Below are 144,179 nucleotides of genomic sequence, written 5' to 3' on the forward strand. Positions count from 1 at the left end.
ACATCCACCTTTTCCCGTATTTCGTAGCAATACTGGCTTCGAGGACATATTGTACCGATGTTGGAAATACCTAAACGTTGAATTTCGTAAAAATCGTAGAATCTAAGCGGGAGAATTCCTTTCTACAGCCACTATCTGTTACAAAATGGAATTCGATAATATAAATTGATTAAAAAAGGCTGTTTCAACGCAGCGTTGATTCTTAATGGGTTAAATGGACATTTTATCAAAAGTGATTAAAGGGCCGGATGCTTCTGAATGATAGTGCGAGTACAGAGGATCAGACAACGGTGTGATTCCTTTCACGAGGGGCAACAAACAACGTTGTTCGACGCGGATGTTGAGGCGAGGAAACAGCAGGGATCGCAACGCGGCCCCGAAATTCGTCATCGTATACAGTGAACGTGCGCGTCTTCTATCACATTTCACGTGTCTGGGGAGAACACACCGTTTGACCATGTCAATTATGTCCCTGGTCAATCCCCTGGCCGTCAGCCCGTGCATCTGCCGAGTTTCACGAGCCACTATCCCCCCTGTATATGCCAGGCAAACGCGAACGTTGCCTCCTGGCTTGGCATCGCTGCCGATGTACAATCAGTTCACTGTTCATAGGTCTGCAGCCACGATCTCCGACAATTATCGCGAGAGAAACAGGGGACGGAGGGGTTGCGTCTGTCGTGTTTCAGCGAAAAGCACCCAACTAAGCGCTAAATTAAATTCCTCTTCCGAGAAACTTTTAACGAACAACCGACCTTTCTCGTCTCTTTCCCACCAACTTGTTTTTAATAGCTGCCCCATTGAAACGAACAGGAATTAGACAACAAATGATACAGACGAATTAAACGATACATCAAGATATTAAAGTTACGCTTTAATTTCATAATGCACTTCATGACGAAATTAAAGGATCGTTTTCTTTTGTTTTTTTTTTTCTTTAGCTGGGAAACTGTCTGTATGTACCGGGAATATGTCTGTGTAGTACACATACTTAGACACCAGAATCACGTACTAAACGCATGCAATACTATTACGATGCCGCTTATAGGGAATCTTAGGTTATTATAACGCTAGTGGCATGCTTTTTATTCAGAGTGCGATAAAACGGCGAAACAAAATTCGTACGTCAACTTTTAGTGAGTCGTTGTAAAGGAGAGATTCCCGTCTTAAAATTCGCTGTAAAAAGAATCACAAACAAAATTTATTACACTTGGCAGAGTCGATTGAATTTATAAAATTTTTGGGCAGAGAATACGATTTTTACGTTCTCCCCCGCTTCGGGATATAAAAATAGCTTCCAGGAAATTCAATTTGCGGATGAGAAAGTGGAGGCTCTGCTCTTTCAAGTGAACCCACATGGATGGTTGTACAATTTTTTTCCAGGAAGTTGCAGCGATTCAAAGATCGACAATCTTATCTCCGAAAACTACCGATCCTGTAATTTCGTTGCAAAATGGATTGTATAATTCTTGTAATATTTCGTAATTACGTAAAATTATATTGTAATTATAAAAAGAAATACGTTGTGATCTATGTCGTGCAATTCTTGTAATATGTTAACAGTGAATATTTTATAGAATATAGAGCAGAATGAATAGACAACCCAGGATCGTGTCCTTCCATACTCAATGGAAGAGATATGGCGAAGTCGTAAATCGAATGAGGCGTTGAAGGGTTACTCGTACACAGCTGGACAAATCAAAAGCCGGAAGAACGGGCCCACAAACAAGCTTGTCTTTATATCATCCGACATCGGCTGCTCGTCATTCTCGACGTATTCTTCGCAGATAAATTGACGCCAGGGATCTATGACACCGTGCACGGTGATCTATCACCGTTCCAAATTTATTGTTCTGTTCAAAGAAACCTTTAAATCTGTCAGATCTTACGAAATCCTAAACTCTAGCTGTCAAATTCATTAGAACAAATTATTAATTAAATAGCAAAATCATTTCGCTCATCTTAAATCTGCCGCGACTCTCGAATTTCCATATTTTAATCTTGCTCTCACTTTAACAAACAAAATCATGCGTCACAATAAGATTCGGATTTTGTTCAAACTGACAATACTTTTTAACGTTAGAAAAAATGTACGTAATTAGATGAAAAAACGACTGGAAGAACGTAACAGAGTTAAAAGAGCACATAAAATATTAGTGATCGATGTTATAGCATTAACATCTTTCGACCAGGAAACTGGAAACGATCCAAGAACGTTCGTATTGCTCTAAATCACGGAAGAGGATAATTACGAACATCGGCAGGAACTAACAGGATTATAAATCCCAGGATGATGCGTAACAGTAGTTTCGACGGTCCAGATCGGCGAGGTTCTTCGAGTTTACGATACCGCGATATTAGCTCTCTGGATAATTCGCTGTAAGATTGTCCGTGGTCTAACCACGCCTCTGCAATCACTTTCGCCCATCCATGGGATCTCTTGCTAAGTAATCGTTACGGTTTCGAGGCTGATTACGAGCAACGGGAAGCGTAGAAGCGCGCTAAACCAGGCGACGAAGCTTCTGGGACAAGCTATAAAAAAATATTGCCTCTTCCCTCGAAACTGCTTATACGGTGTCTCGTTAAACGACGCGTCCCCGTGGGTGCCATAGACTACCGACACGTCGTACATTCCGTAGGCAAATTTAGGAGAGGCGTGAAATCGGGGAAAATTTCTTAGCATCTGCGTAACTTTGGATCGATCGAGCATACGACGCAGTATCATTTGAACATGTAGTTCCGGAGGAAACAGGACGTGGAAATTACAAGTTAGCAAACGGGTTACGAAACGAAACTTTTTCGCGGCGATTGTTTCGAAATTTCGAGTTTAAGTACAATTACGAAGTAAATTTTAATTGTACTCATAGCGCTCTGTTGGTGAATTTAACTGTTCGTTTGTTACGGCTAGTTGCATGAATATTTAAAATATAGTTCGTTAACGAGAGCATCTCTGATGTATGATTATGGCACGTGTGGTCTGTGCGTATGCGATAAATAATCGCACGCGTCTTGGATTGTCCATGAATGTTTTAGCGGGTTCAAATCGTCGTCATAGATTCTACGAATTATGCGATCCATCCTCCAACTTGATAATTCATGCCCTGTGCGTATTTTCAACTTTGGTACATTAAACTTTGCCGTTCTATATTTATTATTTACTCATTATACATAGCCCTGGCCTATCGGAATTTTAATGACTCGTAGTTAAAAGCTACTTATTAATACAAATTTATATTTTTATTTCCATCAATGAAACAGAAATTAATCACCTACAACTTAACTATTACAGCTACTAACTTTAGTTTTATACAATTTTCCTCTAAGTCTTCGAAATGGACACTTTAACTCCTGCTTCAACATGTTACGATAATTACCCAATATCCAAAAAGCGTGAAAAGAAGCAATCGTTAAAATATCTGGATCTACGTGCAGGCGGATGAGCGGGTTTTTCCGCGAACGCCGTTGCAAATCACAAACGCGTTGTTACTTTACAGGAATGCTGCTGGAGCGGTTCGCGTAACGGCATAATTTCCGCGGTGAGAGATTTGTAGATGGAAACGCGGACAACCCATGGGTGGGCCAGGTATTTTTCGATCGCAAAGTGAATCCACGAAACAAAATGGACGCTGATGTAGCGGACGTTAATGCTCGGCGGACCGGTATAATTCGGCCGCGAAATTCCAGACGCGAGCTAGCTCGCTCGCCTAGCTAGCGTTGCGGTGTAACGCGTTACCCGTACCGGACCAGATCTAAATTACGCGTACGTTACTGTATTAAATTCCGGGGCTGGGACATACGAGCAGACATTCGGATCGTTACGAACACGTGGCACATTAAATTCCCCCGGGGAACTTCTCCTGACGTGGCGGTATTCGATCGGCCGCCCGTTTGTCTCGATTCCCCCGCTCGAATGGCCAACCCCCGATTGTCACCTGTTTCTTCCTTCCTACTGGTTGATAATGAAATTTGGCTGACATAGGTACAGGTTGAACGGTCTGAGGGAAACTCGGGTTGTCGTTGATAAGAAAAGTGGCAAATCTTTTAGGGTGAGATTTCTCGGGGCTCCGAAGGGTGGTTTTATGGATGAAGTTTTGTAACTGGTGTTAACTCTGCAATGTACATACTTATACAGGATTCTGTTAAAGTTACAGGCAATTGTACTTATTCATTAGAAACTGTGTGTATCATATGAATAAGTGGAAATTAAATTTGGGTGATTGAATAAACCGTTAAGTGTATTAGTTAGAAAGCAGCGACAAGTTAGAAATATTATTTTCCTAAATTTATCAAATTCTATTATACGTAATTTATTAGAATCTACTATTATGTATGCCATCCTTTTGCCAATGAAACGAGTCATTTGTTTTTTAAGAATCGAAATCCAATCCTGTATCTACGTAATGAAATCGAAATATCGATGGAGTTAGTCAGTTTGATTTGCGAGAGACTCGACGTTACGTAATTTCGTAGTATGTCAATCGTTACAAATTATTATAATTTAGACTTGCTACGCCTAGTTACTGGCAGAGAGCTAAAGCCTGTTACAAAAGAGTAAAAGGAAAACGAATGGTCAGCGCGGTGTATTACTGCAACAGGGTTAAATATAAAAAGTGTGATTAGACAAATTGACGAATGTTCGCATTTTTGATATTTGCCATTGGCTTCGACGTGTATATTTTTTCCGCCATTCGTACTATATATGACGACAACAAAATAGTAGTGGGATTTTAAGAGCAAAAACAGAGGATAAGCGCTCGGTTAACGCAGACCCGCAAATCTAGCCCGTTACGGTAGAGAAAATTTATTTGCGGGGGCCAATCGTACGTAAACTGCGACACATGGCGATGTGTTGATTTACAATGGCAAATACAAAGTTACAAAAAATGGCTGTACATAATACATCGAGGATTTTCGCAGGATATACGCGCTGCGTATTCCATTCTACTCTCTGATCCACCGTGGAAAAATGAAAATAATCTAAATCTCGAACGGGTATTCATCCTCATATCAGCATCGATGTTAATAAACCTTTCGACGTACACTTTCGGTACCGTACGATACAACGTTCGGGTAAAACGTAACGCAACTCGCACGACGGTGCCGAGAAAATGAGTACAAACTAGGAAAGGGCTGACGTAGTCAGGAAATTCGTCGCTAGTCCACGGGGCGTTAATTCGTAACTCGCCTAACGACGCCCGTTTTCCGCCGAAGACTCCTCAGTCAGCGTTTTGGTGCGCAACAGAGGAAACACGAGGAATTCGTTGGTCGACGAGCTACGAGAAACTTTCCCGACGTACGTTCTGCGTTCTCAAGTTTTCCGCCGCTTCGGACGAAACTCCATGAAAGAAGAGGCGACGAAGGAGAAAAACCCGACCTCGATCCCTAATTTCTTCGTCATTTCGAACATTTCGGAACCACGTTGCTAGAATTTCGGATCTCATCCACAGAATTACCAGATATAGAATGGCGTAGCAAGAATAACTAGGAGAAGAGACAACTCCGTTCTCCGCGGAACAGCCACGTAATCCGTGAAATGAAATTCTCGAGATAAACTTGAACGCGGAAGATGGATCGCGCAACGTGCCTCCATTTTCCGCGCTCTCTGCCCCTTCGAGAGAGCGCACTGTGTTAGACGTCGCTATGTCGCGCACGATTCCCTTCCATTGCATAAGAATATTGTTCGGAGAGAGTGTGCCTGCAATCACGATCGCGAAAACCAGTTCAGACGGATCAACACGAGCGCACGAGAGGCTCGTCGGTGTAAGGGATCACGTCCACGACGGACCACGCCTAAACGTTGCGACATCTTCGCCTCTCTGGCCAACGATCGAGGGGTTTGACTTGATTGTGCAGGATAATCGTAGCGCAACAAGAAAGAGATTTTTTTCGAACGTAAAACAATCCGAAGACCGTGCATTCGATTACGTTGTCCAGCCACTTGCAATTGGTTAGTTGTCTTGAAACAATCTTTTTTTATTCATTATGATGCTTACTTGTGAGGAGAGAATCAAACTCGCGCAGACTCGGACGATCAGTGCCTCGCTTGGTTCTCTTGAGAGGAAATTCACGGAACGTTCTATTTTAGAAAAAAAATTGATCGATTTTAATGAATCTTGCAATCGTAATATTTTCTATATCGACTGTGAGATTCAAAGAACGATGGCTGTATTTTCGCTGTAGATTAAAGATATTATACGATAACGTAGATTAATCGATCGTTGGACAGGCGATAAAAAGTAATATGTCTCAATCGTAGTAAACAGGAGTTGAGCCTAAGTGTTAAAACGAAATATATACTTAGGGATTAATAGTACGATCGTTTCGAAAACGACGGGACAAAACGTAATAACGAAAATTGATTCGATAATTCTATTAATCCCGAAACAATCATACAGGAGACACGTCCTGGTGGCAAGAAATCCGCCGATTCGCGGGACCCGGAACGCAGCTCGTAACGAATTTCTAACGCGCGTTTAATTATTACCGATCATTATATCGAGATCAACGCCAGATTAGAGCGATATTAGAGAGAGAGAGGGAATCCGCTCGTTGTGGGCATCGGACTGACGGTCGGCTATCGGAAAACGATTACAACATAATTCACAGTATCGATAAAATTTAATTGCACTTTATATAATGTAACGTGCCACGGGAGCCTCGAAACACTCTCCCCGCTTCAATTTATACGGTGTCACTTCCGTGAGTCCAGCTTTCGAAATATTCCAGCGCAACAAGGCGATTTCCGAGGCGAGTAATATAATTCGTTATCGTTCTGCCACCCGTTTTATCATTACCGCGAATCAACCTACGTTTTCTATCTTGCCGACGCGCCACGAAGCCTGACGTTTTCCCGATAACCGCCGCATAAATCCGCCGACGATATCGCGGCACCAACCTACCCGGTGCTGCTGGACGCCGATCTTTGCCAGAGAAATTCACAAATACGATCTCCGTGCTGAACTTCCGATCGCAGCCGAAAACGCGGTAAATTTGAATGGTCGCTTTCTGTCGATCGATTGCTACGATGGCTCGTGGTAATTTTACTGGAAGAATTTGATTGCGTTCTCGCGAAAGAAATTGGAAATATGAACCACAATTACATGAAATGAAACGTTATACGAACTTCTCAATTTCATTGGTCATTGGTCATTGGTGCGTTGATGGATAGAAGACTAACGCAAGGAAAGCGGGTTCGATTAGTTATTTCGTATAGATTCAACACGATCATAAAGGCAGGTGCGTATTGGTCGAAAGTGTCACATATACAAACAAAATGATACAGCAACACGTGACGGTGAACGACACAGAGCAGTCCGTCCATTGTTCTTGTGTCATCCCACTGATCTTCTCTTCAACAACGCAATTAATATCGAATATCTCAAAGGCCGAAGGACTTTAACGAAATTATTTATTATAAAAGTAGTATAAATAGTAAGAAATTGTGGATTTTAAAAAGCAGCGTCTAAAATCATCAGTTTCCTCTACATTTTCATCTACAGAATTGATCAACACGATTTCTGAGTGTCTCATATACCATTAAGTGACAGAAACACGGAGAGGAATTTTTTAAAGTCAATGCAAAGATCCCGAAAGCCTGACTCGAGCCTTCGAAAAAATTGAGAAATTTGGAAATCTATTATTCACTGGGGGAACAAACACGTGTGTCTTAGACTTCGATATGTGGTTAATATTTTGACATTCGATGCAAGTTTTTGGCGTAAACTTTAATTAAGGGTAGACTCAAAATTACCAAGAAAGATGGCATTATTCAATTTATCGGCTACGCGTAGCCCGACACTCGTAAATCTGATGGGTTGCTCATTTTTTGTAGGGAAACGATCGATTCCGCCGCGAACAATGTTTCATCCAGCCACCATTATGACGCGGAGAGAGATAGAGAGAGAGAGGAGGGAGAGAGAGAGAGAGAAAGACCCAGTTTCGACCTGGTACTCCGCGTGAAACCCGCGGAACGGTTAACGAGGCCGTTTGCAACAAAGCACGGCGCCCGAGGCGAGAGCATAGGTCGCGTACGAATTAAATTTTATCGATTCGCGAAACGCCAGCGGGAAGACGGTAACGAGATACGGGGACAACGAGGACTACGACGACTGCAACGACCGGGACGCGAATCCACGAGAGTCAGGCGTTACTGATAGCGCTGAATTGCTGTAGAGCATCTTCAGTATCCCGCAGATGTAGCCGGGGAATGCGCGCATAACAATTCGAGTGGTTTATGCCGGCGGGAGAGGCTAACTGAATCCAGCGAAAAGATACCGATACGCGGAGAGACATAAGCTAGGTTTCCCGCTCGTATCAGATATTTCTCATCCCTAGCAGTCGCATTTTTCTTCAGCCAGCTCCAGGGAGGAACGTGGAAACGTTTTCTGAATGCCTTAGAGCTGGATGCTGCACCACTCGGCAACCACCTTGCTTCATGCAGTTGTTCTTTTCCGACGTTTGATAAACGATGCTGTTCCCCGGCCGAACGATAGATCTGGCTTAGGTGGCCCAGTTAGATTTTTCGAACGTGATATTCGTAGCTAGCTGGAATTAAGGTAAAATTGAGTTACGCTAGATCGTAGATGGATTAGGTGTGTGCTGGATAAACCTAGCATTACAATGGAAACCAAGTGTGTCAGCCGTAATGGACGTTCGCGCAACATTGGATTCTACCGAATCAAATACGATTTAGCTACGAGCTACCGACAGCATATTAAAATTATAGTATCAAATGATTTATTTCAATATTTTTCATTAAATTTGTTTCCATATTTCTCTTCTCAGAGCATTCGTATTTACGAACGTAAAGCTGCATTCAACTTTCACTGAATCTAAACCGTTACTTAATCGTACTATACTCTGTGCCCACATTTAAGGAACGTTTTAAGCTTAAGAGGATAAGCCGGATCCCTGAATCTGTATTTTCGTGGTGAAATCGGCGATTTTTGCATGTCGAGAAGGAGACAGGACTAAGTTTCTCTGGCGCGGCGTCTAGGCGACGTTCTCAACGTGAAACAGGAGTAAGCGTATTCCACCGAGGATTTTCTCGTACGTCCACGCAGATCTCGTCCCGGCGCACTGTATCCCATATCTACGAAAGTAACTTCGGCTTTCTACGGCGACGATATCGAATACACTGCTCGCGAGCGAAAATTTTTATTCCACGGCGGAACTGTCTGTCTTCGACTATCGGTTTCTACTTAAATTAAATCGAACGCACTGGAGAAGCTCCCACAGAGATATCTTCATAATTCCACGGGTTACGCTAACGATATTAAACCAATTAAAGTTAGCGGTCATTTGCACATTCAATATTCCACATACGATCAATTATCTTCTTTACGAGAGAGTACAGAAGTGAATAAACGATGAATATTTCTAGCCGAGGAATTTCAAATGAAATATTTCTCGACTAAAAATTTCAAATAAAATATTCAGATAAATGTGAGATTCTCCGTTAATAATTTATTCGACCGTATCATAAAAATAATTTATTCTGCCAGTAATACTATCTTTCGTATAGCACTATGACGAATTATTCTTTTTCTCAATTTATAGAACTTCTTTCTGTATCTTTGATTTCTGGAAGGTGTCTGTAATGCGATATACTAATGCGTTTTTCTTCTACGATGTAACAACAGAGCAAAAGTTTACATATCTTCTGCACGTTATTTCATCGCTTAATCCGTGATAGATTAACCAACCTCGAAGGAATAAAAATAACAGTGGAGGAATTTACGTCGAACCGTTTTAAGCAGACAATAAAGGACTAACAAAGCGAACGTATAGTCCACTTTAGGGTAATATAAGGCGACGCCGTCGAACTCTTTCACGACCGATAACGCGTGGAAGCATCCAAGAATCAGCGCGATAGCGTGGCGACGCGACGGCAAGGAAAACGCTCAAGATAACTGGAAATTGCCAGCCAGGGATCCCAAGTATTCCGGCAAGACATTCGGCGCATACTTCGCCGCAGCAGCCGCGTCTACGTAAAGCTTCCTCACGAAGGGAAGCTGCAGCGGTAGACATAATACCGTGAAAATGTAGAACGGCTTTAAGAGCACTTCTGGGGCCTGCGAGGCCGCCGCCACTTCCGTTCCCCGACAAATTGACAAACTTTCCGCGTTCCGCGGTCGCTTCCCTTAATATCGCGAGCATTTTTCGCCAACATTCACGGACTTTCGACTTTCTTAACGAATAGATTACCTCGCCGTGCATCTGCCTTTTCGCTTCCTCTTTTTCATTTCCCCCACCCCTTGTTTCTTCTAGTATTCCCTTCGTTTTCCCCTCCGTTTCTTCGTTTCGAAGAAAGAGTAGCACGGAGATTTCTCTCCCCCAGAGAGGAAAGTTTCTCCGTTTGCTTCCTTTTTTAATCAGCTTTGCGCTAGAGTTGCGCGACGAGAACGTTGCAGATAACGCGAAACTAGCTGGCGAGACCGCCGGAGAAGATGCGCGCCGCGCTGAAATTCGAGTGGCGCGCGCCGCGGCGTGAATAGGCGAATACGTTCGTAAGACTCTCGACGTGGCGTAGTTGACGAGAAATTTGAAAAAGATAGAGAGAGAGAAGAGAAGAGAAAACACACAGCTGTGCAAGGAAATTCCGCACGCTAGAGCCTCCTCTATCTCCATCTGATGCGGAAGACACGCTCGCGAGGAATGTTTATTTCGAGACACGTAGCTAGTTTTTACATGCTTCTCTCGCTTCCCTCGCTCTGATAACCGAGCTAGAGCTCTGAAAATCGTGCCACGGTGAGGAAATTCTCCGCCAGGAATGGAAAATCTGCTATTACATATATCATGTGGAGAATTCCCGATTGCTGTCGGTTACAGTTCGGATAGCTTCGTTATTAGTAAGTTCGTAATGGATCTCAATATTAATGAACCTCGATATTAACTGGAAATTCGCAGAGTATCGTTTCCTACCATTTACACGCGCACCTGATAGCGAAATGGAATTTCTACGTGGAATTTTTTCGCAAAGTTGTGCGTAGCATTAGGCAAACGAACCGAGGAACAAATTTGAAGAACGACGAGGGAAAATTTTCAAGGATTCAGCTTACATCGAGGTTGCGAAGGGAACATGACGGAAGCAACTCTAGGCTGATAGCAGGAATTTTTCTTCGCGGAACGAACTAACAAACTTTCGGAATTCCGGTCCTGGCTCGTAATACTCGGTGCACTCGGGAGCAAAACGCTGCTCCCTCACCCCGTTCGTCGCTTTTTCTTCGACGCGGAACGCCTTTATGGCGGCTACGGCAGCACGATGCCGAGTGTAACAAACTGGAAGAGCGAGGCCGTTCGGCTCAATTATTTTCGACATTTTTCAGCACGCCCCTCTGCACCATTCGCCTTACGTGTTGCTCGCGTGCACCTTTTTCTGCCAGCCACCTTTCCGCGAAATGATCGCGAGTCGCTCGAAAAACCGTTCCTCGACTCGGCCAACCGCGCGATCATCTCGATCATAATGGGCTACCGGATGATAACGAGTCGTTTGTGAGATGGATGCGCTGTTGATCGACTTGCTCGAGATCGAGGATGCTCGATTGTTTTCTAACGGGACTATTTTTCTCTTGTTGTTAATAAAATGTTGTATACCTAGCTGTATGAGAAATGGGCAAATTAGCTTTTAGGAATTCTCTTGGAAGATATTTTAGGATATTGATAAATCGTAGAAATATTGTAACCGCGATGAAAGATGCCACGAGTTCTACGAATTAAGGCTATCCTCGTGTCGTCGGTAATGGAATATTTTATATGTGTATGACGAAGTTCTGGTTTTGGGGATGTCAACTTTTCGCAACTTTGGCGAAAGAAATTTTAGAATATTTATAAATGCTAAAAATATTGGAATGTCGTAATAACGATAAGAATATCGCAATGAAAAATGAACGATTGTTTTGCAACGAGACTGTTTTTGAGTCATTCTGAATAGAATATTGTACACATGTATGAAGAACTTCCATACTCGTGGAAGTTAGTTCTTATTGTGGGAATTTTCTTGGATTAGCTTTCGTTATGTCGATAAATCGTAAAAATATTACAGTTGATATAATGTGGATGGAAATTTCTCATGGAAAATTTGGTTCCTATTTGCATTTCCGTCAAGATCGATAGATCGCATTGAAGATTCAATTAATCGGTATGCAAGAAATTGGAACTTTCTGAGACATTCTTTCCACCGGTGGACGGAAGTCGTCGACTAAATATTACCGCAAAATTTCAGCAGTCAATTTCCACCCCGGCTACGCGGAAAGAAATTGCTCAAGTTTGAGCGTTCGCGAGGCGACGACGTTCAAAGTTCGCCAATCTTTCTGCTCTTTTTTTCTTTCTTCGTAGGACTCGAGTGAAAGTTGCCGAGTGAAATTCCACCGTAACACTTAACCACGCTTCCATTTACAAATTCTGAACATTTCCTAGTCGGATGCAAACTTTCTTCTCTGCTACCAAAGTGACATACGAGCTAGTTGTCACCTTCATTAAAATCTCGCGACTGTTCCTAACGGAAGAGTAATGACTGCGTTTCGAATCAATTTTCAGTCTCTCGATTAAAATTTCCCTTCCCTACGAGTCATCGTCCGCTCCCACTCGTCTCTATCCCCGTTACCCGCTGAAATATCGCGGTAATATCGCTTGAAATTTCCTGATTCGCTCGTTACAGAATGAAAAAATCCGGACCAGATCGATAGAGTTGCGGCTGGAAATAGCCGCGATCTCCGATATAAAACCGACGCCGTTCGAACGCGAGCTCGACCAGACGCAATTACTTTAATTAATACAGAAAATAAGCCAGCTACTCACGCGGCAAATAAGGTCTCAAGCAGCAGCTTTTTCCGCGATACCGGCAGCCGCTTGTTTCCAGCGGCGACAGCCGCTCGAGTGTCACGCGAGGCCAGACAGGCTTGGTCGAGCGAAGAACCGAACCAAACGACGTAGGGCCCGAGGCTCAACGTCGAATATCGCACTCGTTAACTTGTCGTGCGACACACGCGCACGAATGTACACGCTTGATGAAAAACAACGCGTTTCGCCGCGTAACCCGTTTGATTTTCGGCCAACATTTTTGCGAAACGAACGCGACGGCACAGAAAACCAACGTATGTGGACTGACGGGACGAACGAAAATTTTGACCTCACGTTAAGAAGGATATTTGGGATTGTTTGGAACGGGCACGGGGTTCGAAAGTTTATATTCTTGGAGGAATATTTAATTTATGTAAAATATATGATTATCTCGTTGGTACGAATTATTCCTATTTTGCATCATGTTTTATTAATTCACTCAAGACTGATTAATGAAGTAACACGTAAAAGTGGAATAATCGTTGAAAAATATAAGTAAAACGTATTTTCTGTGAGAATAAAAAGACACGTTACAATAATAGAAACTTTACAGAAGCCTGTTATAAAAATCGTAAAAATATAAAAAAGATTCTTCTCGTTCGAAAAGCAAATATTACTTTAGTATAATATTATAATATCCTCCAAATTTCATAAAATCGCAGGATCTCGGTGGCAGAAATATATGATGTAACAGCAACGTTAGCAAATAAATCTTTCCTTTATGTACGAAATATATGTTTGGATAAAAAAGATTATATAACAGCCTGGTATCTCATACAACGTGAATCAAACAACAATGGAGAATATGGACCCTTAAATCTGTATTCGATCCCCTAACGAACAACCCTCGTCGAATCAACCCTTGCTATGGACCCACTACGTCATCGAAGATAGCAAGGTAGTACGTCATTAGCGACCAGTAGCAAGAGTATATCATTGGGTGTAGCAAGGCCGGACGAGCAAAATAAATCAAGATTCGTGGCCGCGTCTCGAAAATAAGAAAAAATGACTACCTTGTTATCCGTATCGAGCATGGAGATGGCTCGGGAGCGAATAGACTGGCCAGAACTTGACGATGAAGGGAAAGAGAACAAGCCAGAAAAGGGAGAGATACATAGAGCTTTCGCGCAGTCCATTCGCAACGACGCGTACACCTACGTATAGGACAAATAACCGTATAAATTTCGCCGTGCGACACGTCCTCTTATATTACATGGAAATGCGCCAGGGGGGTGAATGCTCGCGGAACGACCGACCGTGCTGATTCCTTGCTGCTCGCGTCGATCCTTTCATTGCCACGGGGTTTCCTATCGATTGAAGTGTTCCTTTCTTCGAGGAGCTATTCGTTATTCAGTTGGTTCTGAGATTTCTTCGGCTGCGAAAGCTAACAAGGGATGGGAAAGGGTGGATCTGCTTTGAAACGATTTTTACATTTCATTTTCATGGTATCGAATCTTGTCCGTAGCGTCAAGTAAATTCAAATTTCTGACCTGCGCATTCGAACTTAGTCGATTAGTATGTAGATAATAATTAATAGTGATAGATAGAATGGTTAATACTTTCTGTAGTTACCATAGCTATTCCCGATATGTTTCCAAAATTTGAACGCGCTAATGTCGATGTTGCCTCGACAAATAGGGAAGCTTAGTATTTGCGGACATCAAGTATGATCCTTAAGAAACGCTTCAATTATAGCAAACGCGATTGAATTGAGAAAGATGCAAAAGATTCTTTGGAAATGGTTGAAATGCGAGTTAATGGGACAGGTGGTAATCTTTCGAGGAAAGAGCAGATAGTTCTACGAGTGATAATAATTCTTTTAAATCATCCATCGAACGACAGAGGGAATCTCTTTATTCGTTATACGATCTTAATCAATATTATTCAATTTTCTGAAATCATAAAGATAATCGTGTATTCTATGAAATTGTTAACGATTCTATGGTATCGACGTTATCAAGATAAACCGTTCAATTATAATTAACGAAACGATATTCAGTTGGAAGTTTCGGCACTCTCAACACCCACTTTTGCGCGCGATTATTAAGCAATGAAAAGGATTAAACGTTGCTGGTTTCCAGATCGCAGATAGCTAGTCTTCAGGGGTGTAATGGCGCGTTCGTAGCGACTATGGCCCGCGTGTAACAACGCCGCGTTATTCGGATAATGAAGATATCGGCTTTGTACCGTTAATATGGATATACCCGAGATATTTGGATAATACAAGTGCCATTGTGATTCGGATACAGAGAGGTAGACCGATACCGAGGGGTGAGCAAATGTAAATTTATGGAGAGGTCGCGCGCGTTGCCTGCTGTTATTCCTACTCGAATATTTTCTTCGATATTAACATCGACGAGTGTGGAACAGACCGCGTAGAACGTGCGGTTTCAAGCAGTCGTGTAATGGAATGGAATAGGAAGTGGCCCGTTGCAGATTATCGTCCGATTCTCATGTTTCGCTGAGATCACTCTGGCCTCGCTATAACCACCCTCAGTCGGAAAGGTCGCTTTTATTGCTGAACGTTGTAGTGTCTGACTATATCTCGATCAACATTCGAAATCCAATTGGAAACACGGTTGAAGAATATGCAGGTTGTTTTCGTTAATCAATTTGTTAGAATATTCTACGGATGAAAAGAGAGCCTCTCGGATGAAAAATCCATCCACTTTTGTCAGTTGCTTAATTTCACTATGTAAGTACGCGGATGCTATTCAATTGTACAAAAATAAATTACCATTTTCCACGAATTACAACGGGCTCTATAGAAGTAAAAAATTGAAGGAAATCACGTTGCAAAACATTTCTTCATCGAGAATCTATCGAAGATTAATGAACCTCTATTGGTACCTACGATATTAATTAATTTTAGTTGGTACTTACGATAACTAATCGACAACGGAACTAAGATCCAATACGTATATAGATATAAATGGTAAGAAGAAGTAAGTAACACAGTAAAACCCCCTCGCCTGTAACGTAATGAATTAAAATTCTACAAGCTCTTGCAGAAGCAATTCCACTTGTCGATCAATAACTCATTTCGCAAGGTCCACGTGTCGGCTATCGTTAATTACCAAAAGACGCAGTAACGAGGGATAGTCCGACGTGCACATCAAAGCACCGGCCAAAAGGCAACGATCGTCGCTTTCGAAACGCTGACCGTAGGTACTCTCGAGGACCTTTGACTTTATTGAAGGAAATAAGAGCCCCCGGTCACGAGTGGTTGTGCAACTAGAGCGCGCGACAGAGAAAGATAGAGGAAAGGAGAAGGGCAGAGAAGAGGGAGAAGGGTCGAATTTGGCCTGCAATCGGATGCTCGCGGGGGGGGGGGCGATCCGCACTTGCAGCCTGAGGGGGATGTTGCCAGAGGGGTTGGCAAGGATTCATTCATATAGCGAGACCGTGTCTCATTGTCGGGCCGCCGCGGCGGACAAAGCGAGCGCCGGGGATGTGAAGTGCTGTCAGGAGCAGCGCACTCCATTGCGCGACACAAATGGCAACCAAAAGTGGAACTGACGGAAAACGAGAGCCGGCCAGAAAGGGAAGGAATTATTTCCCCGCGTTTCACGCGCGGGATTTTCGCATTTCCGTGGAAAACTTTCCAAAACGAGGAAAACCGACTTGCTCACTTTGAGCTGTGAATTTAGAACTGGTACCGTATTCTAATCGCGCAGTGGCGTGCGATTAATAGACGTGTAAAACCATCGTCGTATAATTAATTAATATTGATCTTATGGCGATTAAAGCGACGCACAAATAGCAAGGTATTTTTGTCTGAAAAGATCATGCTTTCTTTGCCATTGGTCTGTCTAACTGAATGGTGTTTGCGTTTTATCAACGAGGACGTTCATTTTCCTAAGAAACCGTACGGAATCGCTGGTGGATTTTATTGATGTTTAAACATTAGTAGTAAGCCACGAGTTAATATCTACTGTAGTAAGAGACGCCTGAACGACCGATGAAATTTCATCTGGTTCGTTTAACGTTGCAGTAGACTTAATCAAAATCAAATCTGTGTCTTTGGCCTCCGATTGAAATTTTTCGTTCGTCGTAAAACGCTTAGTCACAGCGGCGAACTATGAACTGGGTGGCTGAAATCCTTCGTCAAACGTATCTGGCCCGGAACAGATCAAACACGTCGTCGTCGGTGCAGTTATGAGCGTAACTCGATGGTCGGAAGGTTAGAAAGGTGAAGGGCCATCGTCGGTGACCGGAGCTCGTCGGGGGCGAAGAATTAAGCGTAACAAGGTTTCCCCGTTATTACGGGTCGGCGATGCACTCGTCGACTTCTGCTCGTTCTCTGGTTCGCGCGAGTCCACGAGAATAATTAGAAAAGTGGAAGGACTACGGTTCGCGGATGTGCGAGCAGCTTTCAGCGGAACCCGTGTAATTGCTGCTCTAAGAACTCGCCTTTATAACGCGTGGCAAGCACGAGAGATAGCTCGATTCAAGCTGACTCGCGAAGATCTATTAACCTATATCTCGCGCTGTTGCCTAGCCATTGTTTGCCTCTGGAACCGGAAGTCGCGACACGCACACCGTTTACCTATCATGATAAAGGGATTTTGCATATAATAAGGGGCGTGCTGGGAACGATTGAATTATATTTCGCTATAAGAAATTATTTATCTCATGAACGTTAACGACGGATAATTGGAATGGTGTATATTTTGAAGGTAGCAAATTCGAAGAATCTAGTTTGTAAGTAGCAAGAAAATATCTTTGCTTGAATTTAACGAAAGAGGGTAAAATAAATATTATTCAAGCTACAAGAAATACTAAGTGTAATTAGAATAGTGTCTGCTTTATAAATGGTAAATTCGAGAAATCCAACTTTTCTTCAAATAATTAACTTTAATTTGAGCAAAGCGAAGGAAATAAATACCATTTTATCTGCATGAAACATTGGAAATAATTAAAACGATCCTTATTTTACGGTGTCTATAGTGAATTCATGGAGCGTAATTTGTTTGTTGAGGGTTCCAAGAGTATTTATTACCGCGAGTCAAGTAAACAGGATAAGGTACATATTATCAGATACCGTCGAAGCACTGGCAACTCTCTAGCGACAACTTCATGGAATTTCCATAATAACCTAGGTCCCATTTATTCTCGAGTAATTACGGAAACAGTAATGTAAGAATAACAGCATCGAATGAGCTGGTTGAGCGAACAGTTTTTATTTTATCGCTTCGGAGGCATAGCGTTCCCCGTTTCCGATACGATGATTGTTTTTAAATCCTCGGGCGAGAGTATCGGAAAGTAATTATTTTTCCCCATGGAGAAATCACGTTAATGTCGAGCGGGAAGGGTTGAAAAATATCCATGAAACGGGACTGACGTACGCGTGACTCGAATTCCATTTGCCGATCGCTAATACGCACTTGTTGCCCGATATTTTTCAATCAAGTTAATGTAATGGACGCGGTGTCCACCAATTCGCCGCGGCCATCATGGGAATTAATAATGCGGTGGAAATTTGGAACAAACAAATCCATAGTTGGGACGTGGTCCTTCCGCTCGTCATTTTAGATTTCCACTAAGCGGAAATATTCTGGCAAACTTTGCGAAAATATTTCCACATAGCCGTAACCTCTGTCCCTTAAAAATTCCCCAAAATTTATATCCTCCGTAGTTTTTCAAAATATTCGTTTCAAAATTTTTACCGAAGAATGCTGGTAGAACAGAAATTTACCATAATCTCGATTTAATATGAAAATTCGAGAAATTTCAAAAGCTCGACGAAACTTTCGGGACGATAGTTTTTCAATGATCGCACGATTCATACCTCGAAGTATCTCTCGGTATCCATGGTTTTACGATATTGTATCGACGTCCATTGGTTCGAAATCATTTACGAAGCGGACATCTCTGATGGAAGGCAAGGAATAGGGTGGATGACGGGTGATTCGTTGCTGAAAACGAATTGTATCATCGAGAAAACCGTTCTGCTCGCTAATGATACTAAATGCTTTCGTTAACGGTCTCCTTTATGACCCTCCATAATACATACCGGTTGATAGAATTTTAGATCGCGACATCCTCCGTAGATCCGCATGACCGTGTGTGTGTGTGTGTTGCCGATGGTCGATCCGATTAACCGCTCGCTCCGAGAAGATCGATCCGCTCGGTGTACATCGCGGGTTGCTGCTGCTGACGGGTCGGAAGGAATTCGTTCTCCGTGTTGTGATTAAAATATATATAAATAACTTTATTGTTTATAATAAAATGCCCTATCTATTTTACAAATATACAAAACTCTCGCTATGTACATTAAATCTCTCCGTTCGACGAGAAACAAGAGAACGCTCATCGAGGACTGGAGGACACATCTCGTGTTTTACGCTTATATTTATATTTATATTCATATTTATATTTATATATTTATATTTATATATGTATAATCTCTCGCAATCCTTAATAATCGATCATTGGATTAAGTAAACTAGTCGAGTTCGAGTAGAAAGAGAAAAAACTTCGTTGCAATTACGAGTTAATAAAGGGTAGTATTCTCGGTGTATGTACGTGTTACTGTGTGTGTATGTGTGTATGTGTTTGTGTATTTTCATTACGCTTCTTCCTTGCTGTTCATCTTCCTCGCCGTCTTCGTTTTATTCATTTCTTTTCTCCTGGTATTTTACGTCTTCTTGCGTTTGATCTTGTTCGATCGTTTACTTTTGTTTCTATATTTCTGTTTTGTTTCTTGTATTTTCGCGATTTTTTTTGTTTTTTTTTTCGTTCGCCCTAATTTACATTTGCACACTACGAAGCTATCACGAGTCTCAAAAATACGAATAAACCGTTTACTTTAGGTGAAGACACCGTGTTACGGAGTACAATTGCGATAGTAAGAAATACTTCTTGATAATAAGTAGAGAGAAACGTCGCGGCAGTCGGGAAAACCTGCAACAGAAAAAAAGAAGACGAACGGCCGATTAGATGGCATCGCGCTCCTCTATGTTACTTGTTTTCCTTCGCCTCGCTCCCGTTAGCCAAGCTCGAGAAGAAACCGTGGCTTGAAAGATTGTTGAAGTAATTTGGAGTAACGGTGGCTTTCTCATTGCCTCCGCTCGTCTCCGTTACAATTGAACTTGTTTCGCGTCGCATCCATCAAATGCACCGCCTCGGAAAAGAATCTGGTTACAAATTGAGAAATCCAGCGAGAAAAGAGCACATGCTCGAATTCTATTTAAATTTGCGGGAGAACAAATTTCAAGAGAAATAGTTTCTTTATTTCGCTCTTTCGAATAATAATGAAATCAAATTATTAACCGAACGTTGTGTAATAAATTCATTGTATTACACTTTTTATTAGACTTTATTTTCAACAAGCGATTAATTCATTAGTTCTTATAACTTCGATACGTATTTTAAACGCATTTGGAATGTTAACGTATTATATTACATTGAATATGTTCAGCGAGTAAATAAGAAACACAGCAAATTTTTATTTAATTTAATTCGTCGCCAGTAGCTGCACGTACATATTTCTTTGCACTTTTCATCACAGCTCGATAATCGATAAATGAATAATGAAAAATTTTTCCCCTATGTATTTGTTCGCTTTCAATATCAATGAGAGAGAAGAAAAACTGATGAATATTTGGCGTACTCTCTTTTCACTCTGCCCTTTTCACTGTGTTCATCAATTAACAAACACGAATCACTGAGTGAATCAAATTTCTAAAAAGAGGCAACAACTTCGTTGCAATATGGGATCTTCTCAAACTGGACCACCGGGGAATTCGTTAAAAGAAATAAAATCTTTCGACGATCGATAATTAACGAGTTAAACTGGCGCGAAAGTGAAGACAAATCGAGAATTCCATCTACTCGCGTAGCGTAACGTATCGAAGGTAGAATAAAAGAGGGAAATAATTACTCACCTTGTCCACTGCGATTTCCAATTACTTCATACGTAATGCGAATCGATAATACTTCTGGCAACAGTTCACATCTGAAACAGAAAAAGAGAGAAGCGTTCTGTTACACTGCCTATAAATCACGTCAGCGTCGACGACGCTCTCGACGCCGAGACAAATTCCCCGGCGAACGTATTTTCAGGAAATAAAACGTGGAACGCCGGTGGTCAACTGAGAGACACGACGATTTGTACGTGTACCACGAGCTCCGTATGCACTCGATTGTTTCTTCTACCGTCGAGGATGTAACAGGCGTTCAAAAAGGAATCACGTTCCAGTGGAATTACATTTTTCACGATTTACCGAAGCCATTGTAGCTTCCAACAGCGCCATTAACTTTGACTTTTCTATTAAACTTATTGTAAAATATCGAGGAAAATTATCAACGTGTTTTTCTTTGCGAACGAACGTGCATTCATGCGTTCTGAATGGGAAACGGTACAATGGGCCATACGCGGCAACGAGAAAACGATTAATCTGCGTTTTTACAAAATCACCGATGATCTCGCTCACGAGCGCCAGTGTAATGAAAATTTTCAAATTAATTGCTTTGTAAGATCCGATAAAATCCAGCCCGTTGTTAGCGAGAAAAGTAAACAAACCGTTTTGCCAATCGTATACAATACTTTAAGCCTCGCAATTTCGATTTCAACGTCGGCTCGTTCGTTCAGAATTCTGAATGGCGGGATTAAGTGACCAGCCCGATCGTTTCAAGTTTCATTTCGCGCGACAGCTTTTCGAAGCCGTGATGTAAATAATGAAAATTGTAAACGGCGGCCGTGGCGCGCGTTTCAGCTGCGAAAATATCTCTGTAAACCCAGTCGTAACGTGTCTCGTATGTAATGTTTTCAGTACGTGTACCACTCTATATCATCGAGACGCAGTGGAAACAATTTTCGAAAATTCTAAGCCGGATTTCAACTCGAACAACATTGATTTATACAAGTGGGAAAACAGCTTAAAGACCTCTTATCTCTTCTCTGTTAAAGCATACAGTCATTATTACCAATAATTCCATCGAAAGCAGTGAATAAACTCTCAACGAAGCAACTATCGTACGAAGTATCGAGAGCAGATAAAAACGAGAACGAAGAGGTAGGAGCCAAAAAGGAACAGCTGAACGAGTCACGAAACGGTAAAGAAAGGAAAGTCAGCGAGACTTTGTCCTCTTCGTGGCTCGACAGAGACTGCGATTTAATTGAACCGGCTCGGAAAATTAATAATGGCCCGACCAAAGCTCGCATCCCTTTTGTTTCCCGTGTCCGCGTGGAAAAAGCCGCCGTTTGTAAAATTATTCCAATAAACGGGGATCAGCAGGATTTTCGCTACGGCACGAGGCGCGAGCGCAATTACATTCATACGAGGAAGTGACGCGAATGCGATCGAGAGGCGTCGAACAAAAAATTGAAGGATGGCCAGGAAAAAGTATCAAATTGTAATAAAGAAGTCTGATCGATGACAAGCGAGTTCTTTATGGAGCTCGTATCTATATACGACTAAAACGTCCAGAAAATGAGTCGTTCGTTATTATTTCGTCGTGGAACGGCGCATTGACCGCCGAGCATCTCGACGTTATTTAAATTATGATAAAGAAATGTAGACAATGGTAGACGCGTACTGTGTAAGCTAAACAACGAGAAAAATAGGTTGCTCGTAATTATATCAACGTAGAACCGAGCGACGACCGCCGAGCGTTTCAACAATGGTCGATATGCAATTTCAGTGACGACAACCCGTCGACTTGTTGGCATTATGAATGTTCACGGGACCAAGTGGCTGCGATTGCCTGCCTATTATATTAACAATTAGGCATAATCGCGGGCTACAATGATTAATTGTTGGCCGCGTGCACAGGCGAATAAGAGTGGATCGATGATGAGAATTTTCACGAAGGAAAATACGTCGAGTCTTGGAACATACGAGCAGAAACTTGGAGCAATGTATAAATATCAAGATACATACTATTATTCGACTGTTTCGTAGAATTATTATTCATCTAGAGCTTCCATTTGTCACCGAAACTCCGCAGATTCGCGATTTATCCACTGCTATTCAGTCGTTTCTAATAGATCATTTCGTTTCGTTTCAGTGATATACTATCGCTAAAATTGTTAGAATGATATATGATAGTGATTTTTATGGTGATACATTGTTTTTGATAGTGATTTTTACGGTGATATAATAAACTTCAAAATTGTAACACATTCGCCTCGTAATTCTGGCTTTTACATCGAAATTCATCGCTTTTCGAAATTCGTCTGTATTAATGAAATAATCAATAAATCGAGCGAGGATAGAGGTTTCGATCTGATTCGCTAATATCGCATCCGTGGCTGCATAGCTGACCGAAACGGCACGCGAAGTAATGCAATCGGTGGAAATTCGATTTGGTGTCGAAAACATCGGATTCACGGTGCGGTGAACGGGTAGATGCACGGCTCTCGGAACTTCCATCTGACCGGTGATTTCTCGTTTTCGCCATCCAACTTCCGCCGCGACTTCGCGTACTGGGTCACGTTCCCATATGCACGTCAATGACACGACGAAAAGTAGTTTAAAGGCGACCGAGGCAGGTAACGAGATGAAAATCTGCGTTCGACGAATGGAACATAATGTTCGACACGAGAAACGTAGCTCGGTTCTTCGAGAGTGATGATTTTTATTCTCGAAGCTTACGTTTCGCGAATTAAAAACGGCACGGATTCTCTTTGCGATACTGTGCTTAGATCTAATTCTAATTATTTTTACAATTTTAGAATTCGCCAGAGAATAAATATTCTGCTCTTAAGCAAATAAATTTGTTCTTCGAAAGAAGACAACGTACTTGGTCGTGAAAAATTTGTAATTTCTAGGTTGAATTTAAAGAGTTAGTAAAAGTAAAGTAAAATTACGTTGTCGATTATTCTTGCAATATATTCTTCGCGTTAAACCAAGAGATGCATTAAAAAACAATTATTAGAAAAGTAACTTATTATCCGGATATCATGCAGAAAACCTGTGTCTGCAGGATAAATTGCGTGGGTGTGACAATTTATCGCATCCGATCTATTGAAATTTTTAATCGTTTCCCCGTTCCAATTCCATTCAGGCTATACCAGATAAAGTCATCTTAACGTTCTAGTAATTGTATTTAAAGCCATATCGTCTTTTCGATCATGAAACGATCTCTATCTGGCGTTAAATGGGTGCTGACATCGGTACCTCGTAACCATACACCGCACCGGTGATCATTTTTCGAATCGGTAAAGGAATTCTCGCGTGTGCGTTCGCAGCTAACGAAGCGATATTAATAACGTGAAAGGCGGCATGAGCAACGAGACCGGACGCAAAGTAATTTACACGATCGAATTAATCTCCTCTGCATCGTCTCTCTGTGGTTCTTTCCTTTTTTTCGCTGCCCGCGACGCTGTCGCGCCGAGCCGCGCGCTGGTCTGGTTGAAAATTCAGGCCAAGAAAGCCAGCGGACTGGCAAGAAGGCCCGGTGTTTGTGCCGGAAAGAAAGTAATATCATTCAAAAGCACCGGAAGTTATTCCCCGATGCGAAAGTTTCCCCATTTTACATTACAGGGAATGGACCGCGGGAGACGTTAGTCGCGGGGAAAACTTCATCTCCGCGATAACTTTTCCAATTATTATCAGATGGCAAATGGACAGTCTTTGTGTTTCTCGCGGCCAGCCTCCTGGTCGCCGACCGCCGGAAGTTCAAGAAGTCTCGAGGAGGGGAACTCCGGTCGAGCTGCACAATACCGCCGGTGATAAACCTGCCGGTGGAAAATCTATTTTTGACCGAACGCTCCGTGTTTTCCAACCACTTGCGCGCGCTCTCGGCGGACAAGGATTTCCACCGAAGCGTCGAGTGGACGCAAGTGTCCAAGTACACGATGGACGCGTGCTCCGATTCTTTTCCGATCGAACAATCGCATTATTTTCTTGTCTCTATATAGACGAACCAAAATCTATCCTTCAGACAAGTCTTCGAAGAAGGAAGGTACATTTTGAATGATTAATCGCCAACGACGATCGAGGTTCACTATCGAACAAGTTGCTTAATAAATAAATATACGTATGGCGTGTACGACGGAGGAACAGGGTGTGGTACACCCGCGAAAAAAGAAGAACCATCAACGTATCGTCGATCTTCATATTTATCTTGCGTTAATAACGACGATCCGTTAACAGAGGCGAGGTAAAATGATCGAGATATACTGCTAGGTAGCTAAATAAATGGCACGAGAAACATTAATTTCATCGGCGAGGTGTTCGTAATCGGCCTGGTCTACTGAATTAAAAGTAGATTAAGATATCAAGTGGATCTAGAGTGAGTGGACTATACTGGCTGACGGCCGAGACGGACACACTCCATTGTCCTGCAGAGAGAAATAATGAAACGTGGCTGAAACGATCTTGGAACACCACCCTCTCTCCTCTATGGAAATAGAAGTCCTTCCGTGTTTACAAACAAGTGGAACTGGTTCTGAAGGGAGAGGCTGTACGAGTGGACACGCCCTGCCCTATGGCTCTCGAGCGTGTGAAAGAGCCTCCACCGACGAGATGAACAAAGAGCCACTGTCCTTTGTCTCAACCGTTCACGACACGGTGGATATAACGCGGGCGTGTTAATTAAAGCCGATAGCCAGCCAGGCCGCTACCAGTGTGTCGCTGTACTATGGATAATCGCGCGTTTAAAAAAAAAAAGAAAAAAAACAAAAGAAAGGAAAGAACCGCGTGGAAAAAGGAAGAAGCGTCGAAGAAGGAAATAAAGCGAGAAAGGAGGACGTACAGAGGGTAAAGAAAAGGAAAAAAAAATCGAGGAGACGAGAGGTGAAGCGGAGAGATAGAGAGGACGAGAAAGAGGGGGAAACTAGCCGGGATTTATTCGCGATTAAAAGGACGTAGAGAGGCCATGTCCGAGGCAATGTGCGCCTCTAATAATGCGCCGCTGCCCGTTAATTAATATCCCGTATAATAACGACATTCCGATTGCATTCCGGTTTGTATTACTTTTATTATCGCAATGACCGGCAATTAAGACATCGCGGGCCACAGGCCGCGCTTCGTCGGCCATTATTAACCGCCATTAGCCCGTGTCCCGATCGTCGTTAACGCGCTGTGAAATTGAAATCCTCCATTGTTCCCATGTTTATTAACATTCCAAGCGACCTAACGCAACGCTTGTCCCGCGTTGCACGTTACCATAAACGAAGAACGAGGTGGGGTGGGTGTTCGTTTTAAACGACAACGAGGGATGTTTGTCTGACTGTCTCTAATAAGAGCTTCTCGATAATTCTCATTATTCCTCCTTCTTTCGTGGACTTTCCTGTACGTACGTACACGTGCGCAAAATGTACACATCCAATGAAGCTTCGCGTCCAATATTCAGAGTGCGGCTGAAATTTCCTTCTAGACGGAATTCCAAGGAACGGGAGACACAGTATGGCAGAGACAGACAGGCAGAGAAAAGAGTAAAGGACGAGCATCGAGCGAAACTTTCCTCGACCGAACACACTCTACCCACTTTCTATCTGTACTTCATGCTCGGTTCATTAAAATTGAAGGTTCCTCGTCGGTGCCGTTGCCAAGTCGAAAGTCTGCAGAAACTTCCCCGATGTATCTCTCCGCCCCACCGTCCTTCCTTCCGCTTCCTTCCTCCTTCTCTCTATCTTCATCTCCTGCACGACGACCCATCTTGAGTTCTCATCCAGCCATCAGCGACGACAGTGACAAAACGTGACGCGGTCCCCGGTATTTCGTTACGTGCATTCGAGTGACGCGGTGTTGTCGCGGGTACCCGTGCAAATGCGAATTGCCCTCCCTCGTTGATCCCTTCCACCTCGCCACGCGGAAAACACAGGCTTCCGTGCGGCCTGAAGCGAGAGCCAACCTTTCAAAACTTTCCGCCGGAGGGGTTGTTCCAACTGCCCTCTCGATATTCGGCCAACATGTAAATTCACCGTGTTCCTTCCGTCCCATTCTCTCACCCGTACCCGTCTTCCTTTTCTTTTCTACCATTTTTTGGTACGCTCGAACGGTTTGCACGAGAGACTCGTACCAGCAACAACCGACATCGCGTCGAATAACGTCGCGAAACTTGGCAAACTTTTCGCTGGTAACAGGGATTCTCGTCGGCCGTTAAGAAAACGATCTCGGATACGCTGCGGACGCTACTGCAAACGATCGACCTGAAAGAACTCCAAGTGAAGGTGGGATTTTTTCCAAACCGCCACCGAAAAATGGTCCGATTGGACCTTTTGCATGTGCGAAGGTGGTCTCTGTAAGGTTCGGTAGTTTCAAATGATCGGCTCAGGGGAGGGAAGAACCTATCGTAGTTTAGATAGCTCGGAGTCGTTAAAACAGTCGAGATAAAGGTAAGACCATGGAATCTGGATCCGAGCTAGAAAGTAGGTAGATAGCCATTTGGCGTTATTAGACTCGGAAAGAGGAGAGTCTGGGAACGGGGACTGGTCGGAGTTCAATTAGTTAGAGCAATCGAGGCAAAGAGTAGATTCGAGCCTCGATCCGGTGACCACCGATCGAACGATTCTTCCTCCTGCCAGGGACCTCGTTCTTCACACTCCTTTCTCTGTGATTCTAAAAATTCGGACCAAGTATTTAACTTCGTCTCTCGGTAAACTACTGCGGAATTGCAAAAAGAAACGAACGGGATCCTACGTAACGACTTTTACAGAAGTCAACTAACTAACCGGTCGAGCCACGAAATTAGAGATCCAAATAAAAAAGATCGAGTATCTCTAATCGAGTTGTCCCGTGGAAAAAGTTCCATTTTCCCTGGACAAGACTGGTGGAAATTGGTAACGACCTGGTGGATGATCGATCGATCGTCGAGGAAACTCGGGGAAATCATCGGGGATAGGCAGTGAACGCGCGGTTTTTGGCCGTGCTAAAAGAATCAACGGCGAACAGTACGCGACACAGAGGCGGATAAAAATCTAGTTTCGCGTTGCGGACGATCGAAATCGAATGAGAGAACGAGGAAGGATGGGTGGAGTGGCGGAATGGGGTACGCGGAGGCGATCGGGAAAAGCGTCATTCAAATTTCGGCTCGTTGGACGCGCGGCGCGGCTTCTGAAGCGGAATGACACGGCGGAATGACGACGCCGCAATGGCTCGTTTTTTTTCCGCTTCCAGCTGGCTCTGAATGCGAATCGAATCTATCCGGTCGAAAGGCGACCGACCACGTTCGATAACGAGCTACGGCTTGAAAAATGCCCGACCAGAGCATGTGGCACAGTCCTCTTCTCGTCTACCACTTTGCACTCCAACACGCCGGCGCGCGTTAATTTTTCTTTCGTACCCGAATACGATTTGATTTCCTTTCGAATACGTCGCCACGGGGATGATAGGACGATTAAACGATATTTGGTTGTGATCCAGTTTTCCATTGGAAATTTAAGCATTTCACTTTCAGCGAACATGGATCGTGAATTGAGGAATGCGATGTATAGATGGACGTATGAGCTTGTACGTTTGTATTTGATATACGAGATTTTTGACAAAATAATAATACTCGTTAATGATGTACGTACTGTACGTTTCACAGAAAGATACTTTCAACGCTAAACTGAGTGTCACAGCGATCCTTAAAGACGAATTCGGAATTAACGATTTAGAAAAGAATTATCTCTTTGTCGTGAAAATTCTCTGCATTTTTGGTATCAAAGGGAAGATACACGAATTGTCGGCTCATTATAGGAAGCGAATACTTTGTTGATATTAATTGATATTTCCTTTAACACGAAAGTTAGGTGAATTAAAAACGACAAGAGGTAAGAAATGCACAGTTACACAATAATAAAATCGATATGCACTCGCATTAGCGTAAGAGCGACAGGTTAAGCGTTAAGTATGCTTTAGTTTACTGCAATTCCAGAGCAACGAAAGAGTATCATCGGCGTGCAAAATAAATCTCCAGCGAACAAAGCACCGAAATACGTGCGAACGTCGAAACGGAGGTACTCCCTTGACCGAAACGAAAGAATCGACCAGTTACACGGTTATTTTGGTGCTGTTCCACGAGAGAGCACGTTGCACTCGACACGACCCGTTAATTCCCCGTTTTGCAGCGACGACGGCTCGATTTCCTTTCGGCTAGACGAGCGAGACGAAAAAAAGAGAGCAACGAGTATCGTATATCCGCGAAATGTACGGGATCGCGATGTAACGAGCGGAGGGAAGATTTTTCTCTTCCCTCTGGTGCCCTTTGCCAGCAACGAACGAAACAAAATGGCAGGCAGAATTATTCGGAATCGATGGTCGTGGCACCGAATCGTCGACGTCCAGTTTAATACGTCCACGTGTCCCCGACTCCGACCTCACGGAATTTCTATTTGTAATTGCGCGAAAAGAGTGAAAATGCCAGGACCAGGGCAAAAAGTAGGAAGGACGGAAATAAAACAAGCAAATAGGGAGGGAAAATAGGGAGGAAAAAAGAAAATGGAAAGGTTGAACGCATACGTGGTCATGGAAATTTCGCTTGGAGCCAAGTGAAATGACGCATAGGAATGACGATTCGCAACCCTCGTTCCCTCCGTCCTTTCGATTCGACTATTTTCGACGATCCCATGCCGTGGACCGCGGTCTCTCTGTTCGACCGAACACAGTGTAAGAGCACTTTTCATGCTAACGAATGCACCGTTTTCGATTTGTCGTCCGGTTATACGTACGCCCTCTCGTGGTCTGCTTCGATTTTCGTTTTTCTTCGGGACGTCTGCAACCGGCTATTTTCTTTTGTCTTCTTTTTTTCTGTTTCGACTATAATCTGCCTACGCAGAGAAACGCGGTTCGTTTATACTGGGAATCGAAACAACGAACCAAATCCGAGGGCACTCTTGTTATTTGCATTCCGCGTGCAGTCGGCCTTCTTTTTTTCTTTTTTTCAATTTCAATTTCACGATTTTTTTCAAATCGTGCATCGATGTTCTATCGGAATTTTCGGTTACATTTCGAATGCGAGTTCAAATGTAGATTACGCGCGCGTAATTAGCACGCAAAACGTACGTGCAATCTGTTTCGACGTCGATTGGGGACGGATATTGAAACTGGAACAGCCATGATTCGAGTTTCTTCTAATGTTGCTATTGCCGGTAATTGCGGTGGTAGTCCCGTCGTAAGTTCCCATTCCCTTTGGTAATGGTAATAAGTTCCTGCGTGTTATCTGCTAATGCGAATTCCGAATCAGAGTGCGCGGTGTTTTAGTAATGTTGCGATCAGGATCCCGTCGTGTAATTAACGTAAACGTGTCAAATTCGAAGAACGCTTATATCACTCCGCTCGATCATTTAATATAATATATTCCGTAGATAATACGAAGATCGCAGGAGGAAAACGTGGTAAGTACATTTCTGTTGGTCTTCGAATTTTAATGTTGATTGAGGATTAAACAGAAAAATTCTAATACGACATAATTGAAAATGAAAACCTTCCAGCTCGAAGATGTATAAGTCTTGAAAATGATAGATTTTCATGCTGATAGATCGATAGAGTTTTACTGAAGCTAAAGATATAAATGTCAAAACACGTAACATTTTAATATAATTTCAATGTGTTGATATGACGGACGAACGATATGTTGAAAATGTTGATGAGACAGAAAAGACGCGTGTTTACCTCCAAAGCTAAATATACGAACAATACTAGTAATTTGGGATTGATCGACAAAACATAGTCGTAAAAAAGTAGGAAACGTGACTTATCGTGTTGTTCCCTATAGTCTGCGTATCTTTTCAATATCAGATACACAATAGAAAAAGGAAATAAGATAAAAGTTACACGTAAAAGCGTGTAAGAAAAAATACGAAATACCAAAATGTTTTTATCTGAGCTGTTGAAATATTGAAGCGGTCCTTCCGCTTTTGAAAAAGGGGAAAAAATAGAGGGAAAGATGGGAACACGATTTTTCCCATTGGGCACGGAACAGTAGCACCGATAACCATCGACCAATATCGGTAAATTCGTGCAAAATTTTTCTTATCGTGGCCGGCCATCTGTGCGGACCTTTGCGCGCCAATTTCGACGACGACCAGAAGGGTGAAAAAAACGAGCCCTATCTCGGTCGTTCCTGTACGAAACGTTTGTATCGCCGAGAACCGGGCGTTCGCCACCCACGATCCTCGTATTCTTTCTGAAAACTGGAACGAGTATGAATTTCGCATACTGTGCCGCGCACGAAGCTGACGTTTTCGCGTGCGCTGACATAAAAGTGGCGATATAAAGTCGGCTGCTTTCCTCGAACCTGTACTTCACTGTTTCTAACGTGAAATGGTCGACTGCGGAAGACTCCGAACGGTTCGTTGAACAACAGGGATCTGCGTGCAATTGCCTTTCGTGTCACTACGTAGCCTAGAAACTCCGTCCGACGAAACAACCAACGATAGATATACGAAATGGCCGATATGGTTCCTTCGTTATAGAGAAGCCCGCTCATTTTGAATAATTTTCTCCTCTCGTTTAATATTCGAGTGGAAATTAACGAAACAGACTGATCCATTGGTGTTCTTCGTTAGCGAGAATATCAATTGAAGATAATTGACTGAATTTCTCGCCTTTGAGTTTCATTCGTTCAGATATGAAAGTCGGCGAACGTTTTGGCACTATTGGTACAAAGATTTTGTCTTTTAGAGCTGGTGTCTCACGTTTGTGATAATTAACGAGGACAGGTTTGGTGCACTTTTAAAAATGCTAATATTTATAATATACAATGATGGAAACAATTAGAGCACCGTTGCTACGAATGGTTTCATTGCCTTAGTCGAGGGAACAGAAACGGAAAAGTGTTAGACTACAAATATACACGGTCTGTTCGAAAAATAACCGAACTTTTTAAAGATAACAAACCAGAGGCATCGTGTAGAGGAAAAAGATTTCATGTTATTCAAAACACGTTCCTCCTCAACGATTTTCACGCTCAACTAATGCGTTACATAACTGTTACACGTGTTTCTATGGAATTCCTTTGAAAGTGCTCGTCACAGCCTTCCAGATATCGCGAATGTTGTCGCGAACGTTTTCCCTTCCTTGTTATTTGACGCATTGGAGACGAAACGTAATTGCGCTGTGCTAAATCTGGCGAACAGGGTGCTGCAACATTTTAATTTGTTTGTTCCGAAGAAAAGCAGTTACAGCGGGCGCACGATGAATCGGTGCATTGTCACGCAACAGAATCAAATTTTCCGACGCGTGAACGAACTTCGCTTTGATGTCGATTATTATAATTCTGTTTGCAACGACGTAAGCGCTGTACAAATTTAACGTAGCGACAATGAGAGGCGTATTTCTATGTGACAACGTCGCCATTGGTTTTTCCTAGTTTCAAGAAGTTCGATTATTTTTGCCACACTGTGTATGTAGTTGTTCCTCGTACATCAATTGCAGGATAAAAGCGTACACAAATTGTACACCGCACTCGAGAAACTTTTAATCGAATTTCATAAAACGATATCTTCATTCATGAAGAATGTTGGTTCCTGTTCGGTACACGTAGTTTGCATTTCGGACTTTGTAGCTACAGAATGACCTGTCAACGACTTCGGTTAGCCGATTAAAGTAGTCACTCCAAACTGCACTGAAACTAGAGTTACGTCTAGGCTAAGTGTAGACCAGATCCGAGTTAGCCTATGATAAACTGGATTAGATCCACACGGGGCTTGTACACCTCTGAATTATGCTCTAGCTAAGTCCAACTAGCATTACGTACATCCTAGATCCAGTCTTACTCTAAGACGGAATTGCATCAAGTCCATCCGATATCTGACTTAAATCTGATCGTTGAATTCTCCTCATATATAATATATATATATATAGAAAGAGAGATAGTACTCTACAGCCTACACGATCACCGTCATTCGCAACGAAAATACGACTGGAGGGATCAGCGGTATATTAATCTAGCTCCGAAGGGCTGAGAATCGCGATCTTTTACAGAGATCTTTGAAAAATAAAGGTCCATCCATCGCGATGGCTTTGCGCCTTTTTACGCGGTCAGGGCCGTCACGCGCGCTCGCTGCTTCCGGTCACAGGCAGTGAAATCACATCAGTGAATCGACCGGACGTGAACGTATGACGGAGAGAAAGAATGGGATAGAGAAGAGTGTAGGATGGCATCGTTTCGCCGCGGACCCACAAATTTCGGTTTTCCCGTGGAATCCGATTGACATGGCGCACCACCGACACGATCCTCTCGTTTCGTACTTTCCGATTCGTCGTTCACCGTGATCCTGATATGAATTGAGCTATCCGACACGACACAATGTAAGAGTCCTTTCCCTCGTGCGAACGAGCCACGGATTTATCGTGCAGACCGACGGTGACGATCATAGGTACGGCGGTCTCGTTCCACGAAAGCACGATGGATGGATATCCCTCTTTTATATTTTCGTGGCCGGTCGTTTGTTCGCGACACGAGCTCGCGCTTCGTCGCGTTGCGACTCTGCTTTTTATCGGGCTAAGTGCCGTGATCCTGAATAGGATTTATATCGTCCTCTCGGAACGTATGTTTAATACATGATACTTGAAGATCAGAATGATTAAAATTCGTGTTTGGTTTACGATATCGAACAGTTACTTAGAGGAAGAATCGAAAAAATAAAACGATAATGTTATGTTGTTGTAATGTTATATTATATCACTATATTATAATTGTGTATTATATCATATAAAGAAGTATCGGCTAAAACTTTTTCTTCTTTAGCGTTAGCTGTTTACGAAATAAAGACAAATTTCATAATAATTCAGTTATTTGATTAGAAAATATACTCGATACTTGCACACTGACACATAGTCTTTATTTTCCAATTCTTTTTCGCAGGTGCGCGTTTTAGTTTCATTCTCGTAGTATCAAACTTTTAGATACGACGCGATGAAATAACGCAAAACCGAGATTCAGAAAATTGGAATATCAGTAGGACGATATTGCGATTCGCTACTGTAATTCAGGAATATCGTTGGGTTTCTGGACCGGCGATCGACATGGCGATCGAGTCGCCCGAAAAAGAGAGGTAGAATCATCGATGAACAGGGCCACGTAAAATTTATCTAACGTCGAACCGACATAATTCAGCGACCGCCACGTAACTTCCTCTTGGACGAGCGAACACGGGACCGGATTTATCGTCCAGCCAATGACGCGACTGCCCTGTATGTATGAGCTCGTCGCCGGAAGCAGAATGGATGGACAAGCTCTTTCACGTTTCGCCTCGGCTAACGGGGAACGTTGGGCTAAAAGTAACTGGTCCATCTTTCTGTGTGAAACACTGCGAAATTACGTATTAACCGAGAAAGAATGCAATCCGCAAAATACTTTCTATGGTGCACCGCGTTCGATCCTTTATGCGCACACGTTACGCTCGTTCTTGCAATTTTCAGTAACCTGCCCCGAAGGGAATCGTGTCAGTTCCTCGATTATATTTGCGACTCAGTCGCTTTGAGGCAGCGTACGAATATTTGTAGCAGGAATTCCATGGAATTTGTCAATTGAAATTGTCCGATAAGAGAATCGGAGTGGAGATAAATCAGAAATCTAAATTTCTCGATAGTAGCTATAGAAAAACGTAGAGGGTCACTTTCGCTTTAAGCATTTTATAATTTACGAAGCATTTTCTGCTTATAATAGCTAATCGCTCGCTCGTGGAAAAAGAATCGTAGTAAACGTAACGAATTAAATCTAATGGAAGTAATTGCAGTTATTAAGAAATTCTATCTCTCGAAGAAGATAAGAGAACACGCGGCATAACCCTCGATTTCTTCCTCGATTTTAACCCTCTAGTCTGATTATGATTAAACGCGTTCGATAGACTCGGCAATCTCTTTCCGTAGGAAATTGTTCGATTGTCGAACGAACGATAAGTATGTTTGCCCATCGCCCTTTCCACCCCTTCGTTTACCATAGACGGACGGGGCTGACTTGGAATCAAAGGAGGGAGTGTTTTCGAACGGTGCCGTCAGACTGTTTTAAAACGTGGCGGGAGTTAAGTGGTACGTTCGATAAATTTTTTCGAGCACTCTTTAACTTTCGTCCCTACTCGTATTCGCAGCTCCTGGTGCACGGCTTTGTACTCGTTCGCCACCTACCCTCTTCCTCACCTTTCAACCCTCGTCGAACGCCTGCAAGCCTTGGGTCTATCCCTGAAAACTGCTACCGGATTTTCCGGCTCACCTGACGCGCCTCTCTTTCCCTCTTTCGTCCACTTTTTCTCCTCTGTCCCTTTGCCCCTGCCACTCATACCCCCTCGTGAATCTCCTTTCCCCTTGGTTGTTCTTTTCTTCCTTTGACACTCTACCATCATCCGCGTCCCTCTTTCTTCGCCACGTCCTTCTCTATCTTTCCTTTTTCTCTCTTTACCACTTTAACTTCCCACCATCTCTTTCCTCTTTATCTCTTTGACGTCTCTTTGCTCTCCGCCCTTTACCCTTTTCCCGTTTCTCCTCTCTTATCTCTCCATTAACTTTTTCTTTATATTTTTCAGCTTCTTCCCTTCTTCTCGCCTTCATCTACATGCCACCGACTTTCCGTTCTAATTTCGTTCTCACGCTTCTATTTTGCTTTCGTTACTCCACTAACCCTCTTTCCCACTCACTATCGAATTAACATAGTTTTCGTAATGGAATTTAAATAGCGATTCGGCGAGCGTAGCCAACGATTTCGAGCAAGTTGCGGAAAAGACCAAGGAAAATTCAATTCTCCAAGGCGCAAGGAGTCTGCGCTGGATTAGCCAGTAATTGGAACAACCGAGATTCGTGACAGTGGCGAAAACAATGTTCGACGCAGTTAAATCTGCGATTGGGGAATCTCGCGGAGAAAGAGCTCAATCGTCGAACTCGGCGGAGATCGATTGATCTAGCCTAAACGGCTGGCCCCGTCTCGTCGACGATCGGAAAAAGGTTTTAAAAAGGAATGACGTAATTCGCGATGGGCCAACTTGAATTGAGGCTTACGAAGTAATCGGAAACTTCGAGCCAGGGGCGACACGCTCGCTTTTTGCCGCTCGTCGATCCTCCTGGCAGAGGATCTGGATTTGATCCGAACCAGTCGTGGACGACGTATTTGTGACGCATAGAGAAGAATATCACGAAAATTTTCTCGAATTGCACGAGATATGGAAGGAAATCCATTTTCTGGCAAATCCTAAGCTTTCGAAGTTAGATCAAGATTATTGGAAAGCGTAAGAAATTTTAACATGTCTTATTGCTGCATACTACGTTATTTCCTATATGTCACTTTCTACATCAACGTTAGGCGTTGTGCGTGTCATTTGATTTACGTGAATTTCAAAATTTAACTTTCTGCGTTTAATCTGAATGGCAATTTGTGACGAACAAAGAATTGTGACGAAAGAAGAATTACGACAGAATCTTTCTCAAATTGTATGAAATATAAGAGGAAGTTCGCTCCCTAATAAATTTTCCAGAAATTCTTCCAAAAGTTGGAAATTATAGTAAAAGTGTTCTAAGATATGTAACAGCAGAGGTAAGCATTTTCCACATTAATTTAAGACGTCGTACATATTCTTGGATACCATCTTTGATATGAATTTTAAATTTCGGCTCGGATTACTTCCGCGCCGTGCTCTATAAAGACGAGCGGATAATCGTCGTTAATTCGTCGTCTAAAATAACAGATTTTAATTAAGCAGAGTTTGCACAGTCTGTGAGCGCGTATTACGGGGAATAGCCGAGGGACTGAACGGCCACGAACCGAGGCGTTCCACCTACGTACACAGAATGTAAGGGCGTACGATAGTCGATTGGTTCGGATTCGATAAGTAGAACGACGCTTGGCTGAGAGACGAGTCCAGGGAAAATGGCGTATGTCACGATTTCCGTTATCGCAGCCACATTCTCCTGGCGAGCAGCAGTTGCATTTCGCCAACTACTTCGAAAGTGCACTCAACCGATCCTCCTGCATCCCCCGTTCCTTACGTTTTCTCGTATACTTTACGTGTGTGATCGTGTGTTTGTATGTTCGCCAGAAGCGGTATGGGTCCTTCATACTTTTCGAACAGCATTATGCGCAACTTCCAGCCGTAACTTTTCCTGCAAATACCGGTAAGAAAAGTTACGCTGTTCCCTTCATCGGGCTCGGTCAAATAATTACTGTCCCGACGAGCTGGCTCGATGGAACCTGCTCGTCTACGCCGAAACTTCTTGAAAACATGTTCATCGCCCTGCATAAGGGATACGTCGAGGAACGTTTGCCTGAACGATTGCCCGCCTGTAACGATCGATTCGATCGAAAGACTCGAGAAATCTGCTGGCGATGGAGAACGTAAAATGCAATGGAAACTCCATTAGCCGAGTTAATTGGGTCGAAGCAGGAGCTAAGACAAGTATTGTACGAGAATAATGGCCAAATGATAGAAATTATATTTATCCTGGTAGACTTGACGTGAAACGCGGATCATGTATTTTCAAGTATTCTTGATGTAATGTCGTGGAAAACTTTTGCACCATTTATGTTAGTCGCCCTTTAATGGAAACTAGGTATACTTTTAGGCGGAGTTTCCACATGCTGTTTTATGGACATCTTTCGCGTGATGGATTTGTTGAAAACGTTAAAATAAATGGAATCATAATTGTAAATATATTAGAATACATACGTATGAAGAATGATATCGCAAACAAAGATAATATCAAGCGTCCTTCTATTCGCTACAAAATAAAAGTAAAACATTTGCATGCGAGAGATGGTTTAAGATCTTCGTACGGCACCGTACACCGTACGATAAGAAATTAGACGAATGAAGAAGCATAAAATTAAAGTGCGATTAACTCTGGTTCCCCCGCATCGAACAGTAAACCGAAACTTTCGCAATCAGCGCATCAGCATGTTTCGCTCGAACAGAACCCCCACCAACAAAAAAAAAGGTACACAAACACACCGTATACGTATAGCTACATATGCATACATACTCGCGCTAAAAACAAAAGAGAACAGAATAAAAATCGCGGGGATTACAGTCTCCATTCCTCGAGCAATTTTTCACCGGTATCGTTCGGCCGCCGAACAGAAATTCTCGTCCATCATATACAGACGCGTCAAAGCTTTCGCGCGACTCTTCGAATAAATCTCGCGACCGCGAAAAATCTAGCGGGACCGAAACCATACCCAGTGGGGGAGGAAAAACCAGAGAACGAAAAAAAAAAACGCATTCGTGGTATCACAATAAACGCTTGACCAGGCGGTGCGGCTGATAGCGGGTGCTGCGAAAGGGTGGCAAACGGATCGACAGATAACAGCGAACGACAAACTAAAATGACAGAGGAGACACCGCTGGTTTATCCTTTTCTGGCCGCGATCCACGGAATCCCATACTCCTACGATAATATTTTATCGCGTTGCATTCGTCGTTCGAACTGTGCTCGTTGGTATGGAAGACGTTAAAAGATAGGGTAAGAGTGGAGTTTGTGAGTGAAGATAAGCAATTTGAGTATAGTAATTCGCCATGTTCGATCGTGAAGAATTTGTGAGCGGTCTACATTCAAGAACAGATTAATATTTACATCACGAAAGCTGTGACTATCTGCGAAAACGTACGAAGTTTCTCAAATGTTAATATTCTCGGTTGTAATTATCATAATTCAGTAAGGTGCGTATACCACTTTGTTTCTGAGAGTTAGTTTTGATGTTCGCACCGTAGGATTATTCGAATAATTTTCTCGTCTTTCATACTTTCTCTTGTCGGCTTAAAATACCCGACATTTTCTCATTTTTTCGTTATTATAAAGACTAATGGTGTCTCGTAATATACCCACCACGACAAATCCAATTATCCTATGCAAAGTTTAAGAATGAACTGTAAAATGTTGAAGCTTAGGTGATTCGAGTAAGCCTACCCTCTTGTGTACATATTTCACTTAAGCAGAAAAGGCTCGCTATATAATAATAGGCTAGGATAATTCCGAGTGGCGAATCAGCCTCGATGCAGCCTCCACCAAATTGAACGACTTTCGAACCTGTACGTCCAAGTCCAGGATCTTCTACCACTTGTGAAAAGCTTTGGGAACGAGCAAAAGGGATGAAAGTACGCATCGATGGAGAAAAGGGGGAAGTTGGATCGCGTTTCGCGGCAGCGCAAACGGTTAATGTTCGATCGAGGGCGGAGGAGAAGAAAATGTTCGTAGCAATCCAGAACGACTGGAGGGGTTATTCCGAAGGCCGAACGTATAGCGGCAGGAATAAGTACCGTTCCCGACTGGGGAGAAGCCTCTCCATTCGATACGGGAATTGGATGTTCAGGATAGAGGATAGAGAGAATCGACGCTGCTCTCAAACAATTCTTCACCGTGTATTGACCGTGGGTAAATCAATCAGAGACAGTCGTTTTGACCTTTACGATCAGATTCCGGGCGGTTGCATCGCGAGAGGAATCGAGAGAACGAGCTGGGACGAACAGTAGACGAGAAGAGAAACGAATGAGAAAGAACGACGCCGAATGAACCGAGCTTCCCTGGCAGAAAGAATAGGAGGAAACGGAATGGAAACGCGTGGAGGGAGAAGTAAATGGAGGAAGCAGGACAGGGGAAAAACCGATCGAGTGCAAGGAGCTACGTCGACATTGTTTATCCGATCGCAATTACAGTATCCAGGACTTCATTTCAATCGAGCGGGGCCACTCCGGTGAAAATCTCTTACAGGCGATTTAAGTCACCCGGTACTGACAGAGGAAGGCTTCTAAGGAACAAGGGACAAGTCCGAGGATTTTTCCTCCGTGTGCAATTTCGAACGAAAAGGGGAAACTTGCTTATCCGATATAAATGGCAAATTCGTCGTTCGATGTACGCAAGGAATACATATACCGAAGGCCCTGGCGAGGGTTGGAAATTTATTGGGCAACCTCCCACTATCCTTGGGTTCCGCGCTCGGCGTGCAGATGTTTTATAGGGCACTTTTTATTGGCCCCACCAGTTGTTTCAGAATTTATTTCATGCACTGCGTAACTTTTAGCGTGCGAAAGATCTTCCTTTCTCTGCCTGCTTTTTTTCCCACCCGAAACGATTTTGAGCGGTTGCTGCTGCTTTCAGAGGACCGACCCTTGGAACTAACGGAATTAACTTTTTCGCCGGTCTGCCTGATTTTTGCCGATTCGCCGCCGCGCCACCACGTATGAGTTTCTTACTTTGTTCGATAGACTCGGAAAGAAAAAAGGGGCGGGGACTTTATTACTCTGTTCTATCTCTCCGTTTAATATCCCGAGGAAAAAATTAATCGCGTTGTTATGCCGTGCTCACGATGACGAGGGAACTCGGTTCTGCTGCGAAACACGTAGCTCTCCGTGTCGAATCGCATTTGTCCATCGAATATATTCCGACGATCTCCTTCGCCCTCCCATTTAATTACATTCGAGAACTCACGGACGCGATCGTAGCAAAGAAGAAAAAGCGAGTCCCTTACTTTCCTTTCGTTCCAGTTTCCTCGGGTTCTACGCAAATTCTACCAAGAACTTTCACGAAAGAGTATTCTACCGGATGTCAAAGAAAGCCTGTGGACCACGCTGGTCGCCTCCTTTATCCCACTTTGCCGACTTTCCGCGCGAATTCCGCGCAACTTTCGAATATTCCTCGGGACGCGTTCCCGAGAAATCCCCTCCGGACCACGGCAGGCAGCCTTTAAATTATTAGCTTCCGCGCGCGCGAGCAGGGGCCCCGATAAAAAGCGCATAACCGATGCAAGGTGCGACCAATCATTTTCGGAGCGGGAGAAGGCGAATGAAATTGCCGGGCAAGCTGTGTGTACCTCGACTCTCAGCCGAGGGACCGCTGCCCTTGAAGCACCTGCTGCTCCGTTATTCCCTCCTCCAAAAACTCCTCAACCTCCACCTCGATGCACCAACCTCCTCCTACCTTCTCTTACTTCCCCTCCTTCTTTTTCCCGCCCGTTTCGCTCAAATATTTCCAAAGAACTCGATGACCCGCACGAACTTTCAACCGGAAAGAGGTGAAACTTTCTTTGTAACTGAAGCTACCAGCGAAATTCAGTAGTTTTCCAACCCCTCGTATCGATGTGTATAAAACGCAAGTGCCGTGGGCCAGATGGCGGTCGCGTTAAAAAACTTTCCCGATCATGATTTTCCAATTTGAATGGCGGGCCACGTGTCTGAGTGCGATTATCACAGGGCCACGCGTCCACGTGCGCAGTTTTACGTCCTTCCGAGGCGGATTACCGCGTAATTCGCACGTGGCGACTTTTTTGCATCGTGCGAGTAATTCGGCGTACCCTCTTCGTTAATACGTACACCGTTAGGCTAGCCGAAATCAACGTTCGTGTAGGATCGTATGTGAATCGAATTATCGACAGACAGACAGACGACGAACAAAAGGGTGAATTTTGAAAAATGAAAATGATCGATTCGACGGATCGCTTTTGTGCTGAATTTAATTCAGCGCGGCAGCGTGGCCCGGGCGACGAAACGCGTGCTTCTGCGATTATCAGCGACCGATCGATTGACAAGCATTATTGTGACGTTTCCGGCGGCGACGACGCGATTTTTCTATTATTCCACGCCTCGCGGCCCCGGGTTTATTCCCTGGTCACGGTGGAACGCGTTTCATTAGCGAGTAATTGTTGATGAAATTATTCGGTAAAAACAGCGGAGAGAAAAAAATATCACAGGCAACACTAATGAACTACCGTCGTTCGAAAAGAGGTTCCACGATGGAAACGAATATAGTCCGGTCACTTTGTCGCAATTATCGTTCGTCCCGCGGCAGGATATTCAATCAAACGTAATTGCGATTAATTAAAGCGCAGAGTAAACGAGAAATAATATACCGGACTCTTATTAGCGGCAGCTTGGTCGCGGTAACACGAGCACGATTCTCGAAATTATGCTCGCTGGCAAGGGCTGCAAGCCATGGGCGGGGGTGTATTTTTTACGATACGCAATTACGACTGGCAGAGCGGCATGCGCACGTTCAAAACGGCTGATATAAATTCTGCAAATGGAAATAGTTGCAGTAACCCGAAATTAAATCGACCGGCGTCATTTCGAACTATTTAAGTACAATGGGACACGGATCGCAATTCCAAGCGACAGGCACGCGGCGGTTAGCCAGATAAATGCCGTGCGTTTCCGTGCGACCCTATGCGAGAACACGAGGCCGCCCTCTTGAAATTCTGCCCGAATTTTACCACCGATCTAGCCTCTCTCTCTCTTTCACGTTTTTTCATCCGGACGATTAAAATTGCGAGGCTTCCCATGAATCGTAAAGTAGGTATGCGCGCGAAGTTTGCGACAGGTTAGCAACGTGGAATTCGTCGTTGGTTAGCAGCCAAGCCGAATGAATTAAAACGCAAATTAATTCTACTGATCTGTAATATTTTACAACGGCAACGCTTGACGTCGAATATTTGAAAAAAAAAAAAAACTCCGAAGAATAATGTTATTCACACTTCGACAAGTCGTAAATATTCAGCCCCATTAATCACGTGGAAGGATTTATTTCTAGTTCAAAGGCACTCTGCTCTCCAAGCAAAAAAGTTCCAATCCAGATCATCGACGAGTCTTCATTCCTTCCTACGTTTTCCTATCTTCCACGCAAGCATTCACCAAGCTTCGTGCGAGATACCGGCTTGAAAAACTCCAACGAGGACGCAGTAAAGGGAGAGTCGGCCAAAGAAGGAAAAACGTAAAGACACCGGCACCTATCGAACATACCAGAGATGACGTAGAAGTCGCGCTGTGCTGCCTCGATTCCACGTTCACGATTTTACGAGCGACAATTCTAGGGGTAACTGTTGGAAACGGACACGAGCACGTGTATCCGGTAATAACGATAAATAATAGTAAAAATCCACTATCGTTCACGGTTGGTTAACCGCGTCTCTTCCCGTCGACGGAGGGAGAAAGCAGTCTCCTAAGAATTCAATGCGCGGGGCATCTAATAAATATCTCTTCCCCAACGCGACGCGTATATACCTACACGCGTACTATCCACGTTACACATATGAATTACACGCGGACGAAACACACGTATACATATACGTATATGCCGCGGAGGTTCCATCATATAAAAGAAGACATAGTCGGAATGGGGGAAAACGATACAATCCTCCGCGAGGATCGTACGTAGGAAAGTTTCGGTGGATGGAGAGCTTTTCAAGATTTCGGCGCCGCTAAAACGGCCGCGAGCACCGTTTTCGTACACTACGACGTGGGAATAGAGAAGAGAGAAGGGGAGTCGTTTCGTTATCTCGGTCACGTCTCGTCTGGACCCGTGGGTGCGTTTTCTCGCAGGAAAAGAGATACTCGAATATTTGTTGGCCAGGTTCGGCCGACGATCCATAACCAGTGGAATCTATATAGGCGCGTGCACGCGCGGCTACGTGCCGCGATACCGACAGAAACGCGTTGCCCAGCCGCTTTTAAATCACCCGTAATTTCGTTCCGAAATTCCAACCCCCGTGGGCACGTCGCGCGGCTCGTATGCTGCGTCGCGTTGCGTCGCATCGCGTTACGCTTTCTCGCCGTTGACACGGGTCTCCGGCGTATCTTCGCACCCGCGCCGCGCTGATATTATCATCCGGTTCGCGTTCGTTCGTTAAAATTCATGGTGTTTCCTATGCAGGAAACGCCGGAGAGATACATAACCACCTCCGCTACTGGGGCGAAAGAACCATGGGAGATGGTGTTTGAGCGTGTGTTTTTTCGTCGGTGGAAGGTACTGACACGCTGTCTACGAGGAGAACCACGCGGAGAATATTAATAGGGTGTGGTGCACCGTCACGCGAGTAATTAAAGCGTCTGCCTGGTAGAAAGTTACGAGCGGAGAAAAAAATGATCGGACGAAAGGGACTGGATCAGTGACTTTATAATCACTCGCCCCATTTCCGCTGATCGTACGGCTGTATATCGTTTCGTTTCCTTCGTTTCCGCGGTCTAATGGAAGAACTCTGAATGCGCGGTTGTCCGTTAATCGGTAATATTATGGAGATACTTTCGGCTGGCAAGATAAATCGTCGTCGTGTGGATGTTTTTACATCGGACAGATATGATCCGCCGTAGGGGACCGATATAAAGGATTTAATTGATTTCTTTCTTCGCACGGACCGAATGATGGCGTGTACGATCAATCTTACGCGTATGCCGGCTACGTATCTGTTATCTAGTTCACCAGATAATCGGTGGTTGCGTAAAATGATTAAGCGGCCCCCATTACTCATCGAATCGTCCCCACCTCCGTGAAACCAGCCTGAACCCATAAACGTCAATGTACTTTCACCGAGTTTCAACCCCTCGTTTCGTCGCCTAGGTATCTCTCTCCTTCTCATCATCTTCCTACGGATCTCTTTTTCTCCGGTTCGATTAAGATCGTACGCTTTTAACGCGTCGTCCGCAGTTCCAAAAACGAAGCCAACGAACGTATCTCCGTTTGAGAGAAGCGTGCCGGCAAAAGCCAAGGCTATCGGGCTATACATATTACGCCCGAGGAAACGTTGAATCATTCGGCTGATGGAATAAGTAACAGTGCGGTAATTTGTAAAAGCGATACAACCAAGAGATCGAAAGAAGAAAAACGCGAAATTCCATGTCTTGCAGAAAGACGAATACGAGTAACGAGGATGGAGAAGAAAATGGGATACGTTGGCAAAGATAGGTCGCGGACGAAAGCCAACGCAACTCGGAACTTAATAATGGAATCATCCTGCAGGCTCGACCTTACGTAAGGAAACCGAAGAGCTCATAGAAAACTAGTTCCCCGTAATTCCTTCTTTGATAGGGGACCGACTGTGTTATCCATCCCCTGCCATTTACTCTATCTCCGTCTTTGTTCCGCTCGCAGGCCGCTTGTAGATACACCGTCGGAGGTATACGTAGCTGGATGCGTCGGCCGAATGGAATCGCGCTCGACCGTAAACTTGACACAATTGTACCTCTAGACGTAACTTGGGATTAGCACAATGGCACTACCTCTCTCTCTCTCCCTCTCTCTCTCTCTCTCTCTCCCTCGTCCCCTATTCCTTCGTCCTTCCGCCGACGTATAAGGGAGAGAGGACGGTTGAATCCAGCAAGGAAATACGCGTGTGTCTCTCGAGAGTGATCTAAGAGGTCCACGAACGAGTGGACCGGCAGCTCGAAGAACACGCCCGAGGGAGAAGCGTGTAACAGCATAGGGTTCGTTTACTTGCAGTTTTCGATTTCCACGCGTGCCTGAACGACACACGGGAAATGGAGGAACGCTGTAACGTTCCACCCTTCTAATAAAAATCGCGCTATGGGACGAACGAGACGCACGATGGAAACCAGCGATTGTATATGTCATCTCTATCGGGAATGTCGAGGATTTCGATCGGTTTTGCACGGAATAACCGACGGAGTAAAATGGAGAATCAGGCCGCGGTTCTGGGGTTAAGTTTTCGAATCGAACATATAGGACGAGATCTCGTGACAGAGAAAGATTTCCGAGAAAATGGGGCACAATAAGATGCTGCAAAGATACACAGGGGCCAGCAGGTAGGGTGGAATAGCGGGGGGGCGGGATAGATGCACGGATAAAGAAAGATGGACACTGATACGCCGTGAACGGCGAAGAGACAAGAACGGGGACGGATGCGCGGCGAGATAAATGGAGGTAAAAGTGGCATGACAAAGAAGACACGGTCGACGTTCTCTCCCTGGAGGAACAGAGGGAAGAAAGGTGGGACCGTATTGAATCGGTTCATAGGTTTACAGGCGACCACCATTATTTTCGTCTCGCATTCTGGACCCATTGTATCGGGGCGTGAGGCTGTAGAGTGAGCATCTGCCTCCCTCGGCTTCGCAACACAACAGACATACACGCTCGCACGGCCGGCTGCTCCATCCTCGGCGTGGCTGATCGTGAGCGCGAATTATCGGCGCCAGAGGCTCCTTTTTCGTTCTGATTCGAACAAAGGGAAACGAAAAAAGAAAAAAAGAAGGAAAGGTTCCGTGCATTTGCAACTTTTCACGAGAACGTAAACAGGCGGAATCGACCAGGTTGATTCCAGGTCGACGTTCGATCGATCCTATCCCGATGCTACCACGAAAATCCACGTCACGAGCCACCTCTTGGTTCGGGAGTTAATCTACCCTGAGCTTCGATGGATGCTGACTCGAAGGAAATATTTATCGTAAACGACACGACAGCAGACTTTTCGGAGTCAAGTGACACTGAGCTCGCGGCTCGGAAATTATTTATTGGAAACGAAAGGAGGTTAAATCGGGATTCGTTATTGAATTTCGAAAGCACGTACTGAACGGAGGGTTTTAATGCGGGGGATGTCAAAGCGGCTTGAAATCGAGATATTGTATTAAAGCTTTCTGAAAGATGGTATTAGTGTGCTACCAGTGTGTTACAGAATCTTTCAATTTTTCTCTGACCTCTAATAACACGTTTGGAAGATTCAAAACTTGCTGCTGTCTTTATCGCTCTGTACAAGACCTCGCTTAAGATGCTCCACCCCCATAGTTACATAATAATACGAATTGATAAACGAAGATAGAATACGACAAAATCCCAATAAATCCAACGATACCCGAAGAAGAAGAGACGTCAACCCTATCACAGTACCGATAAAAAGAATCGGTATCGTCTGCAACCTTAAAAAATGACCAACGTTGGTCATCCACGTCCGAATAACGTGTACATAAAATAAATTAGATGCCATGGTATCCTGTCTTATCTCCTTCAAACGAACCGATGTTAAAGGATCGAGTTTACCGTCCGAAACTGACTGTCGCGATAACGACGGAAAAGGTTACTCTCTTCTTCGATGGTTTCCGCTTTCCGCGCAACCAACTGCACGATCACAGGTCAAGGAAAAACGTAGCCTCGAGTTCGAGTTACGTTTTTGTCGATGCTCCGGGAAATTAACTCTTGACCTCGGCCAGGGGAGTTTTATGAAAGCGATAAATCTTCGGCCTTACGTATTTACCCCAGAATACGCGCTAATGGAGAACGTTTTTATCTTGTCCTTCGAGGCCAGTCGTTCGCGATGAATCACACTCGGACGCATCGCGTCACTTTCCCGCTGGTCGAAGCTTCTTTTGCGCCACCATGCTTAATTAAACTATCGATTAAATCGTATGTACGTGAAAACCCGAGGGAACGACGCTTTCACGGCTGTCAGCGACACTTTGCGTCGTTTTTAATCGCGCGTTCCAGCGTTTCCTCCGTTCAACTCCCGTCGTACCTTTACGAGCTTTCGAATGATTTGTACGCTCCGGGGCTTTTCATACTGAAATTTATACGTAATCGTGACGAAATTACGGCCGAAACGGGGCTACGTGATCGCTGCCGTTTTATCACCGTGAAAACCTGTAATCAAGCTTCTTAAACGCTGCTTGATACACGGTTTTAAGTAATACCTCGCGAAATACGCCGTACAGAGGTTCGATGTTACGTCGATTAGTATACCTTAACCTGATGATTACGTAGGGTGTTACTTTAACTTGACACTGGTCACGTTTTCAGGGATCGTGAAGAAGAATTTCATCTATTTTTAATTTTTGTCCTTTGAAAAGAACCGTAACGTTAATTATAATATAAAGAATGCGCGACTACCACGTCTACACATATTCATATTTAATTCATTCATTGCAAATATCGCGTAATCATACTGCTAGAAGTGCATATACGCGTTCAACGATTATATCGGGACTCCATTTACAGGAACAAAATTATAGTTGGTGATCGATAAAACGAATTTCCGCTCGCACCAGCGCGTGAATTATTATATGAATGAAAAATAAATAGTAAGCAAAATTGGTAAATTACTATTGTACGAACTTGAATTACTATTGTCCCCCGGCGAGGTCGAATAAATGGAGTTCTACTCTATAGAAAGTATTTAAATATTTATATGCACATATATTTCCTATTGGTAAAAATTATTTCCACTTCAGTGCCGCTCACAGTGCAAGCTATGTTTAAAGGATGAAGCGCCAAATAATTTCGAGAGTGGCAAATGTATTACCTCGACTAACTAAAAATATTAAAATAGAAATAAAGAGCATGTTAATTACAATGTAGAACTTTTATGAAAAATCCAACGTTGTCACTATCCAGTTGATCAGTGAGATCAGGCACGAGTTGCGCGCCGGCTGTGACGGTAATTAATGCAACGGCCGTTAATTATGGGTTGGGAACCGGAATCACCGAGAATCGCGGGATGATTTGTCGCGAATAAAATCGCACTAACACGCAACAAGTAAACGTTCGGCGTGAAAACGACGGAAACAAAAGGAGGATGCGTTGGTGGAAAGCGATGCTGGCCTCTGCTCGAATTTCCTGCGGGACAGTGGGTGACGGAAGGGTGGCGCGTCGTGTACGCGAAATTGCTTCTCTTTGTCCGGGAACGTCGCGAGGCTGGCCATATCTGAGGGAACCCAGGCGGCCAGGAAAAATTGCCATTGTTCCTCACGGAGGAACGTCGTTCCACGGAGAGAATGGGCCGGAGATCTTGTTACGCGATACTTAATGCAATCATCGAGAAACGAGCATCGCGGCGTTATTGTAAGACGGTAATTGACATGCTAATACGACGTCGTAACGATGTTACGCGCGTGTGTTCACTGGAATTAACAGTGTATCGAGAATGGTCGATAAATAAGCCAGACAGCCGATAGGATGGGAAAAGAAGTATCTCAGGATCAGAAGGTAAACGATGCCATGCTATGCCATGATACGGAAGAAGGAAGAGAAAATGACAAAATAATTCAGAAAGATAGAGATATCTCTCTGCAATTTTGTGATTAAATTGCCTTCTATCGAATACTTTTAAAACAGTTTAGAAACTTTGCCAACCTATGTTCCTCTATTACCGCCGCTTTAAAGAAAAATAATATCCTCATTTTTTCTTATAGTGGTAGATAGGTGGATTACAGGATGAAGATAACCTCGAAGGTAGCGTACATCTTTCTGCTATCGAGATTCATTTAATTTTCTTATTTTACGGCTCGTTGAGCAGCAATCAAAGTAGTCGATCGGTCAGTCGATCGACGAAAAATTGTGGCGTTCTGGAAGATGCTAAAACGATAGCCGGGTAATCTAATTTTCCAATTTATAAATGGGAGCGAGCGAACGTTTCTGGGCACTGATGTCGATAATTTCACCGTAACGAGCATTTATTTGCACGATACGTTAAATATTTGCGTCGATTTATACACGAAATTATCGAACTGCCTTGATGAACAACACACATACACATACACGTAGGTACACACAGAACGAGAAAAGGGGAGGGCGAGTGGGCGAGATACGTGTATCCGTGTATCCGCTTATTAATTAAAGCGCCACCGCCGGATAGTTTCTCCGTTTCATTCAGAAGTCGTGTAAACAAAGAACGAGTTGGATAAAGAGAATCAGAGAAAGAGGGAAGTTCTCTCGATTGCGAGACGCCGCGGCAACCATCTACGATTTCGTTTTCATTTCGTCCTTCCTACCCTTTTTCTCCGAGACCTTGCGCTATTAAAGAAAGGAGATGGAAAGACGGGGGAATTTCGCATTGCCAGCGACTGCGAACTCGCCATGAAAAAATCAACCGAAAGTTTCACCTTTTCTCGCTTTCGCCCAGGTCCGTTGGCGCCAGCCAATGAAGCCTTTTTAAATTTGTACTTAGCTATTCCCTCCTGGGGACGTGTCGGAACTATCGAAGCGGCGTATAATCGATTTCAACGGGTCGCGCGATATTTTCTCCTCGCCTGATCGGCCTCGACGAGCCAAAGGATACCCGCTGCTCGACTTCTCGGTCTTGCCCCTTCAGTAAAAAATCTATCTCTCTCGTCTTACCAAGCTACGAAGTCGATCCGAGTACGACGACTATTGCGCAATGGATCGGACTGGGAACCGTGACGAAATCAACGAATACGATAATCGAAGAGTCTTCTATTTGGTGATCCAGCTGGACGGAGAGGGGGATACTTTTAATGATCCGTCCCACGGATAAACCGTTGGCCCTGGTAAAAACAATTAACACGAAGGCGTGACGAATCACGGCCGTAAATTATCGATTTCTCGCGGCGTTGATTCAGCCCCTTTTCATTGAATTACAGCCGGCTGTTCCGTTCCTCCTCGCGACTCCTCCGTACTATCGAACTCTCCCTCTTCGCGCGTGTTCGTATTTCAACGTGTGTGTTTGCTGAATAAATTAACGGCGCGGCAGGAAAGGATGGGGACAGGAGAAAGGGCGGAATGTCGTTTCTTTTTTCACGAGATGTCGAAGATTCGGGATCGATTGTCACGAAAATTCCTGTAGTCATGGGCCATAAACAAGGGATTATTACACGGAAAATAAAGGGAGAGGGAAGGAGGAAGGAAGAAAAAAGAGAGGAGGAATGGACGAAAAGGGTCTAATGGTACAGAGACACGCACGTGGAACCCATCGAATTGGAACGAACGGAACGAAAATTACACGGTAGATTTAATAAAGGATCATACGGGGATCCACGCGTAATTTGGTGCGCGGCCTCAAAGTCTCTAATGACGGCCACCAGCCTCTACCGAAGCCAGTCTCGTTTGGATTTTTCACCTCCGCCTTTAGCGCCGTTCTCTCGTCGAACACTGTTTCCGTTCCTGAGGAATCCCTTTTCTACGTATTAATTCGCATCGAGGAACGTCTGCTACAACTCTGCACCATCTTCTTCCTCTTTTCTTATTTGACTACACGTACCCGTAAATTATGGAACGGTCCGCGTACCGTTTTCCCATTGAAGTTTCCATTGTTCGACAGATCGTAGAGATAAAAGCCGAGAATATCGATAAGCTATGCATGGAACTACGTGCAGAGTAGAAATTTTCTTGTGTATCGTATTTGACGCGATTTTATTGTATTAATCGTAGAAATTAATTTGACGTCCTTTCTTTCTTTTTTCTTCTGATAAACTCATTATTATTCTAATTTATTCAAACAACAGTAAATTGTTTCTTGGATCACTGCAAGTGCCCCACAACTGTTTGGATTCTCCGTTTAAAATGCACCTGTAATTGATTCCACGCGACGGCACCGAATTCATTCCTACACGCGATGGAAACAGAAGTTGTTGTTTATGTAAGTGGAACAACAATTCGATTTAATTTAACGAAACCATTCTGATCGGTTGATCGTGCTCCGATATTAAACGCACGTAACGACGACTAGAGTTGGAAAACAAAGCGGGCGATGCTTTTGTGCTTGGCTAATGATTACGCGCGTTCTCGCGCATTGTTAAACGCTAATGCATTTAACGTTTACCATCGTAAGAAAACGAATGCCAGCTGTGCTTGAAGTTCTTGTTTACCTTTACACGGGTGAAATTCCGATTGCGCGAACGTGCCGTTTAATAAAATCGTACCGGGTATGAAATTCTCGTAATTCCGGACGTGCACACGGTAGATTACAAAAATTACGGTGCAGAAATACGGAAAACGATACACAAAGTGGTATAATCGACGGTGAAATTCGCCGAGAAAAATTGGTATTAATTTTAATTGGAAACGCTCGAGCTATTACAGGAATGATTGAATCCGACTGCTTGAAAAATCAATTGCCAATTTAAGACACTTAGGTAGACTCTGAATATTTATGCAATTTCATATTTTTATGAGCATAATGTAAACGACGATTTCTTTTATCTACTAATTCCAAGGTACATACAATTGTAAGGTATTAAATATTCTATTTCAAATATTTTACATATCTTTCGCGTAGAACACGCGTTCTCTTCATTTTTGTAGCTTTAAATCCTCCCACGTGCATAAACACTCGCAGTCTAATTATAATACAATTAGGATATACACACATATTTCTTTTACGAGTCTAAGCTTGGAAAATGCATCGTGGCAGCTATTAAAAGTACATTTAGCATTTGAAGAAGCTTATACAAATGTTGAAATCGTTTACGAGAATGATAATTGAGGATTTAAGAGAAAGAAGAGAACGACTATGAATATCACGTTAACATTTCTCGCACACAGCGCAAGGATCCTGTTTGAAAGAAACTACGAATTTAAGAGAAAGACGAGAGCCACTATGAATATCGCGTTAACGTTTCTCATGCACAACGCGAGACTAGTGTTTGAAAGAAACTATGTACAAAAGAGACGAGCAGCATCCCTTTCTATCGTCACGTTCGGCAGGTTCTCTTAAACTAAAAAATTTGTACCTCTCAAAGGGAAAAAGTTCACGAATATCTGCAATTCCTATCTCGGACAGTTTGCCTGCCTGCGTTCGCATTCGATATTCTCGTCGCACGTCTCGTTACGCCGACATTGTTACCGTGAAAACGAGGATGTTATGATAGGCAGGCGCGGCCCATTTTGCGGATTCTCGGAGAAGAAAGGAGCACAAAACGCAAAAGACCGAGGGAGGGAGGTATAGAAACGAAGGAAAGATGACAGGGCGCGGGAGAAAGAGAAAAGAGAGGTACGCAGAGAGAAGACACGAGACAAGATGTTACCTCGCCGACTGTATTCGATCCTCTCACGGTTATCATCCCCTGAATGCACGGAGGAGGCAGAGAAATTGTGGCACGGCGGTTTGCTCTTTTAAAACGGGCCAGGCCTGAACTGACACTTCGATGACAGGTAGAGTGCCGGCAATTGAAATAACAAGGGAACGCTAAGGAGGAAGCGTTGCTTGAAAACGAAGGGAACGTGGCTGGCTGGCTGCTTGCTTGCCTGAATTCCGAAAAGTTTGTTTGAAAGGAATCCGCCGCGATGCTTCGTGGCATTCGTCTTCCGTCCTAGATCCGACGAATTGCAAAGCGGCCAGAAAAATTGTCCTTTTCAAACTCGTCGCCGAGCGTAACAATGGTGAGCCGCAGTCGGCGGGCTCGACGACGCGTTCTCGTTCTTCTCGATCCTCATCCCCCTCGGATATTATCGTTCCTTCCGTATGAATTAAACGGTCGGGCTCGGCGAAAGCTCGTAAATAATTCACGACCGCGCAGACCAACGTCGATACTCGCTACCTTCCTTCGAGACGTCCTGCTGGAAAATCTCGAACAGATACCATTTTCATTTTCGGCGATTTCACCTTGCTTAAATCTCCGATATACAATATTTGTGTTGGAATCTTTTTCTTCCGAGTGCGGATTTAACTATGATCGTGATAGAAGAAAGGAAGCGAAGGAATGATATGTTAACGGTGGGATACTGTGTTCGATTTTATGACCACAAAATTTGGACGGTCCTCTATGCTGATCCAGGTAGAAATTGAACAGTGGGGCCAGGTTCACGGCGAAAAAATTGCCATTTACCCTCTGGATCGCGTTCCGCACTCCTGTCGCGTCTGTCAATCTCACGAACGCCGCGCCGCTTGCACGCGAGCATTTACCGCGTCCATTAATCAGGCACAAAGGAAAAATCGGCGAACAGCGTCGCTCAAAAACGAGAAAGTAATTAACGCCAAGGGCGGCACGGGGTGAACTGCAAAATCATCGGACGGCAATAGTGAACAAAAGAGAGAGAGAGAGAGAGAGAGAGAGAAAGAGAGCGGGATGTAGGGAGGAGACCCTAGTCCGAAATCCTGAAAACCCTACAACAAAAGCTACCAGTCACGGGATCTGGACCTGGACCCGACTGTCCAAAAATTTCTCCCCCCATTAAACGCATTCACTGCGTTCCCCTGGCTGTCGCGCGTGTTCGATTACAATGTAACACCGTAACGAATTTGACGCTGGTACCGCGCATAATTGGCTTCGATCCTCTCCTTTACACGACTGTCCCTCTCCCACCTCTCTAACTGGCATTTTCAAACCCGGCCGGTTTTATATCGTCGCTGAAAATCGTCGTCCATGGAAAGGCATAATCTGTCGCAGTCAAGACCGATCATGAATCCAGTTTCCCAGTCAATATCGTTAAATCGGCCATATGTATCGTGCCTTAATTCTAGTCACGTCCACGTTTCTCTCTGATAAATTGATCGCGTTTCGGAATTCTCCATGCTGTCGCAGCTGTTAACGGGGCCAGCCTAATTTCAGAGGGGTCGCTACCCTTTCCAGGGAACAGATTTTCGCGAGATCGTCTGACGTTTGAAATATAATAGGATTAACCACGTTGGTTGATCTCACGTTGCTTAACTTTGCTAATAAAAGAGAATTAGTTTTTCTTCTCTTTTTAATCGAGTAACAGTGGGACGAGTACTGTCAGCAGCATCTGTTCAGACGTGATTAAAATCTTCAACAATTATGTCGACCCGCCACGTTGAATCAAGAAACATGCTCGAACACGCGAAAGATTAAAATTGGGAAATCTTGGTTTCTCGTACACGTTACGGTACATCTTAACTTTCGACCCAACACGAATTTCAATGGAAATTACATCGGAGGACTCGCGACGAATTCGTTAAGCAAGCAACTCGCCGGAAAGAGAACTTAATAACCTAGGTAACCTCAAGGGAACGTAACGTCCGGCAGGCAGGTTGGCGGAAACTGGATCGACAAGGTGCACGCAGTCGTGCAGCGATAACTTTCTGTATCAGCCGAAACGTAGCCGGACGCGGTTAATTCGAAACGGCGGCGCGTGGAAAATTATTCTCGCGGCGGCGCGCGGAAAATTATTCTCGCCGCGGCTGCACCGGTCTGTGAGAATGTTTTCGTTTCATAAATAAAACGGGGCGCCGCGTATCTGACTGTGGGGTGGATGATAGTACGGCCCGAGTTTACACTCATAACATCTGAAAGTTTGCACCAGTGGCCATGTTAAGGTCAGTCTGTTATTTCCGGTGGCCGCGTTGCTCGTGCGCGCACTTCCGTTCTTCACCGCCTTCTCTCCCTTTCTCCGTCAACCGTTCAAATAAACTCGTGCGTCGACGTTTCGAACGCGAGCCAGCGTTTAGCGCACCGTGTCGACACGGCGTGGCATCCTGAGAAGTTCGCAAGGAACATCTCGGGGGACGATATTCGAGGACGGAACCGTCCAAAAGGATACGAAATCGGCCATTAGATCCGTGCGGGCGTTTTAACGCGAAACGTATCGATTTGTACGCCGCCATGAATCCGCTGAAAATTCCTGTTCCCTTCTCTGGTGAGTCATATCCGATTCTTTACATTAACCGAACAAGAAGCGAGGGGAAAAGCGCAGTAAAATGGGGATCCGCTAAGGGGGTGGTTTGTAAGGATAACAGGGGCATGAGGCAAAGAGAGAAAAAAAAGTAATCAACGTAACCATATTTTACGGAAGCTGCGTATATGCGGCACCGTATTACACTGGCCATGATAAAAATACCACGTGGTCCAGGGCGGACCGTGAAAAATTTCGCTGAAAAAAAGGTCTAATATAATATTTTTCCCGCATCGCAATGAACGTCGTTGTAATTTCCATGCGACGTTTCCGTTTCGATGATTAAAAAAGCCCTGACCGAAGGAAAACAAGTTCGGACAGCTGGGAACGAACAAATTGTGGAAAAACGAGCGACCGCGCAAGGGGTAGCTGAAGAGATACATCGAACGCGTGGGGAGGCAATAAAAAGTAACATTTTGATGGCAATTGCCTTAAAATATTCAGGCAACATTGCGGGCCAGTTTTATAGCTTCCTCGATAAGATATCAAAGATTTAAAAGGTTCCAACATCACAATTAAATTATTCGTAACGACATTGGCTTTGAGCGGGTATAATAATGGGAATGGGGAAATACAGAACACCTACAGTCACGAACCGGTTCACATACATTCTACGTAATTGTCATTTATATCGTTTCAATATGTTTTATTTATTCTAATCTCTCTTTTCTTTGGCTATCCTATTAACGAACACTGAACGAACAGAAATGATACTCTGTTGAACATTTACAATCTTGTGCAACTTTACGCCAAAGTGCAATATCAGGAGCCATTAAGCCAGCGTAGCCTCGATCTTCCCGCCGCTGCTCTTGAATTTTATAAAATTTATTACAAAAAGGTACAGTAACCAAGAAAAGACATGCGATCGCGTGAGACTTTCGAAAGGACGCGAACAGCCCGCGTTAACCTTGTTCCGTCCTAGTTGAAAGCGCGCGTAAGAGCCTGTATACAAAGACGGACCGCCGAATGGAAGGAGCTGAAGCCAATAAAAAAAAGAAGAGGAAGCGTTGAGCGAAGAAAGAAGTTCGATAAGATAAAAAGCAGCACGAAGCGCGTATTAAAAGTGGAAGTAGCTCTTAAGTAAGACGCAAGAAGCACTCTGATGACGAAGTTAGCCGGTGTATACCCAAGACTCGGGATGGAAATCGTCGAGCGCTAAAGCGAAGAGATGCTTTCCAAATTGACCAAACACGCTGCGAGATAAGTCTGTTAACGACTTTACTAAGAGAGGAGTGGCAGAGAGTGGGGCCGGCTGTGCACGGAACTCGAAGAAAAAACTACGGGATGCGTATGGACCGGGTCTAAAAGCGCCATAAAAATTCTGATCTCTTCAAATATTGCACGGAGATACAGGTGCACTGTGGATACGATGGCGTGTCCGATAAGATTAGTACGATTTTCGAGAAAGTACCGAAGTTATGAAATAACGTGTTCTATTGCGCGCTATCGTATCACCTTATTGGAATCGCGTAGTATCTCGTCGATAGGAGATTTTTCGATATTTGCAGAGCAAAAGCATTGCATTGGAGAGATCCGGTAGAAACACTGACCTTTTCGTTAATGAGGAACGCGCGAAACGAGAGTGGATAATGAGTAGGAGGGTAGGGCAAATATTGACGTTTACACCATTTCCACGTGTATTTTTTAATAAAATTCCCGACGGGCCGTTTTGTAGAGGACGATGACCTCTCGCACGCTCGGCGTAATTGCAATTTTAAACAGATTTATTATATCGGGAACGAATTTTCCTCCCTGTTATATTTGTTCATATATTATGGAGAGTGGATAGTAGATTTTAGTTGAAAATCACTTGCAAACGGATTAAAGAAAATTACCGACGGTGTTCTTATATTAAATGTTTTTAATCCCATCGATCTAGTGGCTGTATCTGTTTTTTAATGAAACTAAATTGACACTTTTGTTTCGGAAATTTCCACCGAAAATTTCATAACGATCGTTTCCTTCATGGTACGGTCGGCCATTCAGCGAATCGCATCGTTTCTACCTTTAACTATTCACCAGTGGAAATCACACTCGGGATCGTCGCTCGTTATTCGCTCATTCATTCCAGCGGTGCGATTCATTTCGCGGCGTAATGCGGCGGGGGTTGGCCGAGGGTGCTACGAGACGGCCACCGTCGAAAAGGAAGCGGATATCTGGGCACGTTTTCCCAATCTCCCTCCCGGTTGGAACGTCAAGAGCGGCTCGGAGTGGTTCACGCCTATATAAAGAGGGAACGAGAGAGAGAAAGAGAGAGAGAGAGAGAGTGAGAATGCAGGGGAAATGGCACGAAAGCAGGAAAACGAGGAAGCTGGAGAAACAGAGACGGAGAAGGGATTTTGAAGGAACACCAGCGGCTTATTTGACTCGTTTCATTCGCGGAGTATATATATCTCGAGTTACATTTATGCCTGTGGAAAGAACGGCTTTCGAAAGGATTCGCAGAAAAGGAGCGCACAATGCCAACGAGGCGAAAGGATAAAAGTAAACTGCGCTACCCTTATAAGCTGCGGTGACCTGGTGGCCCCGTAAAACACCGAACTGACAATGAGAGGCCACCGAGGATCGACTGAAGCTGCCACTAGTTTCGCTGGAAGTGCATTTCACCCGGCGGACAGCTGATAATGCCAATGGCGACTGATACGCCAATCTGAGAATGTAATAGCACGGTTGTCGATACGCGGTTACGTCAAGCCGATCCATCCTTCCTGTTCTCGCGATCCTGACCTGGAAATGGCTGACCAGGGAATAACGCGACAGATAGTTTGTCGTTTCGAGCACTTCGTCGCGCCAGGGCGAGAAGTCGTATCGCGTCGTTTCATTATCTCCGATCGATGGCGCACGATCCCTCAGATATTGCGATCGAAAATTATGCTCGCGAACGGTTTTTATCGACGTGAACGGATGCAGAGAGCGCGTCGGAATATCCTCTCTTTGTTATGTAAATGCATCGCGAGTTAATAGATTTATAGAAATTTATGAGGGGCTTAAGCGTGATCTACAGCGGCTTCGAAACTGGAGCTTGAAACAGGATAACAGTGCTCTGTATGTTTGCTTTTCTTTTTGTCCTTCTCCCTTGGTCCTTCCTTCCTTCCTCTTTCGTCTATTTTCGCTTCCAAGGGAAAGATATTTTCTTACGCTTCCGGACAGTATCTGTAGATGGCAAATTTTGAGGTGACGACGCTGTTCTTCCGATGTGCGTGTAATTAAACCGGGCGGTGGTGTTCCGTCTCGCGTACCACGGATCGTAAAGCTTATCGTGCAATTTGCGTAATGTGCGTAGAAAATTCTAACGAGTAAGAGGCATAGGAACGTGCGGTTTCTTTCAATTAATTCTGAAGAGGTGGCCACTGACGGTCGCCGGTTAAATAAATAATCGTGCATTAAACGCAGTCTTCTTAGGAAAAGAGAGAAAAAGAAAGAGAGAGAGAAAGAGTAATAAAGGATGAGAGATTCTAGAGAATAAAGACCAAAGGAGAAGCAAGATCCGACCGGGAATTAATTAAAAGAGAAACAACCGTTTTCTTTTTTTCTCAACTTCCTCGTTTATTGCATTCACAGTCACCACGCAGTCTTTAACTTAGCTCGTTTCACTGACTACCCGACTTCTTAAATTAGATACAGATTATCCTCTTGTCAAGATGGATCCAAGCTTTGATTATTTACAAAATTCAGAGAAAGGCTGTTCAGCCGCGACGTGACACTGACAAAGTCGCAGACTTTACCATCCCTGTTGCGTCATTTCGAAAATCCGTACCGAAACGACCACCCACCGTCGAGGGAAGGGTGCGTCGAGAAAAAAAGAAACCAACGAATCAACCACCGGTACAAATCCTCTTTTAATTTCTAACGTCCCTTCAGGGCCAGGGAAAATGCAAGGCCGGTGGTAATCCCATTTGTCTTCCAGATTCGGTCCAGCCGTTGTCAGGTACAAATGTAAAGGGCGACGAACAGGTACACGCGATCGTAGATTTCTACCTGTTCCGATGGGCGGACGCCTCGAGACAGCCCCCGTGTGTTCTCTTTTCCTTTTCCGTTCGACAGCGCGTTCGGCTCCGGGGATTACTGGCAGATTTTTGTTCCCCGGATGAGAGTTTGCTACGCGAACGAAAACGGCCGCCGGGCTCCACGCAATTAGGAGGCGGGACACGTATTTCGAGAGCCGTACGATCGACGGCGAAAAAGCATTTTTCACCGGCGATCTCGCGCCGGCAATTTTTATCCGCGCGCTTTATGCGCCCTCCGTACTTTCTTTCCCTCTCTCCCTTTTTCTCTCTCTTTCCCTCTCTCTCTTTCTCCCAGTAACCACCCTCTGGCCGTAGCTGGAAAACACATAAATACAAGGGAATTATGGGACTAAATTACGCGGTACATTTGAAAGAGTGCGCGCGCGCTATGAAGTAGCTTACGACAGGCCAATCGATGGAAACCCATTTTTTCTCGACTCGTACATCATAGCCGAAATCGAAACTGACAACAAAAACCCCGTACCGCTACGCGTATGGCGTGCAATAAATCACGGTAAAAAGAGCACACGGTCCTCTTTCTCCCCCATAGCGAGAGCCTGACGAAACCCTAGCTTCTCCGTTACCGTCTGCCTTTTTGATCTGATCTTACAAAGAGCCTCCTCTCCTTCTACTTCATTCGACGACATACTAACAACCAAGGATCCTTCCTCTTTCTTCTCATTCTGCAGTAGAATCGCCTTCCAAATATTCGGCACACGAAAATAGGACTATCGACGAGTTTCCATACGAAGATCTTTACGAACTTTTTCCATCAGAGAGACGAATTTAGAAACATTCCTCTGCATATGTTCGCTCGAATCGCGTGATATAACGATAAGATACTCTACCATATATATCCTGGTGAATCAGAGAAGCCTTGAAAGGAAGCGAAAGTATCTGTTTCCTGTATATTTTCTCGAACGGAAGATAACGTAGATACGAGAATAGAAAGTGGCTTCAATCGCATATTGTTTGACTGAATGCATTTCTAACGTAATCCCGTAAGATGACTGGATCGAGGGTAATTTCAGGAAGAAAAGCAAGACCAGTATCGATGCGGCTTATCAAAGGATCAGCCGCTAATGGAAGCTTTCGCGACACAAGGCGTGAATACGCCAAATAAAGAGGGACCATCACAGACGGTCCCTTGTGCCCTTCGGATTTCCCTCGAACGGTCACTGGCCAAGCGGATACGTAGCTTGAGCCGAACAGCTGAAACTGAAGCGTGTCACGAAAAGTTAACACGACCGAGCGAATTCTCGTGGACGAGGACGGCCACCTGACACGAATAAAAGGAACAAAGTCGGCCGAGGGGATGCGACGCCATTGTCGCCGCACAATTCCGAGGGATCGGCCAATCAATCGACTTTCCTAATTTCCTTGTTCCACCGACAATGTGTAACCGTAGCACAAATATGTGATTCCGACGAACGTGTCACCCTTCGAAGAGTAAAATTGCTTCAGATCAGATACAGAGGTTAATAACTTTTTCCACTAGGGATGAAAGGAAATTGACGAAGTAGAGCAGGCTGCACGTGCCAATCGTTTAATTAGATCGCGAATGAACGGTATTATGAAAATTCCATAGAAACATAGATTGAAAGAAGTGGAACAGTAGAACGTCTCGGTTTAATATACCACGGAGAAAATTAGCCATGTGTAGTGGTATAGATCGTCAAGTTGCGTTAAAAGGCTAGGCGGTGGTACTCGGTATCGGGGACATGTTAACGTTAGACGTCGACGAAAGCGAATAGGTTGTCGTGCAAAATGCACGTCGAAACCTGTATTGAATTAAGAACGGCAATGACGACGCCAATGATAATCGATTGAAGGTAATGTCCGTACGCGAAACGAGCGGACGATGTAATTTTGACTGTGTTCCTTTGCACGCTGGCAGGGAGCCATCCGATAAAGGCAACTTAATTGGTAAGTGGGTGAGAATTGTTGCGGACTCGTGAACGGCCCACCACGGAGGGTGAGTTCGATCAATACAGTTTTCTAATTGAACTCGACGACAACTGGCCCGACGATGACGACAAATTCCACGCGTAATACCGGTTCGTATACTTTTCGATCGTTCCATATGTTCCCGCAAAACCCGCCCGCCGAAGATGACCCCATTCACGGTTCGATCACAATGGTGCGAAATGTGCCGCCGTTAAATCGAGGCCATAGGTCGAGGCTCGTGTTCAATGAAACGGCTACGATCTCGTTAGTTTGTCATTTGGGTATGATATATAATTTTAGAGCATTGCCGTTAGAGAGGATATCGCTGTACTGGTACGTGTTTCGGCTTCTACGAATGGATTCGATCGTTTAAGCGCGTTCGCTATAAATCCGATCGAACCACGGGCGCATAGTAGGATGTACTTGAAATTCGACGAGCTTGACGGAACAACCGATTCGGTATAATAAAAATCTGGCGAATGACTAAGCCGGTGAACAGCGAGATCCTTTCTTTCGAGACGATTGGTTCGAAGGGGGGCAGGAGTAGCTTAGAATCGAAGCGAACTGGAAATGTAATCGGCATACTTTGCTTGTTAGATATAGCTGGTAAACGATCGATTCAGAGAGCAAACGCTGTTCTTTTGTGAAGCAACCGCGGGGAAAGAAAAAACGTTTATCTTCAAAATAGAAAGAAATCATTGATCTTGGCTGGATTTTCAATCCAGAGTTCGCCTCCATTCTATACCCACTCTCGCGTTTGACTATTGTTGCCGATCTCGACTCGGATGTCCATCGTACTCCTTTCTAACGGGCAGGAAAAAGAAAAGACCAAAGGTATTCTTAGAGAGTAAGAAGATTAAATAACGACTCTTACCTAAATAATGGCAGTTCTACGTCCATTGATGCTGCGCCGGGGGCGGTGGCGGTGGCGGCAATGGCAGGGGTCTCTCCAAAACAGGAACAGGGGACACGTCTGGCATGGCGAACCTTAGCTTCTGCCAAAACAACTTGTCCCCCCACACCAGCACGGTGTGCGACGAGATTCTCTTTTTGAGATCGGCGTCGAGATCTCGTGGACCCACACCGCCTACCAGCAGCACGATCACCGAGCGGCCCTTCCCTTTCAGAGCGTCCCTCAGAGCCGCTTTAAACTCGAATCTGGCCCACTCGCCGTGCAGAAAGTTCTTCGACAATACTAGGATGGTTCGTCTCGAAGAATCGGCCGCTTCCGCCACTGCATCGGCCACGTTGCTACCGGCGCTTAGATCACGGTAGTGTAAACACAGCCGGTAAGAAGTTTCCAGACCAGGTACCAGAATCGTCGAAACGAACGCCTCGTCCACGGCGGAGTAGGAGATATAGGCGTCGAAGGGTTTCTCTTGATCCTCGAAAGCTGCTGTCTTGTAACACGCTCTGAGGCCGCATCTGCTGGCAGCCCATGTCCTCAGGGTACGACGATGCCTGAATGCACCACACACCAGCGCCACCATGGCAAAAATCAGCACAGCGGTGGCGAGTAGTAGCGGCAAATAAGCCTCGAGCGGTCGAGTCTCGATGACCGAGGTCGTGCCCGTTAATGCCGCGCAATTTATGACCGATCCGTTCGCCGGAAGAGTAATAGGTATACCAAGGGAACAGGTGACGCTCCTCCAGTCGCTTATCTTCGCTCTGTTACGGGACATCCACTCTCGTACTCGGTCCAAGTACGAGCACTCGCAACTCCATGGGTTGCTGGACAACCCGATGTCGACCAAATATGGATTCTGGCCGAGCTGCCAAACAGCGAAAGTGCCAAGTCGATTGTTTTCCAATCGTAACACTTCCAGCTGACGTAGCGGAAGGAACGTTCCGTTATCTATATACGTCAATAGATTGTTCTGTAGGTAGAGTTCCTTCAGGTTCTCCAGAGGCATCAATTCCACGCCGTTGAGCACGCTTATCTTGTTGTTCTCCAGATGAAGGACCAACAAACGCTTCAGACCGCTGAAAGTATGATTGCGTATAGCGATGATGTTGCTATCGTTCGCGTACAGAATCTGCAGGTTCTTACGGCCGATGAACGAGTGGGAATTCAATTCCCCGAAATTGTTTCCATCGAGGTAAACCTCGGTGGCGTCCATCGGTAATCGTCCGGGGAGGATTTTGTAACCGGAGTTCGAGCAATCCACTACGTTCGCCGACCAGGATTGATCGTGATAGCAAGTGCAGTTTGTCGGACAAGTCATCTCGCAGTCGCAGGCGTCGAAGTCGCAGCAATGACACAGCGCGAAACAATGAGCCTTGTACGTACAGAGGAACTGAGACGGTTTCGCCTCGAGTAACGGTATGAACGATTTGTGACGATCGTACGGAAGCCTACAGTACACCGACTCCAAATCCATTACCCTCGGATGTTGTCTCAGCAACAACGAATTGATTCTTTGCAACCATTCCGTTGTACAGTCGCATATGAAGGGGTTGCCACCGATGTAGAACTCTGGCAATTGTCGATACGCGGGCACTTGGGTCAACTGAAACGCAGACAGATTCATCTTGACGATCTGATTCGCATAGAGATCCACCCTGGTAAGATTCAACTTGTCGAAAAACGTCTGAGGCTCCACGGTCTGTATCAAATTGTCGTTGACGAACAGAAGCTCGATGGAGTCCGGTATCGACCTCGAATGTATCCTCGTTAGCCGGTTGAACGACACGTCGAGCGTCTGTAATCTTATGCCCTGTGGCGCGACACCGAGATCCATAATAAGATTTTTATGCAGATCCATCCACTGTAATTTCTCCGGCAGATAACTGTAATCGAACTGCACGATCATGTTGTCGGACATATTCAGCCAGAGGAGACCAGGTGCGCTGGCGAACATACCGGTCATGTCCTGCAACAAATTCGAGTCCAAACGAATCGCCTGCAACGCTGGATTCGTGGAAAACACGCCGTCCTCGACGACCTCGATCTTGTTCCGTGCCAAGTTTAATATCTGAAGGGCGGGGAGCTCAGCGAAATCCTCCATAGTGACGTTCGTGATCTCGTTTCCGATCATTCGTAATCCATACAGACTGGACATTCCACGGAAACCGGGTCTGTTCAGGCTTCTGATCTGATTTTCGCCGAGGTCCAGCGTACGCAGCATTCTCATGTCCTTCAGTGCGACCGGTATGCTGTCCAAACTGTTCCCGGATAGATTCAGGTCCTGCATACTGGAACAATTGCGAAAGGCATCCGGATGGATACCTTCGAGCTGATTAGAATCGAGCGACAGCAGAGAAAGTGCAAACAATCCGTTGAGAGAGTAAGCGTCCAGGTAAGTCAATCGATTGAAAGCTAGATCTAGCGTGTGTAAATTACTCATGGGCGCGAACGTATCCGCTGGTATCGTTTCGATCTCGTTGTACTGCAAATTTAATATCTGAAGAGTGTAAAGATCTTTGAACAGAGCCGGGTCCAATCGACTTATTCGATTATGAGACAAATTCAGAAGAACCAGTCGAATCAAACCAGAGAACGTGGCGGAATTTAACCAGGAGCTGGTCAACGCGTTTCTCGACAGATCCAAAGCGACAAGCTGATTCATGTCCGCGACCAGGCCCGGTGACAGCACGCTGATGGAATTGTTCTGGAGCCGCAATTCCTTCAGTGACTTCGCCGCGTCCCGAAACATTTCCGTCGGTAACGCGACGATTCTGTTTCCAGACAGGTCGAAGGTCTCGAGGGATCTGAGTCCATGAAGCGCCTCGTCTGCAACCATGGAGATCGCGTTGCTCGACAAGTTGAGCACGCGGAGCCTCTTCAACGAGGAAAATCCGTAGGCAGGGAGAACCGAAATTTGATTACTCGACACGTCCAACGATTGCACATCCAGAGAACAAGGGAAAGGCGACGGGGTCGATTCCTGCTGACGTCTCGGGTGTTTCTCCGCGATATCCCTGAATCCCAGTTCGCTGATATCTTTCAACATGTTCCAAGAGATGTTCAGCGTTAGGAGGTTCGATAGCGGGCAAAACAAGTGTTCCGGTATCTGCCAGATGTTGTTCCACGATAAATCAATCTTCTCAATCTGTGGCACCGAGTCGAACGCCCCGTTCTCCAGCTCCAAGCTGTACTTGCTCTTTCGTCCATTTAAGCTCCTGATCGTTAGATTACGCAGATCTCGCAGACCGCTCAAAACTTTTGCCGGCCAATGGACCAGTTTGCATCCGGTCAACCTTAACGATCGCAATCTCCATAACTGTACGAACCCGTCCACGTTCAGTATACCATTTTCCAATGATTCTGAATCCTCGCAAACGACGTTGATCGAGGTCACGTATTCGCTAGTCGCCTGTGAAAAGTTCGTCCTGAGGGAGTCGTTCCCGGTGTAACGGTGAACGCAAGTGAGCGCGCCATCCTGTCGCGAGTCCCACGAACAATACTCCGGTAAATCGAGCCTCGGTGGTAGTTCGCTGGTCACGGCGAGCACGTGGTACACCGGCACGAGAAGATAGTAGCAGTAGGCCAACGACAGCGACACCGATCTCCCGAACCCTTCTGGACCGGAGAGCCCACGCATCTTTAGCGAACTCGTTGCCTTCCCTTGTTTTCGCTCCTCCGTCTACTTCCGGTCATCACACGCCGCTCCCCGGTAGTCCTACACGCTCCGTTATTAACGCACGTTGTCGTCGCTCGTGTACGCCCTCCAATATTTACTCCGAGTGACTGGCATGTGTATGCCCCCCCTCTCCGGTAATCGATGCCGAACTCGCTATTACTGCTCGAACGCGTCAGATCGTTTCAACTATCCCAACAATTCTTGAGTTTCGTTAATGGGAATTCAAGGGGACGAAGTTCACTGCCAGTTGACCTGTCGTCCGAATGGCGCGCCAGGTTTATGAACGATTTACGAGAGGGTGCTCTGGTACCAGTATTATCGCGTTTCACTGTAGTGCTTCCAAGTAGTTTACACTTTAAAAGAATCACACTTCACTCTGTCGGCGAATCGTTCGATCCAGCGCGCGCGCGAGTGCCCTTCATCAACCTGCCGTTATTACACGTTACGACTCGCGAGACACTCAACTTGACTGAGAAAGTCCTCGACGATGTACCAACGACAGAGTAAATCTGCGGATAATTACGCACGCGTCGAGATGCTCGGTGATTTCAGTTCGCGCATCCCGTAAACTTCGTTACCAACCCCCCGCTATCAAAATGCTAATTGTTCACGGTGCTGACTCACCGGCGCGAATTAACCTCGTTCCCAGGGACGAGATGCTCATACTTCTGTTCGGCTATGTGAGACAACACTACGCTCCCGTTCCGCCAAAACGCTGGGGGCTCCGTAACTTTTCCAACGAATGTCCCATTCCCATTACCGTGTATTATCGACTCACGTTTACAATGTAATCGACACTTTGTTCGAGGTTATGATTTAAATTTCGTTCACTGAAATTCCATGTATCGGTCGACGAAACAAAACTACACGAGTTCGTGAATGAAAGGAATAAGGAAACGGACAGGCTATCCACAAAGTACAATTCCTTAAACCGTGACACCCGGTACGGCGACCACCGCGCAACTGACGGTTGAGATCTCCACAGCATCTAACTCGACGCAGCGTCCACCAATCGTTCCTTCCCCCACCACTGGCGGCAGCACTAACACACCGAGGACCGGCATTCAGCGAGCACGCGCCTCCCGTCGACCGTCCATGGAGTAAGAAAGATAGTCGTGTTGCTTCGTACCCTTCTCTTCCGTCTTTTACTGACCTACGTGGAAATCGCCCGTACTTCTCTCCAACGAACACCGGTATGTTACGTAGTTACGCAGTGTATAGTATACATACGCGGACGTCCAATGCGATAGAGTAATGCGTGGAAAGGGATGTTACACGCAACTTGTTTCTATCTTCTCGCCGTTTGTTCGATCGAAAGTGTTTTGTGTTCGAACTCGCGTGTGTTCCGTACTCTCTCATTTATAAGGACTTTGTAGCGTCCGAGACATCTTATGCCTCGACATCGATGGCCATCCTCGCCTGTACGATGAAATCTTATTCTTATTGGGACGATCACCCTGGTCTACGAATATTTGCAAAAGGTAAGAATACAATATGGCGGAATTTTCAGTAAAATCGTAGGTCAATCGTAAAGCTATTGCGCAGCTAACCTCCGTGAGGCACGCTCTATTTTCGACGCAAGTAGATAGGTTTGTTTACTTCTCCTTGCGTTCTTGGCTGCGTTGGGTTCGGAAATTCTTTGTTTGTTCGAGAAACACCATGTTTTTTTGTTTGTTTGCGGAGCATTCGAAATGTAACATAGCTATGCGATTGCGCACGATTCTGCGCAGGTGCAGCGTCATTTGAATTCCGTGTTGGAGATAAATGGCGAATTCTTTCCTTTTATAGCTGCATTATTTCACTCCGATTGTAAGTGAAACATATATGATCTCGATTTTATATGATTGTTTATTATTAATTCAATAATATGTTAGTAATAATATATGAAAGACAGGGGAGGAGGAAGAATGAGGAAAATGAATAGCAAATAAATAGCAGTTATTCATTTTATCATAGATGGCACATATTTGAAATATAGGTATTTCAATTATCTGTATATATATTATCATAAAATTAGTATCATATATTGTTATCCGTATATTATCAGGTTTAATATCACTCGATTGCGAATATTTATGGAAATTCAGAGTTTTATGAATACGATTAAATACAGATATACGTGACTACAAAAAATTCGTCTACAGATGAAAATGAAATGTAAAGGATAATAAAAATACGCTTCATTGGAAAATAAGGGCATTTGAAAATACCTTCTGTAGCCACCGTATTTAATTCTTCAAATATAACGAATACTGTACGTTACATATTTTTTACATTCTACCATGCTGTACATATAAATCTTCAGTAAATGCATAAACATTCACAGTCTGGACATTAACAAAGCCATATATATTCATAATAATTTCAATTTATCTTGACAAGAAAAGAAGCGACTTCGCGGTTGGGGCGGTAAACTTGCGCGAAGAGAGCCACGAACCGGTCTCTCGTCTCCGCTTGTCGCTCTCGTTTCTCTATCGCGATCCACGTGATATTCAGAGCACCACCCTTGTCCATGGACTGCTCATAAAAAGGTTTCGATCAATTTTTAAGTGGTCGGTTGTCCGGCGTGCTTTTCTGTTTCTTTTTCTACGCGGTTAAGGACGGCCGAGGGGCAGTCCACAAGGGAAAGGGGGAGTTGAATATTCTGTATGTTCGAGGGTGGGCACGTATTTATACGCGCGGCGATCTTCGCAGACTATCGAGATGTTCGATTTGTGTGTAACACGACGAACTGACTCCGCAGGATCGGGTCCTTGATACGCTTTGAATAAGCCTCGCTGATTCATTCTTGTCCACCCGTCGAGAGACTTTCGACTTGATCGATGATGATCCCGCATGATTTGTATTATGTTCCCTGTCGCGATGAATTGAATTTCGGGGAATCTGCGCGCGCACAAATTCGTTCCTTGCGGCGCATAGAGCGGATGATAAGCGGTTTCGAAAGGAGCGAAGATTAGACCGCGGTTATAGTCGCGGTTCGATTAGAAATCTCGAGCGCGGCGGAGCTATTGAGACTCCCACGCAAATATACAGCCCGTTTCACCGACGTATCCGACGCGAGAATTTCTTACCGAGAATGATTGATCACCGTCTTAATTGACGCATACCAAGACGTAAGAGATCTCCGGACGGTATCACCTGTTACGAGGAATTATCGGTCGTAAATAAACGTCACTGCTGCTCGATGTTCCTCTTCGTTCGTCCAGGACTATATTATTTAATCCTGACAGAGATACTTTATTATTCGACGGTAATTAACGGACATTCAAAACTGTCGATCCCCTCGGCGTATTACGTAATAATCGGCCGATAAAAATCAGCAGGAACTGAACGGGTATCGAAGGATCTCTCGAAACATAATTAATATCTGCTTCTTAGCCAAGAGGGCGAGATCACGCCTTATGGACGATCGTAATTAAAACCGTTAGGAAACTGGAGAGGATCGTGAATCGTTATAACTCCGACGAAAGGCTCGAGGGGGGTCTAAGAAAGTTTCCTTTCAAGCGAGAAACAGCCGGGGTAAAGTCAACTCTACAAAGTCCTAAACTCCGAGGTTTGCCAGAAATAGGTCTCTATCGGTGAAAGCAATGGTTACGAACACGTTCCTCGACGGACAGGTGCTCTTTGCTGTAAGAAAGGATCAGAAACACTTGTTCGCGTTAGATAACTTCCCTTAGTTTCCTTCTCTTTTTGGCCCTTGTTTATCTTATTTACTCTCTGTTTTACCATTTACCCCTTTTCGAAATTGCTCAAAAGGATCTTCCTCTCGTTCTCTACTATCATAGACGTTGCTACGAGACCGATAAATAGCTCGCCGAGCAAAACTTTGCTTCTTCTTTCCGATTCGAAAATCAATTAGCGGCAGATTCAGTTTCCATGTAAAGAGAGTGCAAATCGCGTTGGTGACGCGCGATCTTTCTGGACGGAGTAGCTCTGGTCCGGCTCGAGAATGACGGTGGAAAAGAAGTTTTAATTAAAGCTAGAATAAGAGTTTAATCGAGCAAAAGGGATTAATTGCCTAGGGGTTAAAACGAGCGAGGGGTCAAAGAGAGGCTGCTGCCGGTTGCCTCTTCCTCGATGATTTCTCGTGGCTTTCTCGAGTGGCGTGGACAAGAGAGAGCCGCCCCATAAATACTCGCGTCGAATGCTTCTCTGAAAGCCCTTTTTCGTTCGCAAACAAAACCGGCCGCTTCGATACTCGTGCCAATGGGAATCGATGTTATTAAAAGCTACGAGCTTTCCTGGTAACGTCACAGTCAGCATCGTTCAGTTCTCAAGTACTTCGCCAACACGACTTTTCGTTACTCGTGTATCGATTCTTTGTACGCGTCGCGTACAGCGTGGCTCGGTTACCATTGCGATCCTGAATGCTTGCTAGAAATTATGTACCTATAGGCTAGGAAAATGTCCTGTATTTATGCAATGGTACGTTACATTCGATCGAATCGAAGAAACTTTCCATGAAAGTTTCGTGACTTTACTGTAAGTTTCATGACGTTAATGGCAGTTAGTCTGGATTATAAGATTACTCGATATGTTATCGCGAAAGTCTTCAGCACCGTTACTCCGCAGTCTTTTGTGATTTTGTAGAATCATTAGCGACCGTAGAAAAGTTTCGAATATCTCAATCGACCTCATTCTCTAGTTTACGCGGTAAGATGATTTTAAACAAGATGTACAACTATATGATTTAATAATTTTTAGAATTGAAGCGAATTTTGGTACAAATTCTACGCTTCAGTTACATTAACGCGTCTAATTGACTATTCATTAAACTGGCCATTGAAACTCGCGAAATCGTAATATTGTACGTAAACGAGAGAATTGATGAAAGCAAGATATCATTTTGAATACGTGGTTTCGTTCTAATTAATCTATCAAATATTGCGCTAATGGCAGATTTTCCGTTGAATCAGGGAAACTTGACAAGAACACGAGCCAATCTGGACGCACGTTCACGGAAAAACATACATCGCTTTTGCGATGTCATTGATTTGACGACCCTTAGAGCGTATAAACCTACCCGGTGTGTTTCTCGTGTTCGTTAAAATAACGAATGTACAATTCAAAGTACAGTGAACACGGTTCATCGATTCGGTCACGTAGTTTTCGAAAAACGGCCAGGAGAGTCCGAAAAACATTTGCCAGCGTATGGATGCGAGGCATCGGCTGCCCGTTGCTCTTCGGGATCGCTTTTAACGGATCGTATAGCGACGTCGATCTATGACGTTCAGAAATTTCTGGTGTAGAGCGTTGTAGCACGGCGGCGCGTCGCTATAATGTGTCGGACAACGGAGTGCTTTACGACGATTTGATTTACATTGGATTTTTCCGAGCTGGCAGCGGTATTTCAACCATATGGCGGATCGAAAAATCTACACGTGCCAGGCAACGCGAAAACGCCCACACCTTCGTCCATTGCTCTGTGTCAAACAAGTTTGTCAGGATGACTCGCGATACGAAGGAAGCAGTGTATAAAACGAATACCGTGTCGCGTACCGCAAACACCTGGTCGTACCTTCTATTTTATGCAACCTGGAGCAACATTCTAATTCCGGAGAGTAGAACAAGAAAGTAGGAAACATCGTATGTTATATAATATAACTAACGATATACGTATATCACATACGATAGTAGTTATTTACAGGAAATTATTTACACATTCTCGTGAAAGTGTATCATAGGAAACTTCTATGCATATATTATGGGCATTACATACAGCAGTTTGTAATTACGTTAGTATCGCGATAAAAGACGATTGTCGCGTTGTATTGGTAAAATTCGAAACGAATCTGAAAACGTATATGAAAGTTACAAGATGTTAAACGTAAAGCGTTACTGAATATTGGGGCGTATTAATATGATGGAAAATTGACTTTCTAGATACTTTGGCGATCTTTGCGAAATATTTACGTAATTGCAAAATTATCTATCTTGTAGCTCCTATGTACATTTTCAGTTTCGTTTCGAACTTTACCAATACAATCGTGTCATTACAGCGCTAATGAGATTCTAAAATTCCTAGTATAATACACGTAATATATTCATAAAAGTTGGCGTACTTTCGTGAGCCACTGTATACCGACGAATTATTCACCAGTCTTTCCGTGTTCCCAATCTGCACGCGACAAGCAAACGAACAACGAAAATAAGAGCGAAAATAAGAGACGAGCGATTGGAAGGGAAAAAGAAATCGTCGGTCCGAAAGTAATTGGCAATCAGTCCGCGACTGTCTTTCAATATTGGAACACTCGGTAGTATTTACAATTTATTGAAAGATCGGGACGGAGCGTAGACGTCGAGCGTAAAGGGTTGACGCGGTACGAGGGGTGGAGAAGAAGATTGAAAACTCTGGGAGACGGCGAAAGTATCGGTATTGGAGAGAGATCGAGCATAGTGGCTTTGGTCGATGAGCTCCGAGGTCCCAAACGTCGACCGAAAAATTTCCAAACGCAATTTCGCGTCTCTGTTGGACGACGGCGGACGAAACGAAGGATGTAGATGTATATACGCGGGTGTTTCTTTGCGAGTTTACACAAGGGGTAGCGTAGTATGAGAGAATTAATGGTTATCATACTCTGGCTACATTCTACCGCAATTGTTTTTATGTGCGCAGAAGAAGGAAGGGAAAAAAGGAGTTGTAGTAAAATTTTACTGTGCACAGCGATGTACGTACGCGAGAGATACACGAGCGAAAAGTTTTCGAGAATAAAAGGAGCTTCTGCTGCAGAAGGCGCAAACACTTCCAAACAACCGCATTTCGACGCCACTTTCCGCGGTACACGCCCGAAACGAACTGCCGAATGCTGCAAATGAGACAACCACTTCCCGCGGCAAGTTGTTCTGTTTAAGAAGATTGACCGTCGGCAATGCGCGAGCTCTCGATCTCTAAAAATGTCGGAAAATATTAACCTATTTTCTTAAGTCAATTCAAACGCAGAAAACTTTTGCTATAATTATTGAAATCCAATCGCATTATGTTCCGATAATAACGCAATTTATATTCTTTATTAATACGAATACTGTTGGTTGGAAATTACTGGTCTTAAAATATGAATAATTCGAGAAATATCCATCGACGTCTATTGACGTTGTTCGAATAATTACGAATGGTAGTGTATGCAGGTAAAGTTCTTCAGGAGAAAGAAGATAATTCTTAGCAACTAACTGATGGAAGATGTGAATTCGAACTTTAAAGAGACAGTAGTTAAAGCGATAAGTAAGATATTTCGAAGTAAGATATATAAGGAAGCAAAATTCGTCATTAGAACATTTTAAAGATACTAAACTAGTCACTTAACATGATTTGTAGCCATATTCGTGAGACAAATTTCCTCGAGATACGCTTCAAATTAATCGAACGCATTTTGCGATTTCCTTTGTTATATCTATGGCTTCTCAGAATATAGAGAGCAGGAATCTCGAGACGTTGACATTAAATTTATCGTGCTATGTATTTCGTGAAACGTCATCGTTCATCTGAAGCCGCATCGGCTCGTTAAATCTTCCAGCTGCGACGAAGAACAAAATACGCCGGGCAGGGTAGATCGATTCGCGTGCGTGCAATTTTTTACTCGTGCTCGATCCGATTGATGCAAGTCAGATCAATTCAAGGAATGGGTCCCCTTTTTGTTAGAACCGTGCATCTCTACTCCGAATTCAGACTCGGACTGTCTCGAGTCCGGCCTTACATTCGTTTCGATTCAAATCGATTTCTCGCCGCGATGCAGTCCGCTCGAATTTCATCTTCCTTTTGTCTGTTCCTCTCCTTTCGCGATAAATTGCTCGGTACAGGAAACACGTGGCGCATTAATTGAAAGACTGGCAAATTGTTTCGAACGAGTATCGTTATAAACGTTGTATTAAAGACGATTCGAAAATATGTATCAGGCCGTCGAACGACGCAAGGATTTGGGATACGAAGCTGACAATTATTCCTCGAATATTTGTAATAGTCTATTATTGCTCTTCTTTGTGCGCTAAAATCAAATTTTCTGTGATAAGATAAAGTAGAGAAGGCAAATTTTATTAAGAATATCACAAGAAAGGGAATTTATCCTCCGAAGAATTCTATTTTTATTTTTGATAGACAATACTGCTGCTTCAACGACTTCAAGCAAATTCATTCGAAATAAACAACAGATTCAAACTTTTTGAAGAAAAAATATTCTCTTTTCTAAAGAAAAAAGAAAAACATAATCGATACAGCGCGATTTACCTAGTGATGTTTAAATTATATTCCTATTTTTGACGTAGGAGGACGATGAAACGATCGAATATCGAGTGTCTTTCGATTCCATGTATGTAATATGTAATAGAATCGATCGAAAGAGAGGAAATAAAAAGCGGCGAATCAGAGCCACGATAAAATTCCTACCGATTGAAAACCGTGCAGTTCTGTGCTCTTTTTTTGCGAGCCATTCTAGATTGTTAATTTGTCGCATATAACGCGCATCGAATGCAACTATACGACCGTGCATGATCTGGTTTCAATGCGACGGATCCCTCTTTCATGCTGCACCGGTATAACCTGAACGACATTTAACCGGAAACTTGATATCGGTGGACATTCACCGTTGTGAGCTCTTTCAATTGATCGTGCCCTATACGACAATGAGGATCAACAACGTCGAAGAACATGGAGCTGAACGATTGTAGTAAGCAGCGCAGCCTCGAACAAACAGCTAAGAACTCGACAAAGTCTTTTGTGCGTTATTGGGTTAGGGATTCGGTAAACAGAAATGTTTCTGGAAGAATGCTTCGCTTCCTGATAACGATTATCGATACGCGATAGTCATATTACAACGATATCGTCGTAACATCGACGATAGAAATACAAGTACACAGGAATCTGTTAGACCATAATGATTGATTACTTTTGATAAATATTGTTATTACGAATATCATTGATATTATGGGAGTTAGGAATAAACAGGCTGTGCTTATAACTTAGAAATATCGTAGTAAAAACCGATGACAAGTTGCAGCATGTGTACTCGAAAGGTTACACGTTTGAAACCACTTCGAATCTCCACGCATTGAAACCACTTAAGAAGGTCCTTGTATAGGCTACCCTCGGCCTTTCTAAATAATCTTGCGTCCTGTAGCAACACTTGTCATGATGCATTTACCTTTTGCATTAGTCACACGTTCGGTGGCTTGCATTTACATACATTTTAAATAAATTCTCAGCTTGGGGTGCTCACAAGTGCATATATCTGTCGATGGTTGACAGGGGTGTATATTAAAAAAATGTTGACCTTCAAATCACCTCAACACTCCACCCTCTAAATCCTCTGAATAACTTGAGAATTCAAATTATGGATATTCCCACTCGAAATAATGGACCTATCCGTATTCAAATGAACCGTATTCATCGACGTCTTTCGTCGACATTATCGTTTCAAATATCCCTAACACATTTAACAAAGAATTATCGAGAGTGGTAAGTCGCGTAAGGCGGAAAAATCTTATTCCTCCCTTCGTTTCTACGTTTCCCTGTATAGACGAAAATCAAAAGGGCGTTGACGCATCGACCATAAAATGTTACATTTAGATCGCGCTTCGATACGCAGAACACGTAATTCGAAGTATCCGCGGACTGCCGGTGCCGGCAATCGATAGCCTTTCATTATTATTTACTTGGATGGACTGCTCGCGCCGGGATTTTTTTCGCTGTCGGGCTAACCGTTCTGGTAACCGGTAAATATCGAAACGAATTTCCCTTCAATTTTTCCCTCATCCTTCACTCTGGCTCCAGTTGCGCGATACCAAACTAGTGGAACGGGCTTCGTATTTGCTTATTGCAGCTCGACGGATCGCGTGAGCAAACATTTAAACGGATCGAAACAAGGGAAGCGAGCGATGAAAGATTGTTTACGATTCCGGAGCACGTACGCCGGGGATACATCTCGAATACGCCAGCGAACGAGACGCTACGCCGTGTAGCTTTATTGGAAGGAATCAGTCGGGGAAAACGTGCAACAATTTGCTGGAGCTAGTGGAATCTAACACAGCATCGACGATCAAAACGAACGCGAGAAACGCACCTTGTTTACTGGACGTTTGATAAAATTCCTGAAGGCTACGCGCGTCTCTTTGATAGCGAGGTGTGTCCACATAGGTCGCTCTAACTGTACCATTACGAAACATCGGTATCGTGTAATCCGCCATAACTGATTGCTGTAAAACCCCTTTAAATGACGATATCGTTAAAGTTTATACGAACTCGCAAGAATACCAGAATGTACGCGTCACGAATAAATGGTACTATAAACGGGTATCAATGGCGAATACTTTGGCTACAGAAAAACGGCTGTGTCCTAAAATACTCGGTATGTCTCGTTTTAAATCGAAACGACCGTCTCACCACCGAACTGATAAAGTTCAACGGAATCTGAAGAGGCCACTCCTCCTCGCGACCGGCCTCTCTACCTTTATCTTCCTCCACTTCTTCACCTCGTCGCGAAACGAGAGTTTCACCTTTATGTAGTGGCTAGAAACGTTCGGATCTAATGGAATACAGTCGAACGAATTCCAAAGAGGCACAGGAGCCGCACAATGGTCGCCCGAGAGGAAAAAATCTCGAATTACTCGTCCGGGAAATTTCTCCAGTTTCACCGTGCTTAGGGAGAGACAGGCCGAACGTTGCGACGAACACGCGGTTTCTCAGGTCGTGCGTCCGGTTCACAGAACCAGCCCGAAAACATAGAATTACCTTCCAGCCGGTCTTATCGGGGCGATGCCCTATGCACGAGAGGCGGTCGCGCGTTTCACGATTCTCTGACGGCGAAACAGCGGATGAAGTCGGACAAAAGCGCAACGACAACGGAAACAGTCGCGGCGATCGATTTTCTCCGGCGGCAGAGCGAGAGCCGGCCCTCGTCGGTGTACACGACATCCAGTCGGCTAATTTCGAGACAATGGCCCATCGGCAGCTTTTATTTCGGCCGCGAGAGCCAAAAGACCGCGAAATGGTGGCCTGTACCTGCACGTGGGGGGGAGTAGCGGGCAAAACGAGGGAGAGGTTTGGGAACCGAGGGAGAAAGAGACTGACGACGCGTGGTTCGGTCCCTAATCAGCGCAGCTACGTCGTAATTCCGAGGCGCGGATAACGCAGGACCGACTAATCTAATATCGAAGCGAAATTACGCGTGAGGGATGCAAATCCTCCCTTGTACCCTTCCGCACGGTTTCGTCCGCCGGTGTGCGCGTCCTAATAAACTCCTTTCATTAGATCCACCCACTTCACCCCTTTTCCACCCCACTGTGATAGTGGCAGTGACGTTGCTGGTGGAAGTAGAGCCGGCCGTGCCGCAGCGAACGAACAAACTGTGCAGTCGTAACACACAGAGGCTTGGCAACAGCTGCGGAACGAAGCGAATGCGCGTACTCGCGCGGTTTTCTTCGCCTTCGTTCGCTCCCTTTCCAATGTCTCTCTGTCTCGCTCTCGGGTTCAATCCGGTTTCTTTTTTTCTGTCGCGTTCTATCGTTGCAACGGGAGCACTCTAACGCGAGTCAGAATAACATGGGCAAATGCACGCTGGAAAACGCGTACTTATATACATAGAGAGGGTACGACAATACTAGGAGATGTTCGTGATAAACGAACGTCTTACCTAATCCGATGATTGGCTGAGTATAAGTAGGTCGGGAGAAAAAGTTGCAATAATATGGATGGGGGGTGTTTCGACTGTTTTTAACCGTTGTATCAATCCCCAAAATAAATGCCACCCTATGTAAATGCAGTCTGCGTGAAAGCAGGCCACACTGATGCGTACGGCTTGACCTGTGTTTACCAGAGAGCGTTGTGTGGGTGCGCGATTGCATAAAGATACATTGTCGCGTGGTTACATGCGAGCGCGAATGAACACAATTTAACCAGCGGGTTTAACCGCTATATCTATGATACGATGTTTGTATGTGTATATGCGAGAAAAGGGGTTCCATAGATCGGGGAGGGGTAAACGGTGCAACGAGTGACGAATGCAAGCTCGCGTCGGGCAGCAAACAAATATCAAATAAGCGGCGAGACTGGCGCAAAACCTCGACGTTTTAATTACTGGTATTTAGTCGCGGCGCTCGAGAACCAAAGAGGCTTCGTCGTTTTCCTATTTCGTAATGCTTTTTCACCCCGAGATTTTAATGGGGGAAACAGTTTCAATAATAAGCGTTCGACTAGCCGAGAGTCGTAATTTGCTCACAGACCGGAAACTGATTTTCGAAACGGACAGTCTCATTTCGGCCGCGTAATAAGACCACGGAAATCGCGTACATTCAGATTTCACCGTCTGTTTTTCACCGAGACGGATTTACTAATCTGGAAAACCGTAATTGAATCGTGGCCAGCGCGGAAAGCGTGAAAAGAGTTCCATTAACCCTCGACAAGCGAAGTCGGTCGACGAGAGGGATACTTGTTACGCAACTCGATGGAATCGGGTTAAAAGAATGGGCCCGGAATTCACACTTTGCCGAGCTAAACACGCGTTCGTACTTAGGTCAATGCTGGATTAACTTGTTGCAACACCGTTAACTAGAAAATCCAGCTAAATTCCAAGTTTAATTAGAAATCGTAATATTTTCGAGTAAATGATCGTCGTGCCTAAAACTTTGGTTCGTCAGCCGGGGGGAAAAAAAATAGCGAAGATAGCGAGACTGTAGCTGACACGGTGAAAAAGTCATGCATAAATTAACAGTTCGTCGAGATTACCTAACGAAAAGGGTTCGATAAACGAGGCTGATATCGATCGGTTCTGGAACGACGCGAGAGCTGACAGCTCGAACGTCAGAGTAGTTTCGCGAGTTTATCGAGAAAAAAAGGAAAAGAGAGGCCAGAATAACGGTGTGAATAGAAAGAAGCGAGAAAGAAGGAGGAGCGTTCAAACGATGCGAGGCAATTTTTTTAAAAGGGGTTGTGTTTCGGTTGATGGCACGAGAATACGGTGTTCGCCGAGTAAAATATTTAAAGATAAGCTGTACATCTCACGTCAGCTTATGATACGTGCACGCGAGCTCTGCTACCTGCGCACGATATGGATATCATTAACCGGGCGTATTACGAGTGTCACGGACTTTAACGACCGGTACCTCGTTACCAGATAGGAATTAATTATTTCAGGGTAATGAAGTGTCAAGGGAGGGGACACGTTGTTCGAAGCTATTCGATGGAAGATATTTCCTCCTTAGTGGACGGATGGAAAAGGAGGAAGAGGAGGAGGAGTAAGAAGTAGAGATCGGTACCGACACGTCGAGTGGAGAGTTATTTCTAATTATGGGAGCGTGATACATGGAGCAGATTACTCGGATCGGAGAGCCATTCGAAGATTAAGGGAAAATTATGGGGCACGGGCGGTCGTGTCACGCGTGGCATCGGTTACTGTAATTATACGCGTACGACCGTATAAACGAGATAGGATAGATTGAAATAATAGAGCACTCTGTTCGTTCGAAGAATCGTATTTGCTTTCTGGTTAACAATTTCCCAGAAAACGTGAAATTAACAAGTATTCTCGATAACACACCCAGTGGTAGTAGTAGTAGTTGTCGGCGTGACTCGAAATTCTTCAGCTGCGGGTTGAATTACTCTTCTACGTACACCGCCCGTCGTTTCCGTGTTTCTTTCTTAAAACGAATCCCGCGGCGTCGGTTCCTACTCCGAGACCGATCCGAAAAACCGGCCGTCGGTCGTTCCGTGAAATATAGGAAGCTACTTATCCCACCAACACTTCGCGAGGGTTCATTATCCAACCGCATAATGATATGGCACTTACGTGCGTACGAGCGGCAGCTTGTGCGCCGCGTTCTAAGCCGCGTTTCAAGCCGTGTTTTAAGCCGCGTTTTCAATGGCTACGAGAACTGCTTGGGATGGAAGGCGAAGGGCCTTCATCGAGCGAAAGGGCAAGACGTATGGCAAGAGGGGTGGACGGAAAGGTTTTACCCCTTTTGTCCTTTAACATCTTTGCAAGCGGTGACATGTCAAACGGTCCGTCCCCGTTGGCTGTCCTGGGAATATAAACAAAGAGCCGACGACAGAGCTGCAAAAGCAAGTATAATGTCCCTTCTGACCCCTTGCTTCTGTTCGCTCCTGCTCCGTCTTCTCGATTCTACCCCCTCCGTCACTTTTCGTCCAGACCGTACCTTATTCCTCGATTCTACCTCCTGTTCCTCTTGATCTTTTTCTCCTTTTCTCCGCCCGACTCTCTGCCCCTTGCCCTCCGCCGTCTCTCTCTTTTCTATCTTCTCACTACGCTCTCTCTGTTTCACTCGAACCTTCGCTCACTTCGTCGTACGACCGTCCTCCTCCTCTTCTCCTCTTCTTTCCGTTTCACGTTCGCGTCTCTCCTTCTTCGGCCACGATCCATCTTATTCCGATCCGTGCTCTCTCGCTCCCCAGAGCAAGGTTCTTTGCGCCGTAGGAATGAGAACCTCCGCGAGATCTTAATTCCTCTTTGCCAGCTCCATTCCCGGAGTTCTCGAGCGTGAAATCGGCGCCGCTCGTACTCCCCGCGCGACCCCTTGCCCCCTCATCGGCCACCCCGCGACAATTCGTAAAGAATAAGACCGTGTCCCATTATCGGATCAAGATATTATCATAATTGCCTGGAGCCCTCGTCGGCCGCTGGCTGGCTCGCTCGCCTGTTCGCTTGCACTAGCAAGAGAGTGCCTAGGGATGGCTCCTGCACTGAAATTAAAATTAAAGCAAATACGACATTAAGCCCGAACCTCCGTGACTCGTACAACTCTAATATTATCTTTCTCTGATAACCATTCTCGCAGCGTAATCGACGATAGAGGCGTGGTATCGAACGAACGCCAGCTAGTAGCGACTTTCTCCGGAGACAGTGCACAATCGTTCGGCCATTTTTATGGAAGCTGATACCCCGTAGTCACCGGAAATTACGCGGTTGCGAAATTTATGCGAGAATTCAGGTTACGCTGCCGCGGCAACGTTTCCTGAAGCATTAAATTATTTAACGATAATGGCTTCGTTTTAACGTTTCACCCTGTTACCCGTTTCGGCGAATGCCTTCGAATATTCCGTGGAAATTTATACGGTCGTCGCACACCGGGACGGGTTTACGATTTTGGATATTGAAATTTTCGATGAAAAGTGACGACTCAGTTTCTCGATATAGTCGGTCAATCGTTTCGAGACGCCACCACGGCCCATCGGAGCTGCGTGTTCTTCGGATTTCAAAGATTTCCGTGGCAGGAAGGGCATCTATGGGCGTACATATATCTAAATGTACATACGTATACGTATATATCTCCTTTTCGCGTTCTCTTGCGGCTATCCTTGACTCGTGCTGAGACGAGGGAATTGCCATCACGAACGCGCAGGAAGTTTAGCGTGATCTATTGGATGAGTTTTCCTTCGGTAGTGGAAGCACCGTAGAAATTTAACGAGCCACTCAGAAGGAATATTTTGTTCTTGCGGGCATCACGATGATGGTCGATACGAGATACGTGGCCGGATAATTAAAGTTTTCTAATTCGAGTAGATAAATCGGTGATTCACGATCTTATGAGAAAGGATTCGCGATTTAAAGCTGTTCGTTCTCCAATTTCTCGATCTCACGTACGCGTTTCCAATTTTCGAAAAGCCTTTATGAACTCCAATCGCTCTCATCTTCGGATCAGGTTCGCCTTTTTTCCTTCTCCGTTCGTTCCTTTGCTCTCTCTTTTATTTCTCCACTCTGCTCTTCCTCTCGATCGTGGTCGAAAAGCTTCGAAGGAGATTCACCCAGGGAAAAATATTTTCTGTCGGTCTATCTGCAACGCGGCTACATCAAATCTTTTTTTCCACCGAGACGTCCAATATACCGCGATGTGTCTGAAAAAATGGAAACCTTGAAAAAACGTATCAGACGGAAACCGTCGGATTATTATCCTATACGGGATCCTATACGGGATAATCCTCGTAGCATCGATATTATCGGTACGTACGCGTATTAAGAACCACCGATGCGATCCTGATTGTCGCGAACGTTATAAATATCAAACTCTCACATGATATCGTTCCCTCTATGCTCTTTACCTTCCTCGTGGAATTAATCAACGGCTTTCTTGCTTCAATGTCGGAGGGTAGATTTAAAAAAGGAGACTCACGGAGAAACTGCATCGAGAAGTTAGATGCAATTTGATTAAAATAGAAAACGCAGCTACAAAGAGATTACTTAACAAAGAAGCACGGACATTGTTGTTGAATGTTGCCCGGGAACAAGAATGGAATAATTTCTTTTGAGACGTCTTAATCCTAAGTAAACAACTCGATTCCTCGCAACAACTTTTAATTGAGGAGAAACCTGCGTACCTTCCGTGGAAAGCCAATGCAAGATATCACGAAACAGGGATCATTCAAAATCAAGGGTCTGCTTTGTTGGAAGCTGGTGGCGGCTCCTTTATTTATTTAGATTCTCATTTATCCAGGTCCTCGGAGAATTACACAGCTTTTTGGAATATCAACGAAGACCAGAAATCGGCCAGTTGAAACGAGTTCAAGACTCACACGCGGTGAGCGAGTATTAGGACACCTGCTGCTATTATACAGAATATGATAATTGATCTAGATCGTTAAGAAGATAATTAGTCCATTAGAATTTTTCGTTTGAAAACATAATAATAGGTATTTAATATAATAGGTGAGACGTCCATTACGACGTTGAACATACCAGTCCTTTTCAAACGAGGTTTAGTAATTTTCTGATGGCCTCAGTTTTATCTGGCTCAGGTTTATCGTGTTTCTTTGTATTTGTTGCGATAATTATGAACGTAGGTTTATTAAATATACTCTACATCGTGACTTTGTTCTCTCAGGGAACAAAGGAATTCGTATGATTTCGGGGCAGAATTTGGCGAATTTAATTATTTATTTTTTGGAGAATCGCGAGTCTCACCGGTGGTCTCCAGAGGCGAGCACGGTAGATGGGGATCTTTGTTTAATGAATTACCCTTCTCGACGTGGCATTAGATTAAATCTGAAGCAAGTCGGTGGGCGTGAGGGCAGCTCGGGTAAATTGATACAAACGACACACTGCCCACCCTCTAGCTTCCTTTTCTTCTTTCCAGCCGCCCAGCTTTCTCGTTTTTTCCCTCCGTTCTCCCGGCGAACCACCCTCCGACTTCATCCGCTTTCGTTCTCTTGGCTCGGTCGACGCGATCCGAGCAAGAGGAAGGCGTTCGAAGTTATTTTGCTGTCGTATCCCGCCGATCAAAATGCCGAGAGGCGCGGGAATTAATCTCGGAAGTACTTCTATTCCGTCAAACGTCAGCCCGACACGCCCTGATAAGTGTACGTTCCTGCAAATTGAAATTGAAGATCGCCCGAGCTATATTGGCTCGCCTTTTCAACCCTCTCAGGCGCGGTTTTACGAAATAACGTCTCGCAGGATCTTTTCGTCAAGCATACAAAGGGATGGTTGGTCGCGCGAGCCTAACGTCATACCCTTCCACTCGATACGATATGGTTTCTGGGAGGAAAAAAAAAAGGAAAAGCAACAAGCGAACTACACGTATCCACCGGTTGTTCGGATGGTGAAAAAGTTTTTCGATTAAGAAGTAGAGATAGGATATTTTGTAGCGACGACCGCAGGAGGTTCTCGTAACGAGCGAATATTCAACGAGCCGCAAGAGTTCTACCTTCGTCGTTACTTTTATTGCACATTACGACCACTCGACGCGAATAATGTATTTCCGGAGAGGACGCGGAAGTTCGTGGCAAGTTCTATCAACGGGAACGCGCAAATCGTCCAATTTTTTCTCTCGAAACTGCCTCTGCAACCGCACACCCAATCTGTAATATAAACTTGGCATGATTTACGCTCTTACGGTTCGGCTTGTTTTTCGACGCGCTGTTTATTGGCCGTCGGAGCGGGCCGTAGCGAAGCGGAAAGCGTCTCGAAAACTGTGAACATTTTTCTCGCGCGGTTTTTCGCACAGTTTCGATGGTCGAAACGACGTCGTATCGACGCGGCCCCGTCGACCGAAACTTATTTATTCACTTCGCGGCTCGTTGAGCTTCGCCTCTCTATATCTTTCTTTTTTCCTCTCGCGGTGGCAGCTACTAAATTAATTTTAGACAGCGGGGACGAAGGGCGGCAAAGAGGGGCATTGGGTCCAACAAATTCCTTCCGACACAGTCAATGAGATGCAGCAAGTTGGGGCGGTAGAAGGGGGTTGAGACGGGGGCGAAGGCTGGTACCACGCTCTGTGCGCTACCTAAGAGAGATTATCCTAAGAAAACTTTGCCTGGAGTTCCACCCGCGTATCCGGGGCGTTACTGCAGTTAAACAATCTACAAAATTGAAATAATATGCAGATGTAATTTCGAGTAACTTTATATCGCGCGGCGCCGCGCCTCCGCTGCGCAGAGACCCTTTCAAGTGTCCCTGGGCGCCCGGAACTTCGTGACGAGCCTCGATACTTCCAGTTCGTCGTGAACGAAACGATACTTTCCGCGTGGGCATCTCTCCGGACTAAACGACCGGATATTTTTTTCGAAGCAGTTCCAAGCTTCTGTCCATTCACCGTTCTCCTTGGTTTCTCTCGGTCCTTTTCTCGAAACGACATTCTTACTTCTCGCAGAGAATTACTTTTTTTACACGATGCTATTCAGCTCTGCCCCTACCAAGGAAAATAATATTTACGCTTATTAAAAGTTTCGTCGTTGCACGATCCCTATCGCTTCTAACTGTTCGCTGGATGATACTTGTTATGTAACTGCTACGATCCACGTGAGTGTGAGTAAACGAGGGGATGAATTAACGCGTATGGATACGTGGACGCACGAATTGCTTCATTTTAAACGTCTCTACTGTTGTGATATATTGAAATAGTGAGAAACTACGAGGGTGTTCAACTAGAAAGTTTATATTACTTGAAGGTTTAATTCAAACACTTCTGCAATCATAATCTCGTAATTGACTTTCCAGTGTCTTCGCAAAATCTATTTATTTATTTATCTGAACGGGAAATAAAATATTTGGCATACAATAACAAAGGCAGAGGAAAGGTTAATATTAAGATATAAATATAAGTTAAAGATATGGATACAACTATAAAATATAAAATTTCAAGTAAACGTACCAGCGAATATCTTAAGGAGACTGAAGTATACTGAAATAAATTTATCTCCGAATGAAAGAAGCTAGCATGATTTCAGCATACGATTAAAACAATATTAAAGTAACCATGGTTGGTGCGGTGTTAATTGGCGTGGAACAAATTATTATTTCTAAGACATCTTGAAGGAACATTAAGAGAAAATTGCTGGATGATGTTAGAAGACGGAATAATACGCTTCGCTATTTTACTTACAAATAAGATTTCAAATTCTCATTATTCTCCTACTGCTGAGAGTCTGTAGGTTTAAATTACTAAGGACTTCATCATAATTATGAGAAAAAGGCGACATAATATTCGATTGCTAGCCTAAGGCATTTATGCTTCCCTCTTTCTAGGTCATTCATGTGCAACGAACAATAGAGAGAACAAATGAGATAGCCATATTCTAAGGCTACAAATAAGAATATTAGTATTGCAAAAAGAAAGAAGAAGACTGTATGAATATATATAAGACAAAGAGATTTATAACTACGGGAGATAATACATTTGTAATGTACCGTAAACGTGAAATTTGATATGAAAATAATGTCTAGGTACTTAACGCTGTCCAGAGTGAACGAAGGAACACCATTTATACCGTAACTAGGTGTGTAATTATTTCTCTTATGACTAAATCTGACAGTGCGACACTTAGCCAGATTGAGAGACAACTTATTCGACGAACACCATTCATGGAGTCTACCGAGATCACTCTGAATTAATAAAGCATGTTGTGGCTTGTCAAGGCTAAGAAAAATCTTAAGATCATCAGAGCGTATAATAACAATACATTAAATACATCGTTGACGAAGAGTATAAAGAACATTAAACCAAAGTGAGAACTTTATGCGACGCCAGAAGTAACCTTTACCTCGCTTGAGAAAGTGTTATTAGAAGAAACTATTTATTTTCCTTCGGATGTGAAGTTGGTTAACCTTGAGAGCGAACAGTCAATGATACCAGAAGAGTTTAATTTAAAACTTACGAAAGTCCACTAAAGTATATATCATCAATTTGATGCCCATTTTCGATACAGATCTGATTGTATTAGTAGGCACATATTGACTCGTAGATGCGATATTTTCAACGAAAAAACGTTCCATAAGAAGAAATAAAAGAAGCTAGTAGCAAGCAGTGTGTCGGTTGAGTTGGCGCGAGCAGTACAATTTCTTCCCTCTGCGCGTGTTCGCGATGGCATTCAGCGGAACCGAGCATTTCGCCGCAAAAGGGGAGACAGTGATCGGGCGTTGGTACATGTAGCTCGGCTAGAAATTATATAACTCATTACCCGGGATTTCTTGCACGAAGGAATTCCATTCCCGCGACAATTATCCTTGGCCAAGAAAATCGTGCTTATCCGGCTCCCGGTGTCCCGTCAACTAAACGAACACGAATGAGACGGACGCGGTATTACGAATTCTTGGCCGACGTCTACCGTCCATAAGAATTGCTGTAATAACGGAGTCGCGAGGCACTGGCGCGCCTGTGTACACGTGTACGTGTGTCCAGCGTCGAAAATGTCCGGTATGTTGGCTCGTATATCGTGCACGGTTCACCGCGGCTTCCGAAATGCCGAGGATACTCGTGTCGCATAGATACTCCGAGCAAAGAAGAAGTAATATCGATCTGGCATCATCCATCATGGCTCACTCTATTAAAGCAACGTAGCCCATTTTCCCTCTGACCCCCTTTTCGCAATCACTTTACTCATCCTGTACCATGGCACCCTTCTTGCTCGCCTTATCCTATCCTTCTCGACCCCAAAAGCGACTCACCCTTTCCATCTCTACCAAACCTCCTCTCCCTATCTTTCTTTATCTATCGTTTCTGCTACTTTTTCCTCTTTGCTCTCTCCCCTCGTGATCGCGGTTTTTCCCCCTTAAAGCATCGCCTCTCTCCCTGACTTGATACTTTCCGAGAATCTCTAACCTTTTTCAGGGCCTTAAAACTCGTCCTCGTTCGTTCACGATCCAAGATTCCTAGGCCGTCGGTGTGCAAGCAAACGATAAGGACAGCTCCGACGGTACTAGACGGATGCCTTGGGCGGGTTTTACACCGGGACTAATTACCCTCCTTCTGTTCCACGGAACGAGGAAAGGGCGTTGGGATTTCGAGGTGAAATAGCTCAAGGCGCTGATTTCTTTCGCGTTATCGGTGCACTGGGTCACCAGGTTGACTCGATAGCCCGGTTTCTCATCCCTGATCATTCGAAACTTTTTCGTTCGAATAGTTCCCCAGATGGATCCTCCAACTTCGCCTCAGCGATTCCTACGACGAGATTTTGTGAATCGTGTCTATTACGAGCCCCTTATCGGAGTTACTGAAATGGTAATTTCTAGGAGTGTTTCGCGTCCTATATACAGGTGTCCCGTATTAAGTCCTACTTCAATTCTAATCTCGGAACAACGATCGTAGCTCCTATTGAATGTGATTAAATTATTGTTAGCTTAGGTAACTCGGTTTGCCCGGCTGCCGCGCTGCCAGACGAGAATGCTGGACTTTATCTAACTTCTGCCACGTACTAAATTGACTACTAAAGATTAATCCCATAAGCCCGTTTAGCTATATCTACCCGACCGGTTACATTGTCTTCGGAAAACTGGTAATCTTGTCTCGCCGTTATCTAATCGTCGTAAAATTCGCCCGTAAAATTTGCTTCGTTAGATGCCGCAGAGTCGTGAGATTGTCTTTGTACGCTAACAGGAGACACGTGTATCTCGTTCGTAGATCGTCAACGCGTGACACTGCAAATTTTCGCTCCGTTACTAGGACGAAAGAGTGGGTTTGAAATGAAGATCGGACCCTAAGAAATTAATTGACTTCGATATCCAGCCGAGGAAAATAGATCGAGGGTGTGACGCGCAGCTTTTGTCCATGAATTTAGCTTGGTCATTACGGCGCTCGCGGATATATTGTTATTAATAACGTTGATGAGCCGATGCGTTCTTCGTGTAGGAGGAAATTGCAAAGCGGGATAAGATAATCGACACTCAGGCTCGCATTTTATTTTCGCCTCTTTGATTATGAAACGATCGCGGTTCACCGTGACTGGCAAGCAACGCTGATGCCAAAGGTTACGAACGATCCGATTCCTGTGTGGATGAAACTTTATTAGGCTTGAAGAAGAGCTGTAAATGGTAGATACGTATTTTTTCAGCTACGGTAACTCGAACTTAACGGATGAAGTCACCCTCTAAAGTTTGCCACCATCCCTTGCGAGATAAATCCCAGCGATATGAGTTCTTTCTCCTGCTTCAAATTTACGATGCTTCTCGACAGTTTACGAGAAAAATACTTATCTTTTTTTTACCACTTTTTCCGATTAATTTCACCTTTCGCTTCTCCGACGAAAAGCATAAACTGCGAGGAAAATTGATCAAATTATCAAAAAAAGATCTCCGATGCAGATAAAGAATCCGCTTGCGTGACTAATTTCGTATAACTCGAAGATCCATATTCTTTCTTTCTCGTAAACGCCCAATGAATCAAGAGTGGCGGCCCATTGTCGTTGTTATCGTAACGACCTATCAAGTGACTCGTCGAATCGAATCGGTGGCAATCGTCGTGAAACGCATAGATGTTGTCACAGCCAAGGTCTGTGGGGTGTTTAATGTGACACAGGGTACGGACACGTGCGTACGCGTTTCCATGAAAAACAAAGAGCGATTAAGAACGAGGGGCGAGTGATTTTGTGAAAAATATTATTCTTGGTAGAAATAGCGGGCCGCCATTGTACGAGCGCGCATAGAAATGAAAAGAAGAAAAAGCAAACGACGCCGAGCTCCTCCAGTCGTTTGTAATACTTGGCTTTGCTCGTGAACGAGGACGCGAAAAGAGATACGAGAAAGATGGAGAGAGACCTGGGGGTTGGGCCAGCCGCCGGATGGTTCTTTCTGTAACGCAGTAAATCGATTTCCTATTATCAAGCCATTCTTCCCTATAAAAGAGCCGAGTAGATAGATTATCCATAGCATTATCAAACCATTCTTTTTTATGGGCGAAGGTAATGGGTCGCCGGAACCAATGACACGCTCCATTCTTGGTCTCGCCACGAGATGACTCGACGCTATCTTGCAGATCTGCAAGACATATCGCCACGCATAGGCGTAAACACCGGTGCCAGCTGGTGACAAACTGCGTACGAGCGGATTTTATTGGGTCGTTCTAACTTCAATTTGGCATAGGAAGTCGCGATATTCGATATTTCCGAAGTTGCTTGCGTTATTGCCGTATGACGCCGTTCCATTTTAAACGGACGACCCGAGTAATGCTACGCGGAGTGCTATCGGAGTATCCGTGCATTAGCAAGAACGAAGAAACATTTCTATTTCATGGAGCGAATCCGTTCGAGTATTTATCGATTTTGACCCGACGATCGTGAGTTACATACGCGGCGATCGTATAAATAAAATGAATTACGCGAAACAGGAAAAAGGAAAAAAAAAGGAAAAGGGAACGTTGTTGACCCGTTTCCGTGATAAAGAACAGATTCTTCGACAAGGTACAACGCGGAATTCATAGGAGCTTCGATAGTTTATGCGAGGAATGAATTTATAAGCGTAACTCGGTTTTCCGCTCGTTGAAAAGAGCGTTATTCAGGATGTGCTGAAAGGAACGGTATATGCATCGGAAAATGGAAATTAAAATTTTTCCAGCTACGTTCAAAGACATTCGTTCGCGAATCGATCCGTTCGCGTTTCGACTAAATTACCAAGTTCCACGGCCCATATAAACGCAACGTATTAAATTCCCCATTGACAGACTTCGCGTTATACGACAGAATTTCGCGACAAAAATAATATCGCTTTAAATTATGTCCACGTTTCGGCGATTGTCGGTCATTAAATGTCTCTCTTCAACAAGGGGGTTGACGTGAACGACAAGTGGACGGGTAAAGTTTCGTTGAAATTCATTCGATGAAAGCGGCTTGAGTGACGCGTCACATTATACCGTGTTTCATATTGAATTATAAACACGGCTAGTTTATTAAGAATATGTTTAACAACGAGAAACGTAATTAAACAAACTCTGGTGATCGTTTTTTCTGTTACTCCTTTTTTATCATTAAAATTTACAGCGCGTATTTTATGAAACGTGACACGGTGCACATTACCTTTGGCCGCCTTTGTTATCCTACCATGCGAATTAGTATCGTGAATTTCTTTCCCTGCTCTGTAAACGCTTCGCGAAAGCAAAGAAAAGCTGGCGAACCAACGGGACACGAGGCGAAAAAAGAAGAGACGAGAGAAGAATTATACGAAGCGGTCGTTATATAAACGTTTCCTATTTCTTCAAACCGGTTGGCGCGTTACCAGTCTTTATCCGAAACATCATTTTACCGAGCTTTGCTCGTTCGTTAATACTTTCGCTGTCTGGTTTCGCATATCCTTTTTCACTCTATAGCAACACCTTCAATTATATTTCATATTTAGACAATTACGTTACTTGGCGCGATTAAAAAGTCGCAGATTTCTCGTCGGATTAGTTCGTCGTCTGTGTCGTTGATAAAAACTGCCAGCGGCGTACGTATCGCTGAAAAGTCACAATGTTGAGTATTCTCTAAATATTTAAGCGAGCCCCGGCTGTACACTCAAACGATTCTTCCTTCCGTTATTCCTAGCTACGCGACCAAAGAAATCCTAGCTACCCGTCGGTTTTACTTTGTTATAAAATTTTCCTCCGTTCTCCCGGAACAAAGAGGAAATAGAGAAGCCGAGTAGTTGCCAGAGAGGTATATGTACCTGCGCGTTTCACCGTTGCCGCATTTTTCATCGAAAGTCGCTCGTATTCCCATACCATCTAGCCGACTCGGTGTCCCCGTCAAGACCTATCTCTACAGTTTACTGGTTGAGCAGGTTACAATGGCTATGCTGTATTGCAGCGACGAGAAATGATCGCGTTCGATGAGCTGTCGGTCAAAATCGACATCGAACCACGCGTACGTATACGCGTGTCTCCTGAACGTCGATTTTACTCGTCGATCGAACGTCGACGTTTTATTCCTTTCGAAGAGAATAACAGGGAAGAGACTATTAGATAAGCATAACGTAGGGACTAGAGGTCGGAGGGGATGATCCCAATCGGATGCAGTGTAAAAACTGTCGGATCGCGTAATTTCACACCACGAAGATTGCCTAGTTTTAAGAAGACTCTGGCCCCAAATCTCTCGTACAGGGAATTTTTCACTCGATCGAAAGAAAGAATTGTCTCGACCATCCGTTCCGATCCTTCATCCCCCCCTTACTCTTCCATACTTTGCGATCCATCTCTGTCCTGAACACAGGCCGCGCTGCCGCATCCACGAGGGACAAAGATCTTGGAAATGAATTTTTTCCTTTTTTGTCCGACGATATCCTCGAGTCTTGACTGGGACTCGTGTGACGCGGTTCGATGTGACGTGTTTCCAGGCCGATGCGTTCGACAGAGTGTCAGACCGATCGTGTATTATTTGCCATTGCTGCCAGTTTATTGATACGCGGACGAACGTGATCCGGTTCCACACTGCAGGCTGAACGAATGTTAATTACTGTTGACATATTCGACGACGCCCGCGTCGCTTTTGCCCTTCGTCCCGGATACTTTCACGCATTGTATTTTCACGCTTTGGAGATTCTCTGAACACGTATGGCATCAGGATGGATCGTTCCCTCGATCGATCAATAACGTAGCTTTCCAGCTCGGTCGTCGTAGCTTGCCAACCATCGACGAGCTTTTTATTTTTAGATCATCGCCGAACATATATCGTAGTAGATATCTTTTCGTCGCTCGTTTCGCCACATTCGCGTACCACAATAATTAAACGCAGACTTATTTTTATTGTTCCATTTACATATTTTGCTCCGTGCATTCGTAATTTTCTGTCGGGTTCTCCGTGTACGCCTTAGCTGTGTGTGTATTATATCAGTGCTGTGTTAGGTGGCGGAGCCGCGCGCTCGTTGCGGGGCTTCAATTCATTCAAAATTATCTGCTTCCTTCCTGACCCTTTCTCTGCTGTCGCGAGACAGAGGCAACTTGTGTGCGCTACATTTTGAGAGAATTATGCGCGTTCGTGTCCGCACGGGTTAATGCAGAGCGGCCACCGAGGCGGCAAAACGAAATATGAAGCATATTTTTCGCTCCGCCACTTTCAACGGAAAATTATAGTGCTTGGTAATTAGAGTTTGTTCAAATTCCTTTCACCCGTGTCCCGGTTCGTCGTGCGGTGCTCTGTGTGTCCGTTGTCCGAAAACCAGCCGTTTTCGCTTCAAAATGCGCCCGTAATAACAGCAAACGTGATTTACGTGAAGATTTACGTGTCCACCTGGTCCCGGTATTCTATTTGCGATACAAAGGCAAACTGGTCACTGTACTCGTGTTTCGTGATTTTTCTGATGTCGCGCGGATTAAGAGGCAATTGCCGTGTCAACGACGAGCTACGATACACAAAGTCTCCGCTCGATGGAAGTTCGAAGATGTCTCTCGATATTTACGTCTAACGATTCAGTTACGATTTTAATTTTACTGCACGATTTCCGCTCTATCTGTTCACATTTTAGTCCGCAGTATAACGACGAATCAATAGAAATGTAATTAACACACACAGAATGTCTTATTTGTCATTCGTGGTATTTCAATTACTTCAATTTGTCGAAAATAATTTAAGAAGTTTCAGTAATAAATCGACTTCTGTGTAATTACATACGAACAATCATTATGCGATTATTGTCGTACAGTGTGTGTACAGTGTGTGTTTGTGATCATAACCGACCATCTATCTATCTGATTAGAGATATGGTCCCATAGGAGTCGATCAAGAGTCTACTATACCATAACTCTGGTATTCAGAGTGCTTAAAAAATTCATTAAATCGATCGTGGCAAGGTATTATTTCCTCCATCCGGCGGACACAAAATTAAAATCAACTCTCCGTGATCGTCCATGATCGCTTAATGATCGCGTAGAAATAGCGGGATAAGGTACTTAAACTAAATCTTCCCCAATGGGCGAATCACCTGCTAATGCAGAAATAGGACCGAGAGATCGCTCTTAACGAGATAATGCAAAAACGCCTGGGGCTCGATGCAATTAGGTATCTACCGGTTCGCCTAATCGGCTCGTGAGGCCTGACCGCAACAGGTGAGCGCCAGATATTGATATTACGATTCGCAAAGTCTGTTAGAGAGGAAGATTTATGTTGCGGCGCACGTTCCATTTCGCGAGGTTGGCGCTCGACCGGCTCGTGTCGACGAGGGCTGGATTCGAGCGGGTCAGATCGATACTCTAAATCCCGGCTGGCGTGGCCGTAGTCGTTTGCCGTTGTTCGACGGCTGGCCTACTGACAGCATGTCTTTTAGAACTGTCTCCGGCAACGACTCCGCAAGTTAACTAGACACAACCACTTGTTGGTCCTGCCTCGGCTACGGTCACGACTAATTCGAGCGTTCGAGCGCGAGCCAGCTGCTCGCTTACGATCCCAGGAAATCACTTCCGGCGCCATGCTTCCGACGTTCTCCAAAAACTTGGTCCGAGTGGCTCGATGCTGTAATTGGATCACAAGCAACGTGTGTGTGCTGGTTAGGAAGAATGGAAGGAACTTTGCCCCTCGGCGTTGGCTACCATCAAACGGATGGAAATAGTTGAGAATCTACCGTAGTGTTAACTGGTTAAGGTTTCGGTTCGTCGACTGGATCTACTTTTGAAATTGATTTCGTGGATTCTAGCACAATGATCTACCAACTAACAATATTAGCGGAGCGACAAATTGTAGGTTATATACTTGTGTGAATGTTTTCACAATCTTCTAATTTTATGTTGAGCAATGTAAGTAGCTAGATTATAATTTGTAAAATTCACTTGTGTAGAACTTTACTTGATTTATCGTATCACCACACTTGCTACTGTTACACAAAGGAATCCATTGGCGTTGGTAATTCGTAAATTGTAATTTCGACATTGTATTGTAACACTACCAATTTTCTGATATTACATACATAAACGGAGGTACTTTGGATTTCCTTGAAATTGCATTTCTCTCGATAACTAACCAGATAAAACTCTGTTCTGTAGTCAAGTTACCGAAGCACGACTAACTCGCGTCTTCAAAGAGAAGTCGGTTTTCCGTGAATAAAAGTATCATTGTTAATTTTTGTTACACTGAGGGAAACAAAGTGTGAAAGGGACAAAATTATAGGTAGATAGCGGAACGAAACGTTTCTGGGATTGGTTTCGCACAATGTTCAGGTATCCAGTCGGAATTTAATGTCAGCTTGGTATATGGGTTTTAAATCTTGTCGGTAGCGCAAACCGCGTGACTGCGATTCACAAAGCGCCGATTGTATTATTCGAGTAAGCTGTTTCTCAGGGGTGCGGTCGGTCGTTGAAAATAACTGGAGCACATGTACGTTTCCACCTTCGGAACGGTGTGCACGATTTCTTTTTTTCTTTTTTTTTTGCGTGCGCATTCTAAATGGCCGGCAGCCGTGCGACTTGTTTAAATTTCAAATTCTCGTTTAATTTATAATGTTGTTTTCTTCTCGCTATAATATCTCCTTACCGAAACGGCGTAAAGCTTTGCTCCTTTCTCTATCCTCGTCCCGGCGTGCTATTGTATGCATATCGTTGTTTATTCATTTCCATATTTCCATGGCGTGCCGTGGCAAAGAAGGAGAGCTCTTGTGTAAGTACGAGAGCTCGCGCGCGCACGCGCTCGAAAGAGCCAGCACGCGTAAAACATGTTTACCTTTTTAAGTGTAATATACATTTCATTTTATTTGCCACCTCATGTAAATTCCTTGCTTGTACACGCGGTAACACGATTTTTCCATCGTCCCAAGCGACAACAACGCGCGATACCAACAGGAAAATATCCCCGACAGCTCGCTGCTTTTCCAGCAATCTCTTTCCCTCTCTTACGACAGTGCGATATTCCCGGGCACACCTGAGTGCCACCTTATTTACATTGAAGCCTCGATCATATTACCTCGTTGCGCAAACAATCCGGGCGACTAAATATGTTAGCAAGGTGGAAGTTCTCGTTGTGGTTTAAGTACGTAAAATCGGATCTCTGCTTTCGATGAAAGAGAATCTTCATCCTCCGATACTTCGTTCTTTGCACGAACGGTTAAGTTGTTGTAATTGGGACGTTAAACAAAGGACGTTAGAAATAAATCTTCTGATATTTTATCTTCTTTTTACCTTTCTTTTACATTCTGTGTATTTTTACATCTTCAAATTTCCTACAAATATATAAAGACCTAGTTATAACCATTTGAGAAATACTTTACCTTCCTATCAAGGATCTCTGAAAGAGAGGGAAAGTGTCATTCATTAACGCGAGATCAGTTCGATTGTCGGATCTTGTATCTTCTATCGAGTGATCCCAAGATCATCTGGATAAGCTCACTGATCGAAGTGTAAAAACGACTTGGACAATACTTAGAAGAAATAGATTACAGAAAGTAATTAATATCAAGCTGGTTTTTCCATCGTTTCATCTAAAAGAAGGATCGCTTAAGCGGCTTGCTTGAATAAGAAATTAAATTCAAACGGTCCGTTCGACGATAGCTATCGCCTAAGTGTTCTCTTGAACATACTAATTTCGATGAAGAAAGCTGAAATCAAAGGATCGCTATTTAAACGAATGGAATGGGATTTCACGTGGGCCAGAATTATACCCGGTCAGGGAGCAGCACTTGAAATTTTAATAACTCATTGTAAACTGTCTCAAACTCTCGTCGGAAGATATTTATTTCCCAAATACCGATCGCGAAACCTGTTGCTGCCGGGCTTGGCGAAATAATCGGAATCCCGTGGTGCTCCGGGGGCCGTCATTATACGCTCGACTTCAAGAAATTGTTCTTGAATCGCTTGTGATAACAGTAGAAAATTATGTTATTTGTTATTTATCGTGCCGCAAACAGAGACCCCTTATAACATCATGTTCCCTGCGGGATATAGACACGTATATAACGGGTGTCTCTTTTAAATCATCCAATCCAATATATCGCATGTCTACATCAAAATATTATATCTGCCCATAAATTGAGACGATAGAAGAAAATTTCGGAGGAAATATCGCGAATTTTTTCTTGGACATATTGAAAAAAAAAATACGACGCTTTATCAATATAAGAAAGAAATATACGAAGAAATCAACGCAGGGCGAATATTAACAGGCGAATGCGAAGAAAGGGGATTTCCCAATCACGTGTCGCACGAGAGACATACTTTATTAGACCAGACAAATTCGTATAAACGGGCTTGTTACAAAACTCCACAGGATTCCAATATACAAGCGCCGCTCTGAAAATCAATCTTGCTGCCGGCGGAGTTTTCGTTCCGTTTTTTGAAAAGTATTTCCATCCGTGTTCCAATTGGCTGGCACATGGTTGACACGGATGTGTGTGTCTATGTTACAACGTTAAAGTTAATTCGTGGTCCACGCACAGAAAGAGAGTCTCTGTTCAACCCTTTTGACTCGATTTACCACAAACTTTTATTAAAATTATCGATTGCCGATACGCTTGGAAAGGGAACACACAAAAAAAAAAGATGAAAAAAAAGGAAGAACCAGAGATGAGGCAGGAGCCAGAGATACGTACGTACTGGGAGCAACGCACACTGTAATTGTATTTTTCCGGCAGTGGCTGCATCACACGTTTCGCCCTTCCCACTTCTTCGCATCTTTTTCGCCGCTTTTGAGCGAAGATCGTGGTAACAAAGGTACGAACCAATAATAAAAATTCTACAAAGACAGCGCCGGTATTTCAGCATGCGCTTTTTTGCGCCGCCGCTTTCTCCCGCTTGTTAGTGGAAAGGGTAGCAGGTCGGAAAGTCTTTCCATCTTTCTTGCACGTTTTTTAGTTCTGTTCTTGTCGACGTGTTCACGATCCCAGAGGTGGTAATATACCTCTGGAGTCGAAATACACAGCAACGCTTTAAAAATTCTGTCTTCAGTGCGAGGTTGTAACGCGTGCTCAAATAAAAAAAGATGTAGACTAATGAAAGTACATTATACAATTTTCTGCGAAACAAGCTAGGAGGTGGTTGTATGTAACGAATGGAAAAATACAGGTAAATAAGTAAGGTAAGCTACGAATGTAAATAACCAAACAAATGATAGGAAAACAGTAAACAGGATAAAATATAAATAAACAATTCAGCGGAGGAGTAAAGCAACAATTTGGATATTTAAATGAACATAGTTACTACAAATATACGTTTACACTAAATACACAAATATACGTCTATATTAAATATAAAAATATACATTTCTTTTACGTAGCATGGTCTGGCGTTACATCAACAACATCACGACAATCTTATTAAAACAGTTAAAGTAAAGTTTCGGAAAGTTTACCACACAGCGCAATAAAACAACAACGCTATCCTATCCGGGAGAAAATATTGGTGTTAGATATCGGAAGAGCAGCTTCATCTAGAAAAGAGGTTGAATGCCAGACAGAAACCGATTCGTCGGGAACCGCAAAGACAAAAAAAAGCCGCGGTTTCAGCAGAAAACGTTGCACTCGCGTCGAACAACGATCCGATACTAATTGCGATTAAATGTCCCGATCAGAGCCATGACAAGAGGAAACACCGAGGCAATATATCAAGAATTACTTTTGGCTTCGTTCTCGCGATAATAAACGCATAGAGACTCGTCCAATATTGGCAATTCTCGTGGCACAGGTAGCACGCTTCTAGCCCGCGTATACACACGCACACATACGCGTACACACGTATACGCACGCAACACCCGTGACACGTGCACACGAGTTTCCCAGTTGGTTCGTAACCAATATGGAGCCGGCAGAGAAAAAGAGAGAGGATTTTTCCTGTGTACGTACACCGTTATATCGACCGATATTACCAAGGGGCGAAAAACTCGAAAGGACCCTCGTATCGCTCGAAACGCTGGCCCGTGTTTGATCAGTTAGTCACTGCCGCGACTTCGTGGATATTGTTACCGATGGCCCCGGTTAATATTCTCGGATTACTCTGTATATACGCCGGATGCGCGGTTTTCTCGGAAATACACCAGTCCGGAAGTGGCTGCCTCCGAGGTAAAACGTTAATAAGAACGGTTTCTCGATCGCTCTTATAATTGATACGCTTCACGACGTGTGTACCTATGTATGTGATACGTCGGTCGAGCCAGGATTAAAACTGGGGTTCAAAAAAGGCTGCGTTCTGTTTATCAGGACAGGCTAACCACGTCGAATAAATTCGCCAAGCTCTGTCCACCTTTTCTCTTTCTCTCTGTTAACAATCTCCGCTGAACGGGCACGTTTCTGGCTTTCGTCGTGAATCGAGCAAGTGAACTCGGGCACGAAAGAAGAATAATAAATTTAACAGGGGGGAGAGGCTGCACAAGCTCGAAGCATGATGCTTTATGAGTCTAGAAGAGCTTAATCTCCCGGCAACCCAATATTTTTCTTCCTCTTTCTCTTCATCGCGCTGGTTATTACCACTTCTTGCTTCTCTCGTCGAGCGTGCTCCATTTTTCTCATTTCGTCGGCTAGAGCGGCTCGCGCGATCGACAGTCGAGAGCGGTTACGTTGTCTTCGAAATCTGCCGAATAGGAGCGGCAATTCGGCGGAAATTTTGAGCGCGTCTACTACTAATGGAATTGAGAAGCGAATTGAGCGGACGGGCCGATTGAATGTGACGATTTAAGCCCATGCTAACACCTTCGCTGTTACTGAAATATCATTTTCCCACCTTGTAGCTTTCAGCGCGTTATGACATCACATTCGATATTTTGTTGTTGCATAAGCATTATCAATTTCAAAGAATATTATCTTCTTCTATATCAACAAAAAGTCGTTTCTGCGTTCCCATCGTTTGAGGTGTACGCAAGGTTTCGGGTTTAATCGATCAGATGTTAAACGACGACGTTTACAATTCTAAGAGGGTACGCGCACACGGATTTTAGATCGTGCATGCTGGCTCCTTTCTCGGCTACTCCCTTCTCCCTCCATTCTACTTCCGTAGGGGGCTTTGCTAATTGAACGCGTAATTGATGAGGCTGCAGTCTGTACTTACACAACGCTCCAATTGTGCTCAGCCAAGCGCCGGCAGTGTGTGCCAATATTAGCGATGCACTCGACGTCCCTATAACGGACCCCTCCACGCACAAATAATGCCCCAAGTACCATAAATACTCGACGGCATCCGCAATATGCCCGGCCGTCGCTGCCGAGACTCTGCTTTCAAAGGCGCCGAGTGTCCTCCAAGGATCCGAGACACGAATACCGAAAGATGTCGCGTCCGCCTCCCCTCTTTTAGTTGCATATGCCGCGTTAATGATTTTTCAAGGGTCGAAAAGGTGTTTCACGAGCTCACAGTCTGCCACGTCTCTCAAAAACCAACGTCGACAACGTCTGCGCGTGCGATGCATTTCTTACCTTGAAAGGGTGCTTGTTTCAAGGTCGACTGTGAAACGGGTTCTTCACCACACGTTTCTCTTCTTTAGTAATATCGTGGGTCGATCATTGGTGTATTTGTTTTGTACTTTACGGATATTCTGACGCGGAGATTTGAGGTACACTATTTCAATAGCAACGGCAATCGCCGTTTAAGCTTATTCAATTTCGATTCAATGGTCCTTTCATTCCGAGCTCTATCCAAGAGGCTGAATTTATTTTGCTCTTTAGCTCCGAATCGTCGACATAAGTATCATTATTCCATTGTTTCAGCATTCCGTCAAATTTCTATGACAAAATTTGTATTTTATTATTGAAAAGTGAAGAAAGAAAGCGAAATGGACTTTTCGTAAGATTCTAAAGTTGCTCCAGATCTTGGCCGTTTAAAGCTGTAAAATACTTCGGTCATCGAAACAGACGACCCTCCTGTTTCATTCCAGCGACAGCAATCAGCCTCGGTTATCTCTGCCGCAAGACTTTATTAACCTATTAATCGAACTCGACTCGCGAAACCTATAAAATCCGTGTCCGAATGGTCTCTACTCCGCGCGCACCCAACTTTTTGCCGATATATAAATCCAAGTGACGCCAGCCGCATGAACTCTTTTGCTGACAAATAATGCTTTAAGCGGCGCGGATGGCCGACTATTCGCACCGTATATCTCTTTGTCGTTGCTTCGTCCCAGGGAAATCTTTTATGGGAGAGAAACTAGAAAAAGCATCCTCGGGGAATGTTCCGAGATACGAATGTCAAAAGCCACAAATTACTTCAACGGAGTATTATAGCGCTAGAAGTTCGTGGTCGAACAGCAGGTACAAGTGACGCGTGATCACGCATACTTCATCGGGGACATTATGCAGCCGGAAGTCCGTGGAAGCTACTGTAGCGCTCGTTTCACGTTCTGCCACTTATCTTCGTTAATATATCTTCTCTAATCGTGTAAATCGTAGCCGCTCGTTAGCCCAAGCCGGGCTACTACTCTCCGTGATTGTATTTCTAACGAGGGTCGTATCTTTCCCTTTTTTCGGAACTATCCGATATTCGGGGCCCGTATCTTTACATCCGTTTCCGTTTCGTCTCGTGACCGAGGAATAACCTCGCGTTATTTTCTTGGCTCGATTCCTCCACTCGCATCGGCCAAGTTTCACTCTCGCGTTTGAGAATCGAATAGGCGCTTTTATTTATTAAACGATCGACTCGACGGATAACTCGGTTATTCTCGGTCTGCAAGGCTGCCTCAAGAGAAGCGAAACTCGCCGCGAGCGGGTGCACGACGGCAGATAAATAAATCAAACGAAACGTGGTGGAAGGTAACGCGAACGCAGATGCCGTGCTTTCTCGGCACGTGGTTATGAAAAAGCTGCGTTTTGATGCGTGCAAAACATGTCCCGAGGGCGGTGAATCCTTGAACATACTTAACCCCATGTTCCTGCCTCGACGCCACCGTCTCTGTGCGGCTCCGTTGAAGTTACAGTCACGTATACACGCAAATACAAAAAGTCTGACTTTATGAGCTGTACCCGTGTATGCGTGCGTGTATAGAGCGGCGTACAGGCCGGGTGAAAGGGAGGAGGGAAGAAATGAAAAGGGAAAACGCAAAAGGAAAAAAGAAGGGAGAGGAGGAGGAGTGGCGAAGGGCGCGTTCTCACCGGGGGTGAGTTTGCCCAGAGAACTTTTGTAATACGCACAGGACGAGGCCATAGATTTGAATTAATTCGGCGGCGAAGTTTTCCCTGGCAAATAAAAATAAGTCACTGTATCAATTTAATACCGCTTTATAGTCTACCCTGGCATCAGCTTCGTCCTTTCTTCTTCTTCGCGGTCTTCCTACGAACGGGCATCCTATCTACCGTTGAAAACGAAAGAAGAGCAGACGGCCGGCCTCTGCGTTATTACTTGGTCCGTTGTTCAAGAATTGGTCAAACATCGGGACTCAAATTACCCACTGTTCCCTTCCTCTTCTTTTCTTCCTTCCCCTTGGAAAAAAAAAAAGAAAATTCACGTACCGATGAAATCGGCCACCGGTGCTCGCGCGCCACGCCGTCGGCAAACAAAAAGTTATTAAAGTCGGCCTTTATTGCCGGACCCGCGTGGACTTCGTACGTTTCAGAAATTTCGCCCGAACGTCAACCAAAATGAACCGGAACTCTTGAACGTGCCGCTCTTTTTATGCCGGCGCTGTCAGGAGGATTCGCGCTGCCACGAATTTTCGTTCTCTCGTAAAGAATTATTAAATGAGCTATAGAATAATGTTCGAGTGTTTGCCACGTAATCACCTTCTTAATCGTCCAACCGAGCAAATTGGCTTTAAAAAGACAGATCAAAGAAAATACTAAGTACACGTTCATCGTTTTCCCGGTTTTTAAATCTTTCTAAACGGCCATCGATTAAAGAGACGTGCCCAAAGAAACGACGACGAAGAGACGTAGCTCGTCCCATTGTCTGGAACAAGCGGGTGACAGAGGGGCCGTACTTGTCATAGGTAAGGCAAACAACGGTGGCAATTTGCCGTGCGCCGGGACCGCACGTTCGACCGTCTATGCGTAATTCGTTTATCCTTAATTCCTCGTTGAGCCAGCTGGAGCGTATTATTCGGACGCATCTCCGGTGGCCGGGGACTTTGTTTCGCATTTACCCTCGCGTTACGGCCACTAGTGCTAGAACGACGCCGCGAGCTGTAGTACATTTTACGGTTGGCTAGCCAGTAATGCAGTAATTAACGTTTCTTTCATGTACTCTTTTGCTTTCACCGCTTGAAACCAGCTGCATGCCGCGCGTAAGAGCTTCGCTCGCTAGCTGTCCACCGTATCGTGCTCAGCCACATATACCCTGGTACACGTGTGTTGCGGCAACACACGGCACAGACGAGCGTATTTACGGAGACAGAAGAGAGTACATTCAACCTTTCCCCTTCTATTTTCACCCTTCCCTTGGACCCAGCCAGAGAGAACCCCCGCGGTGCGCGCCCTTTCCTCTCCGCCCCTTCCGTCCAGTTGAAAAAATAATTACCCCGTAAGCCGGACCGTTTCCGCCCGTGGACCTCGCGTTCTCGCGTCCCTTGCCTGTAAACTTGCTTCAACTCGTTCGAGGAATCCACCTACCCGGCCCGTTACAGCCCCTCTTTATCGGGGCAAAAGAGGGTTGTCAACGAATCTTTGATGGAGCTTGTCGTTGGACGAGAGTAGTCGCAGCGTTGCCTCCACGATAGGGCTTAGTTTCTTAGGCGATTGTTTCGTACGATCGGTGAATGTTTGATGAAAAAACTCGTCTAGGCTTTAAGCTGTACTTTTAGACTGAGATGTACTCGCTCGTGGAATTGAAAGAACTCAAACAGGGAGCCAGAGAAAATTTAGTTATAGGGTTAGAATTGTAAAACAATTGTCTGAGAAATCTACAAAAGATGACATTCGCTTAGAAATGATTAACATTCCTCTGTTTGGAATTTTGAGTGGCCGTCCGTTTATGACACGGACAGTACCATTCCCTTCTTTAGGAAATTCCGAATTACATGTCCTTCCTGAGCTGTAAACCTAATGACTCCGAGGTCAGGTAAAAAACCCCGGGAAAGGACCAGCCGAAAGGGCACGAGAGACAGACGAAACCCAACGACTGGTAGGAAGACTCATCAACGTAGGAGGATAGTTCATCATCAGACATCGTACCGTGCGGGTGAAATACTTTACTCCCAACAAGATCTTACCACCGCCGTGTTCACAACATCACACTTTACGTTAATACAACAAGTGCAAATACAGTGCTGGATTACTCTAACACTCGATCTATTAAACCTCCTCCACCTTGAGCGTTAAGTCGTTCGAGGTACGCGATATCGATCGATCGGTTTGACCTGACCGGTTGTTCCTTAGTCGATAATTCGTAACATCCTCTGATGATCGATCATAAATGTTCCATGGTTACGCTATGTATTCTTATGCGTTTGTAGGAAACTTTAAATTTACGTATAATATGACAAAGCATATGAAATATTGCAAAGTATTGCGTTTTTTGTAATGCTTCCCAGGCGAAGCAATTGAAAATTATAAATTTACGTAAAATTCCGAGTACCCACGACTCTTTAGCAAGAGCGTACATTCAAGACAATCTCAACAAGTACGAGAAACTTAATCCGATTTGCTCCGCTCAAGGATCCTTCGATCCAATCATCCAGCGATAATCATCGATCAGTTACCTCTCTGGTCTAACGAATAGACTACCTTTCGTGGGAAATGTCGAGAATAGACGAGAGTTTTCAGCGACAGCGGTTCTCGGTAGCCGATCGACAGGTGCGGAATAATAATACTCTGTTTCCTCTCTCATTTCTGGATTTACGCTAGCTCGTGACTCAGTTATCGGCGCCGCGAATCGCGCTTTTACTATCGGATCACTGTATCGCGGCCAAGTGGCGCGCTCGTTTCATTCTCTTGAAATACTGCTTTTTAATTCGCGCCCTCCAGCTCGCCACTTTCTCCGATTGTTAACTTCCAACCATCCAATCGTCGAGTGTCATCGACAATTTCAGCTAATTCTCTGGAAACAAAAGGGTCAAGAGATAGACGTGTTCGCTAAAAATCCAATGGCCTCGTCGGTTACGAATGTAGTTCGTCGTCGCATAGCGGTGCTTTCAACGATTGGAGACACTCGGGCGTAAATACGCTTTAAAATCCACCAGAATGTGGAGACCACGTGCCAGAAAAGTCCCAAAGGGTGACACGTCGTCGCTGCGAGGCAAAAAGAGATCAGAAAGAAATCCTTTTCTCTTCTACGTTGTTCTTAAAGCAGTGTTAGTTTGTGTTAGATACAATTCTGTAGGTTTCGTAGTTCGAAAGGGAAGAAATCGATTCTGTTCATTAGTTTTTTATATAATATTTCTTATTGTTTATTATTGTTGCGGCTTTTGTCTAACTGACAAATCATTTATTCCGTTGTTGGATCTTTCATTCTTGCTGTTAAAATATCTTTTCAACGTCTGTATAACACGATGTCTTAAGTAAATATCCTAAAATAGATTTCCTGTCAAAGTTTTCTAAAGATCAAAACAAAATACACGAAAATCTATGAAAGCTGCCTTCATTGGAAATTTATCCAATACTTGTAGATATAAAATACAATCTTCCAAATACATTCTGTTATCATTGCAATTTACCAATCAAAATTTCTCCAACGATATCACGCCATCTTTCTATGTCTCGTGTTTGTGTATTTAAAATCTATAATATTAAAAATGTATAACCACATTTCAACTACCTGCTATTTATATAAAATATACAAGCTTAAATCTGGCGACGAAGCTTCCCTTAATCTGTTATGCGACATGAAAGCCTCGAACGGCATTGTTGTAGATTATTCTAATATCGTAACGTCGATCGGCTGAACAGCTGAGTCAGCGTGTAACAGAAGCGTTTCACAGGTGAAAAATGAAACAGTTACGCTGGTTCTATTATCAAGCGTGCATCCCCGCAGATTTCTCCATTCCTCCACGATGCCACTAGCATTTTTTATTGGCATACTTTTTACGATATATTTTTATACGAAATTGTAAGGGAAATTGGGCGGGGAATATAGCGGGCGTGCACTTTGCATTCACCAGAGACACCGTGGCCTCTTGCCGGCGTATAAAGCGTGTTCGATCGACGATCGAAGCAAGCAACGGGACTCTCGTAAAGTCGAGTCGGAACAGTAAAAGAATCGTAGCCAGGGAGTGGACCGAGAACCGGCTGACGCCGGAAAACACGCGAGTCTTAAATTTATTTACCCCAGCGACCGTCTACCCTTTGTAAGTCTCACGTGCGCGACGTTGGAAATTCTGTTCGCCTCGCCAATCGATGCCTTAGAAGGAAACGATAGCCACGAGATTTTTCAGACTTCTCCGTTCGTACAATTCGTTGCGAAAATTTGAAGAGCGGCTCGGAATCTTCGTGCATTTTTATATAATAATCAAGAGCAATAGGTGGAATGAAACCATTCGTAGCAGCGATCCTCTAGTAACCTTGAGTAGTCGTCGATTTATAAGCATCTACAAGCACGTACAAGCAATCTAGGAATTGCGTGTTTAAAAAATTTACTCTCAATGTCTCGACAACATTTTAAGGTGTATTCTCAATTATAATTTGACTGATTAAAACATCGAAGCATTCTGTCCATATGAAGATAACTCTTTACGAATTATACACTGGAAATAATTCTTCGCCCATAAAAATTGTACAACTCGGACGCACTCTTTGTACAACCGTCTGCGTTTAATATCCCGTAATACACGATCGACTGATTTAAAACAGCTGGAACTGGCGATACATCAGCAACCAAGTTGCCTTTCTTTTATAAAGCGGAATTTCTAACAGGGTAGTAACTTACTGGCCGACTCGGTATGTAGATCATGCGTAACGAAGGAAACTTAGAAGAAGCAATTCCTTCCATTTCAACAAATATTCCACGCGTTTTCTCCTCTTTCATCATATATTCCTCAAATAAATGTTCGCTGCTCCGGGTTGCGTAACACAGAGGCAGAGTTTCTCAATGATCGCACGTCTTCCCGAGGAATGTCTGAAATGCCTGTAAAGAAACGCATTTGGAGAGTGCGTCGGCTCGTGTCCGGAATACGCAATCCAGCATCGTGGAAGACGCAGCTCACTTTGAGGCAAATTCGCGTCGCGGCTGAACGCCGCGTTCACCCATAATCGTTGTGGAACTCCCGACAAACTCGTACCCGTTTCTTCTTCTTTCGGGATTACGTTCGTCCTCCGACTAGCGCAGAGAGCTTCAACTAAGCTGGGAAATCGTGGAAACGACGGTGTTTCGCGAGATTCGCCGAAGATGATCGCGACACACCAGCCTCGGATTCTTGCAACTCCATGTGCTTGAAGGTAATAACATTTTTATTGATACACTTTGCGTGGCCACGCGCGGCGCAGATCGACAATCGAGTGGCAGGCTAAGTGCTGGCGTTTATGCTCGCTGGAAATTGCATCGCGGAATGGCCGATAAATGTTTTCTTAGCGGTTCAGTTTTGCGAAACTGGTCCGAGTACCGTGGAATGGAGTTATTGTTTCGCTTACCGGTTATGTTTGCCAGAGCAAAGGTGCAGGAGTGCGTCTTTTCCAGTAACGTCGCCGCCTGTATTTCCTTTCCCGAATAGAAATATTCCGCGCATTGGTATGTACATATCTGAAACGGCTCAATCTAACCTTCTTACAGTCCATCAGCTATTATGGCGTTCGCGAATGGTTATCTATTTGAGAAAGCTTTAGGAAAATTCCAGTATCTTTTGTCTGTTTAATCTGCTCATTCGTACTTGGAAGAATCAGAGACAGAATGATGTAAGTGAGGAAATTTTTAATTTGAAGAGAATATAGGTATAAGGTATAAAGTCTTTACTCTAACTTGGACGTTTATAAGTAGATCCGCAATTTAATCACACGGATACAAATGTTATATCATTATGATAAATAAATTATTCTTGTGCCACTCTCTCAGCGTAGTTCTTATTTATATAGCAATTAATAGGAAATTATATCGAACTACGTGAAAAGTATGCACGGAAATGAAGTCGGGAATAATCGAGATAAAAGACAGAAGTAAAACGAAATGCTGGAATTGCGGAAGTAGGCGGGCACGTTACAACCCGTTGCGAAAACTTGGTAACGTTCGATCCTTGAACTTAATGTCAATTCTCCCCGCGTTTTACCCCACGAAATACGGATTCCTCTCGGTGGAAGAAACACTTTCATGGTGTCCATTAAATTACAATCACCCTGGGATTTTTGTACCGGGTGGAAATGGTAACGGTGTCGCATCGTGGTCGAGTATTTTACAACGTCTGTAAATAAAAGGAGCACGAACTGACGCACTTTCCCGCTTTACTACGGTATATTATTGCCCGGTTTACGTTTTCCTCGATAGCGCCGGTTGTATCCATCGCGTTCTTTCCGACCCCCAACTTGCGGTCAATAGCTGAAGCGATCTTCAATCGGTTCGAACAGTTTTTACCTCGATCTCGGAGTATCGCGGTTCAGGTGCCTCCGTTTGACTCCCAGGGGAAATTTTAAAAATCCCAATCGGCCGCGAAGAAAACGTACGAGAAGCTATTCGTCTTGGTAGCTGTATATCTCCGGTCGAAACGCGTATCGCGAATCATTACGTATCTCTGCGTCTTCCGAAAGGAGAGAGACAGACATCGTTTCTCGGTGCGCGAGTGTTCAAGGATGAAAATAAAATCTACCGTTCGTTTATTGTCACGATAGATCACATGGCCACCGCAAGAAACGCGAGTCGATTCAGTTTTATCCGTCTCACCGGTCGACGGTCTCGTTAAGTTCGTTTATCGTCGGATCATATTCTTGAAAGGTTTCTCAAGCACACTCCGCCGAGGAATTTTCATTTTCGGTACTGGTTTTGGTTATGACAGCACTTAGAAAATAGTTTGAGTTTTATCGCTTATCAACGATTCGCCGTCGAAGTGGTTTTGTGACCGGTGATAAAATAGCCGGCGTTCCGCCACTTTGTGCCTGGTACAAAAGCGGTTCCCTAGTTTGTCTAATTGCGGTTTCATACCTTCGTTAAAACGAATATTAAATGGGAATTAAATAACTTTCGACCGGCGAAAGTTAAAATATGGCTGTCACCAGCGTTGGATTTATTTTACAGAGATGAAAAATCGAACAGAAAAAGCTTGTATCTTCTACGTGGTGATGAAATATATTTAAAAAATAAACTTGTTCACAGATAAGTTGGAAACTGCTAAGCGTAAAATATTTATATGAGTTAGAACTAACTCAGCTTTTCCTACCCGAAGGTTAACGACTGTTATCAGAAATTATAATGCTGTTATTGAGTCTAAAGCAAAAATGTCGTATTACCACTAGCGGCAAAAACAATTTCCAAGCGCGGAAGATTGAAAGAAAAGGACTTGTATACCGATAAGAATACAACGGATGGAAATAATAACAGAGTAGTGACGATCGTAGCCGTAAGATCCATCTCCATATGTTCTTGTTCCGTTTATTTCGATGAGCGACGTTCTCGTAAAGACATCAAAGCTATATCCTCGACAGTGAAATAAAGACTACGAAAGTCCATAAAAGTCGAGCACAGGCCGGGAATGGAGCAGGCGGCGATCGATGCGCGTGCACGGGGCTGTCGCGATCGCATACACTTGCCCAGATATTTTCAATAACGTTTACAACGCGATCGCACGTGAAGCACGTGTAATGGGTCGTTTAACGATCTCCAGAGCGTTCGTTGGTTTTAAACGGATGCTTTTTTCGTTGGAATTCACTTTTGGATAGGATCTGCTGTTTCCAAGCCGTAGACGGACATCTGAAACATCGAATTTGGAATATGTTGCAGTTGTAAAGAAAGATTCCTTTCTTCGTTCCTTAAAATACTAGGTAAAATAGATTTTTATGTTGAAATATTAGGGCTTGAAAGAAGTTCGTGTAACATTAAGAATGGTATTCGTCTCGTTATACCCGGCGATATTTCAAGCGTCGAATTTTGTCCTATTCATCGGGCTAACTAAGCTGCAGACACGAGACTATTAATTTCCCAAGAAGAAAGATTCCTGGGAATTCTAATTAACTCGAATATTTTTTTTTTCTCCTGCCGTTCTTATGGCTTCATTCTCCTACGATATTTCACACGCTTGATTCATCCGGTAACATTCGCGGAGCCCGCGAAACTAGCTGTTCCTTGCGATCGTTGTTAGCAATTCAGACCAACTAGCCCATTTCTCGCTGTACCAGAAACACAGAGAGCGACGGTATTTCAGTGAGAAGTGCGGAAAACTAACGACTATGGAGTTGAAAATGCACGAAAAGATGCAACGGTGCGTATGCATAGACGCTATTCGTGTAAACCATCCCGTGAAACCGGTCGTAAAGCGGCGGAACGCAAACATCCGGCTCGCGAATGGCGCCCTCGTAAACCTTAAAAGACACGGACTACGTTCACCTCGACCCGAAACGAACGTCGATAAGCACGATCGTAAAAAAATCATTTTCTTTCGTGAAAAGTTGCCGAGGATACTTCTACTTTCGAGATTTTTACGCGGTTCGTTAGACGTTCAACGGCGGCTTGATTTTTCGGAGCAAAGCCGAGACAAGCGAAAAACGTGGACGAAACGGATGAATAATGGAGAACGAGGGGCGGCCAATGGCGCGCGAATCGATGTGTCGCGGATAAACATACATATAAAATTGACCGTAATAAACGTAGAAACGTTTTATCAGGTTTCGCGGCGCGGCGAATTGAATTGTAAACCGAAACGAATCCGTGCGCGCTCTGATCCTTTTCTCTCGCTCTCTCCCTCGTTCTACCCTACTTTGTTGCTCGCTGTGTGTTTGTCGATTCCTGGGACGTCGCTGCGCTTCGGAAAGCGAATATTGCACGGAAATAAACTGAAACAAATAAATTTTCGCCGTTTATGTAAATAACTGGAGAAGCCGCCGGTCAGCTGCGAATTACGAGGACAATCATAAATTCGTTGACACGTCCGTGTACGAGTATTGACCTCACTGACGAAGTTACAACGTGTTACGTTATCGAGGATTATTTTATAATAGAAAAGAATGGCGTGAAATTGTGTTTAGAACGATTCGTCATCACTTCGTTATTGTGTCTGATCGATCATCTGCAGTACAGTAAAACGTTATGCAATTTGTACTACTTACACGCTGATCTTTCATTCCTACGATTTAATGTTTTCCAGCACGAAATATTTTCAGTCATCTTGGGAAAATTTTTGGCGTTTTATATCCATAACAAAAATTGTATACATAGTATTTATAAATTACTTGATTTCAAAAATGTAACCAGGAGAGATTCACAATCGAGAAATTTAAAAAATTATTGAACTATGTAGAGCATATGTAGGGTTGTATTAGGTTGTCCAAAAAGTTTCTTTCGTTTTACAGGAGGAAATAATAGACGCACAACGTTTTCTGTTTTATATTATTTTGTCGAATTACGTACGTTCTTGTTCTGTTTTTTTTGTTCTGTTGAGATAAACCCCGCAACATTTCACGGACTTAGTTTCAAGTTTATATGAAGGTGCACTGTTGCAAAAAACACGTTTACGAAAGAAAGACACTTTCCGGACAACCTAATATTACGTAATCATTTTTCTTGCCCAAATTCGTTTCAAGGGGGTAAAATTGTCTCCTAAAAATTCGACTATTTTTCGATTTTGTGTTATAGCTCGCAAGTTGTAACAGACAGAAAAGAAGTTCTCAGACGAAAGCTGTTTCTGTTAACGAGGGCTATTGTTTGGTAAAAAAAATGAGTAATTCTCTGAAGAATTCATTTTTCGACGAAAAATCTCAATCAGTGGTTTGAATAATTATGAAACAGCATAAAAAAGCAAATACTTTCTACAAGTACAAATACAACCTTTTCTGAATTGTGGCTGTATTGTTGAATTGTGTCCCTAGACAATCGAAGAACTTCTCGATCTCACTGTACATATCATATGATATGCTGTACACGCAATAGGAAATACCCATGATGCACGCACACGTATGCATCATCTGACGCGAATGTGTTATGCGAAACGAGGAAAAACACGCGTACTTATGAATAAAACATATTATGAATTCTGTTTTCGCTACGACCAAGTAATAAATGATTCTACTCGTTGTTATCGTCGATAGTATTGGAGGTGTGTGGTCGACTAGTGAAGACTCATCAATGGAGAAATATTAGTAAAAAGATGTTAGGTTCTTTGTAGTATACTATAGGTGTATATAGACTAACAATAAGTATATCTTTACTCTCTGACGATCGCATAAAAATCGTTCACATTGATTCTGCAATTATTAATTCGTTTACTTATGGTTACATTCAAAATCGTGGATAATGATAAAAACGAGATACCTACTAATGACAGAGTAATGGAGTTACGTGGTAGAATAAAAAATATGCTTATTAAATTGCATGGAAACGCTTCCTTCTGCATGAAAAGTTGCGAGTTATAACACAAAATCGAAAAAAATCCGCGTCATTAGGGGCCAACTTTGCCCTTATAGAGTAAATTTAGAGAGTAAAAAAAATTGCCTAACACGTACCTATATATGCTCTACATATTCCTGAAATTTCAAAATTTTTTTACTTTCCGGGTTGAGAATATTTTTTCAGTAAGTAAAAGTTTCTGGCTATTGTTAACGCACACGGTTCAGCTTTGGTTATATTATTAGCTTGAAACTGTACGCGGCCTAAATTTCAACTATTCTTTTGATATCGCTGGAAGAACAGTAAGCAGCGGTGTAAGTAGTCATATTAAATAGAAAGAATAAGCAAACAAAGAACCAAGGCACAACAAATTTTTTATTATAAAATACATATTTCTGACGCGAGTAATAAATGCACCAGCGCATAACGTACACGCTGTACGGAACCTGTTAAAAGCAGAAACTCGTAACATAGATGGGAAACTTGAACAACAATTTCTCATAGCATCTCTTGCGTAAACTTTCGTCTCGCGTTAAGCACAAGCCGGATGAATAAATCCGCGACACCGGATCCTGGTAAGAAGAGAATCGCCAATTAACAAGCGAACGTTGTTACGGAAATGGTTTTGCGTCCCGATTACACGTGTCACGTTGCTTCGAATTACTGGACGATATTAGCAGGCTGACACGTATGCCGAGCATGTGGACTACTATAAACATAATCGTGCGTGTAGATACTTGAGTGCATGCCGCGCGTCTGGCACTCGAAATGGACGATTCAATTGCCCCGTAAACGTGTAAGTGAGTCGTACAACGACATGTTAACTGTAAGGTTTGGCGCAGACGAGCTTCGCGGCATTGTTACAATCTCAAACCGGTGACGTTATGCGATCGAAGAAATTCAGATGAACAATGCGATGTTGTTGTTTAGCACAGTCGATGCTAATTTTTAAGATTTTCGCTTTAACAACGAGTCAGCTAACAACAGTGAAAACGGCGAAAGGTTGGCAAATCTAATCCGAGTGACACAACGACCGAGTTCTCTCGTGACGTTTCGCGTCGTGACGCTCGTAAAACGTCGCGCAATGCAAACGTTCGATTGAAAGAAAGGTGCGTTGATCGTAAAATTCGTGGGGAAACAAGTCACGAATGTCGCGAGAAATCGTTGGTGCAGCCATGAAAGAGGATAAACTTTTGCCAACAAAACAAGGAGGATCCGGTGAAACAGTGCTCTTGTCGCTGGACTATCGGTGAAATGTTAATGGGCGAACGGGCGCGGCACGCGAAACAAATCAAATTTTATAACGGAGACGATATTTCGCGGCAGTCACGGTAGATTAAACGCACGAGGGTCGAATAAGCTGCGCGCGATCGGGCGCCCGTGAAATTGAGCTATGCCGCGATAAAATTCGACGCGAGTTTGGCCGCGATTAAAATCGATTGATGTTTGATCGATGACACGTTCAGAGCCAGGACCGACCTGTGTCAGCCGGTACTAGTTATGAAATAGCGACTGTGTTTTATCGGAAAAATTCTCGTCATACTCTGTTAGGATCGGGTAATCGAATGCTAGAGACGTATCGTCGAGAGAGAGAAAAAGAGAAAGCTTGTTTTAAGGCGTGCCACCAACAAACGTGTTCACCGATCATTTTATGACTATTCGGCTATTTTGTCGCCCTCGATTATTGCTTGTAACAAACTCACGAACAGTGCTGCAAACCTAGAAAAATATTTTATGTACCTATTGTACCGTGTTCAAAGAGTTTTGTAGTAAACGCCAACTGCATAGACGAGCTATAACGCCTAAAGCGTATAGTTTGTGCAATATCATATTTTTACGAATATAATTAAAAAAAGTCCAATCTATATAGAAATTTATTTCATCCACTAACTACTATCGCAAGTAACTGTATACTTTTGCACTTTTAAATTTCCCATAATTAAACGACAATTAAAAAATGAACTGTTCGTAAACACCAAGACGAACAGACAAAAAGTTTCGAGACAACCGTGAATCCGGTGTAATCGTAAAAAGCAGCGAAGAGAAGGATTAGTTCTCTTCATGGTCGTAAGGTTTCCCTGGAACTGTGGTCCCGTTTCATCTAGCAGAAACAGGAACGCCGGCGTGATTATTGTAGTATTTTCCAAACATGACTCGTTGGAGTCCCATAAAGTCGGCTTTCGTCTCGCACATGGAAGGCTTTACCAAAACAAAGCCGTCTCTTCAGTCGAATTCCACGTTTTAAATACTCTCCTCGCGAGGCCCAACCCTCGTAGACGAAACTTTTCGAAGCCAACTGTTTCACGTTTCGTTCTGTTCCTCTTTTGGGATAGCATCCTCCGGCGCGGCAGCCGGTTGAACATCGACGACAAATATTCAGGTTCTCGTATACTCGTGTAACTGTCGCGATTTACATAGCGACGGGCTTGTCGAGGCACACGAATCGCGCGAAACCCTCGTAAATCTCCAGCCTGGCCGCGAGGAATCGTCGAAAAGACATAACGATTATAAACGCGCGCATTGCACGCGGCTGTCCCCGCGCTCGAAGGGACCACGAGCACCCAAGGGATGCATCAGTCATGGCTGAACGCACGGCTATTAATAAAAGTGGTTAATTGCACGGCTAGAACAACGTCGCTATCATCCAGGCTCGTGTAGAAATCACGCGATTTAACGTTAGACGTGGTCCCTCTTATAATATGGATTTTCATTTTCTCGGCCGTTGGGATTTTAAATCTACGAACACACGACAATCACACGAAATATTCTTTCATCGCGAACGGGACATTTGTACGTCGCTTCTTTGATTCTTAAACGATCCACGTGAACCGAAGTCAATCAATTTTAACGATAAGCGTAGCTTCTTTTTTATCAAATAAAAGTTTTCTTCGCCATTTGGTGACGGTTTTCCCCAAAGTTCACGTGGACCAAAATCAAACGATTTTAACTATGAACATCATTCCCATTGTAAATAAAATAACGTGGCTTCCAGGTTTACGCGAACTGGAGTCACGCAATTTAATAATAGGTGAAATTTTAATGTATTGCGAATCGTATGTTCCTGTAAAAATTAATAATTTTTGACGTATACCTCAATTTCTGCAAATGTTTCATTATTTATGAACGGAAGCGTACATTTTATCATAAATTTTACATTCTAATCTCTTTGGTACAAGTTTCGTCGTCATCGTTAATCCTAGTGTTGTTGGTGGATACGCGTAGTTTGAAAACTTACTCCATTTGGTTTCTAAGTCCACATAGACCAAAGCGATACGATAGTTACGATAGGCGTAGCCACCGTTTATCGCGAATGTAAGCTCCCTCTTGATTCGTTGAGCGAACCAGCTTGATCCGGATGCTTGTACGCGCGTATCCCGCGCGGACACTTTTTGTCCGCACCAGTAATTTATCGCCGGGAAAGTATATTAACTGGCGACTCTCCAACTAGTGACATAGTAGAGGATTTGTTGGATTTGATACGAGCTGGTCGCGGTTTAGTCGCGCGAATAGTTTGCGAGGGTGGACCGACTGCGGAGAAGCAGAGGGATGCCCTTGAGGTCGTTGTTTTAGATAGGGTTGAACTCCAGGGCGATATATATCGTTTTTCTGCCGGTTCTCGATTCATCATAACGCGTAAGTGCAAATTTATGCGGTTTTTATACAGAGCGATACAAATTTAGTGCAACCTTAAGTTTCAGTAATTGCATATAAGAAATTGGCATTAATTCGTGGAATCAATATTTAATTCTTCTTCATGATGTGTGTAGCTATTTAAATGAACGTTAGCTGTTCGTTGTTTCAACATCACGTCGATATATAATATAAATCATTTTTATTCTATAAATTCTTACTCTAAATAGATTCATTTAACAGCCGTACTGAACAATTCTATAACTCTCTGTATAATTCTCTTCTATAAATCTCAGGTGAAAACTATAATATAATCCCTATGACGAGTGTGATTCGAGATCGTACGACAAGAGGTTAATTTCAATTAATTAAAATTCTACTGCAAACGGTGGAAAAAGACCAATCGCTTCAAATTACAAAACTGTATCCACCAAATTAATACCGTATGGCGCGAGAAATCACACCGCTGCTCACCACCGCTATGATTTCGAGACCGTACCCTATGTATTCTCCGGGGTGAAATATTTCTCGTCTTATCTCCGTTCATTTCCATCCGTATGAGAGGTGTGGGGTCCCAAAAAGGCAGAGCTGTCCGTGTTTCCACACGTGTCGGTCGGAACGAGCTATACTCCGGAACATGTGGCTCATCGTTCGCTTAAGCCGACACTTCTGTGTCATTGGCCAGTAACGCATTAGAATCATAGCACGCGGCCTCGTAAACCGCTTCTTTTCGATTTTCCGTCGGCATCAACGATGTCTCGTTGCTTCGTTCTCGTATTTCGGATACACGTTTACAGAAGTATTCAGAGACTTGCCAACGCTTTCTATGAATATATCATTCGTGAAAAAATCCAAAAATGTGTATAAAAATTACAAGATATTTAGTACTTAAACAGTCGATTATCCGCTACATTTAACGAGCCTCGATATTCAGTGGGATCATTTTTAACATTTATAGTAATATGCTTAAGACAGCTGTTCATGATAATTTTCTTTGTAGATATATATTTGCAGTGAATATCTTGTAGATTTTCAGACCAGTCTAAGATTTGATTAATATAATCATGACAATCGTGTCTCATAATTGTTGTAATAAAATTTCAAAGTACTTTATATAACACGCACGGTATATACAATTATTGCATGACTAGTGTTGGAATAGTTTCATGATCCACTATACGTGTAGAACATGGCTGGGTCGTAGCTTGTCGTCCAATTGGAACAGCTGTTGTCGTTACCTTTGTTACTCGCCTTTCTCGTCTCCGCCCCTTTCGTTCGATGAAATTAGGGAAATAAAATTTGCAGCTCGACACCGTGGCTGCACAGGGTTTCCTGCAGCAAAGTGGCTCGGCGATTTAACGGTGGCGCTCTTCTCTTGTCTCCTGGCGGAAGCAACGCGTTAACTGTTCAATTTTCACCCTCGTCGATCGACTTTGTGCACCGCTCCAAGTTTTTTAATTAATTAGACCATGGAGAGACAACGAGCGAGAAAGCAGCAGCCGGTCCCTCCTCGAAGAAGGAGGCGGCAGAGAGCTTAACGAACGTCTGGTAATATCTGGAAAAGCGAAGGAAGCCAAACAAAATTAACTTTTCACGAGACGTTCGATGGTGGTGCACGTGGGCTGCACGCGATCACAGCCAAGGCTTAAGTAGCTCCGTATACTTGTTCGTCATTCCCCTCCCAGGCTGCACCTGCGAAAACATCAAAGACATTGGGAAAGGGTTTTGTAGAGAACCTTACTGTCCCTTCCGTTTAATAATCGATCTACGAGAGTCTTCCTCCCGCACTGTCTTTCATTGCCAATTATCCGTCTACAGGCAAACTTTTTCTTGCTCCTCCTCGCCCTCAACCGAGGCGTAAGATAATCAAAATATTTGACACTTAAGCAAGCTATATAATAATAATGTTATTTACTATATAGTATTATTATATAACTTTTACTATATAATAATATCGTTTGCCCTATGGGCACAGAATATATTCAATCACTTATACGTTCATTCGTATGGTCCATTCAGAAACCACATTGAACAATTTCAAAATTGAAGAGTAGAGTAGAGTTGATTATATTAGTGTCATTTGTTAAACTTCTCTTGAAACTTATTATTATATTTATGATTTACACAGGTAGATAATCATCTGCTTTTGAGAGTCGAACATCGACCATTTATGTAGATAATAAAATTGAGAAATTTAAAAAAAGTGGAATTGATCAGTTTGATTTTGAGAAGCATACATAATGCTTTGTCTTAATCCATTCGAAACCGGTAACGCATTCTATGCGTCATGCAGTATCTATACCATCTACCCGGTGACGCACTATGTGCGTCATATGAAAAGATTGTCGCGCTTAGTCAATACTAAAAGAACAGAAGACATTGCGTGAAATTAAAGGAATGCTATTAATTCCAGTATAGAGAAGAAATAAATAATCGAAAATCAGAACCATGGGGGCTGCACGATCGAACTAACGTGATTAATGAAATTTCACAAGTAGCAAGTTACTAGTCACCGACATTAATAAATACCCTGACGGTTGGTTCCGGAGGAGTCGCGTGTCCTATCGCGCAGATAAACGAACGTGGCTTTAAATACTGGCGGAAATCAGGTTCGACCGTTATTAAATTTCCGAATGCGCAGACTAGTGCAATATCCCGGACGGCGAAAGGGTGCGGCGGAGGGTTGAACGCGCTCGCGCTAAAACGGCCAGGTGGGTAATATTGCCAACTTGTTCATATAGTTACGAACACGCGGCGCTGTTAATCACATCGAATTACAACACATGCAGGCAGTGCATTTTGAGATATGCGAATCTAGTTAGCCGACCGCTGGTGTTAATGCACGTTGTGCTGCAAGAAGGAAAATGGGATAAATGGGCGGCCGCGAATCGAATAATGCATAAACGATCGCCGCTCCCAGAAGATATTGCCCCGGTCGCCGCTGTTTACATGGAAAACGTAACTGGAAATCGGTGCTGAATCTCGATGCTGTTTGCCGTTACGGAGACCAGACATTGGCTGGCTGTCTTTATGGCAACGTTATATCATCATTGTTGCTAGTCATGATTTAATAGGATCCACTATCACGGATCGTAAGAGAATTCGAAATTCCTATCGTTACTTTATCCTTGGATTAGGTAGAGTCAACCATTGGTTATTTGAAAGTTTTGCTTACTATCCTCACAAGCGTAGATTTTCTATGGAAAGCTTTTCCTCAAACTTTTCTACGAATATCTGAGGTATTCGCGTTCTAATTTTCTGATGAAATTAAGAATTAATATTCTGGTTGACGTCATCAGTAACGTAAATCCTCGGCGAAAGAAGAATACGATAATCTTCAAGGTATACAGAACGGTATATCGTTGATAATGCAGCCTGGTACTTCCCAAATGTTCCCATGAACATCTGCAGTCGCAGCGACACACAGTTCTCAACGTCGAAATACGCGGTGCATCACAAAGAACGAAAGGGTAGTAGGATTGAGATACGGATTTCCAACAATCGGCACAGTCGTGTAGCGATTCGATCTCCGACGAGGTTCACGGTAAATCCATTATATAAATAAGCGATGAAAAAAGCAGAGTCGTATAGAAAGCTGGCCCCGTGTTCCTTTGGCCCGTTTCCTCGGACCGAGGCAAAGGACTTGGGTTGGAACGCGGAGCTGTCTACCGCAAATACACTGCTCCTCTCCCCTCAATGGCTGGCCGGGCATAACTCTATTAAACTTTGAAATATCCTCAAGGTATCGAGCTTACAATGGTAGCGAAGGAACGCGTCTCCTGTGTCAGCGGAACCGCCACCCCCGGACCACCCCTTTTCCTCTTTCCCTTTCAAAACAAACTGTCACATACTTTCTGTATGGCAGAAGCTTTAAAAACAGCAATGAACTATGTTGCCGCTAGGGCAGAATCGGCCGAATGGGGAAGGCACGGGCTTGGCGAGAAAGGGGATGAAAATAAAGGGCGAAGGAAGAGAGAATAGACTGGGAGAGGTGGTCGCGGGAGGACAGGCCGCCGCATCGCGATGATAGAGAACCAAAGTATAGTCGTAGTGTAAGTGGGTACACGAATGAATGTACACGTGTGTACATTCAGACGAGACGGTCGTTCGTGAAAGCACGAGGCTCGACTACCCCCTTCTCGCGTGTCACCCCTTGCCAGTGCAGGGGTTGCGCGATTTTATCTCCGGCATTCTTCTAGCCAGAGGGTCTCTGGATCCGCGGGCGGCTCGTCGTCGGATGTACGCACACGAGGCTACGTGCGTGCATCCGACGACGAAGATTCAACGCGCGACACGACGTAGAATAAATGGGACGAGCAATAGTGTGCGCGCACTTTGGACCGGTATCGTCCCACGGCTGTCTTTCAACCGAACCAAGGAAATCTCGAGACGCAGAGCAACCCCTTCTTCTCTTTCCTTTCTATCCGTGTGTTGGCGATTTAAGCCTTATTCCCGAACGTTTGTCTCCTTCTTTTAAGTAACCCCCACCCCTTTACAGTCGATTCTTCTCCGTTTTAGTTGACGTATAGGTACCTTTTCAATTCTCCGCGGGCGACATCCGTCTTGCTGCGTACAAATATAGACCGAGCGGATCAACGATTAGATCTCTCATCTGATTAGTCTCGGGGACTGCGTTAAGGGCTCCAGGGATGCATGCACGCTCCGTTTCCCCACGAATCCTGACCCAGTCCTTCTATCCCGGAGGTGAGTCGAGATAGTTGGCCAGGTAAAGGACAGAGCTCATTGTCAACGATCATGGGACATGGTACGACGATCGTGCGACAGAGAGTTTAAAGGATCAAGGGTTGGAGCCTGCGGCTCGCTCTGAACGGGCCTCGAGGGAATCTCTTCGAGACGGAGCCTCACAGATGTTAATGCGATTTGCCGTAATCTTCTTCGATTCTCCAGACGACTGTGTTCATTTTTTTCACTTCGATTTTGTTCGCCTTCGGAGAAGATGACTTCTAGGGCGGATCTTAAGAAGGATGCTACGCATCGGTCGTATTAGAGTCGCCGGCAATAAGCCTTCGGTTCTCACGAGTCATATTCCTATAGAATACAAAGTGATTCATCTTTAACGCGAGAAATACCAGAAAAATTGCTTTCTTGAATATTTTTCCTCGGTATATTTCTTTCATCCCGTAAAGAACAATTTACTATTATTATAAAGAAAATTTCCACCGTAGCCGGCTTGATTTTCACCAAACGAACAAACAAGAGGTGTTCGCTTTTACGAGAGAAGATTTACTACGAGGAAGGAAGGCTTGTTCTTCCGGGCGAAAAGAAACCGTTTTGGGTTGCACGCTACAATTGCAACTGCGATGCAATTGGAACGGCGTACAAAGCGGCACGAGGAGAACAGCAAGGAAACGGTGGCGAGGAAAAATTGTTGGCAACTTTTGATTTCGCGACATGGTCGAATAGGGGCGATGCAGATTTTTTCTTCTCTTTTCCACCGAGCCGCCGAGTAAATTCAAATTCTGCGCAGTGAAAAACCGTAACCGCGGACAAAGGTACCATTTACTCGCGACTGCGGCTTTCAACCATTCGGCAGAAACGCGTTTTACCGCCTTGCGCGCCGTCCTCACGTCTCTCGTCCAACTCTTTCTGCGGAAAAAACCGAGAACAGATTCTAAGAATCTGGCCATTCGTTCACCGAACCAGCTCCAACCTTGTTCTGTTCAATTACAACTCGTGTCACTTCCCTTTGGATAGTCCAGCCCTCTCCAATTAACCATTAACTTGGCTGTAACTACACAGTTTGATGATCGTCACAGAGCAAAATCTGTCCAGAATATTAGTTTTCATATTCCACTTGATGGCAGGTATCGGACACGATGGTACAGTTGATTTCACTCTCCACTCTAAATTTACACGCAGATCGCGTTGCTAATAGGCAATCATGGAGAGTGGGCATCCCTCGAGCAGGGGTGTATAAAATTTCAGCGCGAGACCGAAAGACAAATCAGCGTAGAAGCTGCGTATACAGCGGCACGTATCATCGGAGCTTGTAACCAGGAGCTGGCTAGAGGAGACTGAATAATGCATGAAGAGCGTTTCATTTTTCTATACCGCCGACCGATACAAAGTTTCTCGTCCCGAAGGACCCAAAACAAGCTGCAATCTCCGGCAGTCGATGCTTTGTAATCCCGTTGATTTATGGCGTCAGATTTCGACCAGAAAAACGACAAAAATGATACTACGCATGCACAGGTAGACACAGGTATACAGTGCGAAGACGACGAGAAAGAAATGGCAGAGGCGTAAAAGGAAGTCAAAAAAAGGAAGAAGAGGAAAGAAAGAGAGAGAGAGAAAAGAAAGAAATGGAATAGGAGCAAGGTTGAACGGAACGAAAGGGGAAAGAATAAGACGGAAAAGTAAGTATGTCTGTTCGATGCTCGAGCACGATAAGCCACGAATCCTTTCCAAGGAGAGAAGGTCCTGCTGCGAGATTATCGGCTGAACCTCTATAGGGAATTCTCGATGACCTTGCGATTAGTATCGAAACTCGTGAATGGAAGAGATTTCAGCCACCACCTACCGTGCCGAAAGGAGTCTAGAATCGGAGAACTAGCGAAGAGAAACACGTTGCTCCGGACTCGTCGTTTTCAGCCTCGGGACAGGTAAATCCTCTTTCCAGCAACATCGAAACGAATTATCGTATTCCTGCTGTTGTAATAATACGGTTACAGATAAATGCTTTTAAGTTAAGCGCATTTAAAATTACGTGACTCCTCCACTCGCTGGAAAATATGCGACCGGCGATGCGTGCACGCGTCCTTTCACTGCCTGCTTTTTCTTTTCGCGAAACAAGGATAAGAAGATCAGTAATACAATCTGAGCCATGTTTGAAGCGTTCTGTGGTTACACGGCCAGTTGATTTTTAATGGAGTAAATAGAGGAGGAAAGACGTTTAAACTTCCAGCTCTGATTTTTCTTCTTGTCGCTACATTCGGATTACAAGCATAGAATTGCTATATGTTCGACAAAACGAAAAAATTTGGAAACTTACTATGGAAACACTATCTTAAAACACAGCTGTCCTGGAAAACTTTCGTCAAATATTTGTGGAATTAGAAGAAATTATCATTGACACGTCGCAATATCATGAACTTCGAATTAGTAATAACATCAGAGTAATTAGCCGATCGATCATGCGCTTCCGTTCACCGAGCATTTTTATTCGATTCTTCCAGCATGAAACGTTTCAAGCTCTTACATGCGATAATGAATCCACGTACGAGTTTCAGTTTCTCGCACGAACCAATAGTTCCAATTCGACCGATAAAACGATCGATAGCGTCCAAACCGAAAGAGAAGAGAATACGCGAAGTGGCGAAACATTGATGAAAAAAAGACACGACGATCCCGGAGAATGATGCTAATTGAGCGTTTAATAAAGGCGATTTACTTCCTTTTAATCCGGCCATGATAAACGTCACTTCGAAAAGAGTAAAGTAAGAGCGACTGTAATAAACGGATTAGAGAGTACTACGTATAATTGCGGTGGATAAACGGCGGCAATTAAGCGAATGCCGGGGAGAGCCATTAAGAACATATTATTAAAGAAGTGGTAAACGGGAGTGCATCCCGGTGACGCAATTAAGCAGCATTTACGTACGCCTCGTTGCTAAATATTTGCAAAGAAATAATTACAGTTGCGTCCGGTGGAAGATGAAGGAGATCGAATTAAGGGCGGGTGGGTGGGTGGGGGGGGGGGGAGAAAGTACGAGGTGAAAAACAATTTCGCGGATGAATCTCCCGGCTTCTTTTCCCTTTCTCCTCTCTCTTTCGTTCCATTCTTAACTTTCGTTGCTCGCCGGTCGGTTCGTTCACCGCGTGCCGCTCTCACTTGTTCGTTTTCTCCCCCGTTTCGAGCTCGGCTCGTCGGAATGAAGAGGTTATAAGGCAAGCGGCGCGGAACGATACGTCATTCGTTATAGCTTTTTTCGATGGTCGACCTGTACTTTTTATCTCCGGCCACGTAATAAATTTGGCAACAAATTGCGAGAACACAGCTTGCCTCTCGGTCGCGCGAGCGAAGGCAACTTTCGGCCGTGACGAGGGAACGATGCCAAAGGACGAAGAGGAAAAGGGAGGCGAAAGCGTCGAGATGAGCCACAAGGCGATCCGTTGCCACGGTTTAACCGGCACGTAAGAGCCAGGCGTTCTGCACTTACCGCGATTAATGGCCGAACCGGCGCAGATGACGGCATTAATGGCAGAGTAAGTGTTCTAAACTGACTTGATTTTTGCTCGGAGACCCGTGTACGCAACAAGCACACGCTGATTCTCTAACCGGGCACGTAGCCGCTCGAACAAGATCGAACGGCTTCTTACCTTCGCCCTTCTCCCTATCTCTTCACTCCCGTTTTTATCCTGTCGACCATTTTTTAGCGGCACCGTTAGAGACGCGCGTAGACGCGTGTTTAAGACGCGAACCAACTCTCGCTGGTTCGATTATCCGTGGTAACGAGCGGTTGGGACCAGCTCCGAGCAAAGAGGTTTTCAGATAATCGATCAACGGAATGGAGTGAACAGGAACGTTAATTAGTACGACGGATGTATATTTATTGCACGAGGGGAAGGTTGTCGAGTTTTTCGTACTCTATAGTCTTTTCCTTTCCCATCGACTTAAAACTGTTTCAGCACACGATTTTTAGGCTCTTTCGAAGTGTATGTCGCAGCAAGATAGGGGTTAGGTAGTGCCATAAGTGCTATTCAGCAGTATGTCTTGGCAATCTCTTGCACACCTAGAAGGAACTTGATGTAGTTCGAACAATTTCAAATTCAATGAGTATCTTTTCTTGCAGATGGTGAGTGTCGTTAGTACGTGTCACGCGCATGAAAGATTCCAAACGAGCTCGAAAATAGCGAGTGGATCACGTGATTCCCGTTGAATTTGCAACAGTCCTAAAATCATTAGTCTTTTCCCCGGTGGTAATTCGTTAAATTTATTAAGCCCTATTAACACTGCCATCTCGTTTCACGATAAGCCACGTAACTTCGTTCCGGTGTAAGTCGATCGTAACGAAGTGCACACGCTAAAAAGCTGCTCATAAAACGGCCGAAACAATAAGAAATCTCACGGCGCGAGCATTGTTCTTCCTGGAATCCCTTTCTGGCGTAATTAGCAACGTGACTTCGCCCCTCACGACCTCGTTAGCCATTGTTCCTTTTCATATCAGGGATGATTAATGTCGACTAATCATAACGATCGATCTTGACGCTTCGGAGAGTACATTTAATTCTCTTAGACGAGAAACTCCGTTAAGACTCGCGTTGCACCTTACTCTTTTTCAACTTCCGTCTGTTTCTTGTCCTGTCTTCTTTCCCCCTTCCCTTAGATCCGCTCGTCAGTAATCGCGTGTCATCGCCAACCGTATCGCGAAGCTTCTTTCTGATTTACTACATAGTATCATATATATCATTTTTTCATATATTTCCTTTAACATTTATCTTCGTTGTTGGTTCGAGTATCTGTTAACTGCTAGAATCAAGAAAATATCAGTTTGTAGATTTAGCAGGAATATATGAATAATTTTATTAAGCGATGGATTTCGGGCTGTACCATTCGGACGATTTAATACCATCATCGGTGAGTTTGTTTGCGTACGAGCGATTAATTGACTCGTAAATCAACGGGATACGACAACCTGGAAGTATCCTATGATTAAGATTTTTAAAATACCGGCTCCACGATACTAAGCCGATTAAGAGACAAGATCATTGTACGGTGCGGTTGATATTGGCTTTCATACGGACATCGTTTTCTAATTGGATCTAATGGGAAATGGGATATTTGTAAAGCGTAATAGGTATCGATAAGAAACAATCGAGCTTCTAGATTGCTTTTGGTCACAAAGAATGTCATTAATCAAGGACTAGGAATTTTCATACATTTACACGGTAAATCGCGTTAAGAGGAAAACTTAATAAACCCAGAACCTACAGTTTCATTTTAACGAAGTTGAATATCAGGCAGAATGGCGACAATGACGGAGTTTAATCGTAAACTGAGCGCAGTAAGTGTTCGCCAGGAGTTTCATTTAATGCCGTTGTGACACAGGGCGGCGTTGGGTGGCGGTGGTGGAACAAGACGAGAGAAAAAAGTAAATAAAAGATGAGAGCGAGTACGAATTACCTTGAATCGCGCTCTGTTGCGCATCGTCGTGTAATTGCATTTACGTAATTCGATTCTAAATCCTGGCAGATTCGCCGGCGTAATTAATTCTCCGCCAACTAAATAGAACATCGGCATCGATCGTCACGGCCACCGATCGTTATTACCGATCTCGGCATGTTACGCGCATACCGTGTTATTTATTGCCAATTAGGATTCTATCGTTCCGTTCCTTTAGCCAGGCTCGAATGATCTGTCGCGTCGGAGATGTCTGATTGCCACGTAATTCTGCGATCGAGCCGGGAGGTTCGAGTGAATCGACATACAGTATCGTTGGAAGCGAGGATAAAATCTAAGGAAAAAGAATTTCTTTAATAAATTGCATCTCCGAGATTATTTCAGAGATTAAGTAACAGTGGTAAATTTTTCCTTTTAAGAATTTTTTATTTTTAGATATCCAGTGAATATGTGTAACGTGAGCGAGTAAAGTTCTCAGAAATCAAATTGGCTAATTTCACTTTTGATCTGTTTCTATATGGACGCGTGTAAGGTGATAAATTTCCAAAGAAACGAATTATTTGCAACCTTAAGTTCATTTATAACAAGAAGATGATAAAGATAATCGCAGGTTCCAAGGAAATTCTTCCAAAATTTGAACATTTAGCACAGTCGTCTTTATCTTAAATTTGCTAAGCTTGTCGACAAGGAGTTCTTATTACATGATACGCTAAGTGCTTATGTATATACACTGTATATTTTGGAAATATATAATCCAATTAAAATGCATCCGATTTTCTGCAATGTCGATTTTCTACAATTTTCTCGAATGACCAATTGCCCGAAGCTGGCCTTTAAACTACAAACTGTCTCTTGACCGAGTACCTGTTATGGACAGCGTCACTCTGTGATCTGTCAGTTGTCAGTAGCGTTCACTTTCTCCGAAATCATTCCTAGTCACTACTTGACCACTGCTGCACACCGCGTACTTTGTAATTCTAACTATTGTATCTTGTTATATCTAACTTCCTTATTTGCTAATTTAAATAAAACTTCCAATCATTTTCTCTATATAACGTGAGTGTAGATTATAAAGCAAGTTGTTTGAATATTCTAAATTCACTCGATAAAATCGGTACAAGGAAGAATGCAGTTTAATAAAAATGTCGTTTCTCGATTGAACGTGTAAAATTGTAGGAAGAAGGATAGGTTCGAGCTGTAATCTGCTCGGCGTTCAATCGATACGGTTCGTATCAGTAAACTGCCAGGTTCAATCCTCGCGCAATTAATAAAGCGGCATCGTTAATAAATAATACGGAGGTAGAAGAGAAGAATGGATATCGCGGTCGCCATGATTTCCTTGTCGTATCCCGTCACGAATAGCAGGTCGATCGGGCCGAAGAAAAATGGCGGCAACAAATTGAAATCCGGATGGAAAAACGGAGCATAATGACGTATCGAGCGCTCCACTCGGAATATAACGAATTAATAAACGAAACGGAACACGAGATACGCGGATATATAGTCGATCGGTTGCACAGTGTTAAAAATAGTCGGGCAAAACAACACATGGACGAAATACACGGGCCGTGATAAAAACCAATTATACGCAGCGAACATGGTAAACCGAAAAATGCTTATTACCGGTCGACTAAAAAACGGGTTAATTAGTGAACCATCCAGACAAGATTATCCCCGGATACGTTCCATAATATTTACGAATTCCGCTGTTTCCCTTGCCTCGCGTTACGACCATTCTAGTTCTTTCGCTCGAACGTTCGACGCGGCACACCTAAAATATCAATAAAGCCAGGACGGACGGAGAAATGAAGAAAAGAGAGAAAGAAACAGAGAGGGAGGGGAAAAAAGGGAAGCGATGAAAACGATAAACCGACCGTGATAAAGGTGGACAAGCTTCTCTTATTGGCAAGCCACGGGCTTTCCGAGCGGCTGTTTTTATTACCAGCCGCCACGCTATTGTTGATTATTAAATACGGCTAATAAATCGCGGTCTCGGTAAAAGGGCCCCCAGAGACTGTCGAACCGACAGCTTTCTTGGTTACTAGAGTAACCGGGCGTTAAGGGGAAGATCGATCGACGATTACGATCTACGGATCCGAGTCGCTGCGGTTCCACATCGATATCTCGTGGTAGAAGAGCGTGCGGCTCGTTATGGCCGCGAGTCTCGCAAGCTTTACGAGGCTGACCACTTGGAGGGCGGCATTGACGTTCCGCGAAACGAGCCGACAATAATTTATAAGAAGGCAATGCCGGGCCGATGCGTGCCGCAATCATCTATGAGAAGAGAGCAGCAGAAACGTTTACCAATAGCATGTTTCACGGGGCGCTAATGACACCATGAATATGTATATACGCACCGTGGGGTGGAACGAGAGCGAGAGTGGTCCATCGTGGCCGTGTATACAGGGTGTCCTCTATCGTTCAACCGGCAACGAGAACGATGGTGAACGACAAGGGAGAGAAAATAGAGTGGAAGCTTTTTGGCCCGGGCAAAAGGTGACGGTCGCCTCGTCAACGGGATAACGAGCGCCGTCCCTTCCTCTCTCTTTCTCTCACTGTCTGGTGCGTACACGGTTCATGGAAAAAAGCAAATAAAATAAAATATTCGCCGGTTGACCGGCCACTTTGTGCCATGAAAAATTGCATGCAGATTGCGTGACGTTTCGTGACTTTCCACGTGGATGAATAATTTATGACGCGGCGGATAAACCGTTTCTAATTAGAATGCAGATGAATATCGTTTGAACAATGTCCAGTAAATATTTGCGCCGAATAATCAGCGGATTATGAGGGGTTAGCTAATTTATGCACACAGCGTTTTTTCTTTTCTTCTTTCAGGAAATGCCTACTCTGAAATTTATATATCGTTTACGAAAATTTCGAAACTCAACGAGAAATATAATATTTCTAATTCTACGTATCTAATTCTTAACACGTTCCCTGCAAACGACAGTGCAGATCAAATACTCGCGAGAGCGCGTCTACGCAAAAATCACAGGGAAGCCTCAAAGCGACCACTGTCCAAAGAGGCGAAGTTGCAACCGGAAGGGCTTCTAGAGTTGAAATTGAAGCGGCTCGTAGCAAACGACACACCGTGTAGACAGAGTCGGGGAGATTAAGGGAGGGCACCGCTCGAAGCTTGGCTACGAAGGATCTGAAGAGAATGACGAGGAAGTGGGCGTGTCCTTTCTATGCTGTAAAACAAACAAGACCCGTTAATGATGCGAGCTGCTAGTTAGACACAGGACCAAGCCAGTCGGCTCTTCTCGTTGTCTCTGTCGCTCTCTCTCTCTTCCTCGCTCTCTCCTTCCCACCATCTCTTTCTCTCTCCTTCTACCCCTTCCTCTTTCTCTTGTCGCTTTGCATAGGAATTCGTTTCACGTCATTCACGTGCATTCTTAATACATCGCCCGAGGGTTGGTTTCAGAGACGGCCCTGCTAACGTTCCGTGCTATTCCTAGCCGTTAACTGGATTTCTGTCCTGTTGGATCAGCCTCCGACGATGACTCGAAGCTTAGTGGTTTTCTCGGATGAGATTTAATGCGTGTTAGTCGAGTAAGGAAGAAGGATATATCCCGGGTATAAATTTCCTTGAGGAACCTCAGAGGGGATTCGGAGTTTGTTGAATAACGTGCAAGTGAAATAGAAATGTCGTGAATGTAGAACTAATATTCTATGAGTTATTTCGTACCGAAAACAGCAGGACACTGTAACATAAAGCAATAGAAGGATAATTTTTGTTTAAAATTCACCATATCCAAACGTATCGGTACACCGAATGTGCCTGAGGAATTATTTAGCCTGGCGAGAAGGCGGTTCCCAAGCGGAAGCTAATCGTCCAGACGTCGAAGTTACCCGTTCCTCCGGGTGAATCGTGTCTCTGCATCGTCGAACAATCGCGGTTACCGTAACTAGTTTGCGTCTAATTACACTGATATCGTCGTATAGACGCTCCATTGTTCTACATTGCCGTGAAATGCAACGTCCTTCATTTACTTCCGCCAATAGTCCCAGCTTTCAATACCATCGGCGTTTCAATACCAAAAATTTTCCAATTTACAGTCGAGCAATACTTTGATGAAAGATGACGATATCGAACCATAAAAATTCTCTAAAGGAAAGACTGCAATCTCCTGAAAAGTCATCCCACTGGCAGAAGCGATAAAGGCTAATGGAAAACACATCACTGATTAAATAAATCGATATGGATATGTATATATTAATACAATAAAAGCACACGAATTTCGACCTTAAATATCAGGAATGGACGAAGGGATAAATAACGAGTGGCGAAGAAGTATGGATGGGCTGGTTTGAAAAACTGGTGGCTGCTGGTGAAATAATTTAAACGAAGCGGTCGGCGATGTGCGTCGGTCAGGTGACCAGGGTTCCGAATTACGGCCGGAGCCGCGGTCGTGCTATTTATTAGCATAGTTTCTTATCGATTACCATATTCCCGCCATAAATTCCGATTAGAAAGCGTATCGTAAATCCTGGGAATCAGGTTATTAACCGACAGACCCCGGGCTGCCGACGCTTCTCTCATAAATCGACCTGCAATTTATGTAATCGGGTGCACTCGTACGAACGTTCAAGTAGTCGTTCACAACGCTCTTCTTAAATATTCGCTGATAAGACGCGGCCAATAACTACGCCCCTCGATCTCGTATCGATGCTTCACGGATCGTTGCCTCGCTAGCAAGCAAGCACATAGTTAAGATTAGTATAACCACAACCGATAGTATTCGCCGTAAAGTTGCGGCAGAGATCACCGGAACTCCGGGCCATGTCATCTCCTGATCCAGATTAGCAAATTAATTGTCGCGTCGAATACGAGATAGGCCGATGCCTGGATCTCTCCTCGCGTTTGTTTCTTATGGGCGTTGCTATCGACTTGCGAGTATAATTTAGAGGAAGATCTTTCAGGTGAAATCTTTTCCAATATTTTTAATTTTGTAGAAATTGATTATTAAAAGGATATTTACACATTTTTCTACGGCGGCTACAGAAGATATATTTATCGTTGTGATTAATGTAATTCAAGTATGTTAAATTTCGCATTATTTAATAATACATACTTTCATGCGATTAGAAAAATTTGATTTTGATTATGAAAGCGGAAGATTAAGGGTATATGGGAATACTTTTGGTAGACATAATACTTTGAATATTTTACATAGATATGTTCACGCATTATACAGTGTACTTTGACGTTTTTAGATTTCCCATCAATTCATAAACATGTACCATTAACGATATTTCTAGAATTTCAATTTCTTACATTCTACTTCTGTAGTCATAACTATCCTGTCTAATGACGCATCCAATATAATTTCTTGCTAATAACACACGAAAACCACGGATCATCTACCTGCGACGTCTATTAGCACGACAGCAGCTCGTTCTAAAAAAAATCGTAGCTATTAGCCTACGCGTATAATTAATGTCGGCAAAACAACAATTACTCTGACGCAATTACGCGCGAATGGCGAGGGCACACACGTGCCGGAAGAGGCGGCAGGCCACAGGGTAAGCGCGAAGCGGTCAGAAGAGCAGAGAAATAGAGATGGAGAGAGATGGAGAGGAAAGGGGCACGAATCGGGACTCGTTAGTTACAGATTCGCGAAACTAGATTAACTGACTAATTGTCTTGGCAGAAATCTCCGGTCCCTCGGCCTTGGTCCAGCTCGGGCACACAGGACTCTACGTTGAATTCACGGAACAAAGGCCGTCCAGGCGATCGTAATAATCCGAACTATGCGTTCCATTGGCCCCCCGGTCGTGTAAATTCATTGTACGTTCCCTTGCACCCTCTGTTCCACGCTAATTGCGAGAACGCGTGTGTCTATTAACTCTTGCACGCGCCAGTAGAAAATAATAAGCGTATTGAAGCGTTGGTTAAGTTCTTCGAACAGGTTTAATAAACGCTATATGTTGGCCGCAAAGTTTTACCGCAATGTTACACAACACGCAGCGTATTATCGCGCTGATTTTTCGCCGCTGGTTACCCTCTTACCATCCTGACTATTTTCCACGATAAGTTTTGATGGGACGCGTCACGTTTCGCCACGCTGATGACGGTACGCGGCGAGGTTTAATGAGAACGGCGCCGGATTTCGCTGGAAAATTAGCATTTTTTCTGTTGCGCTTATTTTCTGTTATTAATACAAGTACACATGTACGCTTGCCGCTGCTAGAAATTTTGTACATACACATTCCCTTTGTGATCTTTCCGCGATAATTTCGAAGTTGTTTCTCGGAAGAGAGGAGTATGGAACCAGTGAAAATTGCAAAGATAGAACTAATTAACCCGGCAAGTGTATCCCCGTGTCTCTGACCTGGTCGCAAAAGTAAAGAAACATAAAAAGCCCGGCGAATATCGTTCGTGAAGCGGCGAACGAAGCGAGTTTACCGCACAATGGTCACCAAGGGTTGCTCGTAAAGCCGGACTTTTCATTGGTCCTACGACGGTTTGTAAATTTATCGCTCAGCCTGGTCCATGGCAACGTCTAATCATTAGAAGAGGAGCTAGGGGTTATTTAATGAGGCGCGCTGTAACCCTGCTCTCTCTCTCTCTCTCTCACACACACACTCTCTCTCTTCTCTTCTTCTCGATTTCTCTTCATGGACCATCACCGTGGCTCGATCTCGTTTTATACGAGATCCCTTTCTCGGCTCTTTGCTCGGTTCTCGTCTGTTCTCTTCTTTTTTCGTTATCGCGGAGGAACCGCTGTCAACGCTGACAAATTACGGCCGGACGCCGCGCCACTTCCCCGGAACGGATATTCATAAGGCGGCTGCGCGCGTACGTTCCGTGGAATTTGCAAATTACTTTTTCCACCGAGTCCGAGAGACACTCGACCTTCTGTCTCTCGTTGCCCCGACCACCGTGGAAACGTGGAGGAACCGACAGATCGTTTTCGTCTCGTACGAGCCGTCGAGCTATGGCCACGAGCATGCGCCAGGCACGGAGGATCGATCCTGATGTGCACGCGTGCCGTAACGAGCCCAACGTGTTCCGTGAGCGTGAGTCTCGGATCATTGATTGTTCAAAGGATCATCGTTTAGTATGCAGGATCCAGCCAGTAGCCCGCTAGGTTAGGTGTACGTACATCTGCTTAAATCCGGCTTACGAATGTCAGTAACCGATGGGAAGGGGAAATGTTTGCCGCTGGACAATGGAAAACTCGTGACATCCCTCTTTCTTTCGTACTCGGCTCTTTAATTATGCACTACGAGCCGACTGGCGAACCTTCTTTTCGAAACGAAAGAACCAACTGTGCACGGACACCTTTGCGCTAACGAAGGATGATTATTGTGGTGGATTATGTAGAGAATTTAGGCGAGTTCGCTCTGTCGAGTAGAGTTTTTAAAAAAGTTTTACCAGCATGCTCGATTTACTTGAGAATTCGAACGATTTCCATGGATGGAAAGCGACTTGGTAGATAGCCGGCAACTTATAGCGTTTTCTGCGAATACGAACTTTAGATGAGCGAAGTTGCATCCGTAATAAAGTAAATGAGAGTAGATATAAGCGGGTTGAAGAGATAGGGGCTGTGGATGAAGATGAGCGGAATTTGTTTCGCGTAATTGTGATTAGAGCTTGGAACTGAATCCTCGGCAACTTCCTAAACGTTGCTCGCGTATTTTATACGGCCGGTAATCTGGTCGCTGGAATGGCGAAACAGGTTTTACCTTGCTCGTTCGAATGAAGACGTTTCCGGTACTTTCTGAAAACCGCGTGGACATTTTTATTTACTCGTTTATACTCGCCGCGGAAGTTAGAGACCTCGTGGAACGATGTGCCTCGCAAATCCAGATTTACGGGAAAGAACCGGAAGGTAGCATTGAACCGAAAGAAAGTTGTGTTTTTAATAATGCTGGGATACTTTCTTTAATCTTCCGGAAAATTAAATTCTACTGCCATTTTGAGAACTTCATTTCCATTAGTTATTATTTCGTCGCTAGAATACTTTCGTATTTATGTGAACATTTTTAAGCACGCAACACAATATACAATGTGCATAAAAATATACAAAATGTTCAGAGTAGAGGGATATTTTTATTTGTCGGGATATTTCAAGCATATATTTACACGTAGATTATATTCATAAAAATATAATAGTTTAGTTAGATCGGTATTTGAAAAAATTTGCCGTATAAACAATGTACTTTGGTGGAATTGTCGTAATAGCTCGTTAAGAATACATTGTTTAATGATATTCTAAGCTTTATTAAATAATAACTAACATGTACTTAAACAATTTATTATTAGACACCCTCAATATCCAAGAAATATCAATTCGATTTAAAATAAAAATAGATAATTGAAACATTTCTGAACGATCGTGTAATTGATAATTCCGTATTTCAATGTTCCAAAAAATATCGTGTTCCTAGCGAACAGACAACATGAATCTCTATGTAAACATACTCCGAGTTGATGCGACGCAAAATCGACACCGAATTCATTCGTGTGACAACAATAACACGAAACCTCCCCACTTTGACCTCCGGCCGTTATCGAATCGTCGACGAGGGCTCGCCGACTTATATACATTCAGTTCCGTGCGACGAGGCACAAGGGACGGCAAACGATTGTTAATTAGCGTCCGAAAAGAGCGACGATTTCACAGTGTATCGTGAGCGGGACCGTTCAGCGAATCGCCATCGAAATCGATAATAACACAGCGCACGATGTTGTCGAGGGGGCGGGAGGACAACATCAAAGGGTGACGAAGAAGATTCAAATTCGCAATCAACGTGCAACGAATTGCGGGCGGTTGATGCGCGGGGAATCGCCTGTGCAGAGCGTGTTCGCGCGCGTGTAGCACGCGGAGATCCGCGTTATTCGTGTTGGGACTCGCGAGCCCTCGTTTCGCATAGAAACTAGCTGGTTCGGATAGCGTTACCCGTTCTACGTCCCTAATTCGATGTCAGTGAAGTTTAATTCGCACTTTAAGTTCTTCGTGACGTGAATTTCAGCGGACCAGAGAATTCGAACCATCTGCGCCTCGGATGAACGATATTTCGAGTAATTAAGACTGTCTTCGAGAATCAGTATCAGCCTCCAATTACGCATTCGTCTCGGTAAGTCAAAAAGTGTTCTTTTTCACTTGAATTTTTTCACCTTTCCTCTCACTGTCTTTCTCTGTTTCTTTCTTTCTTTCTTTTCCTCCTTAAGAATCTCCTGAAAAATTATCCTGAAAGAGATGTTTCAAGTAAGGGGCAGAATTTTCCATTGCTACAACGACAAGTCCAGGAAGGTCTGCTTGAGAAACACTTATTACTTTATACAGACTTGTCTGTAGTTTTTAACCGGTGCATTTTTACGAGACACTTAACGCTTCTTACTTTTAGTCTGTAGATACTCGTCTTACGTTTCTCGAGCGGGTGAATTCTTTTTACGCATAGTTGTCGGGAGTTTGTCAATGGCTCTTTTTAGAAGCTTTTTGCGTCGTTTTGTTAGGTATCGTTACGTTAAAGGGGAAAGCTTAGGACGAAATCCGTTTGACATAGAAAATCGCCGATTACATAAATTTTCATTGCTTCTCGGCTTGCCTTTTCACGGATTTTACGACTACTTACGACCAGTTAAAGCGGAAAATCGCGGTAAACAGCGCGATCCCGATTTCAAGAGGACACGGGGAGGGGGCGACACAATAAATTGCAGTCGTTAGACGGAAACACGAATTTGCGTTTCCGTTGAGCCACGTTCCACCGTACTTTCGCAACTTTCTCGCTCTCTGCGCGTTTGCGGCGCGTCGCATCAATCACGATCGTTATCGCGCCGCGAAATTGTGCCGGCGCACCTTTGCAACGCGCGGAAATTTTCGCCCCGTGTTGATAAATCGCGTTCCCCGTGATCGATTCTACGTAGGCAAGCTGTTTTCTGCATTCGATTCGAAAGTATCTATCCGAGAAGAAATACAGGCCGATGCAATGATAACGCGATTCAAAATTTATTTCTCTTCCTATCGGTCAATGTACAATTTTATTCTTCTTAACAATTCTTTGCAACGAGTCGAGAAATTTATCACTGTGTTGCTTTTGTGCTACTGAGTGGTCGCAGTAAAATTCGAAGATTATAATTGATGAAAAGAGCGTGTTGTATAGGATTTGTTCTGCCGAATAATTTATCGACTAGCAATATTACGTTGTCTCGAAAGTTTCTTTCATTTTAGAAGGAAATAATGGATGCACAACATTTTTTGTTTCATATTATTTTATTCAGTTATGTGCGATCCATTTTGTTTTATTTCTGTTATGATCATGCATAATTCACTAATAATAGGTTGTCCCAAAAGTTTCTTTCGTTTCATAAGGAAATAATAGATGTACAACCATTTCTCGTTTTGAGGTGGATTAGACGTGTAGGTTGTTTGATAAGAAACGAGTGAATGAATTTGTAATAGTCAGTGTATTAAAATTCGTATAAGTAGAAGAGATAGTGTACACCAGTTATAATCGTCACTCGCTTAATATTATTATGCCGATCGTAGAAGAGATAACAGTTCAACTATCCTATAGAGCACGTTCGTACATTTATATTTTATCATTAAAAATCAAAGTTCTTATGTAACTGTGGTTGAAGATTACAAATAACGGCAATAACAATCTGTCCAGAGTTCGTTTATCTGTAGACCTTGTAAACCAAAACAATCTTTAGTGTTCAAAGGTACAATAATATGGGAATTTTCTGTTGACTTTTTCTACGCTCATGTGCCGCTAGTTTTATATTATTTTCTTGAATTTTGTACGATCCATTTTCTTCTACTTCTATTATCATGATCACACGTAATTCAGTAAAACAGTATAAAACAAAAAATGTCGTATATCCATTATTTCCTTATAGAACGAAAGAAACTTTTGTGACAACCTAATATTAGTGAATCGAAAAGTTACAAGTTGTAGGCTATAGACTAGTCTTCCATAGTTTAAAATTTATACGTGGAATGGGGTTTACTGTCACGGATAACATAGTCTGCCTAATCATACCTCGATAATGTCTTAAATACAAACACACGAAACTCAAACGAGAACTGTAGGTAAACCATGAAATGTTTTGAAATAAAAGATTTTCGGATTCATCGTTTCCGATATGCAACCGAAAATCAGAGTTTCTATCCAACAAAAAGAAACTTCCTTTTTCCGCTCTTCCCTGTGTTGAATCCTAGAAAAATCCTAATTACTTTTCCACGTTCGGAGCTATGCTCACTACACATCATTCGAAAATTCCATCCCAAGTTGAGAATTGAAAAGACAACAACTAGGCGTTGTTTGGTGGCGGACAATATTTCCGCCAACAGGTGCCGAACGATAATTACCGAAGTGGTAGAGCCGAGAGATGCGTGCGGAAGATATACGATGCAGATGTTTCGTTGGTCGGTTCGGCTGACAAAAAGAGAACACGGGGATCATCGACAAGGACAAGGGCAAGGCGGCTTGTCCATAGAAGAAGAGCAAGAAGCAGAAGAAGAAGAAGAAGTACTAGAAGCGAAAGAAGAAAGGAGATGGAAGAAGAAAAAATGGGCGTGCGTTAGTCTACGAGCAAAAGAAGAATGAGAAGGTTGGTGTGCTCCGGTCGGTGGTTAGAAAGGTGGGACGATGGCGCAGGTAGAAACGAAGATGGACCATGAAGAGACACAAGAAGGGGCGTGCGAAGGGGAAGAGCAGAGGAAGGAGATGAAGAAGAAGCGAAGGAGGAGCAACACGACCCTCTGCCGACCTAATGAGCTCCGAGCTCCGGGACTAAAATAATTATAGAAATTTCCTGCCGATGAACGAAGCACCTTAAGAAAGATTGCCTCCCATTAATAAGCCACAGACGTATTTGCCTCCAGAATTATAATCAGCCTGGTCTAACAGGCCGTTCGTGTTTCCGTGAAATTCGTGTGGCTGTCGTGGCTGGCAGCATAGGATCGGCAGCACGAAACGATTTAGTTTAGATTAATATGCTACGTCGGTGTTCTGAGTACCGAGAGATCATGGCTAGGCGGAGAAAGATACAGAGAGAAAGAAGAAGAGGATGGGAAAGGAAAGAGGAAGAAGGCTTCGCCTTTCGACCTTATTGATTTTCTTCTCTGCTTGTTCTTCGTCTCTCGTGTATTCACCGTCCCCCCCTTTTTCTCTCGTTCCCCGTCCAACCTGCTTTTCTTGCCTCTTCACTTTCTTCCTAGTCGTTCGTTCACCAACTGGAAGAAAGTAGACACTCGTATAGGAAGAAGGGCCAAGCAGAAGTTAAACAGCGCGTATAAATAGAGCACGAATTAGTCACGATCCATTGATCAACGTAAAAAACGACGTGTCGTCGATCGGCCGTCATGAAATTAGCGTTTATATTTTTGTAAGACGTAGGCAGTAGGTGGATGGACAGGGCGAAACGGCGTGGTTCAACGGAGTGGTTCGTGGATGGTAAAAAAGTTTTCGGTTGAAGAGAGGGGTAGCTTAAAAGAATATTAAATCGTGAAGAAGTAAGTAGAAGGAAGTACCATTGTTGGAGGAAGTACTTGGGTGAAATAAAACGAGAAGAAAAAGATGGTTCATCGCGAATCTGCTAGTAGGTTCGTGAAGTGTTCATTGAACTTTTAAAGTTCTTTATTCTTCGTCGTTACACTACGGTTATTTGGGAATTCTGAGCATATAGATTTATCAATTCATTCGATATATCTCATTTATTTAATTCATAAATTAGAGATTTCAAAGGTGGACTCGGTCAACGAGAAATAAAGTAAAGAAACATGTTCGTGATTGGACACCAAATATTGGCAGAAATGACGTTTCCAATGAAATATAACTCGTATAGACAAGGTGACGTTTTAATCATCCCGCAACATGGTGACGAAACGATCAGCGAGAGATCACGTTAATAGGGCGCGACTTGGAACAATCGCGGTGAGAAAGTGAAAAGGTCGCAATTACGAGACGCGCGTACAGATTTTCGGCTGTAATTAATTACCGGGCGCGAGTTTATTTATCGGTGGCCGCGTGGCGACGCGATAATTTTCTCCTGACGATTTATCCGAAATCCCATCCGATAAATAGCGAGCTTTTCGATTAATCGACCCAACATTTGCTCAGGCGTCACGCGTCGACTAAATATTTTTACTAATTAATACCTCCCCTTTCGTTTTTCCGCTTTAACGAGCCTTTCGCTTACAACGATCGATTCGCTCCTCCGGAATAACCAACATGCCAGATAGAAATTTTAATCGTACAATTTAAATGGAGGTTTCCCCGTGGCAACGTTCATATTCGATGTTTGTTCAGGCTAACTCGACATAGTTGAAATCAATCTTTGAAACTCCTTTCCTCAACCTACATTTTTAATCCGCTCTGCGTTCAACGAAATCAAATCCTGCCCCAGTTTTAATTGCCAAATATACGCCGAGATACCATCATTGTAATGATCGTATTCGATATTTGTTTAATTTGAAATCAATCGATGCTCTAGCTTAGCATAATCCCTCGAAACTAGCTCCCGTTAGCTTTGTGTTCATTTAACTCAGTCGTTATTCAGCCAAATCAAATCCAGTTTCAACTCTAATTGCAAAATATTAACCGAAGCACACTGTCTGAAAAATCATACTCGATACTCGTTCAAGTTAAAACGCTTTGACTGCCACGCCGAAATCACATGTTTCGCTCAAGACGCCACAGTGTTTTAACGCAGTGCACCGTCAGATGCAAGATTTCTCCTCATTTTCTTTTTTTTTTTTTTTTTTTATTAATGTTCTAATACAAATGTTTCATTGTTCAGCGGGGCACTTTTTCTTCCAAAGTATCTTCTATTTATCGGTTATATTTGTTGAGGTTATTAGATATGTAATGAGAGAGACGCATGGATAAATTATAAGGTAGAAAAATATATTTGAAATACGGAAGTGAAAATTACAAAAAATGAAATAATAATATGAGCTGGTCCAGATCCGCACGCTAGTAGTGTTACTCTATAACTGAAAACTCCCGAAGCCAACGTCGCCTGTCGACTGTTTATGGTCTGTCTTCGTCGCAGCCTTTTGTCTATACGTTGTCGATGGCTTCAGTGCTTCAGAAAGCTAAAAAGACCAGGTGTAGAGTTTTCTTAAAACCTTCAACAATATTTAAAATGCCCTAACTGTCAATTTTCATTCAATTTTCACAATTGTAAGAAGCTCAAGCGCTCCGGTCACCAATGACCACCGTGGCAGTCAAAGTATTAATCTCTGATCGAAAGACAATTTCTATGAAAAAGTATCGACACCAAGCTCGCAGCAAAGATAATTGATATTTCCACGTCGTATTTCAACGAGTCGGAGAACTGAAGATTGTTATAAGTGTCGTTCACGATCTACTTTTTGTTTATTACAAAGAAACGTATTTACTCGTAACGCTTAATTGTTTTTGAAAGTGTGCTTAGAAATGGGAATTGATCAAGACGTTCGTTGAAGTACGATGCAACTTAATGTAGTCACAGTGGAAGTCAAACTAATCATTCCAGCTTGAAACTCCTTTCGTCGTCGTCATCCTTAACCCAGTCATCGTTCAGCTAAAACAAACGCAGTTTCAATTCATTCCTCTTCGCTAGCCAGCACCACCGCGAGTTCCACCCTTCGACCCAATCTTCTAATCCACTGTCCTTATTGAGATATGTATAATTTTGTGAGCTAGACTAATCTAGTCTAATCTACTAATCAGTAGTGACACACGTATGTGAATATGAGTGTGTGGAAGTATGCGTGTGCGCGGCGTCTCGAAAAACAGATGAATGTAACTGTTCCGTTGGCAGTCTGGTATGGAAGATGCTGAGACAAAGAAAGTGCCGAGACGCCTGCAAATGCATATCGACGAAGATCTTGGAAATCGTTTATTAAATAAATCTTAAACTATTTTAAAATGAATTCTAAGTGTAACCTTGGTGTTCCTTTACATTTATTTCGGCAATTAAGATCCACAATTTTCAACAGCCCTGTAACACCATCCAAACCCTGTAACTGACCCTTTGACTGACCCTCGCCTACGTCAACTACCATCCTATCGATTGATCGAACGAAACGGATCATACCTTAGCACCTACTCGCCTCGTTCGTCGTCAAATTGGGCCAGGCTGTTCATCACGGAGGGAAGGGTTAATGATTCGCAAGACAGCCGCGCTGAAAGCGGCCAGGCGAGGGCAGAGGAAGGAGCGCGAACAAGTTAGCGGCGCGAGGGGCGAGCTACGAAGCGTATCGATTGTCGGCGAGATCATTTTTCACTGGAAGCGAGAAGCCGGCTGCTCGGGACAGGGAAAAGGCTCGCGAAACGTGTGTTGGCGCGGACCCGCGATTTGCATATGAAAGCCAACCTCGACTCCTGCCGCTTGTTGTCGCGCCCTTGTTTGATTGGCAGAGAACTCTCGCGTTTCTTGTCGTTTTCGAAGGAGCACCGTTGTCTAGCCTGTTTCGCCAGGAACGAACGAAGGTGCGACGACCGTGTTCGCGTGGCGACTCCTCGACTTGTCGAGAAACGAAGACTTGAATTCTTCGTGCCGGTTCCAGCCTCGCGTGTTTGCCTGCCGGCACCATTTGCATATGCACAACTCGGTGTTTCGATGTTCGCTCGATGTTTTCGGTGTCTTTTCATGTCTATTCCTCCTGATTGCGATTGATCTCGTTGCGTTGAAATGCGAACTTTCTTGTGCAATACACGCGATTACGTAAATAGGTATCACGCAATTAATTCGACTTCGAGCTTTGGGGCTTCGATTTAGAGATTATGTGAGCAAGAGTTCGTTATATTAGGTTGTCCGAAAAGTTTCTTTCGTTTTATGAGGGAATAATAGACGCGCAACGTTTTTTGTTTTATATTATTTTGTCCAATTACGTACGATCCATTTTATTCTGTTGAGATAAACACCGCGACATTTCACAGACTTGGTTTCTCGTTTATATGAAGCTGCACTGTTGTAAAAAAACACGTTTGCGAAAGAAAGACACTTTTCGGACAACCTAATACTTTAAACGGATAGACTGTATGATACTTGATGTCCGGAAAAATGTACACGTTCTTGGATAAATTTACAAACCCACCGAATATCCTTTGTGGAACTAAGTTAAACAACACATACTTATTACACAATAAATTTACAATCCAACGATCCGAATCATTAAAAGTGTCACAACGTGGCCCTTCTTGGAATATACAATTCCTATGAATATATCATTGCCTGTGTGAAATGTATATTTCAAAAAGGAGGAAAAGCGCCGCCAAGAGAAGAGTAGTCGTTGGAAGTAAGATAAAAGTTGCAGTGATGCCCAAGTGGCAGTGAAGCAGGAACGCGACCGCCGCGCCGACGAGGCAAGATACTCTGTTCATGCTGAAAGCTTCAGAGTAGCTTGCTGATATTTTTTTCACCAGTCGAATAAATCTATCTTCAAAGATGACGCACAAGAGAAGATAGAAACTCTCACGTTGGAACTGAAAACAAGTTGGACGTTTTTCATCAACAGGAGAACTGGGTCATCTTTAACGAGTTGTTCGCAACACGTCGTGAAATTTAGACGTTTTGCCACGGTGTCATGTACCTTCTCGCGACAAAAATTACTCCAACAGTTTGCGGCCAGATTTTTTAACCACACCCTGTACTTTCCTCGGGATAAATGTTACGCGCGTACGGTAATTGGTCCGAAATTACGCCCGGCCGGTTTATGGAGATTAAGATCGAGCCGCACGCCGACGATCACGCTTCGAGGGGCGAAGAAGAAGAAGAAGAAAAACCTACCTCTCGAACAAGAAGAGGAAGAAACCTTCTCGAAGAAGAAGAAAAGCCTTCCTCTCGAAGAAGAAAAAGGGAGGAACTCTCTTCCGAAATAAGAAGAAAGTTTCTATTGGAAAGAAAGAGAGAAACACGATGAAGTAGAAGAAGAATCGCCTACAGCTCGATACGAGGCGAAGATAAAACCAAGAAGAGGCCAACTGGTCGACGTAAATGCGATTTAACGGGGATTCGTAGGCAGCTCGTTGTTCCAAGCTACAATGCCGCGCAATTTCTCGTAATTGATCGGTGGAACGGCGTAAATGGCGTGATCTATGGTTTTGGAAGGAGAACTGACGCTCATCGTCGACTTGCGAATCGATTAAACGCGGCTGCTTTGCCCGGCTCACGTCTGATTTCACGCGCCATAATGAACGTGCCTCGCGAAAGGTTTGGCAACGTATCTCCGACTCGTCGCTGTGACTAGTTCTCGCAGTTTCTTCGTGTAATGACACAGTGTACAATATTGTAGAATATCGATTTCTTTGCTTTTCGTTCATTTTCATGAAAATATGATATCTTGAGAAATTACCTACCTAATTACATTTTCTATTATTTGTTTCAAAACTACCAATATCAAGCAATTTTAAAGGACATTTTACCAGACATCAAAGTTTCGTTGAAATTGAAACCTTCGAGTGAAAATATAATCTGGCGTTAGATTTCCTCTTGGTACAAAGTAATCGAGGCTGATGGAAGCTGTTAAAGAAGATCGCTCGAGAATCTACGCTTCGTAGAATTTTACGGACGAATGTCTTACACGATTCTCATTCCTATTCAACCTGCCAGTCTCTGCCATATCTCTGGTCCGCGTCAGTTACCAGAAACCACCCGTCCTTATTGGCCTGACCGAATTAGCAGAAGGAGGCCCGTGATCGTCGCAAAAACTCGTATCTTCATCCGTTTGACGAATAACCGGGCCAGTGGAGCGTGGTTGCCAGGGTAGTTAATCAACGAACCAGGACGATACATTAGCCGCTAGGTATAATTACGAAATTTGTCAAAGAACGTTGGTCAGCGCGGGTCTCGGCACGACCAAAGGAAAGAACAAAGGGCGAGGTAGGAGGAAGACACAGCGGCATTGTCAAAAGGGCGGAGGGGTCATAGGTCGTATCGTGGATATGAAATTCCTGCATTATCAAGGTCAAACGTCGGGGAACGTGACTTTTAGCGTAGCTGTTAGCCACGTCACGCACGACTGGCCATGATAACCGACGACACTGGATGTTCTCGGAAGCATCAGTCTTGGTACGATGTCCACCAGGCACCCGGAGGAAAAGATGCACGAGGAAAGAAAGAAAGGAAGAAAGAGAGTCCGCTTTCTCGTGCAGACCACGTCGGGCAAAAAACGATTAAGCTGGCTATTGACATTCCGGAGCGCAAGGCGGAACGCGCGGCAGATATCGTTTGATATCGTAAAATAAATCGAGCTTAAGTGATATCGGGCACTGAGACCGTTCTTTCTGTCTCTCGTCGTTGCAACGTACCATTCCATGATTCGATCCCGGAACTGGAATTCAACGGGAACGAATTTCGACGATCAACTCCCATAGGTTTTTCTCCTCGCTTTTGGTTCCAAGCCTCATCTCGCTTCTCTTGCTTTTCGTTCCTTTTGCCCTATCGTCGCCGCGTGCAACGCTAACGCTCGTAATTCGTTTTATTCGATTTTATCTGACCGTTCGAGAATTATTTACACTGGTTAATCGACGATTTCACGTGTAATTACGTTTTAATTTTGAATCGTCGCGTTCGACTCGACTTCGACGAGTTTCGTGGCGGCTGGTTATGTCGACCCGCGACTTTCACAACCGCTTGTCCGACTGTTGAATTATTGGGAGAACGATCGCGTCCTAGGATCGAACGACGAAACTGCTGCAGTTCTGTGAGGATGGTACTGCCACCAGTCATGCGTACAACTTTTCCCATTCAATTATTCAGAAACGTTAGTTTCTGTACTCGTGATGTTCCCAATTTTACCAATCAGACACGTAATTAGAATGGTAAAAGACAAGCGATTTAGTTTCATCAATTTAGTGATCACGCACAGATGATAAGAAAATGGCAAATTCCAAGAACGTTGCGGAAAGTAATACGTGTGTTTGTAATTTCTGCCCGAGTTTCGATCTATCGACGATGTCAGCATCGATAAAAGAAACTTCAAGCTCGAGTGAAAGAACAAAACTAAAATACATAAACATGGTGGGCAATACCTGTAGGCATAATTCCTTTAAGGAAAATTATCTCTCGACCAAAAATTAAAGGAATCTTACCCAAAACTTTCTATAATATTGCCATCAGCTTTTTAAATATATTTATCCATGTATTTTAAAGTGTCAAATTCGCGAAACTTCCGTAATCTTATTAAACCAATATATCAAAGAATATCTCCATTCATCCAACGAAAGCGTTATACATATTTTCCCCAACTAATCACAACATCCCATGGACTGCGCCAAAGGGGCGCATTAACCGAAACCTGCTCCAGAATCTCCTTATTACTCTTTTTAGCGACACTCACCTGTTATCTACCTGGAGCCATCCGGTATATCCTTAACGAGGAGCCAGCGTTGAAACCGAATACACCCGCGTACGTCAGAAGCCCGAAAATATCGTGTGTCCCTCTCGATCGACCAATCGCCTCGCAACCATCTCCCATTCCACCGCAGGATCCTCGTACCAGCTAAAAGGAGCTTTTTACGTTTGCGGACCGCGCGGCGTGATGGCGGAATGCAAGGAGCATCCAGGCGGCGTTACACTTGCTGTATGGTGGTTTCCGATCAGCTCCTTGTGTCTTGTGGCAGCGTGTGCAACGAAGAAACGGCGAAAAAGGTAGGAACGATCGTATCAGCGAAACGAGTAACCGTTTCAACAAGGGGTAGGGAT

At 43.9% G+C, this 144,179-nt stretch overlaps 1 protein-coding gene across 2 annotated transcripts; it reads right to left on the reverse strand.

Moving 5' to 3' along the window:
* Nucleotides 1–19,024: 19,024 nt before the first annotated feature.
* On the reverse strand, nucleotides 19,025–66,260 carry LOC122571570 (toll-like receptor 6). Of its 2 annotated transcripts, XR_006318113.1 has the most exons (3): nucleotides 61,599–66,260; nucleotides 20,727–20,797; nucleotides 19,025–19,743 (listed from the first exon to the last, which is right to left on the reverse strand). XR_006318113.1 is itself a non-coding variant. In XM_043735495.1 (2 exons), exon 1 carries the CDS (start codon nucleotides 65,266–65,268, stop codon nucleotides 61,615–61,617), a length of 3,654 nt encoding a protein of 1,217 aa, XP_043591430.1. In that variant the 5' UTR covers nucleotides 65,269–66,260; the 3' UTR covers nucleotides 58,312–59,092; nucleotides 61,599–61,614. The 2 variants fall into 2 exon arrangements, 1 of the variants encoding a protein (XP_043591430.1); XM_043735495.1 differs by lacking the exons at nucleotides 19,025–19,743; nucleotides 20,727–20,797 and adding an exon at nucleotides 58,312–59,092.
* Between the last annotated feature and the right edge of the window lie 77,919 nt (nucleotides 66,261–144,179).

The sequence above is a fragment of the Bombus pyrosoma genome, linkage group LG10 (genome assembly GCF_014825855.1).
Source record: "Bombus pyrosoma isolate SC7728 linkage group LG10, ASM1482585v1, whole genome shotgun sequence".
Classification (NCBI taxonomy): domain Eukaryota; kingdom Metazoa; phylum Arthropoda; class Insecta; order Hymenoptera; family Apidae; genus Bombus; species Bombus pyrosoma.

Coding starts and splice junctions, on each gene's coding strand:
- LOC122571570 (XM_043735495.1), bottom strand. CDS start 65,268: ATGCGTGGGCTCTCCGGTCCAGAAGGGTTCGGGAGATCGGTGTCGCTG.